The sequence below is a fragment of the Megascapheus bottae genome, chromosome 4, assembly GCF_031878675.1.
Source record: "Megascapheus bottae isolate mThoBot1 chromosome 4, mThoBot2.hap1, whole genome shotgun sequence".
NCBI lineage: Eukaryota > Metazoa > Chordata > Mammalia > Rodentia > Geomyidae > Megascapheus > Megascapheus bottae.
The window spans coordinates 39,580,185-39,724,363 of NC_143512.1; the positions used below are offsets into that span (position 1 = coordinate 39,580,185).

Consider the following 144,179-nt stretch of genomic DNA (forward strand, 5'->3'; position numbering starts at 1 on the left):
ATCATCACGTGTATTCACAAATTAGGTATATATGTGAATATAAGAAAGAGTACCCTTGTCTTCTCTCCAACTTTAGAGGCTCCACTACTTAACAATGCCTGGATTTCCCTTTGCTTCATTGACTAGCTAGAATTATATGGCTGAGCAAATGTGGTAGGGAATTGACGGTAGATTTAGTTAGCATGACTGTGCCACACAAAAACTGGACACAGGAGACCTACTCGAAGGACAGAAAGTTTTAGTGAAAACATGAATCTCAGTGGAAACCAGAAGGCAGATGTACTGGTTTGCTAAGGTTGCTATAAGTTCTGGTGTCCAGAAGGCCAAACTTGAAGTGTTGACAGGATTGGGTCCATCTGAAAGGCAGTGAAGAAATTTGTTCCAAGCCTCTTGATTTTTATATAAGGCCAGCTCTGTGCCTCTTTTTCTCTCCCTGCTGCACAAACTGTCATTATTATGCACGCTATACTATGGTACTAGATCCTGAACAGTCTTACATGTGCTAAGCTGGGGTCTACACTGGATCACACTTAAAACCTTCTTTGCCCTGGTTATTTTGGAGATTGGATCTTACTTCCTGCCTATATATATGTACCACAATTCACACCAGATTAAGGCTTGACAACAGGAGCTGAGATGACAGGTGTGTGGAACTATGCCCAAATATGGGTCGAGAAGAGGTCTTGCAAACTTTTCTTCCCAAGCTGGACTCAAACTGCAATCTTCAAACATCTCTTCTTAGGTAGCCTGTAAGACTACAAATGGGAGCAGGTTTATGGCAGTACAAAGCCATAATACAAGGACTTGAAAACTGCTAAGTTTAAATTACACATGTGGGCAGAGCTCAGAAAGGAGCAATGCAGATTGCAAGAGTCGTCACCCCCACCCTGTAGTTCACGGAAAGGTGTCGGGGAACTTACTTCCAATGAAATGGAAGCTAATGGAGGGTTTTATGCCAGGGAGAGACATGACTTCACAGATGGGTGGACAGAGCTGGGCAGAGTCCAGTGGCAGATGAAAGTCAATTGTGGCACTGAAGTCCAAGTGAGTTGAGGTTATGGACCCAGAGCAGACAGGGTTTGGGATTGGTTTGAGTGATGGGGTCCAGGGCAGTTTTTGGTCATGCCCTCTGTAAGCTGAGTGATCCAAATGAAGAGATCATGCAGTAACTGAACACAAATAGTGAGCTCACTAGAGGTACGAAAAATAATTAGATAATTGTGATATTGATGCTAGTTATAGGATGAGGGCAATTGTTTTCTCAAGTGCTATTGGAGCTGGTTTATCAATTTTGTATCCAGGTGTGACTCCATGACACCAGAGTGTGCAGCTAAAAAAAAAAAAAAAAAAAGACATAATTCAACTTGTATCAAAAAAAAAAATCAGAAGCCAGGAGCGGTGGCTTAGGCCTATTATTCTAGCTACTCAGGAAGGAGCCTCAGATCTGGGGAATCAAAGTTCAAAGCCAGGTTGCACACAAAAGAACCTGAGACCCTTATTTCCAATTAACTTCTAGAAAACAGGAAGTGGGGCTGTGGCTTAAGGGTAGGGAGGTAGCCTTGAGCTGAAGAGTTCAGGGACAGAGCCCTGGCCAAGGTTAAGCTCCCGTGACCCACGAAGAAAAAAAAAATCATTTTCTATTTGAAAACAAGTCAGCAGCCCTGGAGTGTTGTTGGCTCACACCTGTAATCCTATCTACTCTGGAGGCTGAGATCTGAGGATCTTGGTTCAAAGCTAGCCCAGAGACTCAATTATCTCCAGTTAATCTCTAGAGAACAGGAATTGGGGCTGTGGCTCAGGTAGCCTTGAGCTGAAGAGCTCAAGGACATCAACCAGGTCCAGAGTTCAAGCCACAAGACCACCCCCCCCCCCCGAAAAAAAAGTATCTGTTGTGCTGATGAAATCCGAGGGCTTTTAGATTATTCCTTTTCAACTATATTTCTCAATGCAGAAAACCAGTGACTTTTTGACATCCCTCAGTATTTCAAGATATCATCATCAACATCATCACTATTAGGTTCATTAGTATTAACTATTGGAATACAACTGGTTTTGTATCCTCCCCTGCCCCGGGACAACAGAACATATGTAGAGGTGTAATTCATTGGATTTTTGTTTATTTCATTCCAGTTTGATTTAATTGTTGAAACTTATATTGTCAGATATTGTTTTATTTATATTTCAGCTTTATGTTATATGGATGTAAACATAGATTTGTTTTGCAAAAAAAAAACAAATATTGGGACATGGCACACAGCCATATTTTTTAAAAATTTTACCTTTTAAAAAATTAGCATAAATGAATCATACAAATGGTTTCATTATACATCATATTAAATTTACCCTCTACATTTTCCATATAGTAATTCTGTAATATTCAACTCCCCTTTTCCTGCCCTCTTCCCCCACAAAAGCTCCCTCTTTCACAATCAATCACAGCATGGGTGTCTGTGTCTAGATTCAGTATGAGAAGAAAAAAACAAATGTGCCATACTTGTCTTCTAAGCATGGCTTTTCTCAATATGATCTCCCATTCTGCCCATTTTTCTAATGACATTTCATTCTTCTATATGGCTGAATAACACCCTACTGTATATATGTGCCACATGTTTAACAGGTGCTAGGAGTTCAGGAGTCAGCATTCTGCTTTAAATATTGTGAGAGTAGGGCTGAGCTATAGCTCATGACTGCCATCCTAGCTACTCAGAAGGCCTGAGGATTGTGATTTGAAGCCAGCCTAAACAGGAAATTCTGTGAGTTTATTATCTACAATAAACTACTCAGAAAAAGCTGGCAGTAGCACTGTTATTCAAGTGGTAGAGTGCTAGCCTTGAGCCAAAGAAGTTCAGAGACAGTACCCAGGCCCTGAGTTCAAGCCCCAGGACCAGTACTAAATAAATGAATAAAATATATAAATTAAGCAAGTAAATATTGTGAGACTGAGCCATACAATTGCATCAACAATGCCACTAGCAATTCCTGACCAGATATGGCTTAATGGAAGATCAAATGATTTCTCTATGAGAATATTTGAGTCACTAGTAAACACTTTGGGACCTAATTTAAGAATGGAAAACTATGGTTTTGTCCTAAAACATTTGTGAGAAGCTGCTGTCAGCTCAAGTATTGTGCCCTAGAACTACAAGAGCTGTTAGTCATCACTATGAAGGCACAAACTAGGCTCAGGGTACTGTTTTGTCTTATCCCCCATGCCCTCTCTTTCCCAAATGATGTAGGGGGGACTCATATATTGGTGATGTCAATCTAGTTTAGGTATACATTTATAAAATGTAGGACGGCTGCAAAAAATGTAACTTCAGATAGGGCTTATTACACATCCTTTAAAAAGGTACAACAAAAGGCTTGTAGTTTTCTAATCTCTTATCAGTTGTCTTTGTACATATCCTATCACAAATAAAGCTACCACTGAAACACTTACGAATAGCACACTGTAACTCGAACATACCGACATTACAAACAGCACCCAAAAGTTGCTATACTCTTTCTTTCTGAAATAGAAATACTATCTCCACCATTATTTAAATAACCAAAATCAGCTTAATTCAAATAAATATCCTTTATTAAAGAAAAAAAGGAATATTGTTAAGCACCAAAACTGTATGTTGTTACATTGCATGTACAATAAGAGAAAGGTGATTGCAATACTTGGTGTACAAGTTCTTAACTCTGAAGTCATGAGTGTAAAAAACATGAATTACAAAGCAATACAATAATTACAATGCAGAAAAGTTGCACTAAAGAGCAAAAGGCAACAGTCAAAACAATTATTGGAGATTCCATAGTATTGCTATAAATGCTTGTTTTAGTAGTTTTCTTTTTACTTTTAATACTTTAGAATGTTAACTGAATATATCTAAGTATTGCAAATTTGCAAGAGCTGGCATTTACAATACACTGTGCATACTGACCTTTTAATGTAGTGGTGGTAAAAGCAATCTTTAAAAGCCAAGCACAATGTGCTAGTGTTTTGTTTCTCTACCTTTACAATATTGCACACAGCTAGTAAATGGTGAATCAGTTTGCCATTATAATTTTCATTCACCCAGAATGGCTACAAGAAAATAAAAAAGTCAGTTTCATTAGCCCTAATAGGCTTTTATTCATGCAAAATAATTCGCAGCCCTCCATTTTTCATTAACTATGTATTATGGTTTCACACTTGGCAATAACACACAGTACAATGTGAAATTCAGTGAGCCAATGTGAATTGTGTCAAAGTCAAGGAAGCCAGAATTCACTGTAGGGGTTGCATCATCTACCCCTCGTGCTTTACACAAAAGAGTGAAAGGGGCTTGCCCCTTTGTGATTATGGGGACTTCTTAAAAATGGTAAAATTAGTATTGGGGAAAGTTGGGAAAAGCCTTTCATATTTAACCACAGAACATGCAAGTAAAACAAAAAAACAATTTCTGTAAAACTGAACTATATATATATAACCAATACCCATCTCTTTTGTTTTCATCTACATATCACTCTTCAAACATCTTCCTCTCTACCCTCAACTCAATGAACTAAGTCCTTGTACTGGAGTTACAAAAAAATAAAATGAAACAAAAACACACAAAACAAACAACTTCCTCTCATTCTCAAAACCCAACTGCACTCTTAACATGTCAGCCTCAAGAGTTATTTTCTATACATGAACACAACAGTGGCATAAATGTGCTTGTGTTGAAAAGGTGGAAAACATAAATTTGGAATTCGATCAAGTACATTATATAAGTGCCAAGTTATCTGCTACAGGAAAAACAATTTTAGAATAAACATATCTTTGGAATAACTCGATGGGCAAACAGTAAATGTATACACAGGCCTGTGTGTACACACACACACACACACACACACACACACACACACACACACACACGGAATGTAGACTCTCTCCCACCCTTAAAAAGCCTCTGTTTACATACATGATAGTTTAGGGAACATTATAAATTCATTATGTAGGAAAACCTTTTAAATTACACTATATATCATCATAGGATAAAAAATACTACTGCTTCATTTTACAAAGCTATTAACCAGACACTCTTCTTAATGTGCTTTAACTATAAAGAAAACTTTGCAGCAAAGTCCAGAGGTTACTACTGAGTTGGTCAGTAGCACTAAAAAATGCAGTGTGCTCAAAAGTAAGGTGCTGTGACTTTCTTCCACCTCTTTCTCTCTCAAGTACATCTTGTTGCTCATTTTCTAACATTATGCTAAGCACTAAAGGGGAAATAAAATCTGTGTAAATGCACATTTACTTTATAATTCAGTGCAAGAATTTTGGTAAAACTAAAAGTTTCTGCTCTATCAAATGGTTGCATTTTTAACAAAGTATCTGCAAAAGACTTGAAATGTTTTACAGTCATTTGTTTGATGTCTGTTGTTTGTTTTTAAATAACCTGGTAAGAAATCTTGACTCCCTGACAGGACTTATCAGGACCCAGAAGCACTGTATAGGGTGGTTTCTGACATTTAGTGCACAATACTTAGTTAACAAACCTGGGGGAGAGGAGGAAAAGAACCAAATTTCTTATAATTTTTAAAAAAAGATTTTTAAGGCTAAAAGCATGTATTTAACTCAATATATTTAATGAATATAATTTCAAAAGTCTTCTGGAATGTGTTAGATTAATTGCATCACTTGTATACCGACCATATCTCACAGAGAAGATGCTGCCCACACTAACTTGTGTTCCACTATTTTAAGAGTTTAAGTATCACGATCTAAAATGCTGAAGTAGGCTGTATAATTTAACATATATTATGTCATAGGTGGCCATGCCATGTATACCACCTAATGTTATTACAGAGTTCAACTTTATTGAAACAATTATTTTCCCCTTTCATTAGTCAACCAAAGTGCTCAGGTAACAGATGTTCTGCATTTCCCTGACAGAAATAATTGCAGCTGTGCTCACTTAAAACATGAGTCTCTTTATGCAAAAAACTATAAAATTTACCATTAAATATACTTTAGAAAATCCTCAGTAAGCAAGGCATTTCTTTATACTTCTAAAAACACCTTTTAAATCACTATGATTACTTTTTCTATACATGCTATATTGGTTTTGTACATACAATTTTGGTTGTCCATCAGCAGAGGAACTATTGGAAATTGATGATCGGGATGAGTGGTAATACTAATCTCAAAACATTCCTAGTCACTATCTCCTGGTTTTCTTAATTTTAAATACAATGCAATTGTGACTAGTTTGGTAAATTAACTTCTAGACTGACTCAGCATAAGCAAACAGCAGTTTATGGATACAGAGATGACACAGAAGTATACCTGTAAGATATTCTCAATTGTACCAAAGTACAGGAAAGTCTGCAACTGAGAACGTGATCACCCAAAGTTCCATGACCCCAAATATGGGAAGTTTGTACTGACGTAATTATTGTGGGGCTATGAAACTTAAATTAATGAGGGTCAGTTGGTGATATCTTAATGGACAAGTGGGACACTATTTTAAATTTTATTATCTGTGAGTAACTCCATCTTTTGTACCTATAGTAATTTATAGTTTGATTAAAGTGGAACTTTGAACCTTTTGGTAACTTAGGTAAGCTCTAAGTAACTGGCCTATACCCAGCTTGAGAAGCTGAATCCTGTGCAGAGAAATGAATGAGTAGGAGAAAATTATTTTCCAGAAATTACCAGTTGGCTGTAAGTGTCTGGTGTGGGAATGACCTGAAGCATCACAGTGGGAACTGCTGAAGACAGTGAGAGTACATCTCTACGTGTGACCTCTATCTAGTATCTCAAACTTTCCATGCAAGGCTCAGGAGGGCAGATCACAGGATCCTTTTTAAAAGTGAGCCTGATTTCTAAAGGAACTCCAGCTTTAACATTAAGTGGATCTAAATCTCTCTCAACACATCAGAATACCCGTGTTGGTTCTATATTTTTCTCAAGTTCAAAGAAATGAATGAAACTTAAGATTATGAACAAGTATCAAAAAGTTGAATACATAAACAATATTGATACATGGATCCATGCAACACTAAGTACACAAAACTAATACATGCTTTTAAGTTAAAAAATTCAAATGTATTAATATGGCCAATAGCTCTTTGGGTTATGAAACATTTTCTAATGCTTTACTAACAAAGGATGTACCAGCCTATCCACCCCAACTTTATGATGAAGTTTATATAGTAGGATCTGTATTTTTTTAATTGTTTCAGATAAGATATAGGAATTAGGCTGGAACTGGAATAAGTTTCATGATGCTATGCAGAAGCTCTTAATCTCATTAATGATCACAATACTAACACTTAAGTGTATAGATTTTTGTCTTATATAACTTGTGGCCAGAAGCTTTTCTCCATTATTATTTTAAAGAAAATAAGATTTAAAAATAACATTTAAAATGACAAGAAAGTGAATGGTTTTTCTTTAGGAAAACCAATACAAGCACACAAGGGTGTTTACTGTTGTATTATTCTCTGGGGTGAGGCTAAAGAGCTCCTTGTAAGAAAGTTCTTTTTGGTATTTCAATCCTCAACTCCCTCCATAAAGGCAAAGTTCTGTCTTAAGCACAATTAAACTGGAAACTAGGCCAACATATCTCCTCACAAGCAGGCCCACAGCAGTCCTGCTGACACTCCATGCACAAAAGCTTACCCTTTAAGACACTATCCACAGCTAAATCGGCACCCAGAGCTACAGATGTTTAAAAATCAAGTGACAATAAGAAAGGTTATCCCTCAAAGTTCTAGTCAAAGCAGTTGAAGACCGAAATGCCAAAGAGGCTTTTCTGGTTATCTACTTTCTATACCTTTGCAACGCATGTGTCTCACTGTGGATCATTACAAAAACACAAAATATGCATGGTATTGTGATCTGTATTCCTATTACTGAATCCTGATTTCTGATTCTAAATAGGAAAGTGATGTTATAATAAACAATAGTTCAAACTAAAAGACCAAAAATAATTTGAAATATTATCAAATTACAAAGTACTGCTTTTGATAAACAAGGATGCACATAAATTTAAACTGTTACAAATTCAGAATTATGAAAAGCTATTTAAAAGTATGGAAATTTGAACTCCAAACCTTACAAAGTGTAAGACCATGTGGTCTTCCAAAAATAAGTCTTGTTAAATACATCATGTTGTAGTACATACATTAATAGGTCTAGCTCTGTTGGCTTTTCAGATGTTGAACATCTTTATAGTAAAAATTCCTTTGGAGATGAGTAATTTGGGAATTTTAAGTCCATTTCCACCTAATTATTTTAATTCCTGACTTACAGCTACCACGACATTTTTTCCAGGGTGCTGCGCTATTTCTACAAGCTGATATGGAAGAAGCTCTGGTGTTCAGTAGGTCTTCTCAGCACACTCCATGATGGATCTCTAAGCAGTCCCAAAACATCTCACAGTAGATCTTTGTCAACCCAGTGTGTCATCTTCCAAGTCAGAGGGACCCCTAGCTTAGCTGGGTACTATAAGGAGATATACAAGTGGATGGATGAGAAGATTTATAAAGACAGCTGTCTCCAGAAAGTCTTTTCTCCATTGTAGCCAGGAACATTGCACATCTAAAGTAATGTTAACCACTATCAACTGGAATGACTGGAAAAAGCAATACCCTACCAATGGTGCTTCCTTTCTTTTTTTTCTTTTCTTTTTTTCCCCAGCTCACTCAGCCAATATACTTTGGATCTAATACTATCCATTTCTGGACCCAAGTTTAAAAGTTTTGTTTTCCAAAAGAATTGGAACTAATCTTCATCTGTAGGTTATTTTTCTTTCTTCTAAGCCACCTGTTTGTAAACAAATAAAATTTTCTTTTAAAGATTGTAAGAATGAAGAAGAATAAGAAAATTTACTGAAACTATATTAAGAAGGAGAGAGGTTAATGGAAGAATGATGGGCAGGGGATAAGACTAATTGGGAATACATTGTACAAACACATGAAAATGTCATAATGAAATTCCCTTCCTTGTATAGCTAATGTATGCCAGTTAAAAATATATCCTTTTAAAAAGAGTAGATATGTTCCTTAACACCCAAAATGAATACTGGTGGGTTTTTCTTCTCACTCCTGTAATCCTTGCTACTCAGGAGGCGGAGATCTGAAGATCAAAGCCAACCCTGGCGAGAAAGCCCTCAAGACCTATCTCCAATTAACCACCACCAAAAGCAAAAACACAACAAAAACAAAAACAGAAGTAGAGTGGTGGCTCAAGTGGTAGAATGCTAGGAGAACGGACCATGCTCAGGTACTGAAAAAGCCAGAAGTGGTACTGGGGCTCAAGTGGTAGAGTTCTAGCCTTGAGAAAAATCCAAGGATAGTGCTCAGGCTCTGAGCTTAAGCCCAGGACTGGCAAAAAAAAAAAAAAAAAAAAAAAAAAAAAAAAAGACTGCTAGATTCACTGTTGTTTTTATTCCTTTATGTCATTTTATGATACCTTTTATGTCCTGATATTTTACATAAAAGCTACAATATTGACTAGGTGCCAGCAGCTCATGCTTGTAAGCTAGCTACTGAGGAGTCTGAGATAAGAGGCAACCCAGCAGAAAAACCATATGACTCTTACCTCCAATTAACCAACAAAAATGCCAGAAATTAGCTGGGTAGCTCACACCTGTAATTCTAACTACTCAGAAGTATTATTTCAAAATGATATTGTATGTTGTATAGTGATTGTATATAGATTCCCTTCTTGAATACTTGCTTGTTAAACAAGTCATTTGAAATATGATTTAAAAATCAATGTTAATAAATTCTTTTTTTTTTTTTTTGCCAGTCCTGGGCTTGAGCTCAAGTCCTGAGCACAGTCCCTGGTATTTCTCAAGGCTAGAGCCCTACCACTTGCACCTCAGCACCACTTCCAGCTTTTTTTTTCTATGTATGTGGTACTGAGGAATCGAACCCGGGTCTTCGTGCATGCTAGGCAAGCACTCTACCACTAGGCCAAACTCCTGGTCTAAATTCTTAAAAAAAAAAAGTATACGAACTTACCTGTAGCCAAGGTGTGTGTACACTCTATGTACTTATAGTATTGTTTATATTGAAAATCAATACTAAAATTTACAGAGACCCAAAGACCCCAAGTAGCAAAACTAATCCTCAGCAAAAAAAAAAAAAAAGCAACACCGTAAGTATTACAAAGATTGGTTTAAAATGACATACAAGAGCCATAGCAAAATGGTACTAGCATGATACAAGTACAAAAAGAGACTTGAGCAAGGGAATAGACTTAATGAATAAAACCATGTAGCTACACTCATCTGAACTGATGGGCCAAAAGCATGCACAAAAATATAAAAACTCTGGGAAAACTGGTTATAGACAGGCAGAAGGCTAGCAAGGAGTTAAACTCCAAGTAGATATATATATATTTTTTTTTGGGGGGGGGTCAATCTTGGGGCTTGAACTCAAGAGCCTGGGCACTATTCTTCAACTTTCTCAAGGCTAGTACTATAGCATTTTAACCACAGCACCACTTCTGGCTTTTTCTGTATATATAGGGCCAAGGAATCGAACCTAGGGCTTCCACTCTAACACTAGGCCACACTCTAGCTGGCCTGGTGAGAGATAATCTTTAAGTAATTATTTTCTGAATTAGGAACTCTAATAATGCAAGCAAAACCAACATGAATTGACAAATAGGAATGCACCAAATTTTCTATATATTAAAAGATCACTTGAAAAGATAGGTAACACAAGGAAAGAAAATCACCACAAAGACCTCAGAAAAATTAAAAAACAAATGAATAATCCAATTAACAGACAATGAACTGAACAGAAGAAATAAAAAAAATGGCTAACTTATGAAGAAATGTTTAATACAGTTAGACACAAGAAAATGTAAATCAAAATTACAACAATATCTCTCCACATATAATGTAAGCTAAATTGTAAAATTGCTACTTTTAGTAACATTCTACTTGATATAGCCAAATAATGTCTTCTATGTTATAGCTATTTATTTTTTTACTTCTAAGTTTTGGCAATACTGGAGTTTTGAACTCAGGGTCTCACACTTGCTAAGTACAAGCAATTCTTTTTGCCAGTCTTGGGGCTTGAACTCAGGTCCTGGGCATTGTCCCTGTGTCTGTCTGTCTGTGCTCTACCACTTGAGCAATACAGAGCCACTTCCAGCTTTTTCTGAGTAGTTCACTGGAGGCAAGAGTTTCATAGACTTTCCTGGATAGGCTAGTTTCTAACTGATCCTCAGACTCAGCTAGGATTACAGGTGTGAGCCACTGGGACCCTGCTACTTTTTGCTGTTATTTAATAATAACTTCTTTTTCAGATATACTTTGAGCTTTTTACTTGGGTGGCCTTGGACCATGCTCTTCCTACCTTACCTCCCACACAGCTGAGAATGAAGGTGTGGGCCAACACACCCACCTTGTTCTTTGAGACAGGACTGCTATTCTTGCTTGTGCTAGCTGTGAATTTTGACCCTCCTATGCCCACCACCCAAGCATCAAAATTACAGATGCTCACCACCATACCCATTACTACATTTTTGAAAATGTAGTAATCTTCACTCTATTACTTAGCAGAATGCTACATGTATAACTAAAGGCAATCAGTATGCAGAAGGGACTAGTTTGAAAAGCTCAGAAAGCTAACAATGTAATCATGTTTCTACACTGACCTTAGAAAACTCTCTTGTGAAGGGGGAAGAATGTTAAAAGGAGATGAAACTGACTGGAATATATTCCAAACATATTGAATGTAATAATGAAAATGCATTTTCTGGGTAGGGGAAGAATAAGATGTCCTTTTAGTTTTAGATGTACCTTAAGTGGAGATAATTTTTAATGAAAGATATAATATTTGCATAAATAATACACCTTGTACTTGAAAAGAACACTGGGCCCCATCAACCAATTATAAAAGCTGTATTACTGAATGTTAACAAAGACAAAAGGTATTTACTTGTTAGTTCTCCCAATCTGTGCAAGGCAGAGCCTCTTCTTCATCCTCTGACTCAGGAGATGCCTCTTTAATTCTTCTTAGAGCTTCATGAATGCTCCGTGTTAGAGGGTCTGTATCAGGCAGAAGTGTGAAGGATTCTCTCAAAACTTCCTTCTGAACTTTCTTCAATTTTACCCCTTTCCTGATTTGTGCCAAGATATTGTTGCTATCATCTTCATCAGGAAAAGGAGGCAGAGTTCGCTGTTCAACCTTTTTCAAATGGAAACTACCACGCTTCAAGGATGCTAGCACCTCATCCATGGGTGAGCTCACTTATAGAAAATAAAGAGAACAATTAATTACAGTTAGGTATCCACTTGAGGTCAAACTGTAAGACCTTGAGACTACTGGACTTTTATGAAAGCGCAAGGCACTGGCATCATAAGCTGTGGGTAGGTTGCCAGAACAGTAGGGAGCATCACTATGGCAAGATTCAAATTCCTTGTCAGGTATTTTTTCTTTCTTCTTCTTCTTTTTTTTTTTTTTTTTTGCTGGTCCCAAATGCTATCCCTGGGATCCTTTTGCTCCAGGCTAGCATTCTACCACTTGAGCCACTTCTAGGTTTTTCTGTGATTAATTGGAGATAAGATTCTCACAGACTTTCATGTCCAAGCTGGCTTTGAACCCTGATCCTCGGGTCTTAGCCTCCTGAGCAGTCAGGATCACAGATGTGAATGTGAGTCATCAGTGCCCAGCTCCAGCACTATTTCTTATTTCTATTTCTATCACTTCCCATGTAAAAGAAGGGAACAGATTGAGGGATGGAAGGCAATCTTACTAATGTGAAGATGAAAGCCCTAAAGGATTTTTCTATTTCACCTGCCTGATCCAGATTTAGTGACCAGATAACACATATTTTCTTTAAAAATTAAGCCTTCCAGGTGCTGGTGGCTAACGCCTGTAATCCCAACTACTCAGGAAGCCAAAATCTAAGGATTGTGGTTTGAAGCCAGCCTGGAAAGTCTCTGTGAGTCTCTTACCTGCAATTAACCAGTCAAAAGCCAGAAGTGGAACTGTGTGGCTCAAAGTGGTAGAACACTACCCTTGAGCAAAAGAGCTCAAACAATGCCTAGGCCCTGGGTTCAAGCTCCACAACTGACAAAAATGAAAAATAAATAAATAAAATGTTGCCTCATTGTGCTAAGAGTGCTCTCCCCCCACCCCATTTAGTTGTTTTATATGCAAACTTCTACTGAGATTATGGTAAGAAATCTTCTACAGGGGCCCAGAATTTGGCCTAGTGATAGAGTTCTTGCTTAGCATGCATGAAACCTTGGTACCACATACACAGAAAAAGCCAGAAGTGGTGCTGTGGCTCAAGTAGTACAGTTCAAGCCTTGAGAAAACCCAAGGATAGTGTTCAGGCCCTGAGTTTAAGCCACAGAACTGGTAATGAAAAAAAAAAACAAAAACAAACAAACAAACAAAACCTTAGGGGCTAGGAGTGTAGCCTAGTGGTAGAGTGCTCACCTAGCATGTACGCAGCCCTGGATTTGACTCGTTGGTACTAAAGACACAAAAAAAGCCAGAAGTGGCGCTATGGCTCAAGTAGTAGAACACTAGCCTTGAGCAAGTAATGTCCAAGGACAGTGCCCAGGCCCTGACTTCAAGCCCCAGGACTGGCAAAAATAAATAGATAATTAAATGATGCCCTACTCTTTGCCTTTATATACAAGGAACATACTAAGCTCTTCCAAAGCAAAATGAGACTAAAATGAGAGTACTTTGTAGTTTTTCTTTTCTTTTCTTTTGGGGGGGAGGGGAGAGTGGGGGATGAGGCCAGTCCTGGGGCTTGAGCTCAGAGCCTGGGCACTGTCCTTGGGCTTTTTCCTCAAGGCTAGTGTTCTACCACTTGAGCCAGAGCACCACTTGCAGCTTCTCTATGTATGTGGTACCAAGGAATCGAACCCAGGTCTTTATGTATGCTACACAAGCACTTTACCACTAGGCCAAACTCCGGGTCCCTATAGTTTTTTTATACTCTTTTGTAGTGCAGGGCATATAGAACCCAGAACCTTGAACATGTTATCCCAGTGCTCTACCCCTGAGTGATACCAGCCACTGAGTAATTTATCTCCTAGGTTTAAAATCAGACTCTTTTCCCCTTTTCCCTCTTCTGCTGGTCCTGGGGTTTGAACTCAGGGCCTGGGCACTATCTTTGAACCTCTTTGAACTCGTCTGCTAGTGTTCTACCACTGGAGTCACAGCACCACTTCAGCTTTTTCTGAGTAGTTTACTGAAGATAAGAGTTTCTCAGACTAAGCTGGGTGGTGGCTCATGCCTATAATCCTAGCTACTCAGGAGGCTAAGATCTGAGGATAGTGGGTCCAAGCCAGACACAAAAGGACCAGAGATGCTTATCTCCAATTATACTCCAGAAAGTCCGGGTTCGATTCCTCAGTACCACATACATAGAAAAAAAGCTGGAAGTGGTGCTGAGGCTCAAGTAGTAGAGCTCTAGCCTTGAGAAAGTCCAAGGACAGGGCTCAAGCCATGAGCTCAGGACTGGCAAAATAAAAGAAAGAAAGAAAGAAAAAGAAAGAAAGAAAGAAAGAAAGAAAGAAAGAAAGGAAGGAAGGAAGGAAGGAAGGAAGGAAGGAAGGAAGGAAGGAAGGAAGGAAGGAAGGAAGGAAGGAAAAGAAAAATACAGTTTCTCAGACTTTCTTGTCCAATTAGCTTCAAACTGTAATTCTCATATCTGAGCCTCTGAGTGGCTAGGATTACAGGCATAAGCCACTGGTAGCCAGTTTAAAATAAGACTTTTTCTAACAAAAAAAAATTCACAAAATGGGCCAAATGTCATTCAAAACACATTGTTTATGTCTTAATAGCTCAAGAAGGTAATGTTTGCTGTTCTGGGTTGATTTAGAATTCTCTGCTTGAAAACTCTTATACTATCTATAAAGCTCAAAATTCCATTAAGTTTTACAAAGTGGAATGTACCATGAAGTTCTTCCATTTTATACATCAGATGGAAACACCTATGTACTTACCTCTTCTCCTTTGCAAACTTTCAGCAGTCTTTCTGAGCTTCTTCCGAGCACTAACCAATTGGCTGCTGTCGAAGAGATGAGCTGAGGGGGCGCTGGCTGATTTGGGAATTCTCTTCTCGGTTCCTTCCTTTCTAGGCAGACCTTTCTCCAGTGTCTCTGCAGTGACAGCAGCACATTCATCCTTTGCAACAGGCAGAGGTGGTGGGGGTGGGGGTGGAGGAGGAGGCGGTAGTGGAGGAGGAGGAGGAGGAGGCGGGGGTAGGGGTGTTGGAAGAAGAGGTGGTAGGACTGTATCTATGGTACCAGAACATGGTTTGAGGTCATTACTAGTCAAAAGTGGAAGAGATGCAGTGGAAGGCAGTTCAGAGGCAATACTACTGAGAGGTAATGAAGTGGCTTCAAGTTGTGCTAATGAAGAATCTTCAAGTTGTGCAAGGCTCTGGGGTTCTGCTGTCTGTGGTGGTACAGGAGGGTCTCTTCTTTCTCCGGCCTCTTCTGCTTTCTCCACTCCCTGCAACACTCCTGGTAGTGAGTCACCCTCATCCTCCCGGGACATAGGACTCGCTGCATTTTTTCTTCTTGCATGGGCCAGTCGTAATCGGGTTGATTTAAGTATGACTTGCCCAGGGTACCTCTAAAATATTAGAAGTTATTGTAACTGATTGTCATATATTAAAAAATAAATGAACAAAAAGGCTACTTCCCCCTTCAGCTCTTTTGTGGTTTTAAGAATAGACTAGAACATGACATCTGGAATATGATGTAAAAAAATCAATGTTAATAAAACATAAAAATAGACTAGAGTGCCAATACCTACTAATTTTCACAGCAACCACCTCCAACTCCTGTTATTTGCCTACTAAATATGTTAAGACGTCGTTCTTTCTTATCTCAAGAAGCCAACTGTCCAAAACTACCATGATTTTGAAGTCTTTAACATTACCAATTTAAATAGAAAAAACAGTATGTGAAATAGTATCAAATATATTTGCTAATGATATGCAAAAAACTAAGAAAGTAATACTAGTTTACAATATATTTTCAAGTACTTATAGATGAAAACATTGGCATTTTATGCCAATTTTTAAAAAGCCTATATAATAAATAGATTTATGATATAATGAAAAATTTTTGGAGTACTGTCTTACAATAACCCATTTTATACCTCTTAAAGGAAACCTACCACTATGCCATTTGAGAGACAACATTTACTTAATGTAAGGTTTAATTTTAAACGTTAGGGGTACCTAGAAGAGGATATACCTTTAGGAGTGGTTTCACCACAACTCCATTTTTTCACTATGATACTAAGAGGACTTAATCAAAAGATTACTTCACCTCATCAGTATGTGGCTCTACGCAAAGCTGCAGAACACTTCAACAACTAGAGCCAGAAGCTTCAGCAATGGTTTCTGAGATGTTGAAAGGGTGAGGCTAAGAATGCCCAAGCACTTGTATACGCTGGTTGATCGATGTCTGCCAATTTATGACCAGCAAAGGTTGATGTATGTGGAACTAGTAACAAGCTGATGCTTGTTATTTTTATGAAACCCAGAGGAATCCAAGCTTCTCAGAAGGCCTGACATTCCTCTTATACTACTGAAGCTGTACGCCAGGGGTCAGACTATTAATATTGGAAACAACCAAAGGAAAGGGAGCCAAGTAATTAAACCATGATCATAATGTATTCTAAACATAACAGAATAGGACTTTAGCACTGTTTCAAATAAGAAAAAAACAATACATGTACCATTACTTTCACTACCTGCTTAAATGTCCGGAGTCTATCCAGTGTTCTCTGTCTCTCTTGGCTAACCCAGGCACTTTTTCGTTGCTCTTCATCAAGTAATTTCTCTTTCCTCTAACAAAAGAAGTAATAATGATGCATTATGTTATAATGTTACGTCACATCCACTTTTTACACTACTAAGAAGAATGAAGATGACTTTCTCCCAGTAATTAAAATGAATGACTCAAGGGAGTCATTCATGAATGACTTTGTTGTTATGGGTCATGGGGCTTGAACTCAGAGCTAGAGCATTGTCCTTGAGCCCTTTTGTTCAAGGCTTGTGCTCTATTCTTCAAGCCATGGCATCACTTTCAATGGTTAATTGGAGATAAGTGTCTAACAGCCTTTCCTGCCTGGGCTGGCTCCTCAGATCTCAGCTTCCTGAGTATCTTACAGGTGAGAGCCACCAGCACCTGGCTTAAACAAAACCTTTACTATATAAAACACGATGGTTTTTAATCCAAATCATTCTTTAAAAATTCTCAGTAATATGGTAAAGTAAAAATCTTGTTTTATAAGGCTGGTTTTGACTTAATTTCAGTATCATTTGGGAGACAGAGGCAAAAGTAATGAAAGGATTGCTATATGTTACTAATTCAAATATAGCTGACTTTAAAATAAATCAGGTGAGGGAAATGAACTGGAATCACAGCTGCCTGTGCACATATGAGATGTGATCTCTTCTTTAAAACTCTTGGATGGTTAAGAACAATTCTCAGACATAACTATGTGGAAATGAGACACATGGACACACAGATGGAAGCTCAGCAAGCTACCACACATGAACTAGCTGCCTATTTTGGTAAAAAAAAAAAAAAAAGTTTTATTGGAGAACAAAAAAAATTATCAGCAGCCACCTCACTAGCAATTGATTACACATTCTTTCAAAATAACCAACACTGCTTTCAGCAGTCTTCATGAATTTTGTAACGATATCATATCTTCTCAGCAGTTATCAGTTTGCAAGATTTCCCATACTGTTGACTTATCTAAAAATTATAATAAAACTTCATTTGGAAGACTATATTTTAGTAGTATACTTTTTTTTTTTTTTTGCCATTTCTGGAGCTTGAATTCAGGGCCTAGGTACTGTCCCTGAGCTTCTTTTGTTCAAGACTGGCACGCTACCACTTAAGCCACAACATTATGTTGGGATTTTTCTGTTTATGTGGTAACTACATTAGAATAATCACATTCAGCTCAATTAAAGCTTTTTAATTAAACACAGGAAAGGCAGTCTTAGTTTTTCTTTCATTCCTTGAAGCCAAATAGACAGTAGAAAATTTGAGAAGACTTTTTAAATCAAAAAGAAGATAATAACTTTAAGTTGTGTATTATGCTGCACATCTGCCTATCCCTGAGCTCATCAGCTCAAGGCTATCACCCTACCCCTGAGCCAAGCCCCACTTCCAGTTTTCTGGAAGTTAACTGGAAATTAAGAGTTTCAGGTCCTTTTGTGCATGGGCTGGCTTTGAACCTTGATCCTCAGATCTCAAGCCTCCTGAGTAGCTAGGATTACAGGCTCATCTCAATGTATTTTTTTTTAAATCCATCAACTTTAGGAGCAGGTTATAGAGAATGTTCCTCTAAATATCTGGTTTCTGATCACAGAATAAATGTAGGTGGAGGAAAATATGCAATTAAAATATTAAAAATAAAATACTAACTTCCTTTCAATAATTCCTTACTACTTACTGAGGAGGAGAATGTTCAAACACCTCCAGTTATCAATACAGTCAGCCTATGACAATAAGATTTTTCTATGAATGATATGAGAAATCATATAGGAATCCTGAATGGTAATTGGCAAAGGGACAGAGTTAACTTTTTGAGTACAGGCCTATATTCTTTTAGCTCCATTCGTAGATGAGAAAAGAAATGGCAAATGGTGCAGATTGCGTCTACACATTTATACTTGGTGAAATAGAACTGCACCTATCACAGAGCAGTGTGCAAACAAGGTACATCTGGAACTGGAGAGTGGCATGTTCAGACACTGTTCATTGCTGTCACACAGGTAGGTTGTGAAAGAGCTCAAAGTTTCCTAACTTGGCCAACTATGGGTGTGTAGTGATTGTGAACACAATTGATAGTGCAAGAGACAAGAGTCTTGGAATTTCAGAGGAGGGAGAACATAATCTAATGAGGTAGTATATACTCAATTCTTTTGGGTGTGCATTAGCCCTCTGGATTTATGGCACAGGAAACAGGAACTTATGGGTGCGTAAAGAAAATCTTCTCTGATGCTTTTAGTTTAAGAGTCTTAATTTTCAAAGACCAAATATGACAAGATACAAGGCAGGGCATCTCTCAGTAACAGTATCAGATAACAGAAGTATAATCTTAAAGATTTCCCAATGAGAAAACAAGATGAGATATCTGAGTTCTGCATTTAAGTTCAATGGGATTCTTCCCTTCAGAAAGGGAAGCTAAGAATTGTTTAAGATTATAGTGAAGCAAAGCAAGAATACACATCTATGCCCCCAAACACTCACTTCTGTTACACAACTAGAATGTGTTATCCTCTCACCCAACTAAGTACAAGGAATAACTGTTATGAAATCTGGTGTACATCCTGTATTGAAATCCAGAATGAGCATGCATCTTCCCAAATCCACATACATGATATGGAATGGCTCATGAGGACAAAGAATCTAAACTTTGTAGAGTAACAATGTCTCCATGGATAAATAGATTATGCCCCATAGAGAAAGTATTTTATTTATGAAATGTTGGCACTAAGAAAATGGTTTGTTTAAAAACACATTTTTTTAAGAAAAACTATTAAAAAGAAACTACTGAAGGATTTTCAATCGTGAACCACTGAGATCTTATCTAAACATAATCCATATATTAGGTGACTAGAGAGCTCAAAGGTAAATTAACTGATTGGTCAGCTGATGTACTCAAATTTAAATTAATTCGAATTAGAATGTAAAGATTGAGAGAATGGTTCTAACCCTGAGGCATGAATTGATGATGAGCTTGTGTGGGGAAATGTAACATAGCAGCAGGACTGAGCCTAAACCCAACGCCAGTGTTTGGAAGGCCTGGGATACATGCCAGTTTCCACCTTAAGAAATTTAGTGAATTCATTTATGAACCCATAAAATGAAATTAATTCACCTGTAGTGATTGGTGAAGGAGAAAGATAAAGATGGCTTCTGCATGGCAACAAAACAGGCTTTGCATTTCTGTTACTTCTTACCTAAGCATGCTTATCTTATGAGATTTTTAATTTATAGTGTATACTTTTCTGGAAAAGGTTTTATAACAATGTATTGTTTCCAAGAAACCAAGATCCGTAATTGTGCATTGTACAATCAGAGCACACTAAGAACAACCTTAATGTAGACAATGGCCTTTGGATAAAAAGGATGTCTCAAAGCTGACTTGCTGTTGACAAATGTACAACTTAAGTAGACCAGAGTCTACTGGTGTATGCACTTGGGAAGGAGGAATAGGAGTGAATATTGAGGTGGGAATAGGAATTCTGTACTTGATTTTGCCTAAAAACTACACAGACACAGAGACACAGAGAGAGAGAGACAGACAGACAGACAGACAGACAGAGACACACACACACACACACACACACACACACACACACACACACACACACACACGAGTTAATGCTAACATCTTATGTGACTCTCATTCTCTAATTTATTCACTTTGAGACACATGAAAAATGAATTTTTATTCCAAGTCTTCAAGAGTGCAAACTTACTAGCTGTGCTGTGTGATCGTTTCTATATTCATCTTCACTCTGAAAGCGTTGCTGGAATTTTTCATTGTGTTTTGAAATACAAATTTCCTATAAATATATAAAACATGTTTTAAAGAGAAGGAACTGATGACATCGTCCAAAAGGAAATGTATTTTTTATCTGGCTTATGTTACTGTAGCATCTCTGCATATCATAATAATAAAAAATAACTAAAATTTAAAAAACATGTTTTAATACAAGTTAAATTTAGAATATAAGAGTTTCATGCCCTGGCTGGCTCTGAACCTCAATCCTCAGATCTCAGCCTCCTGAGTAGCTAGAATTACAGGCATGAGCCACTCATTGGTGGCCCAGCTAAATTATCTTTTAACATAGACTTTAAAAAAATATATATCAAATAATTGAAATTTATGATTTTTCTGTAAAGCTTGGCTCCTAGAAATATATTTGATTTGTACGAGGGGAAGAAGGGAGCTGGGAAAGAAGACAAGGTGTAAGGGAGTTGCCCTCAGATAAGCTCAAAGGTTTATTTCAGTTATGAAGACTATGACCAGAAGAATCTAGGTTTGATTATGTTCCTTAAAATTAAGAAGAATAAAATATAACCATTGGCATACAGTCTTTTTGATCACTCTCTGGTAAAGGCACTGGCTTAGCTGGGTATAGTGGCTTATGCCTGTAATCCTAGCTACTCAGGAGGCTGAGATCTGAGGATCAAGGTTCAAAGCCAGCCCAGGCACTAAAATCCATGAGTCTCCAATTAAAAAAGACACTGTTTTTTTCCAGACTGATATAAACAAAGCAAGAGATATAGATCTCTCCATCATCACTGTCAGAGCAAAATGATACCTTAAAGACTCAAAATTCAAAAATTATAAAATAGTATTATTACTGCTATAAATGTATTTATTGTATACTTTAACATCCATATAGAACAGATTTTGTGATACACTAGCAAAGCTGTGATCCTTTATAAAAATAACACACTTCAATGTATGTGAATTAATGCACCTTCTATCTGGCAAATATCATGTAACCCTTTTACTAATTACAATAAAAAAAATAACACACTGTATATAATACGATTGGCAACAATGCTTTATCTTCATTTATAACTTTTCTCTGGTCCTGGGGCTACAGGCAAGAATAGCCTTTCTCCCCCTCATTTTTCAGCATATATTATAAACGGGGATTCCACTGTGATATGTCCATCCATGTAATATACAAATACACCATGGAAAAAGTAAGAAATAGTTCCTCTTTACACTTTCCCTAAAAGCCACTAAATTCTACTGACTTCCTATTTCTGGAAAAGGTTCAAACTGGCCACTTCTCAGAAGCACTTTTTTTCTGCTGGTCCAGTGGGAGCCTGGGTACTGTCCATTAGTTTTTTCACTGAAGGTGAGTACTCTACAACTTGATCCACAGTTCCACTTTTGGTTTTTTGGTAGTTAGAGATAATGAGTCTCATATGCTTTCCTAACCAAACTGGCTTTGAACCATGAACCTCAATTCTCAACCTCCTGAGTAGGGAGGATTATAAATATGAGCCCAACTGCCCAACTGTGAAGCACTCCTTTGGGCCATGGGGCTTGAACTCTGGGCCTGGATATTGTTCCTGTGCTCTTCAGCTCAAGGCTACCACTCTACCACTTGTGCCACAGCACCACTTCCGGTTTTCTGGTAGTTAATTGGAGATAAGAGTCTCACAGACTTTCGTGTCTGGGCTGGCTTTGAACTGCGATCCTCAGACCTTGACCTTTTGGGTAGTTAGGATCACAGGCTTGAGCCACATGAGCCCTGCAAAGCACTCTTTTGTAAATGACATCCCTCTGAGTATCAAGGATTTAGAAATGTCATTCAAGTTAAGCATGTGTAAAAACTTATACTACTCCATGAGGCAGAGGTTAGAACCAGGGCTTATATGTAGACTCTGTCACTAGACACATTAAGAAGTTAATGGGAATTACATGAAATTCTTTAGTACTATTAAAACTCCTTAGAAGAGTCACCCTCAGGGTTGCTAGAGGCAAAGAACATCACCACAAGCTGCGGGAATTCACTTAACAGAGCAATACTGGTAGAAATATGTTTAATAATATGAACTGAGTATAAAAAAGTAATGCTTATTTAACTTCTAAAATATTCAAGAATCAGTGACAAATCACATTAGATTTATAAGACTTGGACCAAAGACTAAGAGATGAATAAAAGCAAGATTGTAATACCTTTTTATTTCTGAGGTAGGCTTTCTTGGCTGAGACTCGTCCCCGTCTTGCTTCCAGCTGGCGTGCCTTCTGCTGTAGTTTCTGCAGCTCTTCCCTCTGTGCGTGCACAGATGCTGCCATCTCTTCCTTCTCCAGCATGGCCTCCATGCTTTCATAAGTATCATAGTATACCACTTCATCTCTTTTTTCTGTTATGGAGAAGCAACAAGGGGATATGGATAAGACTTTTTTGTAAAATGGTATTAAATAACGATAGTCCACATAGACTGTGTGCATGCCAAATATTCGTTTTGCAGTGTCTGGCACAGTGTTCAATAATTCTAGAACTCACTCTATTCCTTATGGCACCCTAAAAATTCCAACCCTTTGACAACTGAGACTGTGAATGAATTTAATATACAAAGATAACCAAAGCTAACACAGTTTCCCCACTGATCCTATGAAATGACTTGCTTGACTTCCCAGATTTCCTCAAAATACGTGTTTATAGACTTTGTAGAAAAGGAAGAAACACAATTGGCATTCATGTATTTTCCCCATGCAGTACTTCTGTGGACTTATGAAGTCAAATGCACATTCATACCTGATATAAGTCTTTTGATGCTTTCCAACTGTGCTGTCAATAATAGCTCTTCACACTTCAATATTTCAAACTGTACTTCATACAACTGAAGTTGCAGATCATAATAATCAGCTTCTAACTGATCCAACTGAGCTAGAGCTTCTGCACCACCCTGCAAACTCTGCATCTACATTGAAAATAAAAATACTTCTCACTGGTGGAAACAAGATAAAAAAGTCAGGCTATTATAAACATCAATACTAATCAGGGAATTAGTTCATGAAGATAAAACAGCTCTAATAAGCAAATATACAGGCAAGAAATCTAGACTTTTAAGCCAGGTGCAGCACAGTGGAAGGCATTACTTACGCAGTGGAGTATGAGAGGAAGTAGGGACTCTCTTACAAGTAGTAACCTAATCTCCAATTTTTAGATTCAGGAAGTTTTACCCAAGCAAAAGTCCCGAGGTAGACGAATTCTAAGAAGAACAAATCCACATCAGAGGCAAATGGGCAGACCAGGGCCCACTAAATCTCAACTCTTGAGGATAGTAAGGCAGTGGTGGTCCCTGGGACCACCTGAACCATCCTGAAGGCTGATTGTATCTGGAGTCAGAGTACACAGAACCTTTATGAAGATAAACTAAACCAAAGGAATAAATTAAGTCAGAGAATTCTGACAAGGCAAAAGGTGTTCTAAGGCTTAGGACTCCTTTAAGCTAGAGGAAACATCTTTGGTGTAAGGTATGGAGTGTGGGTGGGATGAGCATCCTGCTCCAAATCTCCCCTGACATCTAAAACTTCCAGACAGTTATTTCCTATCTGCATCTTACAGGCAGAGAACTGAGAGAAAAGAAATTATAAGGAGAAAGAGAACTAATTCCAGACAATGGAGCTGTGCAGAATAGGTGGGAGTCACAATGTGGGCAGGGCTCACAAGGGCAAACAAAAGCCAATAAAGAAGCTCAGTTTGTGTGTGTGTGTGAGTGAGAGAGTGAGAGTGAGAGAGAGAAAGAGACAGAGAGAGAAAGAGACAGAGAGAGAGAGACAGAGAGAGAGAGAGAGAGAGAGAGAGACAGTGTGTGTGTGTGTGTGTATTCATGCACCAGTCTTTGACTTGGAAATCAGGGCTTGGGTACTGTCCCTAACCATTTCTGCTCAAGGCTAGCACATTGCATCAGCACAACTTCTACAGTTTTAAACATACTTTAAGACATCAAGACCCCCCACTAAACACTTCTCAGTGAGACATCACTGACAAAAGGTGGAGTTAGGCTCAATTTTCCCATGTCTACATGATGAATGCTTGTATCCATTAAATCTTTATTGGTGCGATTATTTTTTAAGGTATTCTTTAAGGTTTTTTTTTAATTTATTTTTATTTATTTTTTTTGCCAATCCTGGGCTTGAGCTCAGGGACTGAGCACTGTCTTTGGACTTTCTCAAAGCTAGAGCTCTATCACTTGAGCCACAGCACCACTTCTGGCTTTTCTCTATGTATGTGAAACGGAGGAATCAAACTTGGGTCTTCATGTGTGCTAGACAAGCACTCTATCACTAGACCATATCCTGCCCCTGGCATTATTATTTTTAAGTGTCACAGACTTTTCTGTATTAGATTCTCAGATCTCAGCTTCCTGAATAGCTAGGATTACAGCTATGTGCTACAATACCAGATAGGAGTGCCATTCTTAAAAATATAGGGAAGCCAGGCATAGTAGCTCACACCTGTAATCCTAAATACTCAGTAGGCTGAGATTTGAGGATCAAGGCTCAAAGCCAGCCCAGGCACAAAAGGACATGAGACTCTTATCTCCAGCTAACATCTAGACAATGGGGAAGTGAGGGTTGGCTCAAGGGTAGAATGGAAGCCTTGAGCTGAAGAGCTCAGGGACAGTGCCCATGCCCACAGTCCAAACCCCACAACTGACCCCCCATCAAAAAAAAAGTTATAAAGGGAGAATAATAAAGGGTAATTTCAACGATGACTACCTCTTTTCAGAGAGAAAAGGAAGCTTGAGTATAAACAGAGTAAGAACTGCATAAACATAAAAAACACAAGTTGACAATATTATTCAGAATTTCATATTTCACAAATCTTGGAAAACCAAACTCCTTGGTGTCAAGTTTAACCCTACAATTCATTTGCAGGAAACATCTGAATGGATATAAAACTATTTATAATCCTTATCTATTTCATGTTAGATAAACTATGCTTCAGTATTACACTAACACTTCTCTGAATGTTACTTGTTTAGCTTTCTAAACTTTTGAACTACTTAGAATTCTAAAACCCTATGACACTTTCAGGATTTCAGCTAAGAGCATACATGTCTATAGCATAAATGGATTTGCTTCAGAATTAAATGAGATGATATACATTAAGTACTAAGGAAGGACCTAAAACTTTGCATTTCCCTTTTTGTAGCCGATGCATTATACACATGAAAATCATTTTTAAGTATCTTAAACATAACTTATAATCTTGAAGTGTTTTCATTTTGTCACATCAGGAAGTTTTTCACTTTAGGTCCCTTTAGGGACCTAAACTGACATTTTGAAGATCTTGCCCCATAATCTAAACCATAAAGTTAGGTTTCATTATTATAAAGCATTTTTCTAGGACTGTCCTAATAATTCACATTGGCTGTGAGTCTCATGAGCAATGTGGGCATCTTACATTAATGCTAATAAACTGATGTGTACATCCATATACACACACACAGCACACAGTACATACATACATACAAGTTTATATAGCAAGCATCTACTTGAAAAGAATGACTAACTGGCAATTTTAACAAATCCTTTGAAGATTTCAGCCATAAGCCAGAACTTTAACAGCCTGTTCCTTCCTTTACAATCCTAAGCCAATGTGCAGTGAGGGCACATTTCTAAACAATCAGAAATCTTCTCTTGGCAGCTCTCTGGCATGGTATATTGCCAGACATCTCAGTATCTATCAGGTCCCAACAAGCAAGTTAACCAATATAACAAAGGCAGAATTCTACTGCTTATGCAATGGTAGCTCATGCCTAAAAACCTGGCTACTCTAGAGGCTAGATTTTGAGGATCCAGCCAGGTCCATGAGGGAAAAGGCTGAGCCAAACCCCTGGGTTCAAAACCCTGTTAATTGATATATGCATATTTCCTCTTCTCTCTCCCCCTTTCCTGTCCCCCCCCAACCCCCATGCATTTGTGTGTGTGGGGGGGGGTGTATGTACATGTGTGCACACATGTGCTAGTCTTGGAGGACTCTGAATGGTGCTACCCCCAAGCTTTTTGGTTTAAGGCTAATAATGCTCTACCCCTTGAGCCACAGTTCCATTCCTACTGGTTGGTGTTTAATTGGTGTTAAGGTTTTTTTTTTTAAACTCCTTTTTCTTTCCACGCTGGCTTCAAATTACAATCCTCACATCTCACCCTTCTAAGAGATATAGGATTATAAACATAAACTTCTGTCGCCTGACTAAAATACAGTATTTTTAAATAATGTCACAGGAAGCAAACAAAAATTAGTAATACCTAACAAGGTCTACATCCTCAAATATGACTGGCACCAACCAAAATCAAAAACAAAACAAACCACCCAAAACAAAAACCAAACCAAATCAACCAAAAACAAAAAGTTACTTTTTTTTTTTTTGCCAGTCTTGGGGCTTAAACTCAGGGCCTGGGCACTGTCCTTGGCTTTCTTAAGGCTTAGCACTCCACCTCTTGAGCCAAATCACCACTTCCAGCTTTTACCACGTATGTGGTACTAAGGAATGGAACCCGGGTCTTTGTGCATGCTAGGCAAGCACTCTGCCACTAGGCCAACTCCCAGCCCAGTTACTAATTTTTAACACTACTGTAGACATGCTTTTAGTAGGCACTCTTTCTTTTGGGGTTTTTTTGTGTGTGTCTGGTGTGGGGCTTGAACTCAGGCCTGGGCATTGTCCCTGAGCTCTTCAGCTCAAGGATATAGCCCTACCCCTTCAGCCACAGGGCTACTTTCAAACCAGGCACTCTTATCAAGGATAATTAAGACTTATTTTGGGGGGTAGGGGGTTTGGGAAAAGAATACAGAAGTTAAACAGTGTACACCTCTGTGGAGATGTAAGGATGAAACCTTCCCCTGTAACTGAATATAAGCTCTTTTGTGTGTGTGTGTGGGGGGGGTCATAGGGCTTGAACTCAGCCTGGGTACTATCCCTGAGCTCTTCAGCTCAAGACTATTGCCCTACCCCTGGGCCTGGGTGTTTTCCCTGAGCTCTTCAGCTCAAGGCTACTGACCTATCCTGGAGCCAAGCCCCACTTCCCTTTTCTAGAGGTTAACTAGAGACAAGAGTCTCAGATCCTTTTGTGCCCTGGCCGGCTTTGAACCTTGATCCTCAGATCTCAGTCTCCTAAAAGTAGCTAGGATTATCAGGCTGAGTCACCACACCTGGCTAAGTTTATTTTTTAAAAAAAGAAAAAAAAAAAGTTGGGCACCAATAGCTCACACCTGTAATCCTAGTTATTCAGGAGGCTGAGAAAGGAAGATTGCAATTCAAAGCTAGCTTAGAGCAGTAAAGTCTATGATACTCTTATCTTCAAAGTATCTCAAAGTGGTACAGTGCCAGCCTTGTGCTCAACAGCTCAGGAACAGCAACCAAGCCCAAGGATCACATTTCAATAACAGAGTTTTTCCTCCCTCTTTCATTCTTCTCCATGAAGGTCTTCTAAATAAAGCAATGTCAAGAAAACCAATTTTTTTGGTCTATCAGGCAAAAAGAGGTAAAGATATAGAGATGATTCAACCAATTAGAAACAACATCACATACTTTCTTAATGTATTTTTTTCTTGACAATAAAACTTTCATAAAAGACAACAGATTGTCATTGGTTTCTATCTTTAAGCAGTATATGGTTGGACCTAGCATCACAGAAGAGCTATTGGAAAGTATCTTCTAGTAGTGGCAATTCAAGTCATGACCCTATTGTTATTGTTTACTTCATGGAAAAAGTACATGAGTAACTATTCACAAGTAAACACTCTTGTACAAAGATAAAAATGGCAATCTTAACTATTTTTTTTATATTATCTATTTTTTTCTAGTATTTTCTATTACCTCTTCTTTTAGTGCATGTTTCCGCTGTTCCAAGCAAATCTCTTTAGCTCTCATCATCTGCAAAGTCTCTTTAGAAACTGCATACTGGAGCTTTTCCATACGTTCAGCAGCTGCTGCCCATGATGCTTTTCCAAACTTCTTCTGATCTGCTCGCATTCGATCATACACAGCTGTGTTTAAAGAGACATTAAATGTAACACCTGGTACTAAAGAAAAAGAATACCTTAAGATTTCACTGACAATACATTAACCCTCATCCCTGAGATCAACTGCCTACACCACCTCTAAAATATAATTCAGTATCATACATTCTCTTTAATGTCTTTAATTCATCCTCATTGTTTTTCAGATGAAACTTAAATGATCAACTAAATTTATTTTATTGTTATTATAGAGGTGATATACTAAGGAGTTACATTAGCATAAGTCAGACAATAGGCACATTTCCTTTCATACAGTGTCATCTGTTCCTTCATTCCCTCCCATTCCTTCCCCACCCATCTCCACTGACCCAATTAGTTTCTTCAAGTTTTTAAATACTTCAACATGTCTAGCGTTAGGAAATGTTTATAATTTTTTGTATGAATACATACTTTTTTCTGGTTATGTATCTTCAATTGGAACCATAACTGTTTAAGATTTAAAAACATTCAATTCTAATGCTGGGTATGATGGTTCACGCCTGTAATCCTAACTATTCAGGAGGCTGAAATCTGAGGATCATGTTTCAAAGCCAGCCCAAGCTCTAAAGTCCAGAGACTCATCTCCAGTTAACCACCAGAAAACCAGAAGTGGCTCTGTGGCTCATGGGGTAGGGCAGTAGCCTTGAGCTGAAGAGCTCAGGGGCAGCGCCCAGGCCCAGAGTCCAATACCCACCACTGTCAAAAAACAAAAAATCAATTCCATGCTCCATGTTTCATTAAGTTTTCGAAAAACATGTAATAATGTGGGGGATCAAATCCTACATATTAGCACAGAAACTCTTCCATAAGGTCAGAGTAGATAACAACTCCCAATTCCTGTGACTCTTAAATGTTCCTAATAGATGGTATGGTGTTCTATTCATAATCTCTTTGAATCTCAATTTGAGGGTCTCTGACAAAACCTGTTCATGTTCACTGAATATCAAGTATGATTCTACCAATTTGGAATTTCTGCCCATTGATGCTTTATCATCAATGCAAGATCAATAAAAGAGTTCACTACAAGGGAAAATAGCATTGAACATAGGAATCTAAAGCTTTCAGTTAAAAGTCCCAGTTTCAAGTGTGGCGCTGGTGACTCATGTCTATAATCCTAGCTACTCAGGAGACCTGGGTTTAAAGCCAGCACAGGCAGGAAAAGTTTATGAGACTCACCTACAATTAACCACCAGAAAACTGGAAGTGGTGCTGTAGTTCAAGGGTAGAATGCCACCCTTGACCAAAAACAGCAATGAGACGGTGCTCAAACTGCTAGTTCAAGTACCTCTATGACCACAACATCAAAAGAAGTCCCAGTTTCACCCCTAACTGGTATATATCTTTTTTTTTTAAGATTTTAACATCATATTTCAAATATCATGTTAAACAAGTAATCAGGAAGGGAATCTCTATATATAATCACTGTCATAGATTTTAGAACACAATTAAAATTAACCTGAGGGTTTATATGTCATACATAATAATCTATGTAATAAAACATGTCTATAGAGTATATATCCCATCAAAGATGTTTATATCTATGTAGTTATGTTTGTATCTTCAACACCAAGTCCATAACCTTGGGTACCCAACTATTGAGTCATCACTGTTGTTTGGATCTAATATCCACATATTAAGAATACCATGTGCCTTTTGTTCCTTTGGTCTTGACTTACCTCATTTAACATGATTCTCTCTAGTTTCATCCACTTTCCAGCAAATGCCATTATTTTATCTTGTCTGTTGGCTATGTAGAATTCCAGAGTGTGTGAGTGTGTGTGTGTGACATTTTTTGTATCCATTCATCTGCAGTAGGGAATTTGGGTTGTTTCCATCGCTTGACTCTTGGGAATAGTGCAGAGATGAACATGGCTGAACATCCTGGGTTATAATGCTCAGGATAGATGCAGGATTGTAGGGAAGGTCTATTTTCCATAACTGGTATATTTCTTATGTCAAATTTAACGGGGCCGGGAGTTTGGCCTAGTGGTAGAGTGCTTGCCTATATGGCAGGCACGAAGACCGAGGTTCGATTCCTCGGCACCATAGATATAGAAAAAAAGCCAGAAGTGGTGCTGAGACTCAAGTGGTAGAGCTCTAGCCTTGAGAAAGTCCAAGGACAACAGTGCTCAAACCCTGAGCTCAAGCCCAGGACTGGCCAAAAAAAACAAAAAGAAAAAAAGAAAAAAGAAAAAAAGAATTTTAACCATTCATGGGTTAAGTTTCTTTGGATGAAAAGCAGTAGGGAAATAAAATAACTAGTCAGAAAGGCTACTATGATTCAAAGGGGAGAATGACAGTTATACAAATGTCTTTTTCACTTTATAGAGCAGTCTTAAAAAATGATGCTTTGTTTTTTCTTTCTTGTACACTAATCACCACAGCCATTAATATATACGATAAATTACTTTCAAAGCAATTTTCCATATTTTTATTATTAATTTGCCCGGTAACCTTAAGAGACTTCCTATATAGGTCTAAGAACCAAGGTAATGTGGCAACTTAGTGGATGGTCACTCATCTAAAACACTGAAGTTGTATAAATCGTTCATCTACTACTATCATTTTTACCCTTCTCTACATACTTGCACTATTTAGAAGGCTTCCCTTTCTCCTTGTTTCAGGACCATGTCTAGAAAGCAGCTCCTGATCCTATTCAGTTTCAGGTTATTACTTTGCATATTATTTATGTAATATTTTGTATTTCAATGTGTTTGAAAAAAAATATATTCTTAGTCACTGGGCGTGGTAGCTCACACCTGTAATCCTAGCTACTCAGGAGTCTGAGATCTGAGGATAGGGTTCAAAGCCAGTCTGGGCACTGAAGAACATGAGACTTATCTTATCTCCAATTAATCACCAGAAAACCCCAGAAGTGGCATTGTGGCTCAAGGGGTAGGACAGTAGCCTTGAGCTGAAGAGCTCAGGGACAACATCCAGGCCCAGAGTTCAAGTCCCAGAATTGGCCATAAAAATAAATAAATAAAAAATAAAATATGGGCAGGAGTTTGGCCTAGTGGTAGAGTGCTTGCCTAGCATACAAGAAGACCAGGGTTCGATTCTCCGGTACCACATATATAGAAAAGCTGGAAGTAGTGCTGTGGCTCCAGTGGTAGAGTGCTAGCCTTGAGGAAAGCAAAAGGAAAGTGCTCAGGCCCTGAGTCAAGTCCCAAGACTGGCAAGAAAAAAAAAAAGTCAGATGTAACATAATTTCAACATATTATTGCTTTGCTTTAAAAAAAAAAAAAAAGCACTTTCAAAGAACATGTTCTTGACAAGTGGTTTTTGTTTGTTTGTGTGTTTGTTGTTTTTGCAGATCATGGGGCTTGAACTAGGCCTGGGTGCTGTCCCTGAGCTCTTCAGCTCAAGGTTAGTGCTCTACCACTTTGAGCCATAGCTCCATTTCCAGTTTTCTGTGGTTAATTGAAGATAAGAGTCTCTGGGACTTTCATGCCCAGGCTGGCTTTGAGCCATGATCCTCAGATCATGAATTGCTTTGTGAATTGCTAGGATTACAGACATGAGCTATCAGTTCCTTTTGGTTCTGTTATCTTTAATGGTTTCTTTTATTTTCTTTTCTTCTCCTGCTCTGGGTCTGGCTACTGTCTGCTTTCTCAAGGCTAGTGCTCTACCACTTGAGCCACAGTACCACTTCCAGCTTTTTCTGTGTATGTGGAATTGTACCCAGGCTTCGTGCATGCTAGGAAAACATTCTACCACTATTTTAGTACACACAGACACACAATCCTGGGGCTTCAACTCAGGAGCTGGATGCTATTCCTGAGCTTTTTGTGCTCAAGATTAGTGTTCTACCACTTGAGCAACAGCTGCACTTCCAGCTTCTGGGTGTATAACTGGAGATAATAGTGTCTTGAACTTTCCTTCCTATGCTGGCTTTGAACTGCCAATCCACAGATATTAGCCACCGGAGTAGCTAGGGTTGCAGATGTGAACCACCAGGACACCTGGCAAAATGTACTATTTCTTAGTGTAATCATTCACTTCCTACCCTCCCCCCCCCCTTTTTTTTTGACAATCCCAGGGCTTGAACTCAGGACCTTGGGCTCTCTCAAGGCTAGCACCATACCACTTGAGCCACAGTATCACTTTTGTTTTTCTTTATATAAAAGAAAGGAATCAACCCAGGGTTTCATGTATGGTATGCAAGCACTGTACCACTAAGGCCATGCTCTTGCCCCTAGTTTCCCTTTTAACTTTCAAGATTATCCGTTAGGATGGCTGGGTCAAATGGAGGTTTATTTATTTTTGTGCTGGTCCTGGGATCTGAACTCTGGATGCTTTTCTTTTCTTATGCTCAAGGCTAGTTCTCTACCACTTGAGCCACAGCTCCATTGTGTTTTTGGGAGTTCACTGGAAATAAGAGTTCCATGGACTAGCTTTGATCAGTCTTCTGAATAGCTATGATTAAAGAAGTGATGACCCACCAGCAGCCAGCTAGATTGTCCTTTTTTTTTTAATTTTTTAAAATTTTTTGCCAATTGTGGGGCTTGAACCAGGGTCTGAGCACTGTCCTTGGGTTTTCTCAAGGCGAGAGCTCTACCACTTTAGCCACAGTACCACTTCTGGCTTTTTTTTATGCATGTGGTACCAAGGAATTGAACCTAGGTCTTCAAGAATACAAGGCAAGCACTCTACCAGTAGGCCAAACTACGGCCTGGTTTACCATTTTTTTTTTTAAATTTAAAAGCAAACAACAGCAGCAACAACAACAAACACTACAAAATACTTTCTAGATTTCTATAATTTTGACTATACAATTCTTTTTTAAAAAAATTTTTAATTTACATTTTCTTTATTATTTATTCATTTATTTTTATTTTATATTTTTATTATAATTAATAAAAGGGTTACATGATATTTGCCAGATATATTGATACCCTTTCACATGTCTTGGTCCCCATTACCCTCCCCTCCACCCCCCCACCCCCCGTCTTGGTTCCCCCCCTTCCCTATCCAATTTCAAATAACCAAATACAAATAAATCCAATATATCAGATAACAAAGTGTGATACTGTAACAATATGAGATAACCAAGGGACAGCAAAAGAGATGAGAGATAACATAGTACCTAAAGAACAAAAATCATTCATTATATGGCTTCTGTTTCTATATCCTAGAGACCCTTTCATTTAGCGTCTTACTATATGGCCTTTTGTATCAAGGTTTTGCTCTATTGCAAATCTCTGCTAGGAGAGTCCAAGGTTTCTACTGATTATGACAAATGAGGGAAACCATTGAGCCTAAGTTCCTTTGAGTCTGGCTTACTTCACTTAATATGATTTTTTCTAAGACTTTCCATTTCCTAACAAATAGGGCGATGTCGTTTTTTCTGACAGCAGCATAGAATTCCATTGTGTGCAAATACCACAACTTGTTGATCCACTCATCAACTGAGGGACATCTAGGTTGGTTCCATATTTTTGCTATGGTGAATAATGCTGCAATGAACATTGTTGTGCTAGTGGATTTAGTATGCCCTGGTTTCTGGATGGTTGGGTAAATGCCAAGTAGTGGATTTGCTAGGTCATCGGGGAGCTCTATGTTTAGGCTTTTGAGGCACTGCCATACTGCTTTCCATACTGGTTGGACGAGTTTGAACTCCCACCAACAGTGTAGTAGTGATCCCTCCTGGCCACATCCCCTCCAGCATCTGTTGTTATTCATTTTCCTGATCCTGGTCATTCTAACTGGAGTGAGGTGGACTCTTAAGAGTTGTTTTGATTTGCATTTCTTTTATGACCAGAGATGTTGAGCATTTCTTCATGTGTCTATAGGCCATTTTTGTTTCTTCTTCAGAGAAGACTCTCTTTAAGTCCTTGGCCCATTTTTTTAATGGGATGGTTGTTACTTTGGAGATTAGTTTTGGAGTGATTCAATTTTTTGAGCTGTTGACCCAGATATTAAACCACAGATCTATAGCCACCTAATCTTTGACAAGGGAGCCAAAAAAATAGAATGGAAGAAAGACAGCTTCTTCAACAAGTTGTGCTGGCAGAACTGGTTAAGCACCTGCAGAAAACTAAAGTTGGATCCTTCTTTGTCACCCTGCACTAGAATTAACTCCAAATGGATCAAAGACCTGGAGGTAAAAGCTGACACACTGAGATACACTAGGCCTCCTTGGCACAGGTCGAAACTTTCTTACTAAGGACCAAGAATCACAGCAAATAAGAGAAAGACAGATAAGTGGGACTGCATTAAACTGTAGAGCTTTTGTATGGCAAAGGACATAGCTAGTAAATTAATTAGGAAGCCTACAGAGTGGGAGAAGATCTTCACCAACCAAATAACGGGCAAAGGCCTCATATCTAAAATATATTGACTATACAATTCTACATTCTTGTCAATAATGCAGTAAGAGTTCTGGTTACCCTATATCCTCCCCATCACTTTATAGATTGCTGGTATTTTTTTTTTAACTTTAGCCATTGTACTCTATGTGTGATGCTATCTATCTCACTATGGTTTTGATTTATTTTATAAGAACAAATTACGTATAACATTTCTTTCCTGTGCTAATCATCCTTTAAAAATATTTCCTTTCAAATACTCATCTTTTCATGCCCTTCACAGTGTTCAGAGTTTAAAGATGAAATCCATTTTATCAAATGTTTTTATTGTCTGTGCTCTTTATCACTTTTCGGTTTTACTATATGTATGTGTGTGTGTATGTATGTATGTATGTATGTATGTATGTATGCATGTATGTATGTATGTATAGTGTATTTCTTAGGACTTCAACTCTGGGTCTGGGAGCTGTCCCTGAGCCCTTCAGGCTACCACCCTACCTATGGAGCCACAGCCCCACCTCCCTTTCTAGTGGGGCTAATTCCCTTTCTAGTGGGGTCTAAGGGACTTTAGTGCTCAAGCTTGTCTTTGAACTGTGATCCTCAACTCTCAACCTGAGTTGCTAGGATTGGAAAGCGTCAACCACGGCATCCAGCAAGTTTTATAGTTTTTTCCTTTCCTGTAATTGTTAAGATTCCTCTTTGTAACACACATATAATTCTAAGATATTGACCTGTTTTTTTTCATATTTTCTTATGAAATATTATTTATATTTTTATTTGTTTATATATTTTTTTTCTTTTGCCAGTCCGGGGGGTTGAACTCATGGCCTAAGCACTGTCCTTGGGCTTTCTCAAGGCTAGAGCTCTACCACTCCAACCACAGTACCACTTCTGGCTTTTTCCATGTATGTGGTACCAAGGAATCGAACCTGTGTCTTTGTGAATTCTATGCAAGCACTCTACCACTAGGCCAAATTCCTGGCCTATTTTTTTTAATATTTTTATTTATTATTTGTAGTTTTATTTATTAATTACTAAATTATAATTTATGAAGACAGTAGTTCAGTTTTCTGCATGTTAGTAGTCAATTATGTCAATGTCATTTGTTTTTCTCCATGAACCTGCTTTATTAAAGATTAAAGTGTTCACCTCTATTATATAGTCTACTAATTTAAGGGAAAGAATTGTGTATACACAATTGCCTTAACAGGACTAAAAGAATAAAGAATATAGCCGGGTACAGTGGCTCTCACCTATAATCCTAGCTACTCAGTAGGCTGAGATCTGAGAATGCCAGTTCAAAGCCATCCCAGGCACTAAAGTCCTTGACACTTATCTCCAATTAACCACTAGAAAACCACAACTGGGGCCGGGAGTTTGGCCTAGTGGTTAAAGTGCTTGCCTAGCATGCATGAAGACCCGGGTTCGATTCCTTGGTACCACATACACAGAAAAAAGCCGGAAGTGGTGCTGAGGCTCAAGTGGTAGAGCTCTAGCCTTGAGAAAGTCCAAGGACAGTGCTCAGGTCCTGAGCTCGAGCCCAGGACTGGCAAAAAAAAAAAAAAAAAAAAAAACACAACTGGAGCTATGACTCCAGGTGTAGGGTGGTAGCCTTGAGCTGAAGACCTCAGGGACAGCACCCAGTCCCAGAGTTCAAGCCCCACTCACTGCTGACCAAAAATAAAATTAATTAATTAATTAATTAAAGAATAATAAAGAATCTGCTAATAGTGGAAATTCTTTGTTGGCATGAGCAATCCTTATACACTTTCCTGTGTAATTATTCTTAACATAAACCATTCACCTTCAAAAATGTCTAATAAGAATGGAATAAAATCCCTCTCTGCATAAATAATGTAAGCTAATTTCAAAAATACTAGTTTTGGTTTTTGGTTTTTTTCCTAAGTCCTGAGGCTTAGCACCACTTCCAGCGTTTTTCTGTGTATGTGGTATCATGAAATGGAATCCGGGTCTTCGTGCATGCTAGGCAAGCACTCTACCACTAGGCCAAACTCCTGGCCCCCAAATTACTGATTTTTTAAAATAGTAACTTTACTGTAAGACTTACCTTTTTGAGCTTTAGCTGTGATTTCAAAATATTTGACAGTTAGATCCTGTATAGACAATACAGCCATGTGGGCTTTCCGTTGCCAGTCAGCGTCTTCCTTTTGTAGACTCTCAATTCTTCGAGGTCCCAGATAATCATTCTCCATAGAAATCTTCAAAGAAAAGAGAAAAAATATTTTTCTTTCTTTTATTAATGTTTAGATGTCAGGCATTGTTTAGTACTAAAGTAAAAATACTACTACTCTACTACTTGTTTTAGCCAGCTCCAGAGGAGAAAGTTTTAATCAATCCCATGTCCTTTAAACACATGAACAAAGCTCATATGCTAAAATGCTAGGTTTATAGATGGTGAGAAATTTATATTTTCCTTTATAGCAAAATTGTTAGTAACAGGGGCTGGGATGTGGCCTAGTGGTAGAGTGTTTGCCTAGCATGTATGAAGACCTGGGTTCGATTCCTCAATCCCACAGAAAATGCTGAAAGTGCTATGGCTCGCATGGTAGAGCTCTAGCCCTGAGAAAACCCAAGGACAGTGCTCAGGCCCTGAGCTCAAGCCCAGGACTGACAAAAAAAAAAAATTAATAATATATTTAATAAAATATCATTATGTAAAATACTAAGTTGATAATATGTAAATATCCACCCTTTTGCTTTTCTTCTCCTCCTCCCACCCCCACAGTGCTGGGGTTTGAACACAAGGCGTTAGGGTTTGAACAGAAGGCCTTACCCATTCCAAGCAAGCACTCTTACATGGAGTGCTCTTCTAATTAAAAACAAGAAAACAAAATAGCTATATTACAAAAGTCACACACAAAAAAGGAAAACCTAAGAAACGTAGAAATTTAAGAGGCAAATTGCTGATACACCGCTGCAAAAGTAATATTAACAAAGCTGGGTGCAGTGGCTCATACTTGTAATCCTAGCTACTCAGGAGGCTGAGATCTGAGGATCAAGGTTCAAAGCCAGCCCTGGGACAACAAAAGGACTTGAGCCTTTTATCTCCAAATAACCTCTAGAAAAAGGGAAGTGGGGCTTGGTTTAAGAGTAGGGTGGTAGCCTTAAGCTGAAGAGCTCAGGGTCAGTGCCCAGGCCCAGAGTTCAAGCCTCATGACCCACCAAAAAAAAAAAAAAAAAAAAGTAGGCCGGGAATTTGGCCTAGTGGTTAAAGTGCTTGCCTAGCATGCACGAAGACCTGGGTTCGATTCCTTGGTATCACATATATAGAAAAGGTCGGAAGTGGTGCTGAGGCTCAAGTGGTAGATAGAGTTCTAGCCTTGAGAAAGTCCAAGGACAGTGCTCAGGCCCTGAGCTCAAGCCTAGGACTGGCAAAAAAAAAAAGTAATATTAACAAAGATGTATATTACACAGTACTACAAATTATGCACACACACACACAAATATTTTCTTTTTTTGTTGTTGGGCCCTGAACTCAGGGCCTGTTGCTGTCCCTTGCCTCTTTATGCTCAATGCTAGTGCTCTCCCACCTCAGCCACAGCACCATTCCTGGCTTTTCTTTTAGTAGGTAAATGGAGATTTGCCACAGCTGTCTTCCAGCCCCAATCCTCAAATCTCAACCTTCTATCAATTTAATCACATGGGATTTAGCACTTCCAAGCCACAGAGTAGATTTTAGTCTTGGAGCAACAATTTGCTGCCAAAGGGTTTCTCCAAAAACTAAACAATGGAAGAAAAGCAGGTCTCAAAGGGGAAAAACGACCAAGGGTTCAGTGTTGATGTGTTAAAATTGACTTTGCAATGGTTATGGCCAGAGACAGAAATTTGGGCATGAATGATACACAGAAAACAAAGCCTAAGAAAGAAAAAGGCTCAAAGCTGATCCCTGAGAAAGGTTTGAGGAATTCTAAAGTTGGGTGAAGAAGGATTTAGGAGATCAGCAACAGCGGTATTCAAAGGAAGAGAAACTCTCCTGGTCAGATTGTACATGGAGTAAGACAAAGAACAAATAAAATGCAAACTTTAATTTAATTTTTTTTTTTTTTTTGCCAGTCCTGGGCTTGAGCTCAGGGCCTGAGCACTGTCCTTGGACTTTCTCAAGGCTAGAGCTCTACCACTTGAGCCTCAGCACCACTTCCGGCTTTTTTTTTTCTATGTATGTGGTACCGAGGAATCGAACCCGGGTCTTCGTGCATGGTAGGCAAGCACTTTAACCACTAGGCCAAACTCCCGGCCCTGCAAACTTTAATTCTATGCCTGTTGGTAATGAGAAGGATGTTGGTGCCTATATACTTTTGAAAAATCGGGGGAGATGTCCACTCATAGACGTCTTTTGGGTTATTTATTTACTTCGGATGACCAACATAAATACACTAAATCTTTTTTTATTCTATTTTATTTATTTAGGTTTTTTTTGGGGGGAGGGGGTCAGTCCTGGGGCTTGAGCTCAGGACCTGGGTGGGCACTGTCCTTGGGTTTTCTCAAGACTAGAGCTCTGAGCCTCAGCACTACTTCTGGCTTTTTCTATGTATGTGCGACTGAGAAATTAAACTGGGTCTTCATGCATACTAGGCAAGCACTCTACCACGAGGCCATACTCCTGGCCTTTTTCTTTTTTTGCTAGGTCATAGGGCTTGAACTCTGGGTGCTGTCCCTGAGCTTTTAAGCTCAAGGCTACCGCCCTATCCCTGGAGCTACAGCCCCACTTTCCATTTTCTAATGATTAACTGGAGATGAGAGTCTCAAGGGCTTTAATGCCTCAGCTGGCTTTGAACTGCAATCCTCAGATCTCAGCCTCCTGAGTAGCTAAGATTACAGGCATGAGCCACCATGCCTGGCCATAAATAAATCTTAATGAGAGCTCACACAAAGAAGTATCAGTGTTAACAAGTAGTAGTCAACCGGGTACAGGGGCACCAGACTGCAAGGAAACCCTTGGGGAAGAATGAGAGGAAGCAGAATGCAGGGGTGGGGCATGCTTGACTGAGGTAAGGAGTAGACTCTGCAGGAAAGAGTGCTGTGTCTGGACTGTACTTCCTGCACAGTAAGAATCTAAAGTGACAAAGGTAAAGTAGGAATAATGTTCAACCTGCAATGTTATAAAAGGGAGAAATGTAAAACATTATGTAGGATACACTCATAAAATTGTGGTAAATAATGAGATGAAAAGAGATCAGAATATTAATTTCAATTGTATAAAAGTTATCCAGAGGCCAGGAGGTTAGCCTAGTGGTAGAGTGCTTGCATAGCATGCATGAAGACCAGGGTTCACTTCCTCTGTACCACATACATAGAAAAAAAGCCAGAAATGGTGCTGTGGCTCAAGTGGTAGAGCTCTAGCTTTTAGAAAGCCCAAGGACAGTGCCCAGGCCCTGAGTTCAAGGCCCAGGACTGGCAAAAAAAAAAAAAGAAAGGAAGGAAGGAAGGAAGAGTTATCCAGAGAAAGAAATAAAAAAAGAAGCATATTATTGATGTCATATTCCAGTGGCACATGACCATGTTATGGTCACACACAAAAAAGATTCTGGGGATTCACAAGCCCAGAGATTTCCTGTTTCCGGTCAAGCCAATACAGCCAATAATGAACTCATGTTTTCACATATAATGTCAACGGGAGCCAAAATATGAAGTTACCTCTTTTTTCCAGTGTGCAGAGAAGGGAGGAAACAAAGATATGTTCAGAACCTGAATACCCCCCCTTAACATCAGGGAAGAGAAATGATGGTGACTGTCATTTCTGGGCCTAACCATAAAAACAATGCCAAACAAAGAAAATTCAACCAATAGCAGTTTGAGTTCTTGCTGTGCTCATCTGAATTTGATTTTAGTTTTCTCCAGATCATTACCCCTCTGGGGTAAATATAAACATGCGTTGGATATGGGATTTTTTTACCCCCTTCCTTTTTAGACATAGCTGGTAACTAGAAATTATTTCAATTGTAAACTTAAGTAAAGACATTGGTTTCTAGGTAGAGCTTTAGGAGGAACAAATGGGTAAGATGTATATTCTTTTCGTTAGGAACTTACAATATGGTGAGGCACTGGTGGTTCATTCCTATAAACCTAGCCACTCAAGAGGCTGAAATCTGAGGATCCTAGTTTGAAATCAATCCAGGCAGGGAAGTCCATGGGATTCTTAATCACCAAAAAGTTAGAAGTGGAGCTTTGGCTCAAGTGGCAGAGTAGCAGTCTTGAGCTAAAAAGCTCAGAGACAGTTCCTAGAGTAAGTTCAAGCCCTAGTACAAGCACATACAAAAAACTTAAAATCTAACTGGATAACAGACATAGCTGTGATGCAAAATCTGTTTCAAAATTAGCAGACATGGCTCTAACAGATTTTTGACAAACTAATTATTAAATCAATGATGACTTATTAATTATGATGCTAGAGTGGCAAGTATAATGGCACACATTTATAAATCCCAGCTACTGATGAGGCAAAGACAGGTCTGTAAGATCAATCTCAGCTCTATAGAAAAACCTATCTCCTCAAAGCCAAAGCCAATTTAAAAATAAAAATCACCTACATATTATGCATTTGCTCAGTGCCAGAATTATATTTGGTACTGGCATTAGCAGGATTCACTGTAATGAAGGACATGAACATTCAAATGAATTATGACAGAGCATCAAAAAATGTCAAGATGGAATGTGCTCTAGGGGTAAGGTATGGGACATAAAGTCTAGACAAACATTCTAAGGAAGTAGTAAACAAGCAGTTTTGTAAAAACTTTAGCAAGATACTAAAGATGGTATTATATGTCTCTGGTAAAAGGATAAGGTACTTTAAGGCTATTGGAAAAAAATTAAAGTATGAGAAAAATAACTTACCTAGTTGTTTAGGTCAAAAAAGATTTCAAAACTGGCTCAAACCTGTAATCCTAGCTACTCAGGAGGCTGAGATCTGAGAACTAAGATTCAAAGACAGCCAGTGCCAGGGCACTAAAGAGATTCTTATCTCCAATTAACCCCTAGAAAAGGGGAAGTGGGGCTTGGCTCAAGGGTAGGGTGGTAGCCTTGAGCTGAAGAGCTCAGCGACAATACCCAGGCTGAGTTCAAGCCCCATGACCCACAAAAAATGGGGAAAAAAAGAAGGAATGTGCTCATTTACCTTATTTATAATTGTAATCCCTCTGTACATCATCTTTATAACAAAATTATTTTTTTTTAAAAAGGAGGGGTGAGGTTTTCACAAGTATATAGAGAATATGGGGAGAGAAGCCCTGAAAAAAGTATATTTGAAGGCAAGAACTACATAGTAGGCACTAGTTAGAAGCAGGTACTCAGTTGCCAAGAACAAAGCAGTCCAGCCAAGAAGGAGCTTAAGTAAAAAAGTAAAAACAAAGGGAGATAACACTAGTTAACCACTTGTGGTCACTGGGAGGAAGTAGGAAATCTTTAAAAGTGAAGCTTAGGAAGTAGGTGCTTAACTTTTAACCAGACAAGCAACAAGATAACACTGAGATTTAAAGCTATGACTGTATATTTAGAGATTTGATCTAGATTGAAGGATTCTAGAGGAATGTTTAATACAGCAAAATCATCAAGGTTTATTCTTTGGTCTTCAATTATTTCTTTTTTTTTTTTTTGCCAGTCTTGTGCTTGAACTCAGGGCCTGAGCACTGTCCTTGGACTTTCTCAAGGCTAGAGCTCTACCACTTGAGCCTCAGCACCACTTCCAGCTTTTTTCTATGTATGTGGTACCAAGGAATCGAACCCGGGTCTTTGTGCATGCTAGGCAAGCACTCTACCAATAGGCCAAACTCCCGGCCCCCTCAATTATTTCTGATTTTAAAAATAAAAGCAATTGGACGGGAGTTTGGCCTAGTGGTAGAGTGCTTGCCTAGCATGCACGAAGACCCAGGTTCGATTCCTCAGTACCATATATACCTAGAAAAAGCCAGAAATGGAGCTGTGGCTCAAGTGGTAGAGCTCTAGCCTTGAGAAAGCCCAAGCCCAAGGTCAGCGCTCATGCCCTGAGTTCAAGGCCCAGGAGTGGCAAAAAAAAAAAATAATAATAATAATAATAGAAAATTCCTTTTAAGCTCTGCCAATGAAAGGAGTTGGAGAAACCTGTTTCCTCTTATCCACATCCCTGGACTTTGAAATTCCTATGAGCATTATAACCCAAGATTTGCTTCTTCCCAGCATTAGCATTCCTTCCTCAAGCAGCAATAGATTTCACAGGATTTTTTTCAACCCTGTCCTCATACTCTAACTCTTGCCTATAAGACAAACCAGCACTACAGCTCCAATATCTCCCTCCCTTCACTACAGAACTGAGTATCTGTAAATATCCTTTCATCAGAGGGCAACTCCACAGGGTTATCTTCTATGTTTATAATTTAATAACCTCAATCCTGTCTCTGTTTCTCCAACTGTTTTTTTTTCCCATTCTTTTTTTTGGAGGGGGTATTTATTAGGCTGCCACTCTACTTTTTTGTTTACTGTGGTGTTCTTTATCTCCATTTCCAGCTTTTTTCCCTCTTATTATTTAGAGATACAAGTCTTGCAGATGATTCATCTGCCCAGTCTGGCTTCAAACTGTGATCTTCAGATCAGCCTCCTGAGTGGGTAAGATTTAATGTGTGAGCCAAGTGGCACCTGACACCTTTCTTACAACTGTTACTCTTTTTTTTCCAGTTGGTCATGGGCCTTGAAGTCTGGGACTAGATGATGCCTCTGAGCTCTTCAGCTTAAGGCTACCATCCTATCTCTGGGCCTTGTCCCTGAGCTCTTCAGGTCAAGGCTATGGCCTTACCCCTGGAGCCCACTTTCCATTGTCTAGTGATTAATTTGAGCTAAGAGTCTTGTAGAATTTTTTTTTTTTTTGGCCAGTCCTGGGCTTGAACTCAGGGCTTAAGCACTGCACTTGGGCTTTCTCAAGGCTAGAGCTCTACCACTTAAGCCTCAGCACCACTTCTGGCTTTTTTTCTATGTATGTGGTAACAAGGAATCAAACCTGGGTCTTCGTGCATGCTAAGTGAGAACTCTACCACTAGGCCAAACTCCTGGCCCAAGTCTTGTTGACTCTTTAGTGCTTGAGCTGGCTTTGAACCAGGATCCTCAGACCACAGCTTCCTGAGCAGCTAGGATTATATGCGTGAACCACCGTCCCGGCACAAAAGCTGCTTTTTAACATTAATTCCTTTGAGTTATTCAATTATCTAGTTAACCAGTCTTTATATATAAATCATTATACTGAATGCTGTCAAAATGACTAGTCTGATTTTCTATCAGAATTAAACAGATATACTTATCGAATATAAATAAAACAAAGAAGGTATTAAGTTTTAAAATCCTAACTATATTAAGATAGGATTCACTTTCATTTGCATAATCAACAGAAAATGGGATGGGACTAGAAGTTTGAAATTTTGTGTTATAGCTTTTGGGGAAGAAAGGGGTAAAAAGAAGAAGTCTTATGGCACTATACAGGACAGGAACTTACTTTACTGTTATTGGATTAATATAATATCTTCACCTTCACTAGAAATGGTATTCCTTTTACTTGCAACACAAATATGGTTTCTATGCACTTTTTTTTCCTATGCTATTTTAAACCTAGTAGATATAATGGTGCAACCAATTGTTAAGGACATTGTCTAAGAGTTTTATTATACCTAAGACATGAAGAAAGGATACTCTCAATTTCTTTTCCTAACTTGGAAAACTTGAAGACATACAGCACTGGTCAGCTGGACCATGTGCTAAAAACAGTGACAGTTCTGTTTTGAATTTCAAGGGCTAGAGAGAAACCAGTGCCTGTTTCAACATACAAAAAAAGTATGTGTTGGTTTAGGTAGCTAGGAGAGTGTAACCAGTTTATAAAACAAATTTCCTAGCACAGAATTGCTTATAAGAGTCATCACTTGTTCTGATGCTTAGTTTTATGAGAAATTATTACTTTGTCTTTTGTTAGGCTACTAGGGTAGAAGATTGCCTAATTTAGATTCTCTATGTCACAAAAACTTTTTTGGGAGGAGGGGACGGGCGATCGTGGGACTTGAACTCTCGGCCTAGGCACTGTCCCAAAGCTTTTCAGCTCAAGTCTACTGCCTTACCCTTGAGCCAAGCCCCACTTCTCATTTTCTAGGTTAATTGGAGATAAGAGTCTTCAGGTCTTTAGTGCCTGGGCTGGCTTTGACTTTTGATCCTCAGATCTCAGCCTCCTGAGTAGCTAGGATTACATGACCAACCGAACAAAAAACTACTGATGTAGTAGCACTCACAATGCAAAATTTCTAGGCTTTGAGACTACCTGAAGCTGATGCAGTATGATAAGTAAATATTGAGTCTTCAATTTTGATCAGGATAAATGCTGACTATATAAAATAAGGTGGGAATTAATTTTAAATTATTAATTTATTTTCTACAAGAGTATGTATAGGATTGTTATTGTCTGGGTTTGATATTTCTTTCTCCTATACTTGATAGAAAATCATCACTAATGCTAACTAGGGCTAGAATTTTCTAGGTGAAAAAGCTTTGAATAATTAATTCACTTTTGTTGATGCCAAAATGTTTATCTTGAAACAATTTTCCTAACTTGTACTTTTCTCAGCAGCAAGACCATTTCACCTAAAGTTGTAGAATTTGTTGGCAAAAACTTTGTTATTGTTGGGCACTGGTAATGTAATCCTAGTTATTCAGGAGGCTGAGATCTGAGGTCACAGTTTACAGACAGCCCATGAAGCAAAGTCTGTGAGATTCTTACCTCCAATTAACCACCAGAAGCTCTGTGGCTCAAAGTAGTAGGACACTAGCCTTGAGGGGGAAAAGCTCAAGGACAGGACAGTACCCAGGCTCTGAGGTTCAAGCCCCACAACTACCTCCCCCCCCAAAAAAAAACCAAACAATAAAACTTTCTTATAATCCATAACAAGTTTTTGTTTTTGTTTTTTTGTGTGTCTGTATGCCAGTACTGGGACTTCAACTTGGGACCTGGATACTGTCTTAGCTTTCCATTCAAGAATGGCGCTCTACCACTTGTGCCATGGGTCTATTTCTAGCTTTTTGGTGGTGAACTGGAGATAGAAAGACTCAAGGATTTCTCTGCCCAAGACAGCTTCAATTATATACCCATAGGACTCAACCTCCTGAGTATCTAAAATCACAGGATTGAGCCCACTGGAATCATAAACATAGCTTAAAATATTTGGGGGATTTTCAAACATATAAATGTTTTATCAAGTCTGCTACTAAGTGAGAATAAGATCATAAATTGTCCTAATAGTTTTCTTATCTATGAAGCAAACCTGTATGCTATTCAGAGTTTATTTAAAAGTACTACTTCACACATGTCCTAATAGTTTTCTTATTCACACATTCATCTAAACCTAGTCATTATTGGCAAATATGCATGTAGTTGGATGTTCTTAAGAAGTTCAAGAATAAAGCAGCTAGGGGGCCGGGAGTTTGGCCTAGTGGTTAAAGTGCTTGCCTAGCATGCATGAAGACCCCGGTTCGATTCCTCAGAACCATATATACAAAAAAGCCAGAAGTGGTGCTGAGGCTCAAGTGGTAGAGCTCTAGCCTTGAGAAAGTCCAAGGACAGTGCTCAGGCCCTGAGCTCAAGTCCAGGACTGGCAAAAAAAAAAAAAAAAAAAAAAGAAAGAATAAAGCAGCTATAGTTGATGAGATGTTGAACATCTTAGAAAAAGAGATGTTGGGCACCAAGACTGCAAGTGGAAGTGAGTGTAGCTCCAATAGCAGAACATCAAGCCTCAAGTAAAAAAGCCCGTAGAGAGAGCATGAAGTCCTGAGTTCAGGCAGTAAACTATCACTTTTACTTCTAGAAAAGTTTAAAGCTATCTGTCTGGTCCTTCTTATCTATACTGTTTCCCAAGAGAAAATAAGAGTGGTAAGTCAACACAGTCTAAGAAGCAAGTTCATTCCATTTTATAATACGAAGCATGCTATAATGAGACTAAGATGAGACTCAATGCTGAACTGCAGGGATGACTGGTGTCTACTGGATATTGCAGCAGTCTAGACATATGTGAGACACCCAGCCATTCGGATTTTTTCCTTCCTTCCTAATCAGCTTCTCCACAAACTACAGTTCACTTTAGAAAACTGAGGGAATGACATCTATAAAGTCTTAGCTACATAATGCCATTTTAACTTAGATGTCATATTTATGACAAAACTGACTGTCAACTAGCTCTTTTTCAAAGTATTAACAAAGGAAAGTATGTCAATCATGTGTCTGAGCTATTCTCCAGCCTGTTATATTAATAAAGGAGGAAAAGACACAAAGGCATGCTTTATCTCTTCTACCTTTCAACTACTATTCATCTCTGCCTCTAACCCATAAAGCTCTTTTTACAGTAATGGCTAATTTTCTCAAACACAAATTTTCAACCCATTGTGCAAAAACACATCTTCCTTTGGGTGCTACAGATTGAACCCAGAGCTTCTACCTGAGCTATATATATAGCCCAGACCCAAAAGCAATTTCAATGTCTGCAGTTCAGATATACTACTGTTTGGGGAAAAAAACAAAAAACAAAAAAGTAGAAATACTTCTGAGCTGGTTAAACATAACAACAATAGAGATATAATATAGAATCAAACTCTCTAATATTTACCTCAGAAAAGATGAACATATACTGTTTTGAAATATGAAATAAAAACTAAATGTCATGAATTTTAAAGCTCTCTTTGCTGCCTTTGGTGTAGCCTACACTTAGACTGGCCTTATGCTCAAAATTCTCATACCATATCCTCCCAAGTACTGGAGTTATTCATGTGTACTATAAGCATTTCAAAAAGTTTTTCCCCAAAGAAACGTTTCCAAAACTTCTGGTTCAAGTATGGGACACGACATAGTATTCAGAAGAGTGAAAAGTAGGGGTCTCCTAATCTATTAAATATAACACATTACTTCCTAAGCCATTCAAATTGTCTGCTCAAAATCATCTCAAGTTAAAGCTCTTTAGAAAAAGAACCAGGTATTTATGTATACATGTCTGTTTCTCTCCCTCCTCTCCCTCCCCCAACCCCTAAATTTTGTGGTACTGGGAACTAAACTTGGTACCTCATGACTCTAAGAAATTTTGCCTTTTACCACTTAAGCCATGCTCTTAACCCAAGCTGCTTTAGAAATGAGGATGTATGAAAATGTATGTGTGGGGCATGCCTGTAATCCTTGTTACTCAGGAGCCTAAGAACTGATGATCGCTGTCCAAAGCCAGCCTGGGCACCAAAGGGCACTACTCTTATCTCCAATTAATCACTAGAATATAGGAAATGGGGCTGTGTCTCAAGGGGTAGGGCAGTAGCCTTGCACTGAAGAGCTCAGGGACAATGCCCAGGCCCAGGGGTAGGGCGGTAGCCTTGAGCTGAAGAACTCAGCGACAGCACCCAGGGCCAGAGTTCAAGCCCTATGACCCACAAAAAGAAAAGAAACAGAAATAATGAAACTTACTATTTTGTACAATTTAGATATGCCAATAAAATAAACCACATATCATCATTTAACAAATTTAAGTAGCACATAAAAGTATACATAAAATGGAAAGTGAAAATTACACTCATTGTTTTCAGTTTCTTTTGGATCCTTTTAGCAACATTCTTAATTTATAGAGCAATGTACATACTTTTACATTAATATAACACAAGTATTTTTATGTAAAAATATATATACATTGTGCTGATCCTTGCTTTCCCCATTTTAATATAAAATCTTGAAATTGTTTCTATCTCAACATAGAACCCTACCAAATCCCACTCCTTCCCTGCCCAAATTTTTTTTTTTAAAGGAAAGGAAAATAAGAGTACCTTAATTTGCTGCCTTCGTAGCATGGCAAGTTCTCTCATGTCTCGAAATGGCTGAAGTAAATACTGATAGAGTTCAGTTGTGGCTTCTGCAAGGCTGCTATAGGCTTCATCTTCCATCTGGTACAAATCTAAAAGTTCCACCATACTCTCTATATTTTTGTGCTTGTCCAGTAGCTACCAAGAAAATCAAATACAAAACCATAAATGATTTGTTTAACTGAAACTATTGTACAACTTACGATACAGATTTTTTTTAACTATAATAAATGGGAGTCTGGCCTAGTGGTAGAGTGCTTGCCTAGCAAGCACAAAGATCTGGGTTTGATTCCTTGGTACCACATACATAGAAAAAGTTGGAAATGGGGCTCTGACTCAAATGGTAGAGCTCTAGCCTTGAGAATGCCCAAGGACAGGACTCAGGCCCTGAGTTCATGCCCTAGGACTGGCAAAAATAAATAAATGAATGAATGAATGAATGAATGTATGTTAAATGAGCACAAGGACCACTTTTCCTCTTCTATAAAACAAGTGTTTCAAGCAAAATTTACAATGCTGCAGTATGAGGTTTATAGTATATGTAACTTTTATATATCACCAATAATATAAATGACAGAATAGGTAAGAACAAACACTGGAAGTGGTACAATATTAACTCTGAAGTACAGTATAATGACATTAATAAGCACAAGGAGAATTTAGGGAGGCATTATCTATAAAATTCAGTAAATTAAATTTCAAATAACTTTAAATGAGGTCAGGCAACATGGGACACTCCTGTAATCCTAGCTTCTTAAAAGGCAGACAGAAGGATCACATGTTCAAGGTCAGTCCAGATAAATAAAGTTGACAAGACCCTGCCTTAAAAAAAAAAAAAAAATTAGAGGTAGTAATATGCTTCTCTAGCAGGCTAGGGCCTTGGACTTAAGCCCCAGTAAAAGGAGGTAGATAGGGATGCGGAATAAAGACAAAACCCAAGGGTCAAGATTTTGGCCTAGTGGTAGAGTATTTGCCTAACATGTATGAAGACCCAAGTTCGATTCCTTGGTACCACATACACAGAAAAAGCTGGAAGTGGTGCTGTGGCTCAAGTGGTAGAGCTCTGGCTTGAGAAAGCCCAAGGACAGTGCTCAGGCCCTGAGTACAAGCCCCAAGGGGGGGGGGGGAAAGAAACCCAAGATACCAATAGGAAACTAGTAGTCCTAAATAAATACAGCTTTGCAAAGGATGCCATTAAATGCAAACATATTAAATGAAAACTGACTAAACAATAAAAAGTATCAAGTATAGTGTCCAAATATGTGAAGAACAAGAAGTGGTAAGACATGCACAAAACTCTAGAGGTAGAAGCAGAGGCAGGATTCAAGGCCAATATGGGCTACACAGATTCTCTCAAAAAGTAGGATAGGCCAGGCACCAATGACTCATGCCTGTAATCCTAGTACACAGAAGGCTCAGATCTGAGGGTGGCAGTTCATACATAGCTAGCCCAGGCAGAAATGTCCCTGTGAGACTTGTCTCCAATTAACCATTCCAAAATTGGAAGTGGTTCTGTGGCTCCAAAGTGGTAGAGCACTAGCTTTGAGCACAAGAGCTCAGGGGGATTGCCCAGGCTCTGTTCAAGCCCTACAACTGACAAAACAATCCAAAAAAAAGTATATAAGCCTGGACAGGCATTGCTGGCTTCCTATAGGAAACCAAGATCTGAGATCTTAGTTCTGAGCCAGCTGGACCAGGTAAAGTCCATTTGACTATAAGCTCCAAGTAATCACCAAAAGGTCGGAAATGGAAATTTAAATCATAGAATGCTGGTGTTCAGCAAAAGCTCAGACCCTGAGTTCAAGGCCCAGAACTGGCAGAGTAGAAGAAGAGGGGAGAGGGATGTTTCACTTACACATTTCCCATGTCAAGAAGAGGCATAAATGTAGTTTTGTGAGTCAATTTCTCATTAAATAAACAAGGCTGACCTGAAATTCTGACCTTAAATTCAGAATCCTCCTGGTTTCAACCTTTTTAAGGTAGCAGGATTTATAGGCATGTACCATCACATATAATTTGAAGATGCTTTATATGGTATTTTGGCTTACACATCAAAAGGGAAATTATCCCCAACTACACATGTAACTTTTTCATGAGATGAGGTAAGAGAAGTCTGAAAACAATACATGCTTCTCTTTGTCCCTCCCTCAGCAAACACTTATTATTCAGAAGTGGCTAGATTAGTGGCCACTGGTAAAGTCTGTGTTCCCCTACCCTACCTCACCAAGTTTCCGAACAGTCCCCAGCCAGGAAGCTCTTTCCCTTCTTTTCCACACATGTGCCCTTTTGGTAGAAGCCTTCCTTCTTCTGCAAAGAGAGTGGCTAGGCTTCTTGTATTCCTTTGTTGACTTGTTACTAAATAGATTTCAATACAAGAAGTCAACAGCCTCAGGGTTCAGAGCATTCTAGAAGTCACATCTCTTCAGAGGTTGATTTTGCTTGCCCTAAAGCTTAGGTTGACTACAAAGCTCCTGGAAGCCTCCCACTTCCCCAGGAATTAGAAGAAAGCAACAATCTTACTCAGGATCTGAGCACTATCCTTGGACTTTCTCAAGGCTAGAGCTGTACCACTTGAGCCTCAGCACCATTTCCGGCTTTTTTCTATGTATGTGGTACGGAGGAATTGAACCCGGGTCTTCGTGCATGCTAGGCAAGCACTCTACCACTAGGCCAAACTCCCGGCCCCAGCAATCTTCTTTATTAGGAGTAGTACAGGGAGAAAGTCTAGAACCAATGGCCTCAACTTCCAGAGGTATCAGAAATATTTCACTATCTCCATCCACATTGCCATCTAGAAGCAAGATCCTACCTACACATACCATTTTAATTAATAAAAATGAACTCATATGTTTCCAAAACACCTTCCCAGTGGTTATGACTCCATTGAGAATGCTGATTATAAGGTGAACCCAGGAACTAGGCATATGTTCCTAAAGCGTCAAAACTGCTTGCCCCCAGTAAACAATAAAATTAACTCAACTAGGGCTTTGCTATATCATCTTAAGAGGCTAAGAATGTGCCTACCTAGTGAAGATATAATAGTAACATAATTAATAGTAGTAGTAAGACCATTGAAAAATAACTTTGATGAAAATCAGTTTGCCAAAGATCAATTCACCAGAAGTCAAGTGACCAGTTCCTAAAGCCAAGTACCAAAAACTACACAGATTAATTCACACTAAACTGCCAAAACTGGCACTTTAAGCCATGTCTAAAAGAATTTGCCACCACAGTTAAACTAGAAGCCAGTTTTGCTATGCTTGTTTTCCTGACTGGCTATGTCTTAGTGAGGATCTTGTATACTTCAAAAATCTCCTATTTCTAATGTGAAAGATTTTATAAGGTTTCTCTGCCAAAATACTTAATCATGATTTTGTGAATAGGCTCAAACAAATATTTTGTTTCCAAGAAAGTGACTAAATTAGGTTGAAGTCATCTAGTTGAAACTACATGTGAAAAGTATGATGAAAATAGTAGTATCAGCTGCTGTAGAAGCAACAATCTCTAATCACACAGCTCATTTCTCAGGTCCCAAAATCAGTTCAAACAGGCAAAGGCAATCACTTCGTACCATAACTTACTACCACAAGTCTGCTACATTCAGCACATCAGAAACCAAATGAAAATAAGAAAGATAGGGCAAGAAAACTAAAGTAAGAATGATATTAATATTAATAAATATCCCTTTACAGTTTTAAGGGCCAGAATTCTCTCCTCGGAGGGGGAAAAAAAAATACGTTCAAACTGGAAACCAGTGGCTCATGCCTATAATCCTAGCTACTCAAGCAGTTCAGATCTAGAGGATCATGATTTGAGTCAGCAACTGCGAGACTCCATCTCCAAAATAATTAGCAAAAGTAGGGCTAAAGTGTTGAGAACCAGCCCTGAGCTTGACAAGCAAGCCAAGAGGAGCATGAGATTGGGTTCATACCCCAGTACCACCAAAAAATAAAAAGAAAGGAAGTGGTACATTCACATAAGACTTTTCTTATATTCTACTGAAAATGGAAGATTTTAGGACAAGCATTTTTCTATCAAGTTTCAAGCACAGAAAAACTGAAAAAGACAAAAGAGGGGAGGGGATAGGAGCCAGTGGCTCCTGCCTGTAATTCTACCTACTCAGGAAGCTGAGATCGGAGGATCATGGTTTGGAGCCACCCTGGGCTGGAAAGTCTGTGTTTTATCTCCAATAAAGCACTCAGAAAACACCAACAGTGGTGCTGTGGCTCAAGAGGTAGAGTGCTAGCCCTGAGGACAAAGAAGCTTAGGTACAGCATCCAAGCCCTGAGTTCAAACCCAGGACTGTTTAAAAAAAAAAGTAGCAACATCTCCCAATAATTAAGTTTTCAACCCTAGTCATTTACCAGTGAGCTATTTACAGGAATCAAATGCCACAACTCAAAAGAAAAGTCCCTCTACTAGGTTTGAGTTCTTTTAGAAACAATAAAGTATGTTATTTTCTGAAAAAACAGAACATCAAGTTACTATATATGTGTATATATATGTACATATATATGTTAATCACAGTAAGCTCTACCCAAGTATATGATGTAAAAAAAATTAGCTGTTTTGAATACTAAGATATTTATTGTACATTACTTCCCATGTCTTTTATCCTCAAATAGAGTAGTACTTTACAAAGTTATTATACAGCCCCTAAACTTAATACTCTTGCAAAGAAGCCTAGGGCATCTCAGCTAACACTGCTAATTTATTTATCTGTCTTGGCTATTGAGTTTCCACTTTTTCCAACACTGGATTACTTTAGAAGCAATTATAACTCCAACTGACCAATCTTAGTTGAATCTAAGTATCTAAAAACAATCTTAAAACTCACTTTAAAACTGCACTGCAAAGGATACAATTTACTACAGATTTTAGTTTAAATCATTTTCTGTCATGTATCATGTAAGAATTCAACAGAGTGCTTGGGGTGTGGTTCAGTGGTAGAGTGCTTGCAGTCTAACAAACATGAAGACCTGTCTGAAATCCCCAGCATACTCAAAAACAAAAACAAAACCCAGGAAATAACAATCACTATATAAATCATTTGCTTTGCTAAGCAAAGACTTCTAATATAGGTCCAGGGAATGAATAGCATTAGATGTTCAAAGGTTATGAATTTACATTAGATTCATTCGGATGTTTAGGATAGAGAAAAACTGCAAATATGGAGCTTTCCTAAATTTGAGAAGATCCACTGAGAGAGACTAAGAATGTATTTGGACTTGAATGTGAGTAAATCACACTAGCAAAGTATTTCAGGAGAACTCAACAGCAGCCAAAGTAAGCTAAAGACGCTTCAGCAGAAAGAACAGATGGAGATCAGGGTCCTTGAAAGTTTGGGATCATTTGAAATTCAAATTGTGACACGTTTTCAGCAATTTTAAAAAATTATTTTGCTGTACTGAATCACATCGAAGACCTGAATTTCACAAATATTAAATATGTTAGCCTAATAAGTAAAACACATACATCTTCCCTTGCTACCCTAATAGGTACATTCTTTATTTGCTCCTTATCAAAATCTAATCCTGTTAAGAATGAAACATAGGAAGTCTCTGCCACATGATATTTGAAACAAGTGATTAGTGCAACATTTCTCTAGTACAAGGATTGTTCTTATAGAAAAAGCCAGAAGTGGTGCTGTGGCTCAAGTGGTAGAGTACTAGCCTTGTGGAAAAAAACCCAAGGACAGTACCCAGGCCCTGAGTTCAAGCCCCAGGACTGGCACAAAAATTAAAAAAAGAAGTCAGGGGGTGGCAATCCAGAGCTGAGCTCATAGAACCATTGAGCACAACAGTGGTTAGGGGCCGGGAACTTGGCTTAGTGGTAGAGTGATTGCCTAGCACACACCACCAAGACCTGGGTTCAATTCCTTGGTACCACATACATAGAAAAAAGCTAAAAATGGTACTGTGGCTCAGAAGTGGTAGAGCTCTAGCCTTGAGAAAGCCCAAGGACAGTGCCTCTGGCCCTAAGTACAAGCCCTCCAACTGGAGGGAAAAAAAAAGGGAAGAAGAAGAAGAAAAAAAAAGAAAAGAAAAGAATGAAACAGTGGCTAGTTATCAGAGGCTGGGAGCAGATCTGTGGAGAATAATGAATACTTCTTAGTGGTACAAAGTCAGTCAGACAGGAAGAATTGTTTAGTACAAAAAAGATAATTACAATGACTACAATTTTGTTTAGAAAATACAAAATAATATTTTATATGGTTATATCACAAAGTGGTAAATGTTTGAGTAGATAATCCACATATCTTGAGACAATCAATACATAATGTACAAATGTACCAAAGCATCTTAGTGTATGCCAATCTGTAGCCCATTGTGGGCTACTTATTGTTAGTTAATAACAACTTTTTTCTTTTTCTTTTTCGTGGGTTATGGGACTTGAACTCTGGGCCTGAGCGCTATCTCTGAGCTCTTCAGATCAAGGCTACCACTCTAACTGTTGAGTCTCAACCCCATTTCCCATTTTCTAAAGGTTAACTGAAGAAAAGAGTTTTGTTCCTTGGTGCCTGGTCTAGCTTTGAACCAAGATCCTCAGATCTCAGCCTCCCGAGTAGTTAGGATTACAGGTGTGAACCAGGGCATCCAGCTTAGTTTTTTTTTAGCCACACAACCGACAAAAAAATAAATAAAAAATAACTTTTTAAAGACTTTTCTTCAAAAATCACAGCAAAAGAGAAAACTGCTATGTAATCCTGTACCACTTACTCCTTTCACATGGAGTAGGTGCTAGGGTCATCTCTCACTTGGGGAATGTAATACTGCCACTATCTGTACTAGATTCTATTACTGAAAAAATTCTTGAAGCTAAACTTTTTTTTGTTTTGCCAGTCAGGTTGTGTGTGTTTGTGAAAGGTGTATGTTTTATTCCCAGCCCTTCCCCATTATTTCCTGGTGGCCATGAATTGAGCTCTGTTCTATCACTCCAGCTCCAGCATGATTATTTTGCCTTGCCTCACACTCAAAAGCAGGAAAGCTAGCCAAACATGAACTGAGATTTCTCAACCTATTAATTAAAACAATTCTTAATTTAAGTTGATATTGTCAGTTACTTTGTAGTCTTCAAAGTCTATGTATCTTACTCTTGCAAACTGATTTGGCCTATTACAGAATGAATAAGGACTACATGAATTTTCCCGTTCCAAAAACCAAGCATGCATACATATAACTATCTTTTATTTTCCAGTCTCACTTCCAACAATATCTTATAGCTAATCAAAAGGTCAAATAAAATAGCAACAGTAAGACACTGATAAAGATACACGTTGAGGATTTAGTGAATGTAGCTAATTCAAATATAACTGCTGCTGGCCAGGAGTTTGGCCTAGTGGTAGAGTGCTTGCCTAGCATGCAAGAAGACCCGGGTGCGATTCCTCAGTACCATACGTAGAAAAAAGCCAGAAATGGTGCTGAGGCTCAAGTGGTGGAGCTCTAGCCTTGAGAAAGCCCAAAGACAGCGCTCTGGCCCTGAACTCAAGGCCAGGTCTGTGCCCCTCCCCCCCACCAAAAAAAAATATATCAGCTGCAATAGTTGACAACCTACCTTCTTGTTTCCAATAGACACACACACCCTTTCATTCACTTTACTAAAGAAATTGTAAGAAAAAAGAAATTGTCCAAGTGGACCTTGCTTTACCAAGGAAAAACATACCTGAAAATATCTAGTGGCTGGGGCGTTACACAGCCAGTGGAGAAACCACCATATAAATTATCAGACTGCCATCCAACCACCAGTCTCTGTGTTTTCACTTTATTGAAGTGCTGACCTAGAAGCATGTATTCATCGTTTTTCCCACATTTACTTCTCTTTTTTTTCCTCAGAGATACAAAAAAAATGGCCCAAAGTTTATTTGGGCATAAAAATGAAGAAAATGATCAAAATCAAAATATTTAACATCATCTAGCTTTCATAAACTTCACTTAGCTCCATTATTCTTTGGGTTTTACAGTCACAGCACTTGGTGATATTTTCTTGTGATTAAGTCACCAAGTTACAATGTGGATATATTACCTCAGTCCCAAAAAGCTGAAGCTGTCTTATGGCTTCAACATCCAGTTAGAAACTACCAGAGAGGGCTGGGAATGTGGCTTAAGGGTAGAGTGCTTGTCAGCATGCATGATTCCTCAGTACTACATAAACAGAAAAAGCCAGTGCTGTGGCTCAAGTGGTAAAATGCTAGGTTGGAGCAAAAGAAACTTAGAGACAGTGCCCAGGCCCCGAGTTCAAGCCCCAGAACTGGCAAAAAATAAACAAAAACTACCTGATAGAACCATTCTCTCCGCCATAAATCACTTTTTAAAAATTTTTTTTGAGGGTCCTGGAGATTGAACTCTGGCCTTGGGCGCTGCCCCCTAACCAACTACCATCTGGGCTAGCTCCACTTGTGGCTTTTTTTGTCTTGGGTTAAATGGAGATGAGTCTCAGATTTTCCCACTTGGGTTGGCTTCAAACTGTGATGCTGAGATCCCAGCCTTCTGAGTACAAACATGAGCCACTAATGCCTGGCTCCACTGCAATCACTTTATGTCCTTCTCTAATCTTGTTTATTATATTCATTTATACCTCATGATGGGCCTGGTCTTGCTAGCATAATGAAAAACAGCATCACAGACTTTCTACAATACTGTCATTTCTCTAATATATATATTTGAAGCTTCAGCAGAGCTCCAAAGTTGTATAACTTGGTTTGAAAAAATTTGGAAAGCCTTAAAGGAAGAAGGCATAGTAAGCAGTCTTTTTAGAGTTCCTTGCCGCTTCTATTAAATTAACTCCAAAGTAAAAAGCTCTCTTTGGAGCTGGACACCAATGGTTTCTATCTGTAATTAAGGAGGCTGAGATCTGAGGATCTCATTCAAAGCCAGTCCAGACAGGAAGACTCTTATGCCCAATTAATCAGCAAAGATGTAGAAGCGGTATGGCTTCAGTGGTAGAACACTAGCCTTAAGTGGAAAAAAGCAAGCCAAGGGTACAAGATCCTGTGTTGAGACCCAAATACCAGTACAAAAACAGAAAAATTGGTTATAATCTCTGAAAAGGGGCTGAATGAACAGCTGAAAAGTCCTTATTATAAGAAGAAAAAAATAATAACTTTTGGAAACCACCATGAAAAGTGCCATGTAGTTCCTTAAAGTTTTTCACATAGTCTTACTTTATTAGTAAACTATCCTTAGGTATTTCCTTACTTTGAAGGGGCTGAAAAATAAGTTGGATACCACTGGCTCATGACTTTAAATCCTAACTACTCAGGAGATCTAGATACTGTTTCAAAGCCAGCCTGAGCTTTTGAAAGTCCACCATATTCTACCTTCAAAACAGCTGGCAAAAAGACAAAGTCAGAGTATGTCTCAAAAGGCAGAACATCAGCCTAGCAAATTGGAGGTCCTTAGTTCAAACCTAAGCAACAAACATATAGGGAGGGAGGAAAAGGAGGAAAGGGAGGGAAGGAGAGTGGGAAGAGGGTTAAGCATGTCATCAGAATTGATGAGTCCTAATTGAAATCCAGGTCTTCTGACTTAATAAGGTGTTTACTGTGTGCCGGTTCTGGGAGCACATGTTGCTCTTGGTGGTTTCAACTGTGAAGTTAGAATTCAGCACATTTTTATAAACATAATAAATTCCAAGTAGATACTGACTTTTATATCTTAATCAGGCCTACCACCATAATTGTGGCTTACTATCTACAGCACCACATTAATCATTCCAGGAATACTGTGATTATACAGAAACCATTATTTACAGGTCATCAAATGCAAGCCTCAGCAAAACAACGACCTAAGCATACACACTACAATACAAACTCAGCCCCAACCAACAGCCAAAGCCTACTGCTATAGTTAAAAAATTCTTTGTGACATTTAATTCATACAGAGATTGAGTGTGCGTACACAGGCAGTACACCTTTGTAAAAGTCCAAGACAAACCTACCAGTTTTAAGTTTCACTTTTTTTTTTTTTTTTTGCCAGTCCTGGGCTTGAGCTCAGGGTCGGAGTGCTGTCCTTGGACTTTCTCAAGGCTAGAGCTCTACCACTTGAGCCTCAGCACCACTTCTGGCTTTTTTCTATGTATGTGGTACCGAGGAATTGAACCCGGTTCTTTATGCATGCTAGGCAAGCACTCTACCACTAGGCCAAACTCCCGGCGATGATAAGTTTCACTTTTTTCCCTGCTGGCTCTTATGCTTATTTTGTTCATAGCTCTACTTTTGACTTTTTGGTAGTTGGAGATGAGAATCTCATGGACTTTCCTGCCAGGCTTGGCTTCAAATTGTGATCATTAGATCTCAGCTTTCTGAGTAGCTAGGTTTACAGGTCTGAATCATTAGCACCCATCTAAATTTAACTGTGTGTGTCATAGGGCTTGAACTTGGCCTGGGCCCTGTCCTTGAGCTCTTCAGCTCAAGGCTACCACCCTACCATTGAGCCAAGCTCCACTTCCCGTTTTCCAGAGGTTAATTGGAGATGAATCTCAGGTCCTTTTGTGCCCAGGCTGGCTTTGAACCTTGATCCTCAGATCTCAGCCTCCTTGAGTAGCTAGGATTTCAGGCATGAGTACCATGCCTGGCTAAATTTCATTTTATTTGGATTGAGACTTTCATCTTATATTCCTAATATCTAAACATCTGTATTGTATGTTGCAGATATTCACAAACTATAACTTCAATTCAGTTGACCAAAGACAACCATGATAATACTTTGACCTCATAAAAATACTTCCAAAGCTGGGCAAGGTGGCTCATGCCTGTAATGCTAGCTACTCAGGAGGCTGAGATATGTGGATCATGGTTCAAAGCCAACTGTGGGCACTAAGGAAAGAGAACCTCTTATCTCCAACTAATCACTAGAAAACAGAAAGTAAGGCTGTGGTTCCCTGGGTAGGGTGGTAGCCTTGAGACATGAAGAGCTCAGGAACAAAGCCCAGGCCCAGAGTTCAAGCCCCATGACCACCCTGTCCCCCCCATCCAAAAAAAAAAAAAAAAATATATATATATATATATATATATATATATATATATACACACACACACACACACACTCCAGGTGCCAGTAACCGTGAAACAGAACATTTACAATGTAGGGGTTTTGTTTCCTAGATGATGCCTTTGTTTTTGTTGATAATTGTGGTGTGAACTCAATCTCAAGCTTGCTGGAATTGCTTATTCAGGGCAGTAGTTTTGGGCCTCCAGCCCAGTTTCAGAGAGGACTCTTGTGGACTTTTCTTCTGGTCTCAGTCTCCTGAATAGGTGGGTTACAGCAATGAGCTGCCAGTGGCCAGCTTATTCTCTTGTGGTTTTGTTGTTATTGTGTATTTGTGTGAGCTAGTTCTGCACCTTGAACTTAGCTTACTCACTGAAGACTAGTGCTCTACCACTTGAGCCACAACTCTATTTCTGGCTTTTCTTTTTTCTTAGTGGTTAACTGGAGATGAGATTTGTGGCTTTCTTGTCCAGACTGACTTGGAACTGTAACCCTCAGATCTCACCTAGGATTACAGGTGTGAGAGTCCAGTACCTGCCAGGTGATAGAGTGCATGCCTAGCACACACAAAGCCCTGGCTTCGATTCTTCGGTAGCCCATACACAGAAAAAAGCTGCAAGTTGTGATGGCAGAACGCTAGTCTTGAGAAAGCCCAAGGACAGTGCCCAAGCCCTGAGTTCAAGCCCCAGGACTGGCAAAAGGGGAGGGCACTCCAGTACCCAGTTATATTTAAGTTTTTTGTTTTTGTTTTGGGTCATGGGGCTTGAACTCTGGGCCTGGGTGCTGACCTTGGGCTCATCAGCTCAAGTCTACCACTCTACCCTTGAGCCACAGCCCCACTTCATGTTTTCTAGTAGTTAATTGGAGATAAGTCTCTTGTGGGGCTGGGAGTTTGGCCTTGTGGTAGAGTGTTTGCCTAGCATGCAAGAAGATCCAGGTTCGATTAATCAGTACCATATACACAGAAAAAGCTGGAAGTGGTCCTGTAGCTCAAGTGGCAGAGCTCTAGCTTTGAGCAAAAAATGTCTAAGGACAGTGCTCAGGCCCTGAGCTCAAGCCCAGGACTGGCAAAAAAAAAAAAAAAAAAAAAAAGATCTGGTTGGGGGGGCACTAGGGCTTGAACTCAGGGTCTCAGTTTGCTAAGCAGGTGCTTTACCATTCCAGTCAAGTCCCTATGAGATAAGCTCTTCCATCTATATCTTTCTCACAGGTTGGATGTGGTGGTGGTGGTGGTGTCCATCCAGCCTTTTGCTGTTTAGATCCTAAGACCATTATTAAGTGATACCTGAGTCTCTGCCAGGATAAGGCAACCCCACTGCTCTCAGGTTTTCCCAAAACACATTGCCTTCAAAAGGGAAGGAGGGCAGTAAGCCTGCTCCTCCAATCATAGCCCTGGATGCTGGAATAGCATTGAGGTGAGGAGGGAAGAGAACCCCAAGATCCACTCCTAGCACTACTTGCTTCCAGCATAAGCACAGGGGCTGAATCAGCCTCAGCCTCTGCTCTCAGGGTATCATTCACTGCTACTCAAGAATCTGCTCCCACTTTCTTATGACACTATAAAAGCCAGCAATCCTCCCTCCCCCAACCCAGTCCTGAGGCTTGAACTCAGGGCCTAGGCACTGTCCCTGAGCTTCTTTTGCTCAAGGCTAGTACTCTACCACTTGCACCACTGTACCACTTCTCATTTTTTTCTGATTATGTGTTACTGAGAATCTGAACCCAGGGCTTTATGTATGGTAGGTAAAGACTTCATCACTAAGATACAATCCCATCCCCAAAGCCAGCAGTTCTTACTCAGCCCCACCCAACCTCTAGTACTAGAGACAGACAAAAAGAAGCAAAGTACATGAGGACAGAGACTCTGACCCAGCAACTTCCTGAAGCATCTCTACCCTGTCTCCCACAGAATGCTAGATAGATCTTCCTCTTGAGCCCTTCCTAGATAGTAAAGGGGTGGGCCTCATTCCTCACAGGTACCACATGGAGCTTTTACATGTGGTCTGGGGACCTTTCTGCTCAAATTTCCTCACTCTTCCTAATGGCTCCCAAGTAGCTAGCATTACTGGAGCAAGCTTTTATATACAATTTTAAATTTAAAAAGTTTAAAAGTTTGATCAAGAGCTGGGAGTTTGCTTAGTGGTAGAGTGCTTGCCTCACACGCACAAGACCCAGGTTCGATTCCACCATACCACATACATAGAAAAATGCCAGAAGTGGTGCTGTGACTCAAGTGGCAGAGCTCTAGCCTTGAGAATGCCCAAGGAGAGTGCTCAGGCCCTGAGTTGAAGCCCCAGGACTGGTTTAAAAAAAAAAAAAAAAAAAGTTTGATCATAGTCTCTCCCAAAGAGTACATGTTCACATTAAGAAAATTCTGCATGCTACTTAAGGTACCTCATTAAAGCCTATCCATAGTCCTTCCTAATAGAAACTTACCTATCCCAGAGACTTGTTTAAAATTAATTAACAGGCCAGGCATAGTGGGACATGTGTAATCTCAGCATTGGAGAGGCTAAGACAAGTAAATAGATCAAGAACAACCAAGGCCAGGAGTGTGTGGCCTGAGTAGAGTGTTAGCCTTGAGAAAGCTCAAGGACAGTTCCCAGGCTTTGAGTTCATACCCCAGGGCTATCAAAAATTTTTTAAAAAAGTATGTATGTACATGTACATACACATACATACATACACACACACACACACACACACACACACACACACACACACACACACAAATAAATTACAGGAAAAGTAAAAACAGTCTGGGGGTTGGGCTGGGAGTTTGGCCTAGTGGTTAAAGTGCTTGCCTAGCATGCACGAAGACCCAAGTTCAATTCCTTGGTACCACATATATAGAAAAAGCCGGAAGTGGTGCTGAGGCTCAAGTGGTAGAGTTCTAGCCTTGAGAAAGTCCAAGGGCAGTGCTCACGCTCTGAGCTCAAGCCCAGGGCTGGCAAAAAAAAAAAAAAAACAGTCTGGGGGTGAGGTATCAGTGGGAAAGGGAGGGCCAATGGAGAGGGTGAATGAGGGTCAATATGGTTGAAGCACTTTAAATACATTTATAATAATGTAACAGTATATTGAGTTTTTGTGTATGTGTTGGTCCGAAGGCTTAAAATCAGGGCCTGGATGCTGTCCTTGGGTTTGAGCTTTAATTTTTTTTTTTTCTCTAAGGCTTGAGGAATCCACTTTGGGATTTTTGGTGGTTAACTGGAGATAAAATAGTGTCACAGGGGGCCAGGAGTTTGGCCTAGTGGTAGAGTGCTTGCCTAGCATGCACATAGACCCGGATTCGATTCCTCGGTACCACATACGTAGCAAAAAGCCAGAAGTGGTGCTGTGGCTCAAGTGGTAGTGCCCTAGCCTTGATAAAATCCAGGGACAGTGCTCAGGCCCTGAGCCCAAGCCCAGGACTGGCAAAAAAAAAAAGAGTGTCACAGGACTTCCCTGCCTGGGCTGGTTGTTCAGATCTCTGCCTCCAGAGTAGCTAGGATTACAGGTATGAGCCCTTGTCCAAGGTGTTTTAAAAGGATGGGTAAATGTATATGTAACCCCTCTGTCCATTATCCCAACTATATATATATATATATATATATATATATGAATATAAAAAAAGAATATATGCCAGGCACAGTGGCTCACGCCTGTAATTCTAGATACTCAGGAGGCTAAGATCTGAGCATCAAGGTTCAAAGCCAGCCCAGGCACAAAAGGACCTGAGACTCTTATCTCCAATTAGCCAGTAGAAAAATGGGAAGTGAGGCTTGGCTCAAGGGTAGGTCAGTAGCCTTGAGCTAAAGAGCTCAGGGACAGACCCAAGCCTATTTCAAGCCCCATTACCCACAAAAATAAATAAACCAAATAAATAAAGGATGGGTAAAAGGAGTGATAGAGGGGGGTGAGGTTGATGGTGCACACTTTATGTATGTATGAAAATGTAACAATAAAATCCTTCCTTGTATACAAGTAATGCAAGCTAATAAAAGAAATCTCAGCTGGGTACAGTGGCTCACACCTGTAATTGTAGCTACTCAGGAGGCTGAGATCTGAGATCAAGGTTCAAAGCCAGCCCAGGCACTAAAGATGGTGTGACTCTTATCTCCAATTAACCACCAGAAAATGGGAAGTGGCACTGTGACTCAAAGGGTATGGTAGCCTTGAGCTGAAGAGCTTAGGGACAATGCCCAGGCCCCAAAGGTAGGGCGGTGGCCTTGAGTTGAAAAGTTTAGGGGCAGTGCCCAGGCCCAGATTTCAAGTCCCAGGACTCATCCTTCCCCTCCCCCCACCCTACGCAATGGGTGGTTCATGCCTATAATCCTAGCTACCTCAGAGGCTGAGCTTGTTCTGGAGGCTGAGATCTGAGAATCTCAGAACCTAGCCTATGCCATAAAGATCCAATTAACCAGAAAAACTGGTGGAATTTAGACATTCATCAAGTGGTAGAGTACACCCTTGAAAGAAAATGCTGAGGAAGAGCTTAATATACCACTATCCCCAGTTCCCCCAAAAAGCTCTGCAAGCCAAGGCAGGTAACTCCCCAAGTTATTAAGGAAAACATTAAGGGCTAGAGTTGTGGCTACAGGGATAGAACCTACCAAGCCCTGGGTTCTAAGTAAATAAGACTTTAAACAGCTGGAGAACACAAACACAAGGCAATGTCCTATATACTTTCACTGTCAGGTTGCTGATCAGAAATCACTAATCACATCACATTTTCTCCAGTCTCAATTTCTCAACATAATCCTCTTGTACAAAGGAGTAGGTGTTACAAATTTATTTACTGTCCTTGAGAGCCAGTTTTCAAATTCTGCTCTGTTCTGTCAATTACAAATAAGAACCAAAATTTTACGTATTCACACTTTAATTTGTATTAAGCATTCTAAGTTGTTTTGCAAGCTATTAAATGATCTGAAAGTTTCTATTTTTCCTGTTAAGGAGAATAAAACATATGGTCAATAGAATTTTAATCGAGAAGGCTGTTCTTTTTTAAAATGTAACTAGAAGATCATTTTTTCAGCAGCTCATTTTCAACCATTTGAATTGTAAACTCAGGGACAGACACCTTTTTTTGAGTATCATTAAAATTGAAAACAGCCAAGTCTACTCATTGGGGGATGAAAAAATTCTAGTATGGAAAAAAAAGCTACATATATATGTAACAGACTAAGAGAAGCATTAACTTGATTCTAAAGTTTAAAAGAAGCATACAGGTCAATATTAGCAATACAAAGAATACACTATCGGTAACTTCCACAAAGACTTTAAGGTAGAAAAACCACAGAATTGAGATGGGAATAAGAACAGATACCTGGAACTCTAGGATCATGTTACTGTGGGTAGCACTTAAGTGAAAAATGTAAATACAAAAAGTGTGAAAGTAATGGCAGAAAACATCTAGTCATTTATGGAAAAAACATAGGACTGAAACTTTGTCTAATGTCTAAAAACACCATACACAGCACTTTCCTTCCCAAATCCAATATTTGTACTAATTCTAAAAGCAGTAAATCGCTTGAGAAACCACCTGTACTGTTCATTAGAAGAAATGAGCTTTAAGTATTTTCTTTGTAAAGTTCCTTCAGTAGAAACTATAAGAATGACTTCATACCTGCATACACACACACCCACATATTGTAGAGTTTGGTAAGTATAGCTATTCAGGCATTCCCCATTATTTCCTGTGTTTTAAGATTTAAAATAAGTTGAAGGGGGAAAAAAAACCTCTTCCACTCTTTTCTTCAAAGTACAGATGCATTATGCACTTACATAGAAACTTCCTTTTCCCTAAAACAGGACTGACACCTGAGCCATCTGTAAAGGCTTGAGATAACCTAAAAATACTGCTTACTTCCAATGGTCTGTTGGTTATTTTTCACTTAGACAAGTAACATTTAAAAATGTGTCCAAGGCTAAGAATTGTACTGTTTCATTCCCAGCCCTGAAGAGGAAATAAATGTTTTAAATCTGACCACATTCTCAGACAGCATAAGGAGAATAAAAGCAGATCGACCCTGTTCCATTAAGACAAACTACTTTGAGGATATAAATGTAATATCAGGCAAATGTTGGTTATCTGAGCAGTTATTGCTGGGGAAAACAACAACAACAACAACTTTTGGGGCAGAGTAAAGCTCATTTACTTCATGAGATTTCTTTTTTCTTTTTCTTCGTCTTTTTTTTTTTCAGGAGTTGAGTCTTATCACTAGGGCTGAGTAGTAAACTGGATATACCTAATAGCATAGGACCTCTGAAAAGTAGGAGCAATCTGAAGACTTACCAAAGGCCCTTCACATTGCCAATGACAGGAATGAAGGGGGAACAGGAACCTGTAGGCTCTACTTTTTCCTGAGTGAAGAACACACCCCACAGACGCATTCCCCCGAGTGAGGCTTCCACTCAGACAGCATGAGCCCTAACGACGGCAGCAGCCTTACCTCCTGAATGCGTTTCCGGGCCCGCTGAAGCACTTCTTCATAGCCCTTTTGCCGCAGCTCGCTGAGGCTTTCGTAGTACTCCTCAGGATCATCGGTCTCCGTGAAGAGCACCTGGGAAAGGATCTTCCAGCCACAAGTGTCCAGGCCGTGTCCAAGGTAGACCTGGAGCTGGTAACACAGAGCGTCGATCTCCTGCTCGGACATCTCGGGGGCGCCCCCAAACAGCACTGTCCACATACCGGAAGGCTCTTCGGGGAACACCGGCAAACAAGGCTCCAGCTGCGAATTCACGGAGCAGAGCTGCTGGTGCACAGCGCGCAGATCCTGGAAGGAGAAGAGCCCGGCCCAGCTGCACTCCTCGGCCGGAGGCTCTGGGTCGGCGGCGGCGGGCGACGGCAGCTCCGCGTCTGTGCGTACTGGGGGCGTCTCGTCCTCCCGCACCATTTCCAGCACCTCGATCTCCTCGGAGACTGCCCCGGAAGCGCTCACCACCCGCACCGACGACGCCGGGGCCTCCTTGGGCGCCGGCAGGAGTGCCGCAGTGGCAGGCCTCGTCGCATCTCTGGGTTCAGGTCCTTTCCGGACCGGGCTGGGCTTGGCCCGCGCGGGGCTCCGGAGTGGGCTCTCTGCCCCTCTGCCGGCGGGAGTCCGCAGCAGTGGGTCCCCTCCAAGGCTGCGCGCGCTCCGCGGAGAGCCGCCGTCCGCCCAAATCGGGCTCCTCCGGGGCCTGGGACTCCGGACCGGTGTCGCAGAGGCACTGGCTTCAGGCCGGCACTTGCCTGCCGGGCTGCTGGGCCCGCGCGTCCCCTCAGAGGCCGGAGCGCCGACCTCGGCGCTTCCGCGCGCCCCCGCCTGCTCCCGGGAACCGCTCCTCTGCCGCTGGGCCGTCCGGTTGTGGCAGGTTATGGCAAACTTGCCTTCGATCTCGTTCCAGGCCACAATGAAGACGAACTTGTGCTTCTCGCGTTCGTCGAACACATGGGGCCGAACAGCCACCCAGTCCGACTCCAGCGTCTCTTCCAGCGCGAAGGACATGGTGGCTCCCGCGCCGGGCCGCGGGCCCGAGACCAGGTCTGGACGGCTGCCTGCGCCGCGCCCCCCGCTCACCCTCGCCGGGCGCCTTCAGCCATCTTAGCGCGCCGGCCGGCTCTCCCCGCTCGCTCGCTCGCTCTGCCCCCGCGCTCCACCGCCTGGCTCCTTTGTGGCGCGGCTCCCGGGGAGGACAATACACGTCGCCCGGGCAGGTAGTTCACATGGTCACGTGCGGTCGGATCTGTTTACAAGCCCCGCGCTGCCGCAGCCTGCGCCTCACCGAGGGCCGCCCGGCCGCCGCCGCGCGAGGCCGCGGGGCTGCGTCTGCGGGGCACCGGGAGTGAGGCGCTGGGGCCGCAGGGCCGGGACGGCCGTGGATGCCTTCCCGACCTTGCCGGGCCTACCAGGGTCCCCGCCCCTGCTCTTCCCCCTAACCACCGCGCGGAGCCGGCGTGACGGAGGGACGCCGTCTCCTAAACTCTGCCGCTCAGCATCATCGCCACAATGTTGCCATTTGGTTGCTGACGTCGGCGGCTCCACGAGGGACGTAAACACGGGCACGTGCCGCACGCTGGTGACGCGGCGGCGGCGGCGGCGGCGCGCTTCCCTCCGGCGCCCGCGCGCCTCCTCGCCCCGCCCATCGGCGTCGCCCAGACCCGCCGTCCAGCGGCGGCGCTCCGGATTCGGCTTGGTGCCCAGCCTCGGGCTTCCCCTATTTGGATCCTGGATTCTGGCTCCGGCCTGGTGCCAGTACCCCAGCCTAGGGAGAGGGGTCGGTGTGTCCTGCTGCACAGGTGGCCTGGAACCCTGGGGGAAACGGAACAAAGGTAGAGCTCCAGGCGTTCAAAGGTACCCTCCTGTGAATTTGCTTGAGGGGATCAGAGAACTGTGTTCAGTGACAAGTAACATGAAACAGCCTGGGAACCCCAAATGTTAGAACCTTCCAAACTGTAGGTCTCCCCTAATATCCTTAAGACACTTTTTGTTCAGCTTTTTGTTGTTGTTGCTATTAGAAAGGGGTTAGAATTTTTGTTTTGTTGTTTGCTTGTACTTAGGGGCTGAGCACTGTTCTTGGGCTTTTTCCTCAAGGATAGCGTTCTGCCACTTGAGCCACATCACCACTCCCAGTTTTTTCTATGTATGTGGTACTAAGGAATCCAACCCGGGTCTTGATGCACGCTAGACAAGCACTCTACCACTAGGCCCAACTCCTCACCCCACGGGTTACAATTAAAACAAAATTTACCATAAGAAAATTTAAAACAACAACAATCCAGTAAAATGAACTGATTTTGTTTTCTTTTTGTCTTATCAAGAAATCTAATAACAACAGATGCTGGAGGGGATTTGGCCAGGAGGGATCAACTACACTGTTGGTGGGAGTGTAAACTCGTTCAACCACTATGGAAAGCAGTATGGCGGTTCCTCAAAATCTAGAGCTCCCGCCGGGAATTTGGCCTAGTTATAGAGTGCTTGCCTAGCATTCACAAAGACCCACGTTTGATTTCTCGGTACCACAAACATAGAAAAAAGCCAGAAGTGGTGATGTGGCTCAAGTGGTAGAATTCTAGCCTGAAGTGGTAGAATTCTAGCCTTGAGAAAGTCCAAGGACAGTGCTCAGGCCCTGAGCTCAAGCGCAGAACTGGCAAAAAAAAAAAAAGAAAAAAAAAGAAAAAAAAAAATAGAGCTCCCCTAATGACCCAGCAATCTCATTACTTGGCATCTACCCAATGCCCAGAAACAAGGACATACTAAATCCACTAGCACAGTGATGTTCATTGCAGCACTATTTACCATAGCAAAGATATGGAACCAACCCAGATGCCCCTCAGTAGATGATTGGATCAACAAGATGTGGTATTTATACACAACAGAATTCTATGCTGCCATCAGAAAGAACAACATGGCCCCATTAGTAAGGAAATGGGAAGACTTGGAAAAAAAATCATATTAAGTGAAGTAAGCCAGACCTAAAGGAACATAGCCTCAATGGTTTCCCTCATTTGTAATAATTAGTACAAACCTTGGACTCTCCCAGCAGAGGGTTACAATAGCTCAAAATCTAGATAGATATAAAAGGCCATATAGGATGAGGCTATGAATGGACCTCCAGGATATGGAAACAAGAGCTATATAATGTGTGATTGTTCTTAATGTACTATGTTATTTCTCATCTCTTGTTGCCCCTTGGTTAGTCTTATATTGTTACAGTATCTTACCTTGTTATGTGGTATATTATATATAGGTTTATTTGTTTATTTGAAAACGAAAAGGGAAGGAAGGAAAACAAGATGAGGGGAAGGGGTTGGGGGAGGGAAATAGGGACAAAAACATGAGAAGGGGTATCAGTGTATGTGAAGTAATGCACCTTTTATTTGGCGAATAACTGTAACTCTTCTATTAATTACAATTTTAAAAAACTTTATAAATAATTTTTTAAAAAATATGGACCGTTTCACGAATTTGCATGTCATCCTTGTGCAGGGGCCATGCTAATCTTCTCTGTATCATTCCAATTTTAGTATATGTGCTGCTGAAGCGAGCACTATAAATAATAATTTTTTTAAAAAAGAGTCTCTCGGTTTTGTATTGCCTGGGTTGGCTTTGAACCTTGATCCTCAGATCTCAGCCTCCTGAGTAGCTAGGATTACAGGCATGAGGCACCATACCACCACATCCCAACTGATGACACATGTTCTTAACATGGTTCATCCTATAATCCTAGCTGCTAGAGAGGATGAGATCTGAAGATTATATTGGAAACCAGCCTGGGCAGGAAAGTTCATGAGACCTGTATCTTCAATTTACCACCAAAGAGCTATGGCTCAAAGTGGTAGAGCACTAGCCTTTAGTGAAAAAACTATAGAGGCTGGGAGTTTGGCCTATTGGTAGAGTGCTTGCCTAGCATGCAGAAAGACCTTGGTTCGATTCCTTGGTACCACATACATAGAAAAGCTGGAGGTGGTGTTGTGGCTGAAGTGGTAGAGCTCTAGCCTTGAGAATGTCAAGAATAGTGCTCAGGCTCTGAGTTCAAACCAGGACTAGGGGGGGGGGAAGAAAAGAAAAGCTAAAGAACAGTGCCCAGGCCCTGAGTTCAAATCCAAGGATCAGCACCAAAAAATAAATGAAATAATGTTGCCAAGTAGATTTTATCATCTAATTTATTTTTCTACTTTTCTTTCATTTGTGCCCAAGGATAGTGCAGATATTCTACACCAAAGGGACGTGTATTAGGAATTACTCTTTTCCTTTTGTCCACATTTCTACAATGCATGTGAAACCATTTGGAATTCCCTTGCATTCTCTGCTACGCATAGTTTAATATTGGCCTGACTCCTGAACTCTAGCCAAAGCTTTAAACCTGTCACTTGGCTGAACCTTTTAGACCTGTATTTTGGCATCGAAACTCCATGCTTGCCCTCACACAAAGAAAAAGAACTTTGGTCTTTAACCCTTTTCAAAATTGGGAACTGTGAACTTATATCAGCTCTCAAATGGAAATCAAAAGCATGATAAAAAATAAAAATTAAAAAAAAAAACAGAAGTGGTGCTGTGGCTCAAGTGGTAGAGTGCTAGACTTGAACAAAAGAAGCACAGCAACAGGGCTCAGGCCCTGAGCTCAAGTCCCAGTACTGGCAAAAGAAAAAATAATTTTTTTCCTTTTCTGTGAAAAAGTAGTAGTTGTTAAAAAAAAAAAGTCTGATAAGGTTACTGACATGATCACTGGCTCTTAGTTCAATACATCACATGTAAATATGAATCCAGAAAAATACATGCTAAAATATATAAGCAATTTCATTAGCACCCTCGTGCATCACCTTTATAATAACAAAAGGTGTTTTTTGTTTGCTTTGCCAGTCCTGGGGCATAAACTCAGGACCTGATTCCTGTCCTTGAGCTTTTTCAACTACAGCACCACTTCCTGCTGTTTTCTATGTATGTGGTACCAGGGAATTGAACCTGAGTCTTTGTGCATGTAAGGCCAGCACTCTACCACTAGACCAAACTCCTGGCCCAACAAAAAAGGTGGGGTTGGTTTTTTGTTTTTGTCAGTCCTGAGCCTGAGCTCAGGACCTGAGCACTGTCCTTAGACTTTCTCAAGGCTAGAGCTCTAGTACTTGAGCCTTAGCGCCACTTCCAGCTTTTTTCTATGTATGTGGTACTGAAGAATCAAACTCGAATCTTCATGCATGGTAGGCAAGCACTCTACTACTAGGCCAAACTCCTGGCCCCAACAAAAAAGGTTGTTTTGGGTTTTTTTTTTCTTTTTGATTTCCTCTTTATTTTTTTATTAAAGAATTTATTAACATCGATTTTTATATCATATTTCAAATGACATGTTTAACAAACAAGTATTCAAGAAGGGAATCTCTATATACAATCACTGGCACTTAGATTTTAGAACATAATCAAACTTAGGCTGTTTGTCTGTCATAGATACATATTAATCTATGTAATAAAACACTATGTCTATAGAGTCATAAGGGGTTTTTTGGGTTTTTTTGCCAGTCGTGGGCTTGAGCTCAGGGCCTGAGCACTGTCCTTGGACTTTCTCAAGGTTAGAGCTCTACCACTTGAGCCTCAGCACCATTTCTGGCTTTTTTTCTATGTATGTGGTACTGAGGAATCGAACCCAGGTCTTCATGCATGCTAGGCAAGCACTCTACCACTAGGCAAAATTCCCAGCCCCTAGAGTCATAAGTTTTTATGTCTATGTAGTTGTGTTTATATTTCCAGTACCATGTCCATAGCATTGGGTATGCAACTATTGAGTCCTTGCTCTTGTACTGTTTGGATCTAATAGCCACATATTAAGGATACCATATGCCTTTTCCAACAAAAAAGGTTTTTAAAAGGAATATTCTAGCCAGGCGGTGGCTCACGTCTGTAATCCTAGCTGCTCAGGAGGCTGAGATCTGAGGATCAAGGTTCAAAGCCAGCCCAGCACAAAAAAAACCTGAGATTCTTATCTCCAATTAACCCCTAGAAAACTAAAGTGAAGCTTGGCTCAAGGGTAGAACAGTAGCCTTAAGCTGAAGAGCTCAAGGACAGCCCAATGAGCCCCAAGGCCCACAAAAAAAAAAAAAAAAAAGGAATATTCTAAGCTGGCCCCAGGCTCACATCTATAATCCAAGCTACTCAGGAAGTTGAGATCTGAAGATCACAGTTCAAAGCTAGCCAGGCACTAAAGTCTGAGAGACTCTTATCTCCAATTAACCACCAGAAAAAGGGAAGTGATATTGTGGTTCAAAGAATAGGTAGCCTTGAGATGAAGAGCTCAGGGACAGAGTCAAGGTCCAGAGTTCAGACAAATAAAGAAAAGAAAAATAGTATTTTATGTACCTATTTGAAATGTACTATCTATACACAGATATAAAACTGAATCATCACAAGAGTACCAGAGAAGTGCCGGCACATGGCCAACGCCAGTAATCCTAGCTATTCAGGAGGCTGAGATCTGAGGATCTTGGTTCAAAGCCAGCACTAAAGAACGTGAGACTCTTATCTCCAATTAGTCACTAGGAAAGGGGAAGTGGGGGCTGAGGCTTTAGGGGTAGGGCGGGAGCCTTGAGCTGAAGAGATCAGGGACAACACCTAAGGCGAATTCAAGCCCTGTGACCCACAAAAAAAATAATTACCAGAAAAATTTTGTTCAAGCTTACATGGATATGAAATGAAGCATTTCCCCCCAATACTCTAGCCACTCTGATTTTCAAAAGGGGTTTCAGTATTTCCTGTTCCCTTTATCTATGCATTTGTTACCTTCAAAATGAAAAGAACCCAAAGTTTCCACAACTAATTACTGTAGTATTCTATAATTCTCTAAGTGTGTATCGGATCGTCAAACATATCTAAGTATATAAATTACTTCTTGGGAACAAGTAAAGCTATAGAAACCCCACATACACCGCCCCAACTTTAAAAGAGTTGTCATCTGATTTTTTTTTTTTTTTTGCCAGTCCTGGGCTTTAGCTCAGGGCCTGAGCACTGTCCTTGGACTTTCTCAAGGCTAGAGCTCTAGCACTTGAGCCTCAGCACCACTTCCGGCTTTTTTGTATGTATATGGTACCAAGGAATCAAACCCGGGTCTTTGTGCATGCTAGGCAAGCACTTTAACCACTAGGCCAAACTCCCAGCCCATCATCTGATATTTTTAAATTATTGAGCATTTTCTGATAACCTGGGAAATACTTTGTCTTTAGACCTTTTATTTTATTTTTATTTTTTTTTTAATTTTTTTATTGTAATTAGTAAAAGGGTTACATGATATTTGCCAGATAGAAGGTGCATTAATTCACATACATTGATACCCTTTCACATGTCTTGGTACCCATTTCCCTCCCCCCCCAGTCTTTAGACCTTTTAATAAATACTATGAGGGCTGGGAGTTTGGCCTAATGATAGAGTGTTCACCTAGCGTGCACGAAAGACCTGGGTTCAATTCCTTGTACCACATACATAGAAAAAGCCAGAAGTGGTGCTGTGGCTCAAGTGGTAGAGCTCTAGCTTTGAAAAAGCCCAAAGACAGTGCTCAAGCCCTGAGTTCAAGCCTCAGGCTGGCAAAAATAAACAAACACCATCATAGTTTCAGTGATGGTTTTCCAAGCATAGCATTTCCTACACATATTCATGTTATCCTCACAATGACTAATGTAGGTATGATAGTGCCTTTAATTTTATGTGTGAGAAAACTGTTTTGATCAGTCAGGGAACACATCCTAGAGTTGGAACAATGAATGAGTTGAGCTCAAATCCACTGCTCTCCAAATTCTCCTAGAAGCAGACAAAAGCATTTTGTCCACATGGAGTCAAGGGTATCATTTGTGAAATAAAGTAGTAAAAGGAGGGTAACCCTACAGGGAGCTCCAAGACAAAAGACGGCCCTTTAAAAGGAATTTCCATTAGTGGAAATAGTCATTGTCTGGACATTACCCTATAAGAAACATAGGATTAAAAACGTGAAGCAGAGTCTGAAAACCCTAACAGCTGGGATCATCAGTCTGTCCCACTCCTTACAGCTGAAGAGTCCTTTCTTGAACGCACGTCTTGAAGGCATTTGACTGGCACCTCTCCACATCTGCCATATCTGCACATCTGCCACACTTTACCTTATGGATCTCTTGGATCCACTTCATATAATAGCAATTCTGTCTCTAGTGGTTGATTCCACCATGACAAGATAGTGACTTCAAGTTTAGCCAAAAAAAAAAAAAAAAACAAGGTGTCCAAGTGAAAGTTCTAGCCCTTAGTTCAAGGGGGAATTTAGCTATGTCCAACAGCCAGAAGTAAACCCATATTGGTGATGAAAACTGATAAGCCTAATTAGAGCTGTGAAGGACCAGGGCTGGGGTGTGTCTCTAATAGTGTAGTGAGTAAGGCCACTCCACTTGGTTTCCAGCCTGCAGAATTCTTCCTATTGGGGATACAGCTGTGCACCACTCTCTTATCTCCAGTTAATCAGAAAAAAAAAAAAAGTAGAGCTGTGGCTCAAGTAATACAGTGCTATCATAGAGATGTGAAAGCTAAGGGAAGGTGCCTAAGCCCTGAGTTCATTTCTATGTTCACAATGCATGATGGGTCTATTTCCACACTTGTGGGTCCCTAGCATCTCAGGGTTAAATGTGCCAACTTTTCAAGGCCTGTTAATGGTTTTGCTAAAGGCTTGTAACTCTCTGTTGCAGATGCTGCATAACCCAGGACCCTAGGTTTTGATTCTTCTACTGAGGCTTGCCATAACTTCAAAGGACTTTTCCTACTCCTGATATGTTGAATAATGTACAGTGAATGTACTGGGATAATTTGTTTCAATCGCTAGGGTTGCATGCCTTGCTGCCAGGAACTATTGCAGAGCCATTCTACTGTGAGCTCCCCTCAAAGCTGGCAGTCTTCTGTATGACCTGAAAAATAGACAGGAGCAATTTTCCTACTTGTAGAATGTGTTGCCTCCAAAGCCCAAAGAGGCCTAATGGTCCTTGTTTTCATCATCATAGTGATGGGTATGTGATGCAACAACCTACCTTTTACTTGAAAGGGAAGGTCTTCATATACACCTGACCACAGAATGTGTAATTTCAGGGATGGGAATGTGGCTTAGTGGTAGAGCACACCTACCTAGCATGTGTAGCATGCTTGAAGCCCTGAGTTTAATTCCTTAGTACCACATAGACAGAAGCTTAGGGACAGTGATGTCCAAGCCCTGAATTCAAGCCCCAGGACTGGGGAAAAAATATGTTACTGCAGTGAGTTTTTGTAAGATTTGTCTCCCTCCCCTTAGAACACTTATCATGTTAGCACCCTATAATTTATGCTGCCAGATCAGCATGATATCATCAGTGTAATGAATCCATATCATATGGACCTATTCTTCGATAGGTCCAGATAGTACAGATGTCTTTGGGCTGTATTATGGTAGATGATTAGAGAGTTAATATATCCCTAAGACAAACTGGTTCTGATCTTCTTTCTTGGTTAAAATTGAAAAAAAGAAAACACATTTGCCAAGTCATTGGCTTCATCTTACACCCAAGTCTATATTATCTACTCTAGCAAAAACACCATATCAGGCTAGACAGCTATAACTGAAACTATTTTGTGTTGTGTTAGCAATAGTCCCCAGAGTTTGTCCAGTTCTTGCAAAGGACCAGGCCAGTAAACTGAACCAAAATATAATAGGGACTTGGATCTTTAAGATCCCTCTCCAGTGTTAGACTAGTTTTTGTTTGCTCTCTTGGTGGGTAGGAGGTGTAGGAGGTAGGTAGTTTTAGAAACTTAGATGAGCCCCTTCCTTCTCTGATAGCTCTCATCAACTGGTCCAGTGTGTTATCTACTTGAATTGCCCCATATACCAATCCCAATGATAAGCTTAGGGATCAGCAAAATGACTACTGCATAAATTCAGACTCCTTGTAGTCACATTTTGGGCCAATAGTCCATTTATTACTTGACCCATATGTCCTTTTACTCTAATGAAGAGACCATAATGAACTGTCAAGTCACTAAGAATTAGTGTCAAGCTGGGAACTGGTGGCTCATGCCTGTAATCCTAACTACACAGGAAGCTGAAGTCTGAAAATCATGGTTGAAAGACAGCCCAGGCAGAAAATTCCAATGAACTGTGCTATCCAATTAACTACCAGAAAACTGGAAGTAGTGCTATGACTCAAAGTGGTAGAGTACTAACCTTGGGTGAAAAAGCTCAGAGACAGTGCCCAGCCTCTGAGTTCAAGCCTTACCACAGTCAAAAAATAAAAATAAATGAAAGGGCTGGGAGTGTGGCCTAGTGGTAGAGTGCTCACCTAGCATGCACAAAGCCCTGGATTCGATTCCCCAGAACCATATACACAGGAAAAGCCAGAATTGCCCTGTGGCTTAAGTAGTAGAGTGCTGGTCTTGACCAAAAAGTATTCAAGGACACTGTCCAGGCCCCGAGTTCAAGCACCAGGAGTGGCAATAAATAAATAAAATAAATAAATAAAATCAGTGTCAATTTAGACCCTGCCTCTAATTGTCCATAAAAGTCTGAGTATTCCCCCAAAATTGTCAGTCTGACCCATGTGAAAGCGACAGCAAAGAAAGGAAAGCTCTGAATAAAGCATCTCCATCGTAATTGGGTACCATCCATTCAGAACCACCTGTCCAAGGACTTCTATGTCTCTCAGGAACAAGCCCTCTCAGTGTCCATGCTAACTCAGTTATATACTGGAAGCAGGCTCTGGGGAGGGTGATAGATTCTGAATGAGACAGCCTGGGCCATCTGTTGATTATGCAGAGATGGGAAAGGCATAGTCTCATGACTGCCGCCAACACCATCTGTGCTTTGAAAAGCCTCCTACTATTCACTCATTGATTCATGGCACACTGAGGACACCAATATGAGTATGAATGTGGTACTCACATCCTCATCACTGACTTCAATTTCACTGGATTACCATTTCTTTCTCAGAAATTAGAAATTGACCAATTTCCAGAATACAACTTCATTATTTCGTTTGAAATGATTTTCTAGCTTTTCTAAGCCAAATGCTAAGTAGGGGTTGGGTTCTTTCACATTGCATAGAACCCTTCATACTCATTTTATTTGATTCAAAAAAAAAGTCTAGATAAACCTGGGCACTGGTGGCTCATACCTATAATCCTAGTAACTGAAGAGACTGGCATCTGAGGATGGTGTTTAGAAGCCAGTCCAGGAAGAAAAGTCTGTGAGAGTCTTATCTCTATTTAAGCACCAAAAAAGCTAGAAGTGGAGTAGTGTCTTAAGTGGGTACAACACTAGCCTTGTGGGGAAAAAAGAGCTAGGGACAGAGCTCAGGCCCTGAGTTTAAGCCCCAGGATCAGCACCAAAAAGAAAGTCTAAATGAGTTTAACTTAATAAAGTCTAAATCTATGCTAGTCCCCTACCATTTGAGCCACAACTGCACTGCCTGCTTCCTGCTACTTGGTGATAAGAATCTCCAGATTTATCTGTGTAGGCTGGCTTGATTTTCAGATCTCAGCCTCTTGAATAGCTAGGAATACAAGTATGAACCACCAGCAGGGACAGGATCTCTGTAATTCAGACTGGCCTCAAACTCATGATCTTCTTTCCTCAGCTCTCAAATGCCAATTTCTTATTTTATATAAATGGTTTGCATTATTTTTTTCCTAAAGATTTTTTCATATATTTTTATTGTAATTAGTGGAAGGGTTACATTATATTACTTCACAAACATTGATACCCTTTCTCATGTCTTGGTCCCCATTCCCTTCCCCCACCCCATCCCTCATCTTGTTTACCCCCTTCCCTATCCTATTTACAAGAGAGTGAAACCTAGATACGTAAGGCCATATAGTATGACACTAAATGAAAGGACCTCCAGGATACAGAAACAAAAGCCATATAATGAATGATTGTTGTCCTTAATGTAATATGTTAATTCTCATCTCTTTTGCTGTCCCTTGGTTATCTCATAGTTACAGTATTTTACCTTGTTATCTGATATATTGTATATATGCTTATTTGGTAATTTGAAATTTGTATTAATTTTTTATGGTTGCTAAAACAAAATACCACAAACTCAATGATTTAAAACATAAATTGATCCTGGTCTTGAAGAATTTGGAAAAAAAGTTCCACAAATTTATCATATGACAGTTCTAGAAGTCAAAGTATTAAATGAAGCTCATAGATGCGAATGTTTCTCCTGGGGCTCTGAGCAGAATCACTTCCTTGGCCTTTCTACACTATTTGTGCTATTGCTATTCCAGGGCATGTGCCCTCCTCTTCACTTGAAATGCCAGCTACAGTAGTTGAGTAGATTTTTCTCAGCACATCAAGGTTTTATATTGGGTAGGGGGCAGTTGTTGTTACTGTTGTGGTTGTTGAAAGCACTGAAGTTTGAATGTGGGGCCCTGGACTAGCTAACCAAGTGCTCTACCATTTTGTTTTGTTTTGTTTTGTTTTGTTTGTAGGTCATGGGTCTAAACTCTGGGCTTGGGCACTGTCCCTAAGCTCTCCAGTTCAAGACTACCTCCTTACTCCCTCAGCCACAGTCCTACCTTCCATTTTCTAGTGGTTTATTGGAGATAAGAATCTCAGTCTTTAGTGCCTGGGCTGGCCTTGAATCATGATCCTCAGATCTCAGCCTCCTGTGTAGCTAGGATTACAGGCATGAATCACAAGTTTCAGAGAATACAACATGCACATCTTAAGTAGAGAGAGAGTCATTGTTTACTACAAGTGGGGTGGTATAGCCACGATCTTTTTTTTTTTTTTTGGTGGGTCATGGGACTTGAACTCTGGGTCTAGGCATTGTCCTAGAGCTCTTTAGCTCAAGGCTACATACAGCCTTGAGCCACAGCACCACTTCTGGTTTTCTGGTGGTTAATTGGAGGTAAGAGTCTCACTGATTTTTTAGTGTTCAAGCTGTCTTTGAACCTCAATCCTCAGATCTCAGCCTCCTGAGATCTTTAATACAGTGTTTTGGGAGTTTCTTTCTCCACCCCCTCCACAACTGGAGACTGAACCCAGGGCCTTCACATGCTAGACTAGTGTTCTATCTATTGTTATATCTCTCTATTCCCTTCAGTTTTTTTAATTAAAGAATTAACATTGATTTTTACATCATATTTCAAATGTCATGTTTAACAAAACAAGTATTCAAGAAGGGAATCTGTATATACAATCACTGGCACTTAGGTTTTAGAACATAATTAAAATTAAGATGAGGGTTTGTATGTCACAGATACATATTAATCTATGTAACATAGTCCCTTCAATTTTTAAAAAAGCAAGTTAATTTTCTAGAGAAAACACAGTAAGTGGTAAAGTACTTTTCTGCCATGCTCAAGTCCCTTAGTTTGGGATCTAGAACTGAAGAAAAATCTTTATTCTTCCTGGAACTATACTTATATGGTAAAAATATTTTATGTGACAAAAAAAATCAAACCTAATGCCTTTGATCATGCCAGACATGCTACCACTAAACTATACTTTCAAATGGGTGTGTGTGTGTGTATGTGTGTATACACATATATGCTTAATGCAAAAGCAGGACTTACATCAAGATCCAAATAGCTTTCCCAGAGAGAGAGGAGGGAGTGTGGGGAGACAGAAAGAGACAGTAAGAGAACTCAATAATATTGGGGAACAATATGGATACAATTTTCAGATATTCTGATTGGTTAAATTTAGGCATTAAACACAGGATGTTTATTATTTTACACTATGTGATTCTTGATGTATCTGATATAGTTCCTATTTTTTGTATATTTTTATTATAATTATTAGAAGAGTTACATTATATTCACCAGATAGAAGGTGCATTACTTTGCAAACATTGATATCCTTTCTCATGTTTTGGTCCCCATTTCCCTTTCCCTACCCTGCCCCTCATCCTGTTTTCCCCCATTCCCTATCCTATTTCAAATAACAAAATAAGCATATATATAATGTATCAGATAACAAGGTAAAATGCTGTAACAAATAGAACATAAGCTCAATGGTTTTCCTCATTTGTCATAACCAGTAGAAACCTTGGTTCTCCTAGCAGAGATTTACAATAGAGCAAAACCTAGACACATAAGGCCATATAGTATGACACTAAATGAAAGGACCTCCAGGATATAGAAACAAAAGCCATATAATGAGTGATTATTGTCCTTAATTACTATATTTCCTATTTTTAAAGAGATTAAACCTTCTATTGAGATTAGTTCCATGGGCTGGGAATATGATGTAGTGCTAGAGTGCTTGCCTAGCATTCATGAAGCCCAGAGTTCTATTCCTCAGTACCACATAAGCAGAAAAAGCCCAAAGCACTGTGGCTTAAGCAGTAGGACACTAGCCTTGAGCAAAAGAGGCCATGCCCTGAGTTCAAGCCCCAGGACTAGCAAAAAAGAACTCCTCAACTCTAGATTCGATCCGTTGGTACCACATACACAGAAAAGCTAGAAGTGGTATTGTGCCTCAAGCAGTAGAGTGCTAGCCTTGAGAAAATTCAAGGATAGTCCCAGCCCTGAGTTCAAACCCCAGGACTGGCAATAAATAAATAGCAAGCCACTGCTTTCTGAGCTTCTCTTCCATGTCCAGAATGGGAAAAGAACATAGTCTTGGATGATCTCAGAACACAGCTTATAAATGGAACCATTTAGAGTACAGAAGGTCAGAGTCCTAGTTTCTGATTAGTTGGCCCTAGTGACAACCACAATCCTTCTTTGATTTAAAAATCATAAAGGAAGTAGTGATGCTCACAAAGCTCTGTGACATCATACTACCACAAAGGGCCACTTTGAACAGGTTCCTGATTTTTGTCCTGCAAGTCATAAAGTACTCAGTACAGGCTCAGTTTTCCTAGCTGCTTCATGAATGACCACTTAGCTCTGGTTTTACTGCTCATGGTGAAGATTATCTAGCCTACTATGCAACACATTTTCTATTTTTATTACCTGCCAAATAAAACAGTTCAGCTTGGGAAGTGTATCTATATAAAACTATAAAGCAGGAAGAGAGTTGGGTGGTTTGTTGGTTTTTGATTTGTTTCTTTTCTTGTTTTCTTTTTTCTTCCCCAGATCTAGAGTTTGTACTCAGGGTCTCTCACTTGCTGTGTTTGAACCACACCTCCCATCTGGCTTTTTGCTGATTTCTTTGGAGTCTTGAAGACTTTTCTGCCTGGGTCTCAGCCTCCTGAATTGTTAGGATTGTAGGTGGGAGTTATGGGCACCGGGCTATTGGTAGAGTTTTTCTGGAGTACTCTTTAGAATAACCTTTCTGTTCTTTTCTCCCTCCTACCTCAAAACCTCTTTGTGTTTCCTTACTTCCATTGTTTCTATTTTTCACAGGAAGCAGATCTTAGTATGAGCTCTCTTTCTCCCTCCCTCCTTCCCTCTCTCCTCTATTCTTCCCTCCTCTCCCATTCTCTTTCTTTTCGTCCTCCTGACTCCCTAATCTTTGGTTACTTAAACTGGAGGAAGTTTTTGTCTCATTATGAGTACCCTATGTAGAGATCCCTGTGCCTAGACTAAAAGACTATAAAGCCTCTGGTAAGAAACATGGACTTCGAAGTAAGATTCCTCAGCCCAGTGGAGGCTTAGGATAAATTTAGCCTCTGGGAACAGCTTAACCACAATCTCATGAGAGACTCTGAGGCAGTACCACCCAGCCAAGCCACTTCAAAATTCTTGATGTTCACGATAGTAAATGTTTCTTCTTTTAAGCTGCTAAATTTATTTTGCAGCTATAGATAATACTTATGATCTGTATCAAAATTCTCTGGAGAGTTTATTTAACATTCAACTCTTAGGCCACATCCAAATGAAAAATATCTTTGAAGGGAGAACCTTCAGAAATGATTTGTAACAAGCTCACAGCAAACTTCTGTTGTAATTTCCTTCCTCCTTCCTTCCTTCCTTCCTTCTTTCCTTCCTTCCTTCCTCCTTCCTTCTTCCCTCCTTCCCTCCTTCTCTCTTCTTTCTCTCCTTCCTTTCTTCTTTCCTTCCTTCCTTCCCTCCCTCCCTCCCTCCCTCTCCTTCCTTTCTTTCTTTCTTTCTTTCTTTCTTTCTTTCTTTCTTTCTTCTCTTTTTTCCCCTCTTTCTTTTTATTCAAGATGGGATCTCCACATATAGCCCAGATTAGCCTGAATCTTATGCCATTCATCAGCCCCTGCCTACAAGGGCTGAGATTTTAGGCATATGACATCACGCCTGACTAGGGTGACTCTTATGTACTCTTAACTTTGAAAACTACTAGACTATCTGGGTGCTGTTGTCTCATGCCTGTATCCTACTCAGGAGGCTGAGATCTGAGGATCACAGTGTGAAGCCATCCTGAGCAGGAAGAGTCCATTAGACTGACTCATGTCCAGTAAACTACTCAGAAAAGTCAGAAGTGGCACTGTAGCTCAAGTGGTAGAGTACTAGCCTTGAGCACAAGAGGCTCAGGGACAGTGCCCAGGCCCTGAGTTCAAGGCCCAGGAGCAGCAAAAACAAAACAAAACAAAAACTACTAGACTACCATAGGGAGGCCAAGGTAGACCATGTAATACAATGTGGTCAGAGGGGAGAGATACAGACAGAATGAAAACTACTGAATTATGATTTTAATCTATGAGCATTTCAAGTATATTTTCATTTTCCTTCTAGTTTCTAATATTTGAAACAAGTAATGCCCAAGACTTAAACACAAAGATTAAAGATTCTCTATGCTTCTGAGTTTAAGACTTTATTTCAAATAGACTTTTTGATTTTAGGTTTAAAGCAGTTGAAAGAACAAATGAATGAGATGGAGAAATAAAGCACTTACTTACCTAATATGTGAAAGGCCCTGGGTTTGAACCACAGTAACACACACACACACACACACACACACACACGAATGATTACTAAGCAAACTGAAAATAGTAAATATGGGATAGCCTCAGATCTCCAGTAGACATACTTCCTTGGTTACCCTTGAGGAAGGTATTGCTCTGTATGGATTGATTTATAAACTCAAGAGGCCAGATTTGTCACTGTTGCAGGAAGATTATGCCTAGCTGTGTGCTGGACACATGTTTGGCCTCACCCTTTTTTTGTTTTTTATGCTATTTCATATATCTGACTCATTCATGATGTCCTATTGAGAGAAGATTCAAGCTAAGTGACAGCCATTGCCCCAAACACTTTATAGTCCACAGAAGAAAAAGTTATATTAGTCACAGTTCTAAAATGAAGGGCTGGGGTTGTGGTTGCTTGTCTAGTATTCATGAAGCCCTGAGCTCGATTCCTCAGTACCATATACACAGGAAAAGCTGTAAGTGGCTCAAGTGGTAGAAGGCTAACTTTGAACAGAAGAAGCTCAGGGATGGTGCCCAGGCCCTGAGTTCAAGCCAAAGGAATGGCAAAAAAAAAAAGTGAATCTCTCTTAACTGTAACCCCTCTGTATATCACCTTTATAATGACATAAAAAAAAGGAGATCCTGGCAAGTGGCCTAGCAGTAGAGTGCTTGCCTAGCATGCATAAAGCCCTGGATTAAATTCCTTGGTACCCCACATATACAGAAAAAGCCAGAAGTGGTGCTGGCTCAAGTGGTAGAGTGCTAGTTTTGAGAATGCTCAAGGACAGTTCCCAGGCCTTGAGTTCAAGTCCTAGGACTGGCAAAAAAAAAAAAAGTCTCACAAGGTGAAAGATTTTTTTTTTTAGTATAAACATGTAGTAGGGAGTTCATTTGTCATAATTAGTATAAACCTTGGACTCTACTAGCAGAGGTTCACAATAGGGAAAAAAACCTAGATATATAAGGCCATATAGGATGAGGCTAAATGAAAGAACCTCCAAGATATAGAAACAAGAGCCAAATAATGAGTGATTGTTGTTCTTAATGTACTATGTTATTTCTCATCTCTTTTATTGTCCCTTGGTTATCTCATTTTGTTACATTATCTTACCTTGTTATCTGATATATTGTATATGTTTATTTGTTTATTTGAAATAGGATAGGGAAGGGGGAAAATAAAATGAGGGGCGGGTGGGGGGAGAGGAATGGGGACAAAAATATGAACAATGATTGTTAAGAAATGTACCTTTTATCTGGCAAATATAATGTAACCCTTCTATTAATTACAATAAAAATATTTAAAAAAAAACAATGTAGTAGGGAGAAATAGAAACATTTCCTGTTTCTCATGTAGGAAATGGGAGTTCAGAATTCAAAATGGAAGCTGTTATTTGCTGACATTATTCTTTTCTAGCTGGGAAGTAGTTGTGACATCTAGTAACTTAACTAATATCAAAGTGGCTCTGTGTAGGCAGGATGGATGAAGCTTACCTAAAACACACATCATTCCTTTGCATCATGTGTCCTTTAATTTTGTCTGAATCTATCATTTACATTTCAAGAGAAAAGACATATTTAGATAGCCTTTCTTATATTTTAAAGGAGAAGGTACTTTCAGATAGCTGCTATATCTCCACATACTATAACTTAACTTTAATAAAAGATGTGTGGAGCTGTGGCTCACCAGCTTTGAGGAGCTGGTGAGGAAAAAGCTAAGGGATGATGGCACACAGGCCCTGAGTTAAACCCAACCTACTTCTCAACCCCCACAAAACTAATAAATACAAATGTTTTTAAAAGGTACGGTGAGAGAGATCATTTGTTTTTTCAGTTTACTTCCCACTTTCAACTTTTGAGTCTGGCCTTCATAATATTTGCTAAAAATGATATAATTTGTATGTCTCCTCATGTATTTTTTCTGCTTCAAAACCACAAGGCATACTGTTCTCTTATCACCATTTCAACAAAGGGTGGAATTGGTCCTAGAAATGGAGACCAAGAGTGACTGTGTGGAGAGGGCCACTTTACAGGAGCTAAGATCATCTCTGAAAGAGACTTACACATTCAGCCTCTGATAAAAGAAAAATAACAACCCAATTTCATTTTGCCCCTTTGTCCAATCCTAGCCAATGATTTTGATTTGGCCAAGTCCAATAGGAAGCCAAAAGGCAAGAAAGTCTATTGAAGCACTTCTATATATGAGCCTGTGGAGTTGGGACCCAGAAGTAGGACGGGGAAAGAATAGGAAATGTCAGCACAGTCACCTATGTGATCATAGATAAATAATATTTGAAAACCTCTGCATGTAGAAGACGAAAGAGGTGACTATGATCCTGTCCAAGTGGTAGAAAGAAAAAGTAGTGAGAGTCAAGACATGAAAATCCCATAGTATGATACATTGGCATTTGCAAACTGACAGAAGCAGAAAGTTTCCTTAGGTCATCGCATCCTCCCCAGAAGCAGGCCATAGAACATACTTCATTCTAAAATGAATTGCTCCAGGACTGGAGATGTGGCCCTGTGGTAGAGCACTTGTCAAAGGCCTGAATTTGATCCTCCACACCATAAATTAACAAACTGTTTCAAAGTCAGTGAGGTATAGCCTATTTAATAAGGTTGACTTGGGTGAATGCTTCATTCACCTTTGTTCAAGTGTTTGTGATCACAAACATTAAGGTTTTTAACCTTATCTAGAATTCTTATTTTCTTAGCAGAATTTTAGTATTTTTGTTCTATTCAATATCTACCTTCTAGGAATTGCCTTTAAAAAGAAATAGAGGAAAAAGGTGATCCGAAGTTTACTTTTTTTTTCTTTTTTTCCTTTATTTAATTTTTTATTGTCGGGGTAATATATAGCGGGGTTACAGTTACATTTGCCAGATAGTAGGTGCATTACTTCTCACACAGTGATACCCCTTCTTATGTTTTGTCCCCATTTTCCTCCCCTCATCCCCTCCCAATCATCTTGTTTTCCCCCTTCCCTTTCTTATTTCAAATAAACAAATAAACGTATATACAATATACGAGATAATGAAGTCAGATACAGTAACAGTAGGAGATTAACCAAAGGGCAAAAAAAAAGAGAAGAGAAATAACATACTCCATTAAGAACAACAATCACACAAGATAAAGCTCTTCTTTCCATATCCTAGAGATTCTTTCATTTAGTCTCATCCTATATGACCTTATGTACCTAGGTTTTGAGCTATTGTAATCCTCTGCTAGGATATGTATACTAATAATTACAAATGAGGGAAACCATTGAGCCTATGTTCCTTTGAGTCTGGCTTACTTCACTTAATGATTTTTTCCAAGTCTTTCCATTTCTTTATAAATGGGGCAATGTCTCCTAGCAGAGATTTACATAGAACAAAACCTAGATACATAAGGCCATATAGTATGATGCTAAATGAAAGGACCTCCAGAATATAGAAATGAAAGCCATATGAGGGGTGGGGGTGTGGAGAGGGAAATGGGGACCAAGACATGAGAAAGGATATCAATGTTTGTGAAGTAATGCACCTCCTTCTATCTGGTGAATATAATGTAATCCTATTAATTACAATAAAAATATATGAAAAATAAAATAAATGGGGCAATGTCATTCTTTCTGATGGCAGCATAGAATTCCATTGTGTATAAATACCACATCTTCTTGATCCAATGATCTACTGAGGGCCATCTTTGCTTTGGAAAATAGTGCTGAACTGAACATCATTGTGCTAGTGGCTTTAGTATGCTCTTGTTTCTGGACATTTGGGTAAATGCCAAGGAGTGGAATTGCTGGGTCATAGGAGAGCTCTATGTTTAGTCTTTTGAGGAACTGCCATACTGCTTTCCATAGTGGTTGAATGAGTTTGCACTCCCACCAACAGTGTAGTAGTGATCTCTCCTAGCCACATCCCCGCCAGCATCTGGTATTAGATTTCTTGATCATGGCCATTCTAACTGGAATGAGGCAGAGTCTCAAAGTTACTTTAGTTTGCATTTCTTTTATGGCCAGAGATGTAGAGCATTTTTTTTGTGTGTCTATAGCCCGTTCTTACTTCCTCTTCAGAGAAGTCTCTAAGTCTTTAACACATCTTTTAATGGGATGGTTGTTTCTTTGAAGATTTGTTTTGGAAAGATTCAATTTTTTTTAATGAAAGCTTACTTTTATGCCTAGGTGATAAAGTTATGGAAAAGGAATATGTCTTAAGTAAAAAAGGGACATTTGTAACAAGTAGCCCTTGAGCATATCACACCAATATGGGGAAAGGAAGGAATGGTATGGTTCCAACACAATAACTACATGGTTGGCTTCACTTACCAAGTCTCCCTTCACATTTATAGCTGTAAGCTGGCAAGGAGGTGGTCTATTTCCCAACCTGGGAGAAAGATAGAGACTTCACAGATAAAAAGTCCAGTGATGATTGACTTCTATAGGCATAGGCCACTGAGATGAGAAATAGAATCATGGGAATTAGAATTATGAAACCTGAACTTGGAAGGGATCTTCCACCTTTGCAAGATTCTAACTTAAAACATTCACTACATCAATCCCCAGCCAGTAAAGGGTAGTCCATGATACTCAGTGTTTTATTTGGCAGATTTTTCTTATTTTGTTGTTGTTGTCGTCAGTTGTGGGACTTGAACTCTGGGCCTGGGCGCTGTTCCTGAGCGCTTCAGCTCAAGGCTACCGCCCTACCCCTTGACCCACAGTGCAACTTCCAGTTTTCTGGAGATTAATTGGAGATAAGAGTCTCACGAACTTTAGTGCCTGGGCTGGCTTTGAACTGTGATCCTCAGACCTCAGCCTCCTGAGTAGCTAGGATTATAGGCTTCAGGCACAGCATTTTCACTCTTAGCTTACTTAAGTACTCTAAAGCACGTTTTTTCTTGTGGGTAAAAAATACAGCTTCTGCTCAGGGCTTCTATAGAGGACAAAAGGCAATATTTTTGTTCAGGGCTGAGATGAGATACCTATAACAAATGATAGGTTAACAAAGGCAAACATGCAAATTTCTTTACTACCACTTTTCTATAGCAGGAGAACCTTCAGAAAAAAAGACCCAAAGCAAAAAGGAATCTCTGATGAAAAGTGGACAGTGATTCAGAGGTGTGATTAGATGATGATCCAATAATAAAAAGCTAGTGTAACTTAGCAAGCCTGTTTGCTGAGATTCTTGGCATCTCTGTGTCTTTGAGAATCAGAGTGCTCCTCTCCAGGGAGGTTAAGGAGGGTACCTCTGGAATGCAGGTTTTATGAGCTGCTTCATCAGAGGTCTTTCTGCTTCTACAATTCTCCAAAGGCCAAGTTTGCAGATTTTAAGAGTTAGCATATTTTGAGCCAGGCATAGTGGCTCATCCCTATAAACCTAGCTACTCAGGAGGCTGAGATCTGAGGATCAAGGTTCAAAGCCAGCCCAGGCACAAAAGACCTTGAGACTTATCTCCAGTTAATCACTAGGAAATGGGAATTGGGGCTGTGGCTCTAGGGGTAGGAAAATAGCCTTGAGCTGAAGAGCTCAGGCACAGTGCCCAGGCCCTGAGTTCAAGCCCCAAGCCTCACAAGAAAATAAATAAATAATAAATAATAAAATGGACTTTTGGGGGAGTTTGGCTTAGTGTTTGCCTAGCATGCACAAAGACCTGGGTTTGATTCCTCATAGAAAAGCCAGAAGTGGTGCTGTGGCTCTAGACTTGAGAAAGCCCAAGGACAGTGCTCAGGTCCTGAGTTCAAGCCCCGGGACTGAAAAAAAAAAGAAAGAAAAAGAAGAAAATGGATATTTGGTAGTCCAGTTCCTCCATCTATATGAAAGATTTTTCAAACATTATTCATTTGCTTTCAGTAAGCAAAAGATATGAGCCTGGTGAAGTAATTAACAGTAAGAAAGAGATATAAGCCAGGTGGTAACTTAGGCCTGCAATCTTAGATACTCTGGAGGCTGAGATAGGAGGATTGTCTTCAAAGCCAGCCTGGCAAGAAAGTCCCTGAGACTCTTATTTCCAATAAACTACTCAGAAAAAGCCAGAATTGGCACTGTAGCTCCAATGGTACAGTGCTAGCCTTGAGCACACACAGAGAGGCTCAGGGACAGCACCCTGCTCCTGAGTTCAAGCCCCAGGATTGCAAAAGAGAAAAAGAACTAGAGATATGTTTAACATTTTAGTAGCCCACTGGGAACTTGATCCTGGCTAGATATCTTGTACTTCCTACTACTAATTTTTACACAAATATGACTATATCAAATTGAATGGACAGAGAAGTTCAGACAATCATTTGTAAATTCTGACGACTGGCTTTTTCTTGTGTTCTTGGCTTACTAAATTTACCTTCTCATCCCCTGATTTTCCCAATTTAGGGCTGGTTTTAGACTATGATCCTCAGATCCCGGCCTTTTGAATAGCTAGGATTATAGGTGTGAGCCATTAGAACCACACTTCCAGTACTTTTTTGCTTCGGGTTATTTGTTTTTTTTTTTTTTTTGCTGGTCCTGGGGCTTGACCTCAGTTCCTGGACACTGTCCCTAAAATTCTTTTTCTCAGGACTAATGTTCTACCTCTTAAGCCACAGAATACTTCCAACATTTTCTGAGTAGTTTCTTGAAGTTTGCTCCAAACTGCAATCCTCAAATCTCAGCCTCCTGACTAGCTAGGATTATAGGTGTCAGCCACCAGCACCCGGCTGCTTCAGGGTTTTTTTTGTTGTTGTTGTGTTGTTTTGTTTTGTTTTGTTTTTTAAGTTAAAATTTAGTGCTGGGGGCTGGGAGCATGGCCTAGTAGTAGAGTGCTTGGCTAGCATGCATAAAACCCTGGGTTCAATTCCCTGGTACCATATACCCAGATAAAGCCAGAAGTAGTGCTGTGGCTCAAGTGGCTAAGCACTAGCCTTGCCAAAGTGTAAGGACATTGCCCAGGCTCTAAGTCCACACACCAGGAGCGGCAAAAAAAAAAAAAAAATTAGTGCTGGGAATGTGGCTTAGTGGTAGAGTGCTTGCCTAGTATGCATGAAACCCTCACTTCAATAAAAGCCAGAAGTAGTACTGTGGCTCAAGTGGTAGAGCACTCACTAGCTTTGCGCAAAAGAAGCTCAGGCATAGTGCCCAGGCCCTGAGTGCAAGCCCCAGGACTGGCAAACAGTAAAAAAATAAAAATAAATTTAGTGCCTTTGCTTAGCCCTTGGTCTTGGACAGCAATTTTCATAACTATGCCTTCTGTATAGCTGAGATTACCACTTTGCTCACCTCGTTTATTGAAATAAGGGTCTCATTAACTTTTTGTGTAGGCTCCTCTTGAACTTTGATCTTCCTGAGTAGCCAGGATTACAGGTGTGCACCATTATGCCCTGTTGAGATCACTATTTTCATGCCCATTTTATAGGTCCTAGAACTTTTCTGAGCTTGGATTTAGAAAACATGTATGCAAGTCTAGGCTCCACATTCTTTTCCATCCCACCATCTTCGTTCCTCAGATATCCTTAGCGTCCTAGCTACTGTCTGGATTCATGATTCCAGACATAATGTTTATTTATTAAAATCTGAAGGCCAGGAGTTTGGCCTAGTGGTAGAGTGTCTGCCTATATGCATGAAATCATGCATGTACCACATACATAGAAAAAGCCAGGAGTGGTGCTGTGGCTCAAGTGTAGAGTGCTAGCCTTGAGGAAAAAGACCAAGGACAGTGCTCAAGCCCTGAGCTCAAGCCCCAGAACTGGCAAAAAAAAAAAAAAAAAAAAATCTGATTGAGCAGAATAATCATCACTGTTACAACAGAAGAAAATACATTTGAAAAAAATAGTATGCTAAAACCTAGATACATAAGGCCATACAGGATGACGCTAAATGAAAGGTCCTCCAGGATATAGAAACAAAAGCCATATAATGTGTAATGTGATTATTATCCTTAATGTACTATGTTAATTCTCATCTCTTTTGCTGTCCCTTGGTTATCTCATCTTGTTATAGTATCTTACCTTGTTATCTGATATATTGTTATCTGATATATATTGCTTATTTGGTTATTTGAAATAGAATAGGGAAAGGGGAAAACAAGATGAAAGGGTGAGGTAGGGGGAAGGAAATGGGGATCAAAGCATGAGAAAGGGTATCAATGTTTGTGAAGTAATTCACCTTCTATCTGGTGAATATAATGTAACCCTTCTATTAATTACAATAAAAATATATGTAAAAAATAAAAAAATTAAAAAGAAACTAGAGTGAAAAGAAAAAAATGTGCTAATAGGATAAGAAAAATCAATTGGGTGTCTGGTGACTCAGCAACTTGTACCTGTAATCCTAGCTATTGAGATATGGAGGAGGGCAGTTTGAAAAACAGAAAAGTACTTGAGACTCTATCTCTAAAACAACCAGCAAAAACCAAGGCTGGAGGTATGACTCAAGTGGTTGAGTACTAGACTTATCTAACCAGATCCTGGCTCAAAAATCACACAAAAAAAATAATGTTTTTGAAGCATCACATTTGTGAGCAAGTTATAGGATAAAAAGTAACTTAAGTTGGACACTATTGTCATGCCTATAAAGCTCTTTTAGGAAAACCTAGCCTGCTCTCTGGCTTGCAGACCTCCTAGTCTTAGAGTCACACCTGTAACCCTAGCTATTCAGGAGACTGAAGTCTGAGAATCATGACCTCAAACTAACTCCAGACTGGTGAAACTCTTATCTCCAGTTAACCACCAAAAAGCCAGAAATACAGCTGTGGTTCCAGTGCTAGAGCACTAGCCTTGAGAACAAAAGCTCAAATACAGAACCCAGGCCTTAGGTCCCTCCTTCCCTCTCTCTTCCCCCTCCATTATACACAACACACACACACACACACACACACACACACACACACACACACACACACACACACGCACACAGAGTAAATAAGAATATTTTAGATCCCAGGGCAAAATTAAAGGAGTCCCCCATGTCAGATCTCACATGGCTTTTCACCCATATGGTCCAAAACAGACATTAGTTACATGAGGTCAATAGGAAGACTAAAACCTCACCTCAGTACATCTTCAGCCATCTTTAAAGTATACTTGTGAGGAAACAGAACTGGAGACAGTGGGAACAGTTATTAAACAGTCCTAGTAGACTATTATTTCCTTATTTTGAGGTGATTTCAGGAGAAGCTGTTAAGGTTGCCTTCACTGGTCAAAATACTGTTGCCTGGTGGGTGGTCTGTCGGAAGGATGCCCCCAGTGGTGGTTCCCCGGGGATAGTATTGTTTCCCATAAACATGTTACTTAGAACAAACTGGTCCTGCTCTGAGTTTCCCTAGGATGGGTGGCATAATAGTACCTTTTAAGCTGTGCCTGAATTTCTACTCACCCCATTTTGTGAAGCAAGAGTTTTAACTGAAACTACTTCATCTGGAGTATAAGTGCCCAAACTTAATGACTTAACATTTATGCAGTGTGTGTGTGTGTGTGTGTGTGTGTGTGTGTGTGTGTGTGTGTGTGTGTGTAGCTCGGGTAGGCCTTGAACTACAGATTCTCCTGTCCCTTCTTGAATGCTGGAATTTCAGACATGTATCACCATGCCTAGAACATGTTACTATTTGATGGTACTATTTAATGTTACTATTCAAAAACAGGAAGCCTATTAAGAAAATACTTTGAAGTCAAGTGTGGTAGTACATACCTATAATCCCTACACTCCAGAGGCCTAGACAAGAGGATCCAGAGGTTAAGTCCAGTCTGGGCTGCATAGCCAGACCTTGTCTCAAAATGAAAAAAAAACCCCTTTGTTCTTCATAGAAAGCTATAAGGTAATCCTAATGAGGTATCTAGAACTCGTCCTATTCACTCCTCGAGCTATGTCGTAGCTCTTTGTTAATTCTAGATGACTAAGAAATGTGAAAGACATCATTACACATGATGCCTGCCTACCCACAAATTAGACTGAATCCTGTCATCTTACATTCATTGCCAACTCTTGGCAAAATTTCAATTCTTTCATGTTTCTTTGCTATCTAGCCTTAACTCTTCAAACAAATGCCTGCAGTTTCTTCCTTCCAATTTGGAATGACTGAGAACCAAATCCTGAGTTTCATGGAATCTCAGTTCACCTTACAGCTGGCTCTTTCCCAGGATTCAAAGAAGCACTGAGAGTTAAAGTCTGGGTGACATTGTCTATAAAGAAATGTATATGTTACTAAGACTTATGTAACTGTAACTCCTCTGTATATCACCTTTATAACAACAATAACAAAGATTCACCACCACACCATACTGGCCACTAAACGTGTGGCAAAATGCTTGGGTCATGCTTGCCTTTATTGAGCAGGTCACTATAACCGTGCTATCCTCCTGAATTCCATTTTTTCCCCCAAACTAGTCACTCTGCCACTTGACCCACACTTCCATGTCTGGCTTTTTTACAGTAAATTAGAGAAAAAAATCCCATTGACCCAAGCTAGCTTCAAACTGTGGTCCTAAGATCTTAGCCTCTTGAATAGCTAGGATTATCCGTGTGAACCTGGTCTTCCATTTAGAACTTAACCAACAGTATTACATCATTGAAAGTTTTTCATCCACTAACCTTTTGAATTGTATTTATCTAGCCAGTCCTGGGATTTCAAAATCAGGACCTGGGCACTGTCCTGAGCTGCTTTTGTTCAAGACTAGCACTCAACCACTTGAGCAACAGTACCACTTCTGGCTTTTTCTGTGTATGTGGTCCTTCATGCATGCTAGGCAAGCACAATACCACTAAGCTACATTCCCAGCTCTCAAAGTTTATTTTAACTTTTTTTCTTTTTTGATTGGTCCTGGAACTTAAGCTCTGGGCCTGGGCATTGTCCCTGAGCTCTCCAACTCAAGGTTAGAGCTCTACCATTTGAGCCACAATGCCATTTCTGATTTTGTGGTGGTTAATTGGAGATAAGAGTCTCATGGACTTTTATGTTCAGGTTGTCAGTGAACTGTGTTCCTCAGATCTCAGCCTCCTGAGTAGCTAGGATTATAGGCGTGAGCCACCAGTGTGCCTGGCCTTTTTTTTTTGGTGGGGGGGAAGGCCTGGGCACTGTCCTTGTACACTTTTTGCTCAAGGCTCGAGTGCTCTGCTACTTGAACCATAGTGCCACTTCTGGCTTTTTCTGTGTATGTGGTACTGAGGAATTAAACCTAGGGCTTCATGCATGCTATGCGAGCACTCTACCACTAGGCTATGATCCCGGCCCTGGCTTTGTTTTAACATTTTATATTACTACTCTTATTGGTTTTCATTTTTGGTGTTGAGGAAAACCATCAAAAGCCATAAGAAGCTGGAGACCCAAAATACCTAAAATAGTCATTTCCATGGGTTTCTAAGATAGTCCCTTTCTTTTAAAAATGAATATGTGCAAAAAAAAATGAATGTGTGCAATGGAAACAATCCAGATGCCCTACTGCAGATGAATGGATACAGAAAATGTGACTTATATACACAATGGAATTCTACATAGCCAACAGACAAGATAAAATAATGGCATTCGCAGGGAAGTGGATGAATCTAGAGCGAATCATGTTGAGTGAGACAAGGCAAGACCAAAGGAACAAAAGGCCCATGGTATCCTTAATATGTGGCTATTAAATCCAAAGAGTACAAGAGCAAGGACTCAATAACTGCATACCCAAAGCTATGGACATGGTAATGGAAATATAAACATAACTATATAGACATAAAAACCTATGACTCTATAGACATAATGCTTTATTTCATAAATTAATATGTTTCTATGACATACAAACCCTTAGCCTAATTGTGATTAAGTTCTAAATACTAAGTCCCAGTGATTGTAAATAGAGATTCCCTCCTTGAATACTTGCATGTTAAACTTGTCATTTAAAATATGATGTAAAAATCAACATTAATAAATTCTTTAAAAATTTTTTCTAGTGAAAAACTTTAAAAAAATGAATGTGTGCTTCTATTATTTCTCATTTGTTCTTTTTGTGGGGCTGGGGATGGACCTCTGGGTGCAGTATATGCCAAGAATGTGTTCTCCCACTGAGCTACACCCTCAGTAGTTTTGTTTGTTTTAACCTTCAATATGTTTCAAGGTCCTGAATCCTAGAACAGCTGACCTTTTCTATCTCTTCTTCACAGATGGACACAGTGACCTGCAGAAACAACACTAGAATTACCAGTAAACTATTCTTAGACCCTATTCTGCCCAACTTAGATTTATGCCCCTGAGTTGTGCAGTGACAAATGAGATCATTTATCTTGAACAAAACAAGAATTTGACTGACAATGTTGAGTTTTATCTGAGCCTAGAAAATAAGATGAGACTGAGAAAACTCAAATTTGACTAATCTCCCTTGTAAGAAAAGGAAGAACAAATTAAGGAAAAGAGAGAGAGAAGAGAGAGAGAGAGAGAGAGAGAGAGAGAGAGAGAGAGAGAGAGAGAGAGAGAGAGAGAGAGAGAGAGAGAAAGATTGTAGCATAGCTCAGAGTACTTGCCAAGTACTTAAGATATCATATCCCTAAAGCCAAAAAAGAAAAAGAAAGAAACTCCTAATTCTTTTTCTTTTCCCTTGGTCAGTATGGGGCTTGAACTCTCTCCCTCTGTCGGCTCAAGGCTATTGCCCCACCACTTCCAGTTTTCTGGCTAATTGGAGATAAAAGTTTCATGGAGTTTACTGCCTGGGCTGGCTTTGAACTGCAGTCCTCAGATCTAACCTCCAGAGTAGCTAGGATTATAGTGAGCCACCTTGCCCAGCAGAGCCCAAACTTTTATCAAACAAATTTTGAATAAAAAGCTAGTCTTAAGCCGAGCAGCTGAAATCTGAAGATCAAGGCTTAAAGCCAGCCCAGGCACTACAGAATGAGAGACTCTTATCTCCAATTAGTCACTAGAAAAGAGGAAGTGGGGCTGTGACTCAAGGGGTAGGGCGGTAGCCCAGAGTTGAAGGGCTAATGGTCAGTGCCGAGGCCCAGAGTTCAAGCCACAGGACCTACAAAAAAAAAGTTAGTCTTATCTTTACCCTGAATTTGACCCACCCTCCCTTGCTTCTGCTTCTGCTGCTGCTGCTGCTGCTGCTTCTGCTGCTGCTGCTGCTTCTTCTTCTTCTTCTTCTTCTTCTTCTTCTTCTTCTTCCTCTTCCTCTTCCTCTTCCTCTTCCTCTTTCTCTTCTTTTTTTTTTTTTTTTTGGTGGGTCTTGAGGCTTGAACTCTGTCGGCTTGGGTGAAATCCCTGAGCTCTTCAGCTCAGTACTACTGCCCTACCCCTGGGCATGGGTAGGCTATCACCCTACCCTTGAGCCAAGTCCCACTTCCCATTTTTTTTTCCTATCAGTTAATTGGGGATAGGAGTCTCTGGTCCTTTGTGCCTGGGTTGGCTTTGAACCTTGATCCTCAGATCTCAGCCTCCTGAGTAGCTGTGTGAGCCACCCCGCCTTAGCCTCTTCTTAAGTACTACCCTCCACCCCCTCAACTGACCTCAGACTAAAACATTGTCTTATCCTAGGAAACCTCTGATCCATTCAATATTGCCTTTTACCCTATCATCTCATTTTCCTATATAAGACTCTATTGTTGAGACAAGGTTTCCCTATTTAGGCCAGGTTGACCCTAAATTCCAGTTTCTCCTACATTAGCCTTAGCCTCAAAAGTTATGGGATTACAGGTATGTACCATTATACTCCCTCCAGATGTGTTTTTGTTTTAGTTGTTTTTTGGTTGTTTTTGCCAGTCCTGGGGCTAGAATTGGAACTCTGGGCCTGGGCACTGTCCTTAAGCTTTCTCAAGGCAAGAATTCTCCACTTGAGCTTGGGTTTTTGTGTATGTGGTACCAAGGAATTGAACCCAAGGCTTCATGCATGCTAGACTAACACTCTATCACTAGGCCACACTCCCAGCCCCCAGATGTGTTTTATTCTACTTCCATTTACTCCTCTGTAATATACCTTTATGCCTAATCTTTTTTTTTTTTTTTTGCCAGTCCTGGGCTTGAGCTCAGGGCCTGAGCACTGTCCTTGGACTTTCTCAAGGCTAGAGCTCTACCACTTGAGCCTCAGCACCACTTCTGGCTTTTTTGTATGTATGTGGTACCGAGGAATCGAAGCCGGGTCTTCGTGCATGCTAGGCAAGCACTCAACCACTAGGCCAAACTCCCTGCCCTTATGTCTAATCTTTGAAGTACTTGTGGATTTTCTTTTCTGAGAGTTCTTTTAGTTAGCATGGTCCCTTCCTTCCATTCCCCTTACATTAATCCTTTGAAATTAAGTCTCCACCTAAATTGTATTTGTTTTCAGTGGTTGCTACACACAACTATTTTATTCCCTTAAAAGAAACAAACTAGGAAGAGACAATTGTAAGGTTTTAGGCAAGAAGAGCACTCAGGGAGAAATAAGGCAAGTAGAGGAAAGTTTATTAGGGTACGCTCCTGGAAAAACCCACTGGGCAAACTCGGAGAGGTTACTGGACTCTGTTGTGGGGCTTTTTTGGGTAGAACTGGTAATCAGAAATTCTTACTTGGGGTAGTTCTCAATCAGCCGGCCCAAGGCTAGGGAGGTGGTATTCCTGTACAAGGGAATGGTTCTGGCTTCCTCCCCTGCCCCCAATGGTCTGACAATAATATTTTAGCCAAAAATTTGAAGATGAAAATGAAAGGGAAGAAAAGTTTAAGCAGTAATATTAATAACTACACAAAAATAATTACTGTAACAAAAGTCCATTTTTACAGGATTCACTGATATAATTATAAGTAGATTCTAACCAAGTTCTATCATTTGTTTTCTAAAATGTATTATCTAGAGGTAGATGACTTGGTCTATCCACACCTGAAGCCCCAGTGCTCAAGGACTAAGAGGGAGTTGATTACTGGAGCTCAGCAGGTTGGAAAAGTACCAGGACTTAGGCAACAAACAGAGAAAGAGTTCTTATGTCAGAAAGAAAGGAGGAAAAAAGAAAAGAGAGAAAGGAAGGAGGTAAGGAAGGAAGGAAGATGGGGAGGGAGAGAGGAAAAAAATCTGGAAACATTTTAATTTTAAAATTAAGTAGGGGAGCTGGGAGTTGGCCTAGTGGTAGAGTGCTCGCCTAGTATACATGAAGACCTGGGTTCGGCTCCTCGGTACCACATACACAGAAAAAGCCAGAAGTGGTACTAGGGCTTAAGTAGTAGAGCACTAGCCTTGAGGAATGCCCAAAGACAATGCTCAGGCTCTGAGTTCAAGCCCTAGGACTGGAAAAAAAATTAAATAGGGCTGGAAATGTGGCTTAATGATAGAGTGTTTTCCTAGCATGCATGAAGCCCTGGGTTCAATTCCTCAGTACCACATAAACATAAAAGCCAGAAATAGCGCTGTGGTTCAAGTGGTAGAATGCTAGCTTTGAGCAAAAGAAGCTCAAGGACAGTGCCTAGGCCTTGAGTTGAAGCCCCAGGACAGGCCAAAAAACATATAAAGTGTAATTTTACATTTTATAAAATAGTGCATATATCATTACATGGAATCCTGGGGAACACCAAGGGTGAGCCTTATATAAACTACATATTTTTGTTTTGTTTTGTTTTTGCCAGTCATGGGGCTTGAACTCAGGGCCTGAGCATTGTTCTTGGGCTTTTTTTTTCTCAAGGCCAGTGATCTGCTACTTGAGCCACAGTACCACTTCCAGCTTTTTACTATGTATGTGGTACCGAGGAATCAAACCCGGGTCTTCGTTCATGCTAGGCAAACACTCTACCACTAGGCCGAACTCCTGGCCTTATAAACTATAAATTTTGATTGATAATACTTCCTGAATTTTAGTTCAGGGTTATACCAGACAAACAGAATGTTAATGATTGTGGGTCATGAGAGAAAAACTGTCTTTTCTATCAAAGTGCTGCTTAAAAGTTCCTGCTTTGTCCTGGTATCTAGGCTCTGATTAAGGAAAAGAGGAACTGCTTTGGGATAAGAAAAGATTTTTGAAACATAGGGCTTGGTTTGAAACTGGTTTCTTTTCTTTTCTTTTTTTTTTTTCATTTTTTATTGTAATTAGTAAAAGGGTTACATGATATTTGCCAGATAGAAGGTGCATTAATTCACATACATTGATACCCTTTCACATGTCTTGGTACCCATTACCCTCCCCTGCACACCCCCCCACCCGTCTTGGTTTTCCCCCCTTCCCTATCAAATTTCAAATAACCAAATACAAATAAATTCAATATATCAGATAACAAAGTGATATACTGTAACAATATGAGATACCCAAGGAACAGCAAAGGAGATGAGAGACAACATAGTACATTAAGGACAACAATCATTCGTTCTTTTCTTTTCTTGATTCATTTTTCTTCCTTTTTTCTTTTTGTATGGCTCAACACTGGAACTTAAGATCACACTTGTGCTTCACTTTTTGTGTTGGAGGGGGCGGGGGGTCATAGGGCTTGAACTCAACGCCTGGGCGCTGTCCCTGAGCTCTTCAGCTCAAGGCTACCACCCTACCCTTGAGCCCACTTCCCATTTCTTCTAGATCTAGAGTCTAATTTCTGATAAAAGTCTCTGGTCCTTTTGTGCAGAGCTGGCTTTGAACCTTGATCCTCAGATCTTGGCCTCTTGAATAGCTAGGATTATAGACATGGGCCTCCTGAGTAGCTAGGATTAAAGGTGTGAGCCACCGCACTACTGCACTCTGTGCTTTGCCTGCCTTGCTTAACTTTTTCATATAAGCCTTGAGCTTTACCACTTGAGTCATACCTCTACTTCTGGCTTTTTGCTAGTTAACTGGAGATACCTCTCAGATTTGTGCCGGGAGTTAGGCCTAGTGGTGGAGTGCTTGCCTAGCATGCACGAAGACCCAGTTTCGATTCTTTGGTACCACATACATAGAAAAAAGCCAGAAGTGGTGCTGTGACTCAAGTGGTGGAGCTCTAGCCTTGAGAAAGTCCAAGGACAGTGCTCAAGCCCAGGACTGGGAAAAAAAAAAAAAGTCTCTCAGATTTCTCTATCCAGGTTGCCTTGAGAAAAAGAAGCTCAGGGAGCCCTGAATTCAATCCCTGGAACATACACACACACACATACACACACACACACACACACACACACACACACACACACAGAGAGAGAAAAGAAAGAGACTGTGGAAACTATAGGATAATAGATTTGAAGTAAATTATGGAAATGTATCCACCTCCAGCCTATGCTAATGTGGAGGAAAAGAAATTCATTTTCTGTTTTACATTTAATAATCAGTTAGTTTGACAACAAATATGGCTGTTATTCTTAGGTCGTTCTGGTCTTTCTCCCCCACACTTACTCTTTGTGAAGGATGGTGGCACAAATCACTTGCCTGGAACCAGTAATCACCTAACTGTAAGTCGTCAAAAGACCCCAAGCTCTAAGATCCCTTCTGCATCTGCTGTGGTCACACCTCTTCCCCACTTTTCCCTGTTTAATCTCTCTGCCATTAGTTCTTGCTCTTTGCACACTTCTATGTGTTGCAGGCTGATGTTTGGCCTTTTTCTCTCCCAATAAACTCTCTTCTGCCTGAACCACATGGTAGTCTCCTTTTGGCAACCTTTTCAGTTACATTCTTTGAAATCTAGTCAACTTTTGATCTTGTGGAAAGAATTCAGATGGAGGCTTGATTTATAAAGTCTGGTGTTATAAAGTTGAATCTTTTTTGTATATACATGCCAGCACTGAGGTTTGAACTCAGGACCTTTTGCTCTTGATTGTTGTCCTTACTCACTATCACTGAGTCACACCTCTAGTAAGTATTTTTACTGGTTAATTGGGAGTAAGAGTCTCTCAGATTTCAATGTCAGGTTGTTTTGGAACTGCTGTTTTCCTCCTTAGGTAATTCATACTGTTGATCCTCACAGAGGTTGGTAGGAATCTCTAACTCTTTTGCTTTTTAAAGGATAGGGAGTCTTGTGGAGTTTGGAGTTTGAGACAGGTCTCACTGTGTAGCCCAGGAAAGTTTAAAACTTGTGATCTTCCTGCCTTAGTCTCTGGGGTAATGGGATTATAGCATGCATTATTTATATATTTATCCAGGGTTTGGACTCAGGGCCTGAGCACTGTCCTTGAGCTCTCTCAAGACCAGAGCTCTACCACTTGAGCCACAGCACCACTTCCAGCTTTTTCTATGTATGTGGTATCAAGGAATCGAATTTGCATCTTCATACATGTTAGGCAAGCCCGCTACCACTAGACCATACTCCTGGCTCTACAGCATACATTTTTATACCTGGCTTCATAGCCACACAAGTCTGAATTTTAAGATCTATCCATGCATACTGTGGTGATATGTATGTATAATCCCAGCCTTCAGGAGGTTGAGGAAAAAGGATTGAACTTGTCTTCAAAGCTAGCTTGGGTTACACAGAGTAAAGCTTAGTGGCTCATGCGTATAGTCCTAATTACTCAGGAGGCTGAGAACTGAGGATCTCATGCAGGGAAGTCCATGAGACTCTTATCTCCAATAAACTACTCTGAAAAAGCCAGAAATAGTGCTGTAGCTCAAGTGGAAGAGTGCTAGGTTTGAGCAAAAGGAAGCTCAGGGACAGAGCCCAAGCCCAGAGTTCAATCTCCAGGATCACGCACACACACACACACACACACACACACACAGACACAGAGACTGTCTATATTGCATTAAGTCACCATTGTATGCTTATGTAACATTATCTTAGTTCTCTTCACACTGTCTTTGACTTGATTGATTATTTTTATTTGCCAGTCTTGGGGCTTGAATTCAGGGCCCAGACACTGTCCCTGAACTTCTTCTGCTCAAGGCTAGCATACTACCACTTGAGCCACAGCACCACTTCCAGCTTTTTCTGTGTATGTGGTACTAAGGAATTGAACTCAGGGCTTCATGAATGCCAGCCAAACACTCTACTACTAAGCCACATTCCCAGCCCTGACTATTATTTAGAGTTGATAGCTCCAAAGACTGGTAAAATAACTGTGAGTGGTGAATTCTAAATGTGTTACATAACTTTGGGAATAGAAAATTTGGAAGAGAGCTCAAATAACCATCTCAAGGGTCATGAAACAGGACTATGTTTTATTGGCCCTGCTTCTTAACCTATGCTTTTTTTTTTTCCAGTCCTGGGCTTGAGCTCAGGGCCTGAGCTTTCTCAAGGCTAGAGCTCTACCACTTGAACCTCAGCACCACTTCCGGCTTTTTTTTCTATGTATGTGGTACTGAGGAATCGAACTCAGATCTTTGTGCATGCTAGGCAAGCACTCTACCACTAGGCCAAACTCCAGGCCCAAACTATGCTTCTTTAATGAGGGAGGCCACTTTCAGATGACTGGAATATAAGTTTTTTTGTTTTTTGTTTGCCAAAGCAAATGATACACATATGCCTCAAAATGTCTGCGGCACAGGAGGCCTGTCTTCGTTACAGGAGGGCTCTGTAGGCAATTGTTCCTCCTAGTTAATGTCTGTGAGAAAGGATGGCTCGAGTGTCAATGACTGCCTCCCTTGGACAGTCACCAGAATTTAAAACTAAAGGCAGCAGGTCAAGTTATGCAGGTGCTATTCATTCTGCAGCTAATACATTCTGGCAAGCATGTCAGGAAATGGTGCTGCGCAGAATCAAATGTTCCACAGGAGTATTGTGGAACTTTTCCTATGACTGAGTGGCAAAACTGAATATACCTGCTCTAAAATGTTTCCAGGTCAACCTCATGCCTTTCTTCTAAGCAGAAAGCTAGGAAGACGAGTGTCACACAATTCTCTAGTTACCAGAATAAATGGTGAAGGTGTTTATTGAGAAAAAAAAATTTCTGGCTCTTGCACAAAACTCTGTGGTATACTTATTCTCTGAGCTAAGAATTGTGGGTAAGTTTCTCAGCTTGCCAAACAGAATAAATCTTGCCACATGCTTGCTTGATACAAAAGATTTATATATTCCCCATCAATGTACAATATAAAATACTAGTAACTTCAGATTTTGGTGGAAAAATAACCTTGAATTTTGAAATAGTTTACACTTTTGTGGTACAAAGTAAATGTTCCACACTGAGCCAATGCCTCAATCCCCCTGTCCTCTTAGATTTATGATATTGACTTGCTTTCCCTCTTTTTTAAACTTAAAGAATGTATAATTTATTGTGCAAAAAAACAAATAATATTAAATCTTTACTAATGTACATCCATGCATGAAATTCATTTTGCTTTTCTTCATAAGTATGCATAGATCATGTCATAAATTCCTTGCAAGTATGATAACTGAACAGGGAATCCTGTTGAAATTGTTTTGGAAAGGAGCGAAGGGGAGAAGGGACAGTGTATAAGAGTAGGTGAGGTTGATTGGAATATATTGTAAACATATGTAGAAATGTAACAATGGAATCCTTCTATGGGGGCCAGGAGTTTGGCCTAGTGGTATGAATGCTTGCCTAGCATGCACAAAGGCCCCAGGTTTGATTCCTTCGTACCACATACATAGAAAAAGCCGGAGTGATGCTGTGGCTCAGGTGGTAGAGCTCTAGCCTTGAGAAAGCCCAGGGACAGTGCTCAGGCCCAGAGTTCAAGTCCCAGGACTGGCAGAAAGCAAGAAAGCAAGAGAGAGAGAGAGAGAGAAAGAGAGAGAGAGAGAGAGAGAGAGAGAGAGAGAGAGAGAGAGAGAGAGAGAGAGAGAGAGAGAGAGAGAGGGAGGGAGGGAGGGAGGGAGGGAGGGAGGGAGGGAGGGAGGGAGGGAGGGAGGGATAAAAAAAAAGAAATCCTTCTATGTATAACTTACAAAAGTGAATAAGGGCTGGGAGTTTGGCCTAGTGGTAGGGTGCTTGCCTAGCATGCATGAAGACCCAGGTTCGATTCCTCAGTACCACATACATAGAAAGAAGCTGGAAATGGTGCTAAGGCTCAAGTGGTAGAGCTCTAGCCTTGAGAAAGTCCAAGGACAGTGCTCAAGCCTTGAGCTCAAGTCCAGGACTGGCAAAAAAAAAAAAAAGCAAATATCTCTCTCCCCAGGAAAACATAGATATTAAGTGACTATAGCATCCATGGAGAATATCAATCTTGGCTCATAGCTTTGTTTCATAGCCACATAAATCTGAATTTTTTTATTTCTCCTTAAAGGAAGGAATTTTAAAATATTTATAATCTTTATTTTTAAATGCTATTCATATGGTTACTGGGGAAAGAATTTGAGTACTATTGGATCTGTCATACCTTTACAACATGTCCTTTTTAGCTTCCATTATTTATATTATTGCACTTTTATTTTTTGCCAGTCCTGGGCTTGGGCTCAGGGCTTGAGCACTGTCCTTGGACTTTCTCAAAGCTAGAGCCCTACCTCTTGAGCCACAGCACCACTTATGGCTTTTTCCTATGTGTGTGGTACTGAGGAATCAAACCCAGGTCTTTGTGCATGCTAGGCAAGCACTCTACCACTAGCCCAAACTCCCGGCCTACTTATTGGACTTTTTTGTATTATTCCATTTTAATATTATTATGGATGTTCTATCTTGCATGAGGAACAAAATAGCAAGTGATAGAGATTTGAAGGTGTAAACCTAAAGGAAAGACTGGTTTGGTTTAACACAAGTAAGCTTAGGAGAGTTCAGTGGAACTTACAAATTGAGCAACAGGATTAAGATAGCACCTGAGTGTGTCCTTTGTACAATCTTTGATAGGAAGGACAGCTTCGGTAGACCTAAAATACAAACAAAAACAACACCACCACCTACAAAAAAAAACAATTCCCAACCCTTCACACACTACCATGTGTGCACAGCATATGCCATTCTGGATCATATTATTGATTTCAAATTCAGCTCATTCTACATTTCAGTTATTACTGCTACTCATATGGTATGTATTCTTAGTTTTTAAATTGTTGTGGTTGACATCAATCTCTCTGGCCAAGTTCTTTTATATTACTGCATCACATGAAACAAATCTGAATTTCAACATCTATCCATGCATACTGTGGTGATATGTATGTATAATCCCAGCCTTCAGGAGGTTGAGGAAAAAGGATTACAAGTTCAAGGCTAGCTTGGGTTACATAGAGAAAAGCTTAGTGGCTCATGCCTATAATCCTAATTACTCAGGAGGCTGAGAACTGAGGATCTCAGTTCAAAGCTAACTATGCAGGGAAGTCCATGAGACTCTTATCTCCAATAAACTACTCTGAAAAAGCCAGAAATAGTGCTGTAGCTCAAGTGGAAGAGTGCTAGGTTTGAGCAAAAAGAAGCTCAGGGACAGAGCCCAAGCACAGAGTTCAATCTCCAGGATCACACACACACACACACACACACACACACACACACACACACACACACACACACAGACACAGAGACTGTCTATATTGCATTAAGTCACCATTGTATGCTTATGTAACATTATCTTAGTTCTCTTCACACTGTCTTTGACTTGATTGATTATTTTTATTTGCCAGTCTTGGGGCTTGAATTCAGGGCCCAGACACTGTCCCTGAACTTCTTCTGCTCAAGGCTAGCATACTACCACTTGAGCCACAGCACCACTTCCAGCTTTTTCTTTTTCTTTTCATTTTTTTTTTTTTTTTGCCAGTCCTGGGCTTGAGCTCATGGCTTGAGCACTGTCCTTGGACTTTCTCAAGGCTAGAGCTCTACCACTGGAGCCCCAGCACCACTTCCAGCTTTTTTCTATGTATGTGGAACCCAGGTCTTCTTGCATGCTAGGCAAGCACTCTACCACTAGGCTAAACTCCTGGCTCCAACTTCTAGCTTTTTCCGTGTATATGGTACAAGGAATCAAACTCAGGGTTTCATGAATGCCAGCCACGCACTCTACCACTAAGCCACATCCCAGCCCTGACTATTATTTAGAGTTGATAGCTCCAAAGACTGATAAAATAACTGTGAGTGGTGAATTGTAAATGTGTTACATAACTTTGGGAATAGAAAATTTGGAAGAGAATTTTTCCCTAGCGCTAAATTCTAAAATAAAATGACTCATATAATGCTTTATACAGGAGACATTAGAGAATATATTGTTCACCAATACCCATTTGTGTTTTCTGGTGGTAGCAGGACTTAAACTCTCAGCCTACGTGTTGTCCCTGAGCTCTTTAGCTCAAGGCTACCGCCCTACCCCTTGATTCACAGCACCACTTCGATTTTCTGGTGGTTAATTAGATATAACAGTCTCACACTTTTTAGTGCCCAGGCTGGCTTTAAGCAGTGATCCTTAGCTCTCAGCCTACTGAGTAGCTAGGATTATAGGCGTGAGCCATCTTGCCCAGCTTTGTATCAATGTTTTTATTACAAATCTGTTTCTCATACTCTAAATTAGAAAAAGTAATAGAGAAATCAGACACGTGCTCTCCCACTGAGCCAATCTCAGATTAAGGGATTGCCTAAAGATATTTCTTACTCTCTAGCACTCATGTATTCAACTATGTTTACATCATTTATAATTTTTGTCAATTTAGTTTTTAATTCTGTTAACATTCTTTCCTGTGAATTTATGTTTTTCTCTGATTTAAAAGACTTCCCTGCTCCTCCCTCCCCCAGTCCTGGGGTTTCAACTAAGGGCCTGGTGCTTTCCCTCACTCAGCTTTTTTGCTCAAGAATAGTGCTTTACCACTTGGCCATAGCTCCATTTCTGGCTTTTTGTTGGCTAATTGGAGATAAGAGTCTTGTAGACGTTCCTGTTTGGGTTGGCTTCAAACCATGATCCTCAAATCTTAGTCTCCTGAGAGCTAGGATTACAGGTTTGAGGCTCTGGTTCGCAACTACTTTTTATTTATTTCTGTATTTTGTCAGTTGTTGGGCTTGAACTTTGGGCCTTGGTGTTGCCCCTGAGCTCTTCGGTACAGGGGCTACCACCCTACCCCTTGAGCCACAGCCCTACTTCTGGTTTTCTAGTGGTTAATTGGAGAGAAGAGTCTCACAGGCTGCCAGGCTGGCTTTGAACCACAATCCTTAGATCTCAGCCTTCCGAGTTGCTAGGATTACAGGTGTGAGCCACCACCGCTGGCTCTATTTGTTCTTATGAATGAGTGACAAATACCATCTAGCAAAAGTTCCTGCTTTATTATGATTTCTATTTTAAATTTCTCCAAAAGTTCACATCTAGACTCCAGATGGTATTGTTATTGGGAACTGATAGAATATTAAAGGTAGGGACCAGGAGGTGGCACATGGGTCAGTAGACAGAGCACCAGACAATGAGCAAAAGCATCAGGTACCAAATCCTGGTCTTGGACAAAAAAGAAAGTAAGAAAGAAAAGAAGCAAGGACTAGTTGGATGAAATTCGTTTAGTGAGGTATGTCCTTGAGTGGTTATTAGGATCCTGGTACTAATTCTCTTTTTTCTCTCTCCTCTCTTCTCAGATGGTTTTCCATAGTGATAGAAAGCTGAGTAGTAGTATATCATCCCATAGCCTTTCCTGAATCCCAAAGTATCTTTAGATGGCAGTTCTACTTCTTTTTTTGGGAGGTGGGGGCTGGGGATTGAACCCTGGGCCTTATGATAATTTCTGTATCACTGAGTTATATCCCCAACCCATAGTTTCCAAGATAGTGTTTTACTTTTTTTGTTTTTTGTGGGTCATGGGACTTAAACAGCCTGGGCGCACTGTCACTGGAGCACTTCAGCTCAAGGCTACCACCATATCCTTGAGCCAAGCCCCACTTCCTGTTTTCTAGAGTTTAATAAACCTCTCAGGTCCTTTTGTGCCAGGGCCAGCTTTGAATCTTGATCCTCAGATCTTAGCCTCCCGAGTAGCTAGGATTACAGTTGTGAGCCACTCCACACCCCATGCAGTGTCTATTTATCTAAAGTTGATGTCAAACTGAAGATCCTTCTGCTTCTATCCCAGAGGAAGAACTACAGGTATGTACATCACCCTGGCTAGTGAGTAGAGATTTAGGAAGCCTGCCCTCTGGCCTGGCTCCCCCAACTTCCTCTGAGTCCAGGCAATAAATACCCCCTTTAGCTGTTCCTTGTGTTTGGTTCTGTTCCTCCTTCCCTGAGAAGGTCCCTTTCATTGTTTCTTTGGTCAATGGTCCCCTCAGTGCCCTGAAACTGGTTCTGCTTTTATCCTCCCTCACCCCCGCTCTCTGGGCAGCTTCAGGCATGTGGGCTATAATTACTTTCCTGTGAGCTTTGAGGCCACTTCGTATTCATCTTTGGAGCCTTTGTTCTGAGGGATCCTTGAAGTGTTTTGGTCTCTGTTCAGATGGCACCTTTTCCTTTTTCTTCTTTCCCTTCAAGAAAAAAAAAATTTAAGGAACTGTTTATTGCCCCTGCCTGGTTGGCCTAGACTCTATGTCTTATCCAGCAGGACAGGGTGGGCAGGAGAAGTGACAAGCAAGTAGCTGGATTTACGCAAAGCCTGGAAAAGAGGAGAAGCAGCTGGAATCCCAGGTAGATCCCAGTATCGCTCTGTGAGGACTGAGAGTCCTCCAGCGCCAAGCTTCATCTTCCCTCTCTGTTCTAGCCAGAGTGACTCAGATGCCTGGGGAATCACTTTGAATGCCTTAGGGAAAAGAAAAGAAAAGAAAAGAATCCTTGTCTTTTAGGGCCAGGCTGACCTCTGATGTTCCAGGTAGTGAGTGATTCTCCCCACATGAGACCCCAGCTCACACTGGAAACCAGTGATGGCATTCTGTGACCCCATACTCTCCCACACAATCAGTTATAAATGTTGTCATCCCAGACCATGTTGCTCCTTTTAAGTTTTCAGAGGCTTCTAGTCTGCTTCCTCTGTACTGAGGCCAACTGATATGTGTTTGGAAATATGGCCTTTCTGATGGGGAGAGCGGCCCCATCATCTCAAGTCCCATCAGTGCCTTGCCCCACAGCACATCTCGAGTAACACACATGGAACCCTAGCCAGCAACACTTATGCTGCCTCCTGGCTTTCAGCCTGAGAAAATGCAGAAACCAGTCCAGACCTACAACACTTTAAAAACACTATTTAGTCCTCACCACAGGCCAGAGCCACACAGAAATGGCAAATCCCACTGCCCCAATTTTATGCTTGAAGAAATTGGCATCAGGAAGGCTGGATCACAGAGGCAGATGGAAATGCTTGGTCTGCTCTGCTTCTGGGAGATAGGCAATTTAAAGGGCCAGCTGCCTCACGAAGTCCTGTTTACCACTATGCACCTATTTCCCCAAACCAGCTTCCTCCCAGTGGTTATGATCTCTCCCAGCGTTACAATTTCTTTCTTTCTTTCTTTCTTTCTTTCTTTCTTTCTTTCTTTCTTTCTTTCTTTCTGTCTGCCTGTCTTTCTTTTTTTTTTTTTCTGTGTGTGTGTGGGTGGAGGAGGGGTCATAGGGCCTGGGTGCTGTCCCTGAGCTCTTCAGCTCAAGGATACTGCCCTACCCTGGAGCCAAGCCCCACTTCCCCTTCCCGTTTTCTAGAGGTTAATTGGAGCCTTGAGGCCCAGAGTTCAAGCTCTATGACAGACAAAATTTTAAAAATAAAAATAAAAAAAAAACAATGAAGCCTGTTGAAATTATTTCAACAGAAGGAGGAATGGGGATAAAAGAGAATAATAAAGGGGTGAGATGGATGGAGTACATTGTATGCATATATGGAAATGTTACATTAAAACTCTGTGTGGGCAGGGAGTTTGGCCTAGTGGTAGAGTGCTTGCCTAGCATGCATGAAGACTCGGGTTTGATTCCTTGGTACCACAAACACACAAAAGCCGAAAGTGGTGCTGTGGCTCAAGTGGTAGAGCACTAACCTTGAGGAAAGCCCAAGGACAGTGCTCTGCTCAGACCCTGAGTTCAAGCCCAGGGCTGCCCCCCCCCCAAAAACCCCAAAAACCCTTTCCATGTGGTATTAATGTATAATATTAATACAAAATCTTTAAAAAGAAAAGCAAACTTCCTCCTTTCTTTGTAGGATTTTTTAAAATTATTGCTGTTGTTCATAGAAATGACCTTTAATTTCTGAACTGTTATTTCCAGACAGAAGAAAACCTCTGCTAGTTCAACAGTTTCAGAGAGGCTCTGTTTTAATGCTTCCAGTATTAATGATAACTCTCAATGAGATGGGAAAAATTCAGAAACTTTGACTGGCATTTGTAGAGAATCTGAAAACCTGTCTTTGCAATAGGGCTGTAGGACTCAGAATCCTTTGGATCCTTGCTTTAGTGCAAATCAAATACATCCTTTCCCATCGAGCCAATCACAGTTAGTGGAGGGGCTGCCTGAAGGCATTTGGCAGGGGTAGTCAAAGTCCCAAGTGTTTCAAGTCATTTCATAGAGAGAAAGTCTTAGATAGGCCTGATTCAGTCAGATGGGCATATAATCCCAGTTTTCTTCTGGTGGTCAGATAGGGGTTGAGGGGAAATAGTACTCCTTACTAAGCTGTTCTTTGCTTGTAAGAAGAGTAGAAGGCAGAAATGGTGGGGAGGAAAGTTGGTTGGTTGGTTTCTGGGGCTCAAACTCAGTCCCTTGGGCTCTCAGTTGTCTTGAACTCTATACTTGAGTTACTCCTCCAGCCTGGCTTTTTTGCTGGTTAATTGTAAATGGAGTCTCAAAGATTTTTGTGTCAGACTGGCTTTGAACAGAGATTCTCTAGGTCTGCGCCTGTTGTGTAGCTAGGAGTAGGGGTATGAGCCACCAGTACTGTCTAGAGAGAAAAGTTTTTTTTAAATATATTTTTTATTGTATTTAATAGAAGGGCAAGAGAAAAGTTTTAAACAAATGCTACCCTCCTTTGATCTAACCTAGGCCAAATGCAAGGGTCCCAAGGACAAGAAGACCTGGTATGGTTAATGACTCCTTTAACATGAAGGGCAAGACATACCTACGGCATGTCTAGAAGGGCCAGAGAAATTACATGAGACCTTTCTCAGCTTGCTCATCTTCTGCTTATGTGTCATGTGTCCATGCTGTCTAGCAGGGACCACCTTCAAGGCTGACACCCCCCAAAACACACACACACACACACACACACACACACACACACACACCCCACAGAGCCATGGGAATCTCCAGGCCCAGAAGCTGATAGCACAGGAAGAAGAGGAGGTGGAAGATACATAGTGTAGAATAGCCAAGAAGGACTGAGGGAGGCACCAAGCAACACATGGTTTCTTGGCATCTTCGGAAGCTCCTGGCCAAGGATGAGCATTCGGCCCCCTTGGACTCTGAGGATTTACGGTAGCCCCCACCAGTCCTAGAGAACAGTGGAAGTGAACAAGAGGAAGCTGGGAGAGGCTGGTAAACTCTCTGGTAGGTGAGAGTACATTGTGTTGCTGCTTCTACATGGCCCTACCCCACTGTCACTCTGCTTGGAACCCCAGAGACCAAAGAAAGGAAGATGCAGAGCTGGGAGGGGAGGGAAGGCTGCCTAGGCAGCAGGTATTAGCTTTGAGACCTGGCCAAGATGAAAGAGAAAGAACTGGATGGCAGCACTGGGCAGGGCCAGATGGTTCCTGCCCTGGGTGCACCTCACAAGCTTGGATGGCAGTGACCCTGCACCTGGGCCTCAGACCAGGGGTCTCCTCCCTCATCAAGCTGTTTCCATGTTCATGACAGCAGGAATAACAAGAAAGCTACTGAAGCAGCGCCTTTGTCTTTGAAAGCTGATTCACATCCTGTCTACTCAAACTCCACCCTATAAATATAAAGTTTTATAATTTTATGCTCTTCCCCAACAATCATTTCCCCTGATTTTTCATAGCTGTATATAAGGCAAAGTAACATGAAAGTATCTTGTATTTTGTGTAGCTTTGTTATAAAATAGAAATAGTAAACATGTTTTAAAAAATCATAGCATTGGGGAATCATGCCAGTCTGATGGTTCAAAAACTTTTCTTTTTTGTTCTGGTACTGGGGCTTGAGCTCAGGGCCTTGGCCTTTTTGCTCAAGGCTGACACCCTACCACTTGAGTCACACCCTCACTTCCAGCTTTTTGCTGGCTGAGTCTTATGGAGTTTTCTCTCCAGGCTGGCTTTGAGCTGTAATCCTCAAATCTCAGCCTCCTGAGAGTAGACAGAGTTACTTTAATGAATATTACAATCTTTTGTGTGGCCTATGAAATCTCAACCCCTCTTTTAACATTGTCTGTGTCAGAAAGTGTACTCAAGAATGTGTTTCAGGCTGGGCATGGTGGGTCAAACCTGTAATCCTAGCTACTTAGGAGGCTGAGATCTGATAGTCCTTGTTCAAAGTCAGTCTGGGCAGAAGAGTCTATGGAGGTATGGCTCAAGTGGTAGAGGCTAGCCTAAGCAAAATTGCTAAGCAAGAGTGGGAGGCCTTGAGTTCAAGCCCTAGCACGTGCATGCACACACACGCACATGCACACTGTACTGTTTCTAGCTAGGCCTGGAGAAGCATGCCTGCTATTTCAGCACCAGAATCAAGAAAAGAAAGAAATGTTTTGTTTTATTTGGTTTTTGCCAGTTCTGGGGCTTGAACTCTGGGCCTGGGTGCTGTCTCTGAGCCTCTTTGTGCTCAAGGTGAGTGCTCTACCACTTGAACCACAGTGCTATTTCTGGATTTTTCTGAGTAGTTTATTGGAAATAAGAGTCTCACTGACTTTTCTGCCTGGGCTGACTTTGAACCTTAGTTCTCAGATCTCAGCCTCCTGAGTAGCTAGAATTATAGATGTGAGCCATTGGTGCCTGGTTGAAGAAAAGGAAGTTTGGGGCTGGGACTCTGGACTAGTGATAGTGCTTGCCTAGCATACACAAAGTTCAAGGTTTGATTCCTTGGTACCACATACATATCAAAAGCTGGAAGTGGTGTTGTGGCTCAAGTGGTAGAGCACTGGCCTTGAGGAAAGTCCAAGGACAGTGCTCAGGCCCTGAATTCAAGCCCTAGGACTGGCAAGGAAAGAAGGAAGGAAGGAAGGAAGGAAGGCAAGAAGGAAGGAAGGAAGGAAGGAAGGAAGGAAGGAAGGAAGGAAGGAAGAAAAGAAGGAAGGAAAGAAGGAAGGAAGGAAAGAAGGAAAAGTTTAAAGTTTGATGGTAGCCTGGAATACCTAGTATGATCCTATTGCAATAAATAAATTTCCAGCAACTTTTTGGGGGTAATTCTGATATTGCTCTCCTGGGATCACGGTTTGAGAAAAACACTGCCGTTTACCATCTGTCCTTGTCAGTCTGACTATTGTGGTCTTTCGATGCTTCCATTCTGAATCTTGTTGACAAAAGTACATAATAGTTTCAGGAGTGAGGCTGACTCATCTGGTGACTGTGACCCGGATTATTGGCAGCAGGTACCTGATTGCAAAATGGAGCAATTCAGAATTGAGGCATCACAGGAAATTCATATGCAACATCATTCACTGGGTATAAATCCATAGTGTTGCTACCATTCCTGTTTTTGTCATACCCGTGCATCCTGCTTTGCTTTATTATTCTATCCAACATGAAACCACGCCCAAAGAAATAAAACACTGTTATTTGACAACGTCAAGGGTCACACACAAACAGAAGAATGGAAGGAAACTCAGTAAAATAAAGTTCTGGTGCTGATGATAAGGAACAAGTATATTGCAGCAATTTAATTTCATAAATATCCATACCATCTATAATCATAGTGGGGTAGGAACCTGGATTTATTTATTTTTTCTTTTCTTGTCTTTTTTTCTGTGAGTCTTGGGGCTTGAACTTTGGGCCTGGTCGCTATTCCTGAACTATTCAGCTCCTACTGCTCTATCCTTGGAGCCACAGCCCAACTTCTCATTTTTCTAATGATTAATTGGAGATAAGAGTCTCAAGTTCTTTAATTCCCGGCCTGGCTTTGAACCACGATCCTCGGATCTCAGCCTCCTGAGTACTAGGTAGGATTATAGGCATGAGCCACCAAGCCCGGCTTAAGAACATTTCTTTTTTCTTTTCTTTTTTTTTTTGGACAGTCCTGGGCTTAAGTTCAGGGCTTGAGGTCTGTCCTTGGATTTTTCCACCACTTGAACCTCAGCACCACTTCTGGCTTTTTCTAAGTATGTGGTACCAAGGAATCAAACCCAGGTCTTCGTGCATGCTAGGCAAGCACTCTACCACTAGGCCAAACTCCTGGCCGAAGAACATTTCATTTTTATGTCAAAACAATTCATCTAATTTTTTTCCTCCCCCCCACCTCATTCTCTTGCTCTGTGCCTCTTTCCCAATTCTTGTGCAGGAACTTGAACTCAGTGTCTTGTGCTCTTGCTCAGCTTTTTATGCTCACAGCTAAAGTTCTACAGCTTGAGTCACATCTGTAGGCCAGATTTTTTTTTTCCAGGCTAATAACAGATGAAGTCTTCTGGACTCTTCTGACTAGCCTAGACTCTAACCAAGGTGCTCAGTAGCTCTCAAGTAGCTAGGATTACATTTGCAAGCCATTGGTTTCTGGCTCTGTGACTTTTTTCTGCATTAGAACTTGCTGGAACTATTTCATCTGGATTCATCTATGTTCATTGATGACTTGGATAAAAACTGATGCATTCTATAAGGTAAAAATAAACTTGAGATATAAGCAGATGAGCTGGAGACAAGATGAAATTTCATAATACTGACTGATGATTTAACTTCTTAGACATTTCCCTTTGGATTTCTTTTTATATACACTTCTTTTTAAATTTTGAATTGATTAACATCAACTGAAATGAATTGATAAGAATTCAAGAAATCTAGGTAGGCTGATTTGGCAAAAGTGAATTGAAGGTTTTTTTCCTACTACTCATGGTTATTTTGCCCTGTTATTTCCTCTAATTAGAACAAGATAGCAACTTCTTTTCCATGCATCCTACTAATCTCTGATATTTTTCTAAATCTGTTCCATCTACTATTCAGTGATTGCATTGGTGCACATAATTTAGGATAGAATTGATTTAAATAAAATTGCTTTAAATTTAAATTTAGATTACTACTTGAGAAGATGAAACATAATTATTTTGCTGAAGTTTCCTATTTCTTGTTTGATAATCATAATTGGGTTTTCTAGTCATAAATAAATGTAGCAACATTTCTAGAAGGCTTATGTTATACATTGCAAGTAGCAATTTGTTTTGATAATTTATCAGATTATTTCTGCTGCCTAATAAAGCACTTGAAACTAACAGTTTTCAGTTCATTGAGAGATTTAATTCTCAATCTTATCACTATTTTGTTTAGCATATTTTATGATTATGTTAATGAGCCAAACATTTCACACAAGTAAAATACATGTAAATGTTTTATTTGATTGAAGCAATGCAAGTTAAATTTCTTCTAAGGTCATACAAAAATAGTCAGTAATATCCTTTGGAAAGCAAATCTTTGTCTTCCATCCCCTGACTCACTGGAGTCTGAACATCATATAGGACATTAGTAAGAACTTGTGTTTGAAATCCTTCCTTTGCAGAAATTATCACAGGAGATTAACTATATCTTTTTTTTTTTTTTTTGCCAGTCCCGGGCTTGAGCTCAGGGCCTGAACACTGTCCTTGGACTTTCTCAAGGCTAGAGCTCTACCACTTGAGCCTCAGCACCACTTCTGGCTTTTTTCTATGTATGTGGTACCGAGGAATCGAACCCGGGTCTTCATGCATGCTAGGCAAGCACTTTAACCACTAGGCCAAACTCCCGGCCCCGAGATTAACTATATCTTGCTGCTGAATATAATTTTGCTTTTAAAAAAACACTGCAGGGCCGGGAGTTTGGCCTAGTGGTTAAAGTGCTTGCCTAGCATGCACGAAGACCCGTGTTCGATTCCTCGGTACCACATACATACAAAAAAGCCAGAAGTGGTGCTAAGGCTCAAGTGGTAGAGCTCTAGCCTTGAGAAAGTCCAAGGACAGTGTTCAGGCCCTGAGCTCAAGGCCAGGACTGGCAAAAAAACAAAAAAAAAAACAAAAAAAAAACACTGCAATTGTGATTTTTTTCCTAGTATGTGAACAAATAATAAACTGGGTAAAACTGGACACTAGTAGCTCATGCCTGTAATCCTAGCTACTCAGGATGCTGAGATCTGAGGATCAAGGTTCAAAGCCAGCCCAGCACAAAAGTCGGTGAGACACTTATCTCCAACTAACCACCAGGAAACTGTATGTGGCACTGTGGCTTAAGTGGTAGAGCAGTATTCTTGAGCTGAAAAGCTCAGGGACAGTGCCCAGGCCCAGAGTTCAAGCTCTGTGATCAAAAAAAAAAAAAAAAAAAAAGCAAGGCAAATCCAGAAGCTAGGGATTTGTTCAACAAGCAGATGTCAATATGGCTAGACAGTCATGTGACATGTCTTCTTCACTGAGGAGCAGTGTCACTGTTGATCATCTTGTATTTGGAGAATGGTTATGTTCTCTTAGTATTCCTTCCAGTAGGTGTACTGCCTTCGAATATTCTATCTCTCTCTCTCTCCCTCTCTTTTCTTTCCCCCTTCTCTATTTCTCTCACTCTCTCTTCTTTTATCCCTCTCTTGATGGTTCTGACTGTTTAGCCCAGGCTGGCCTCACATTCATGATCACATGATCTTCCTTCTTTAGCTCCTGAGTGTTGGGATTATAAGAATGTACCAGTATGCCCAGCTATATGTACTATTCTTTGGAAATCATTTATCCTTACAGGATATCATGCATGTGCATCCTTGTACTAGTCCACAATTTATTGCATACTCTAGGATATTCTGTAAGAGTGAGAAGACATCTTCAGACAACACTGAAAAAGACCAAGAGGCACAGATCTTTTTTCCCCCCACCTAGTCCTGGAGCTTGAACTCAGGGCCTGAGCATTGTCCCTGAGCTTCTTTTGCTCAAGGTTAGCACTCTACCACTTTAGCCACAGCATCACTTGCAGCTTTTTCTATTTATATGGTACCGAGTAATGGAACCCACGGCTTCATGCATACTAGTCAAGCAATCTACCACTCAGCCATATTCCCAGCCCTGAGGCTCAGATCTTGTTACATTGACACACACTAGGCTGGCTGTCCTGGACCATCTCAGGCATATCACTGCCATGGGTTGAGTAGACTTGAGAGATATTTTTGTTTGTTTCCTCAGCAAGACATTTACAAACCATCTGTACAGGTGAGTATGAATTGAACAAATGATGCCTATAAAAACAGCTAACATTAAATGCTTTGTATATTTTAACTCATAAGAGAGTCTCACAAGGACCCTGTGGGGCTTATGATCTGAGACCAAAGCTGAGCACAGGAAGATTAAATGATTTTCCCAGAGTCTCCCAATTAGAGTAGTAGAACTAGGATGGGACCCTTCTTAGTTGGTTCAGGATCCTTCACTCTGCATTCTATGTGTGTGTGTGTGTGTGTGTCTGTGTGTCTGTGTGTCTGGTGAAATACTTTGAAAAAATAAAAGCTCATCCAAATTGGGACAAGTTCTATTCATAGCTACAATTGTTCTCATCCTTGCATATAAACAGTTGTATGCTTTCTCTGTCTTTGCACTTTTGCACTCCCTTTCTTCTATTTTCAATTTCACTATGTATCCCAGGATGATCTCAGATTTGCCATTCTCCTGCCTAAGTCTTTTGGTGGTTAATTGGAGATAAGAGTCTTATGGACTTTCCTGCTCAGGCTGTCTTTGAACTGTGATCTTAGCCTTAGCCTCCTGAGTAGTTAGTACTATAGGCATGAACCATTAGCTCCCAGCATCTCAAAATATGACTGATTAATTTGTATTTATTTATTTTGCAGTGCTGTGGATCAAACCCAGGACCTTGTATATGCTAGGCAAGTACTCAATTTTTAAAGTCCTTTGTTAAAACAAACAAAAATTCCTGGGATTTTCCATCAAGGAATGCTTAAGTTCAAATCTAATCTATCATTATAGTTTAAGAAATGATTTAAGTTGTTATATACTCCGTAGTTCAAAAAATATACTTTTTAAAAAGCTTGGAATTTTTGGAATGAAAAAATCTTTAGAGACTATTCATTTCTGTGTCAGCATGTTTTAAATGAGAGGACTGAAAGGTGGTGAGGTGAAGACATTTGTCTTTTCATGGTGCTAATTAGCAGAGCAAAGACAAGAACAGAATTCTGTCAAGTTATTTTCATTACATCACAGAGAAGCCCTTGAAAATAATTATTGTCATTCCATTGTGAAGGTTTCCAGAATATGAGAACTGGGGAAACAGGAGCATCCGCAGCTCACGCTGAGAATGGTAGTGAAGGTACAAGGCCTAGGAACAGATGGGCAGGATAGAAAGCCTCTTCTCCAGTTCCTGGCATGCGATCGTCAACAAGTTATTTTACCTCTCAGTAAAGAACTATTAACATAATTGTAAATGTTTCAAAATATTTGCAGAGCGCTCTGCTCTGTTAGAGCAAGAATATATGTAAATCGGGAAGCATTTATGTATTTTGGAGTACAATACTTTTAAACTGTTATTTCTGAGAGGTATACTATAGGAATATAATAAAGTTATATGTTCTACTTTCGTTAAATTGGGAGCCTTGGGGCTGGGAGCATTGCCTAGTGGAAAAGTGCTCACATAGCATAACAAAGCCCTGGGTTCAATTCCTCAGTACCACATACACAGAAAAAGCCAGAAGTGGCGCTGTGGCTCAAGTGGCAGAGCACCAGCCTCTAGCAAAATGTATCCAAGGATAGTACCCAGACCTTGAATTTCAGGCAAAAAAATAAATGAAAATAAATAAATAGTGGGGGCAGGAGTTTGGCCTAGTGGTCGAGTGCTTGCCTAGCATGCACGAAGATCTGGGTTTGATTCAATGGTACCACATACATAGAAAACAAAAAGCCAGAAGTGATGCTATGGCTCAAGTGGTAGAGCTCTAGCCTTGAGAAAGTTCAAGGACAGTGCTCAGGCCCTGAGCTCAAGCCCAGGACTGCCTAAATAAATTAAAAAATAAATAGGGATGTCTATATCAGGGATACTTCTGTAGGTCTTTCCCAGCTTTAGAATTATGAGAATTCAGAATTATTTCTAACTGTATCTTGTCCATCTTGGCTAAAGATGCACTATCCCAGCTCTACCACTCTAAGAATAAGGACCAGGATAGAACTTGTTCTTAGCACTATCCTTAGGTTTTGGTCTATTGCCTGAAAAAGAAGTATTTGTGAAAAGTAAGTGTAATGACATCTCTAGAATTTTTTTTGGGGGGGGGGCCAGTCCTGGGCTTGGGCTCAGGGCTTGAGGACTGTCATTGGACTTTCTCAAGGCTAGCACTCTACCACTGAGCCTCAGCACCACTTCCGGCTTTTTGCTATGTATGTGGGGTACCAAGGAATCAAACCCGGGTCTTCGTGCATGCTAAGCAAGCATTTTACCACTAGGCCAAACTCCTGGCCCCCTATCTCTAGAATTTTGTTACAGAAATGACAGAGGTGATCATTTGGTTAGATGTGGAGATAGGGTGCTTAAATTTTAATTATGTATGGTGATTATAATGATGATTTTAAAAAGGTAAGTTTAGTGGGGCCCAGATGCAAAAGTCCGTGAAACTCTTATCTCCAACTAACCACTAGAAACCCAGAAGTGGTGAGCAAAAAAGCTCAAGGACAGCACCCAAGGCCTGAGTTCAAGCCCCCATGGATTTTTCTGTCTGGTCTGGCTTTGAACCAAGAACCTCAAATCACAGCCTCCTGAGTAGGTAGAATTATATGTAGAATATTAGAACATCATTTTTACCATTAACACACCTGTGGCTAAAAGAAAGATACACTATGATTATAGAGAAATACGTCCAAGTTCGTTGAGGGAAGACTGCTTACCAAAGATATGTGATCCACAGCTTAGAAAGCAGTGTTCTAGAATGTATGGAGAAAAAGTGTCTAGAGAAAACTGATAGACTTTTTCTCCACTCATCTAGAACTCATCTTCTTTTCCATTTTTAATTAAAAATGTATTAACATTGATTTTTACATCATATTTCAAATGTTGTTTAACAAACAAATATTCAAGAAGGGAATCTCTATATCCATTTTTTTAAACATCTGCAATCCACCCAAAGGCTGTTTCAGCTTTAATCCAGTGAAGCACTTAGGTTAGCTTTTCAGCTTTTTTTCCTTCCACTTATTCTACATAGGGGTGTGAAATTAATGAGATAATGTCTCTGAATTGTGTTATATCTTGATAGCAAGCTCTTGTCATGTTTTTAATCTAATCTATTTAGATATCTAAATGATAATGTGTTGCTTTAATTTAGTTGATTAATTTTTGTGTTTTAATCTGTCTTAAGTGAACAATGAGTTTTTAATTCATGTGAGATGAAGAATTATCCACTTGGCCGGGAGTTTGGCCTAGTGGTTAAAGTGCTTACCTCGCATGCATGAAGACACGGGTTCGATTCCTCGGTACCACATGCACAGAAAAAAGCTGGAAGTGGTGCTGAGGCTCAAGTGGTAGAGCTCTAGCCTTGAGAAAGTCCAAGGACAGTGCTCAGGCCCTGAGCTCAAGCCCAGGACTGGCAAAAAAAAAAAAAAAAAGAAGAAGAAGAATTATCCACTTTGTTGACCATCTCTACCTTCTCCATATAATATCAATCTCTACCTTATTTTTTTACATTTTTATTTCCAACTAGAAACTTGTCTAACTGGTCTTTGTTTCTGATGACATCAAGCTACATAAAAGTCTTTGCTTTCCTTCTTGCTTGATGCTTGTGCATATGACTAATGAGTTTGAGGCACATTCTTGTTAGATAACCTTGCTTGTTTTGCAGTTCCAGAGTTACCAGTAAGCCTAAGTCATTAGGATGGTTTTTTATTTTCTTTAAAAAATACCATAGTGAACCGAGCACAATGGCTCAGGCCGGTAATCCTAGCTACTCAGGAGGCTGAAATCTGAGGATCAAGGTTCAAAGCCAGCCCAGGCACAAAAGAACCTGAGACTCTTATCTCCAATTAACCTCTAGGAAAAAAAAAAAAAAAAAAAAACAAAAAAAAAACGAGAAATGGGGCTTGGCTCAAGGGTATGGCGGTACCTTGAGCTGAAGAGCTGAGGGACAGTACCCAGGCCAAGTTCAAGCCCCATGACCTACCAAAAAAAAATACCATAGTGTCTTTATCTGACATATATAACTGTAACCTCTTCAAACATCACCCTTATAATAAGAATTAAAAATAATTCTTTTACAATATCACAGTGTGCTGGGAGTTTGTAATTCTAGATACTCAAGAGACTAAGATTGAGGATTGAGGTTGGAAGCTAACCCACGCAGGAACCTAGGAAAGTCTTTTAAAAAATGCTGGGCACGGTCCCTGAGCTCTTTTGCTCAAGGCTAGAGCTCTATCATTTTGAAATATGGCTCTTCTTGGAAAAGAGTCTCCTAGACTGATCTGGCTTTAAACTGTGATCCTCAGATCGCAGCTTGCTGAGTAGCTGGATTAAGGCATGAGTCACCAATGTCTGACACATTGTTATTACAGTAGCCAAATGCTTTCTTCTCCTTCCTTTGTGGAGTAGGAGTTTGTCTTCTTTGGTCTTCATGGCTAGACTTTCTTTGGAAGATTGAATATATATGGAGTTTGAACTCTAGGCCTGGGCACTACTGTCCCTAAGCTCTTTTCCTCAAGGCTGGCACTCTACCACTTGAGCCATAGCACTACTTCTGTCCTTTTCTGAATTTCTTCACTAATATAATTAATATTATCAAAACAGTTTTTGGAACAGAGTTTAATTATCTAAACTTAGATTCTGATGCTAGAATGATTGGCTGTGGGGAAAAAAAAATAATCTGTCAGCCATAACAACAATGGTAGGATTCCTTAACCTTTCTGTTTCTGCCCACATGTGTTTACATGTTAACATCAACTGCAATGTCTCAGAGTTCATCACTGTCCCTCTGCTCTAGATAAAATTGGCAGATTTTTTTCTCTGAACCTTTGTAAATGAATTTCTTCAGACAAAGACCTCATAGAACAGCTCAGGTACAAAAATTAAATTTTCTGAGTAAGGAAGTTACTGTTTCTAACAAGATACATGGTAGTTCTTTCTGGCCAGAATATTTTGTTGACATATTCCTATTTCAGAATCTTGAGGGCTGGGGATATAGTTTAGCAGTACAATGTTTGTCTAATATGTGTAAGGCCCTGGTTTCAGTCCATTGCACCACAAAAATACATAAACACAAATAATAATAGGTTAGTAGAAATGAATTTATGCAATGTGATTTTTATTATACATTGCTTTCCTTTCTTGGTAATCCTAAGAATTAAAATAGGACTGATAACTCTCTGCTGAACTGTAGGGTTCTCTAATTTTATGAGTCATGTAGAGACTCCAAGGTGCATATATACATACACAGATTATTTTCTATTTTTAATACATTAAACCAACATATCAATATATGTTAATGAGTCAGTGAATTTCTAAGTACCTTCATACACATGTGTCACCATCAAAGGACATCTTGGCTATTCTAACAGTTCCATTAAGGACAACTTAAAACAACAAGCAGTGGATAGTGAGCTACTGGTTTGTCTGCCTAAGCGTGCATTTCTATTCTCCCTAAGAGCACCTCATTTTAAGTTACTATGGAAACAGTTAAGTCCATACCAGCTGTTTTGTTAATTTGGCTCTTTCCTAGTTATTCCTATATTTTATTTAGTTCATTGTTCTTTTCTGCTACAATAATTTCAAAGTACAGATGTAATCCCAGCATTAGACAAGAGGATCAGGTGTCAGCTTGGACTACAGAGTAAGACCTTGTCTCTAAATTCCCAGACCAAACCAACTACCTACCAACAAAAAAATTACTTCATTTCCTTCTCAGAGATCCTCTCAGATCCTCTCTGTGTGTGTGTGTGTGTGTGTGTGTGTGTGTGTGTGTGTGTGTGTGTGTGTACATGTACTGAGGGTTGAACTCATGATCTTATGTTCTCTACTCATAGCTGGTACTCTACCACTTGAACCACATCTCCACTTCTGGCATTTTGCTGGGTAATTGCAGGTATGAGTCTGCAGATTTGTCTGCCTGGATGACTTCAAACGTTGGTCCTCAGATCTCAGCCTTCTGTCACTAGGATTATAGGTGTAAACCACTGATTTTTGAAGGAAATTTAGAGAAGAGTAAGGACAAAGACAGAAATTCATGGTAAACAGATTTAGCCAGTGGAACAGGAGAGAGCTGGTGGGTGGCGGGTAAGTGGGCAACTGCGGGGCTCCTTTCTGCTAACCTGAGGCAAGACTTGACTCCTGCAGCTTCATTTGGCTTCTGCTCAGAGCAGACTGATTCAGTTGGCAGTTGATTAGCCTCCTTGTTGGCCTGCAGGTGATTCAGCCACTGGACCTGCTGTCCTAGCACAGTGGAAATCTGACAAGCCTGCCTTGTGTGGATGTAACTGATCTGTTTCTCTCTCTTCTTTCCTTCAGGCCCAGAGGAGGAGGAAGTTCAAGTGTACAAGGAAATTCACTGGGAGGGGAAAACAATACTGTGGGGGTGTCATTTTCAGTTGTGCTGTTGCTGGCATGACCATATAAACAGCACTGTTGCGCTGATGTATTTGGGCTGGATTTCTACTCCTGCATAATGCACATGCCAAGTTATGTGTGCTCTGGATAGGAGAGAGCCCACAGAGAACTGTGCTGGCCAAGCTATAGAATTATCAAATTTAATGAGTGAAGTAGAGACTCCAAGATATATTCTTATATTTTTGAATCACTAAATGTATATGTCAGTATTAAAGGCCACTTCAGTAATTTACTTATAATCATTCTCTCTTTATCTCCATCTGGGTCTCTCTGTCTCTTTCTTTTGGTCCCAGTCCTTCGGCTTGAACTCAGGCCTGGGTTGTATCTTTTAGATATTTGTGTTTGAGAGCTTTATGTATGTATGCCTGCATGTGCCTGCCCACGTGTGTATGTGTGTATGAGTGTCTGTGTGTGTGTGTGCACACATGCACTAATCTTAAAGCTTGAACCTAGAGACTGTCCCTGAGGATTTTTTGATGTTTTTTTTTTTTTGTTTATTTTTGTTTGTTCGTTTTGTTTTGTTTTTGCTAGTTCTAGGGCTTGAATTCAGGGCTGAGGCACTGCCCCTGAGCTTCTTTTGCTCAAGGACAGCTAGCACTCTCCCACACTTCTCAGCGCCACTTCTAGCCTTTTCTGTTTATGTGGTACTGAGGCATCAAACCCAGAGCTTCAAGCATGCTCGGCAAGGCAAGCACTCTTCTACTAAGCCACATTCCCAGCCTCAAGGCTAGTAGTCTACAACTTGAGCCATAGCTCGACTTCTGGCTTTTCAGTGGTTAATTGGAGATAAGGGTCTGCTTTTCTGCCTAGGCTGGCTTTGAACCTTTGTTCTCAGATCTCAGCCTCCTGAATAGGATTATAGTCAGGAACCTGCAGAGCTTGGCCCTTTATCTTTTCTTTTTCCTTTTCCTTTTTGTAGGTCATGGGGCTTGAACTCTGCCTGGGTGCTGTCCCTGAGCAATTCAGCTCAAGGCTACCACTCTGCTCTTGAGCCAAGCCCCATTTTCTAAAGGTTAATTGGAGATAAGAGTCTCAGATCCTTTTGTGCCCAGGCTGGCTTTGAACTTTGATCCTCAGATCTCAGCCTCCAGAGTAGGTAGGATTACAGGCATGAGCCACCATGCCTGGCTGGCCCTTTGACTTTTTGGCTCACTACCACTTGAGCCACAGATCTACTTGGCTCAAGTGATAGAATACCAACCTTGATTGAAAATCCTTAGGGATAATGCCCAGGTCCTGAGTTCAAACTCCAGGACTGGCACAAAATAATGACTTATTAAACAAAGTGTGCACATCAATGGGGTGAGATGGGCAGTATAGGAAAGGATGAGCTGTGTAGATATAATGCCCAGAAACTTGAAGCCCCCCGGAAGGATCGCCAGAGGCCAGAGATCAATGCAAACTGCAATAAGTCGTTTATTGATGAGATGGAGCAGGGGTCTCTGCGCACTGATAATCGAGTGCAGACCAGAGGCCCCGAGCCCAAAATTACAGCACCTTTTGTACATTCTTTGGTAGGGGGAAGGCCCCAGTAAGCATTAGTAACGAATCGATACACCACGCGGGAAAATTCATACCAAACTTCTAGCAATGATTGGCGCAACACAAATCGGGAAAGGGGCCGAGGCTAATCATTGGTGAGCTAGCGGGCTGTCGTGCTTTGAACTGATTGGACAGAGCCCCTATGGTGATTCTAGAAGGATAGTTTTATCTCCATGGTAATGGGCTTGTGATTGCCCTAGTCTGACCTTGTAGGTTCCAGATGGCCCTTGAAGCCCCAGGCCTAGGGTCTGGAATGTGTATACTCCCTACCAGAGGGTAGGGTAACTCATGCTCCAGATCCCGGAGTGTCTAGGGCCCAAGGGCGAGTGGGTGGTTGTAGATTAGTCACGAGAACTGCTGTTACCTTCCTCAAGGTTATAGCAAGCAAGTATACAGAAGCAGAAAAGCAAGTTAAAGAAAATACAAATTCAAAAATGCAAATGGTTCATCAAAATATAGATATATATTTTTCTTTTCTCCTCATAGACACTGTGGGTATGTGGGATTGTATCCAAGGTAAGATTACCAGGTGTCATAAAACTGAAGATCCTTCCTGTGGCCAAATGCTCACTGGTTTTTGTAAGTTCCTCACATGTGTTGAGACTGACCGGTAGAATATAATTGAAAAGAGCTGCTATGGGGATAATATGTAGCTCACTTGTCTAGCATATACTAGACCCTGGTTCCAGCTGAACACATACACATCAAAATGAAGAGCAAAATATCCTATTCTCTAGCCAGATTAAGAAATAAATTTCTTCTTGATTTTCCTAGCCTCAGAAAAATCTGGTGTAATTAATACAGTGTTTATAATTCCCATACAAATACTTCTATTCATTTTTTCTCTTATTTTATTTTTTTCAGTCCTTGGGATCAAATCCAGAGTCTCATGCATGCTAGGAAATCACTCCATTCTTGAACTACATCTCTAGCCTTGACCTGTCTGTGTACACATGTTTATAACACCAAACAGCATATGCTATGTGCTATGATTTAAAGTTTTATATCAGTGGAATACTGTTATATGTATTTTGCTTTAACTTGCTTTTTTTTTTTTGGTTGGTGATGGGGCTTGAACTCTGGGCGTGGGCACTATCTCTGAGCTCTTCAGCTCAAGGCCACCGCCCTACCCCTTGAGACATATGCCACTTTAGTTTTCTGTTGGCTATTTGGAGATAAGATTCTCATAGACTTTTTAGTGCCTGGGCTGGCTTTAAACCCCTATCCTCAGATCTTAGCCTCCTGAGTAGCTAGGATTAAAGGCATGAGCCACAGCATCCAGCTTTTTACCTTGCCTTAATCGTATTGATTTATGTATTAGTCATTCATCTTCATTACTACATTCCACCCTAGGCATCTATATATTTTTTTGCCAGTCCTGGGCCTTGAGTTCAGGGCCTGAGCACTGTCCTTTGGCTTTCTCAAGGCTAGAACTCTACCACTTGAGCCAAAGCACCACTTCTGGCTTCTTTCTATATATGTGGTACCAAGGAATCAAACCCGGGTCTTTATGCACACTAGGCAATCACTCTACCACTAGGCCAAACTCCTGGCCCCCACCCTAGGCATATTTGAAAATTATTTCTGGAAATATTTTGGCAAGATGATTTCTATTCTGAAGGTATGTTCCCATTTTTATTGCCAAGATATTAAAAATTAATTGAGAGTTATTATATTGGGATGGTTCTGATGCCTAGAATTCCTATAGAGTCACATCTAACCTCAACTCTGTGAATGAATGGTCATAACTGATGAGAACACAATTTAAGTGAAACTATTCATGAACCATCAGCTAACTACTAAATAGACACTTTGCCAATCAGAAACCGCCAACTTCTCCTAATGCCTCCCTGTTAGAACCCTTACTTCTTAGGATCTGATGCTAGCTGATTCATATTTTAAATTTTATTTTAAGTATAACAACATTTCAGTTCAACAAATCAGATTGTGTTTACAGTTTTAGTGTGTGTGTGTGTATGCGTGTGTATGTGAACCCAGGTCTTTGGGCACATGAAGCATGTGTTCTAGCGTGAGATATCTCCCTTTATCCCTCAGTCAAGCACACACATTAGGAACAGTCCCATTATAATTTAGTTTGGGGCTGCTTATATTTTCATATATCATAGTTTTCATACTTTTTCCTCATCTTTATCAAATTTGCCTAATTATAACTCTAATAATTTTCATCTACTATGTTTTTTGGGGAATGGATTAGTATTATAATGAAGATCTAGAATTGTGTACCTTATTTGTTCGGTTTAATTATTGCCCTAGAATAACTTTCTAGGACTAGAATCATTTTATTGAACAGTTGCATATATATTTTTTTTAATTGTCGATCATGAAGCTTGAACCCTGGGCCTGTGCATTGTCCCTGAGCTCTTCAGCTCAAGGCTACCATACCCCTTGAGCCACAGCTCCACTTCCACTTTTCTAGTGGTTAATTGGAGATAAGACTTTCACAGTCTTTAGTGCCCGGGCTGGCTGTGAACAGCGATCCTCAGATCTCAGCCTGCTAAGTAGCTAGGATAACAGGCATGAGCCACCACGCTCAGCAGTTGTTTTTTTGTTTTGTTTTTGTTTTTGTCGTTCTAAGAAGCAAAACTAGAGCCCTTCTTATAATAGATAAGCTCTATCACTGAACTATATCCCCATGACCTTGTTGGATTTTTTTGTTTGTTTGTTTTCCCAGTCCTGGGCGCTTGAACTAAGGGCTTGGGCACTATCACTGGAGCCACAGCACTGCTTCTTTCCTTTCTGGGTATGTGCCGGAGCCAGCCGGCAGGAAACCAGGGTTTGCAGATTGGGATTCCTGAAATAGAGGGCAGGGACTAGGAAAAAATAGAAGAGAGACAAACAGATGGGGTTCGGGAGGACTACAGCCCAAGTCAGCAGCCCAAGAAGTCTGTGAGCTCCAGACTGCCGCCTAAGACTATAGCCTAAGACTGCAGCCTATAGCCTAAGACTGCAGCCTAAGACTGCAGCCTAAGACTGTAGCCTGGTTTATTTCAAGTTCCGACCTTAAATACTCTTCTTAAAACTAGGGAACTGCCAGGGGCTACATTCATACAAAATAGTAATCAAGTCACAAATAGGATAAATGAGAAGCGATTAACATTGCCCAAAGTCATCTTGATAAGAAGTGATTGACATTGCTTAAAGTCATCATGATAAGAACTGATTGACATTTAAAGTTATCATGATAAGAACTACTTCCTTGTGTACACAATTGTGTGGGTCCAAGGTCACTGACCCCACAGTCGGTCACTGACCCCACAGTCGGTCCTCAACAGGTATGTGTAGCAAGGATCTAACCCAGGCCTTCATACATGCTAGGCAAGCACTCTACCACTAGGCCATCCACCCTGTTGCCCATGTTTTTGTGTTTTAACAGAGTTTTTTAAACAGAGTTCACTATCTACCTCAAGCTGGACTTGAAGCTAATATGTAGTCCAGGCTGGCCTTGAACTCATAAGTTTTCTGTTTTGGTATCCCAAGTGCTGAAATTACAAGTGTATATCACAATATTCAGCTCAAATATATGATTCTTAGTTCATTTGTAATATTATTATCCTTATATTATTTTGGGTTTAACGCTAGATGATTTTTTTTTTTTTGCCAGCCCTGAGGCTTGAACTCAGGGCCTGGGCACTGTTCTTGGACACCTTTTGCTCAGGGATAGCACTCTGCCACTTGAGCCACATAACCACTGCTGGCTTTTTCTGTGTGTATGGTACCAAGGAATTTAACCCAAGGCTCTGTGCATGCTAGGCAAGTACTGTACCACCAGGCCACGCTCCTGGCCCACATTAGATGATTTTCATGTGAGAATAATAGAAATATTTTGGGGGTAAGTTGTGCTTTGGGTTGTAAATTCTTAGAACACATCAAACACTGAAAAGAATTCCTGATATGAAATCTGTTTAAAAATAGATCAGTATGCCAAAGTAATATTCAATAGTAAATCAATAGTAAATATGCAAGAAATCACAAACAATTCAAGTAATAAATTGATTTCTGGTGTGATTTTACAATGATAGTTTAAAAGCCCACTTACGTTGTCCAGCCATCTTATTAAACTTCAGACTCCTTATCCATGAAATGGGAACATAATAGAAATTGTAGGACTGGGGATGTATTTCAGAGATGAAACACTTGTGTATCATATACAAAACTGTACATTTAAACCTCAGTACTGCAAGAGGAAAGATACAGTAATAACACTGACTAGTATATTTCTGCAGCTTTCTTCATATTCATAATATGTTTTTTTTCTTTGCTTTCTGTTCATTTCTGACAAGGTTTCAGTAGATAGCCCAGGCCAGCATTGCAATCCTAATGCTAATTTTTCAATCTCCCTATCTCCTAACATTGCAATCCTCCTATCTCCTAATTGAGACTACATGTATGAACACCATGTTTGGCTTTAAATATGTTTTTTTGTGTGTGGGGGGGATGGTTGTCAGTTCTAGGGCTTGAACTCAGGGCCCTAGCTTAAACTCAGCTTTTTGGCTTAAGGTTTGTGCTCTACTACTTGAGTCACAGCTCTACTTTTAGTTTTTGCTGGCTAATTAGAGATAAGAATGTCATGAACTTTCTCACCTATGCTGGATTTGAAGCACAACCCTCAGATCTCAGCCTCCGGAGTAGCAAGGATTACAGACGTGATGAGTCATCACTGTCCACATTTGTAGTTTTCTTATCTTTTCCTTTTCCTTTTTCTTTTCTTTTTTTTTTTTTTACCAGTCCTGGTGCTTGAACTCAGGGCCTGAGCACTGTCCTTGAGCTTTCTCAAGGCCTAGTGCTTTTACCACTTGAGCCACAGCACCACTTCCAGCTTTTTCTATGTATGTGGTACCAAGAAATCAAACTCAGGTCTTTATGCATGCTAGGCAAACACTCTACCACTAGGCCAAACTCCCAACCCCTCACCTTAGGTAGTTTTAAACATTTTATGTATGGCAGTTAGTATTCTTAAACCCCGGAGGGAGTTATTTCCATCCCTCTTTAGATAGCTGAAGAACTGTAGCACACAGAGATTAAATGGCTTGTCAAAAGTTTAGGCAGAGCTGGAATTCTAACTCAGACTGTGGGGCACCAGAGTTTATGTTCATAATCACTACATAAATAAAATAGTTCATATTAAAACACCCAGTCAAAAGCCTGGCACTTAGCAAGGACTCAATAATACTTGCTATTATTTTTATAATGTGTTTTGCAAAACCAACTGTACTAGTTCAAAGAGGGCAGAATTTATCTTAAAGCTCCCAACTGTACTAGTACAAAGAGGGCAGAATTTATCTTAAAGCTCTAAGAACAAGAGAATAATTGAAAGTTTCAGAAAATCTCATTTGGACTCAGTAGCACACCAGACAGGAATCAAGAAAGGCCGTGTAGCCACTTGTTAAGAACACTAGGAAAAAAATTCTTTACCAAGTGAATGGCTGAACTAGGTAACCTGGAAGGTACTTTCCAACTGGAGGGTTCTGTGATTCTAGGCCAGAAGTTTTATCCTCCTCATGGCAAAGCTTCGACTGTTTTCTTGAATATTTAGCTCAGTTTACAAGCTTTGTTGATGTTATTTTCATTTCAATTATCTGACTCATTGGCCAATGAGACTATGACTTCGTAATTCATGTACGTGTGTGGCAATCTCTTGTCTTGTGTTTCATGTGTTGAACACTTGAACACTGTAATGACAAGTTCTGAGAAACTGATAAATAAACATGCGGTCAGTACTTGCAGGCAGGGTTACTGTCACCTTGGCTAAATATCATGTTGGAGTCTGTTGTCTTTATCTAGAAAATGGACAATTCTGTGAAACCATTGGATGGGACATAGAGAGTTGTCATGGAAGGATTATAAGATTATGATGGTGGATATGACAACATACTTACTATAACAACATACTTTGCAAGTGACTAGGGAGAGTTCCAGGGAATTTCCTCCTGGGAAGGGGAATTGCTCCCTTGGAGGATGTAGTTGTTTTGCTCAAGTTATTGTTTTGCTGAGGCTCTACTTGGTCTTGTTTTGTCTTCCCATTTGGATTTCAGTCTAGGCCATTCTTTGTCTTTACCATTGAATCTTGAGCAATTCATCAGGATATTATGTCACTTTTTCCCCCCTAGCAGTTAATTCCATTACAAAGATGCAGCGATGGAATCAGTATTAAACGTACAGCTGACTCCCAGAGCCAGCTATATGTTTCTGTCTTCAGTGTTTTACAGTGTGTTGAACTCATAGTTACTATGGAAATGATAAAAATAGGCACAGAGTTTTAGATTTCAGATTGTCAAAAAATATGCTATATAAAAATAGGATGCCCAGAAGGAAGTCCAGACAAAGGCTTTCAAAAGAAAATCAAGAGATTTAATTTATAATGCAGTGAGGAACAGGAGGAACAGTCAATATAGAACTTTAGACATTAGATCACCAAAATCTAAGCAATTTGAAATATGATTTATAAATCACCATCATTGCAATACACATTTACCTTCCAAGGAAAATAGTATCATTTTGTTTGAAAAGAAAGATTCAGTCATTTTCAATGCATTTTTCTATGTTGACTTGCACTGATGGTGGCCCTTTATATGCAAATAGGTTCTATATCTATATACACATTCTGTTTCACTTACAGCTATGATAAATCAAATTAAAAAAATAAAAACTGATGTTTTATTTTGAGTACATTAATATTTGTGTTGGTCATCTGATCAACAAATGCACAGTTGTGCATAGACATTTGGAACATTTTGCTCTTGGGAGTTTCCAAGAGGGTGGCAAGCTGCCAGTAATTACAAGTGTTATTATCCATATGCTGTGTTGTCCATAATGCTTCAATAGATGAGGGCATTGCCCACAGTCACTCAGGAATCTTCAAGTAGAACCTCAAGACACCCATCGCAATAGGAGACAGTCACTGTTTGTTTGGTTTCTTTTTTAATGTAAGTAGTGTGGCCAGAAAGATTATGTGTTATTTGCATACTACTAGAACTTGGCTTAGGCTAAAAATATTCAACATAAACTTGTTGGACTAGATACTGCAAGCATGAGCTCATATTGTGGATTTTCAAGACCAAAGTTCTCTTTAACCACATTATTTAAATCAACCTGTGATTCCATTTACAGAGGCAAACATGAGTCCCAAGGTAGTCAACGAAATGTTTGTCCAAGAAGGGACAGAGTATGAAATAGCCAATTTTCAATATTTCTTTTGTTTTGTTTTCCTGGAGTTTGTTTCAGTAACTATTATTTTATATGATCAGAGGCACATAGACCTTGTGCCTTTGTGGTCCTCCTCTAAGAGTATCAATATTTATCTTAAGCAAACTATATTTTACCACATTTTAGAGATTGTATAATTGTAAATAACTACATTTGAAAATTATTTTTACATGTCCTATTTTGAGCAACATTAGAATAATATGAACCAGGCTGGGAGTTTGATCTCATGGTAGAGTGCTTGCCTAGCATTCACGAAGACCCAGGTTCAATTCCTTAGTACCACATGTAATAGAAAAGCTGGAAGTGGTGCTGAAGTTCAAGTGGTAGAGCGCTAGTCTTGAGGAAAGCCCAAGGACAGTACCTAGACCCTGAGTTCAGTTCCCAGGACTGGCAAAAAAATAAAAATGAACTAGATGTGGTGCTGCAGCCTGTAATTCCAGGACTGGGCAGCTGAGGTAGGAGTTGAAGGCTACCTAGGCTATTCAGCAAGATCCTGTTAAAACAAAACAAAAAATACTATCCTTTACAAGGCTCTCATGTAAAACAAGGTAAAAATATTACATTTAAAATCTCTTCTAGGTTAGTCGAACAAAACTTTATAGACCTATATAGCAGCAAGTCGATATCGGTCGTGCTAACCAAGGTAAAGTCTTGAATAGGAGACAAAACGCCTCATGTGGAAAGGGAAAAAGGAAGTGTCTTTCTGTGGTAGAAGGATGCACAAAGCAATGAGGCTACTTGAAGTCATGTCTCCTTTTCTTCTATATCATGTTCTCCTTTCCATTCTTCTTTCTTTTCTTTCTTTCCTTTTCTTTCTTTCTTTCCCTTTCTTTCTTTCTTTCCCTTTCTTTCTTTCTTTCTTTCTTTCTTTCTTTCTTTCTTTCTTTCTTTCTTTCCTTCCTTCCTTCTTTCTTTCCTTCCTTCTTTCTTTCTTTCCTTCTTTCTTTCTTTCTTTCTTTCCTTCTTTCTGTGTGTGTATGTCATGGGCCTTAAACTCAGCCTGGGTGCTGTCCCTGAGCTCTTCAGCTCAAGGCTATCACCCTACCCTTGAGCCAAGCCCCACTTCCCGTTTTCTAGAGATAAATTGGAGTCTCAGGTCCTTTTGTGCCAGGGCTGGCTTTGAACCTTGATCCTAAGATCTCAGCCTCCTGAGTAGCTAGGATTACAGGTGTGAGCCACCGTGCTCAGTTTCTCCTTTCCATTTTCTTTCTTTCTTTCTTTCTTTCTTTCTTTCTTTCTTTCTTCCTTCCTTCCTTCCTTCCTTCCTTCCTTCCTTTCTTTCTTTCCTTCATAAGTGCTCTACCACTTGAGCCACAGCACCACTTCTGGCTTTTCTATATATGTGGTACCGAGGAATTGAAGCCAGGTCTTCATGCATTCTAGGCAAGCACTCTACCATGAGGCCAAACTCTGGGTTCATCCATTCTTTTTCATTTATTTCATTTTACTTATTCCTTCTCTTCTCATCCTTCCTTCTTGCCTTTATTCCTTTTCTTTTTTTTTTTAGAATGGTCCCCATGTTACCCAGGCTGGTCTTGAACTCACAGACCCCATGGATCAACCTCTCTCTCTCTCACTCTCTCTCTCAAACTTTTTGTGTAGTTGATATACAAAGGGGTTAGAGTTTTAGGAATCAGGCACAATCATAGCAATTCTTTTGGAGCCATGTCTCCCTTTCCATCGCTCTCTCCCACTTTTCCCTCCTGTCCTCATGCATAAGATATCCATTTCATTTTCCACAGTGTCTAGTGGGTATCACTGTTGTATTTATTCATCCTTATTCCACCTTTTATGTGCCCTCCCTTACCTTCCCAAATACAAACAAATGAACAAACAAGACAAAAGGAAAAGAAAACAAAACAGCAACAATGGCAACTGAAAAAATTCTTCTTGTAGTTCACTTCATAGAATATTATTTTATATGATCAGCTGCACATAGCTATTGCACTTTTGTTCACCATTCCTATGTGTAGCCTCCTTTGGCCTCTGTATATTAATGACTAGGGTCCTAGATAATTTATCATGTTCTAGTGTTATTTATATTTTTAGTGTGTTTACTTGTAGATTTATAGGCACAGTCTAGTTACCACAAAAGAGGAAAATGATGCATCCTGTGTTCCTTTGGCTCTGGCTTACCTCACTCAATATGATATTTTCCAAGTCTTTCCATTTCCTTACCAATGGGACACTATCATTATTTCTGATGAACTAGTAGAATATATATATATATATATATATATATATATATATATATCACATTTTCTTGATCCATCATCCACTGAAGGACATCTAGGTTAATTCCATATCTTGGCTATGGTAAATAATGCTGTGATAAACATGATTGTACTGGTGGCTTTAGCGTGCTGTTACCTGTTGGATGAATGTTCAGGAGTGTAATTGCTGGGTCATAGACAAGCTCTATGTTTAGTCATTTAAGGAACCTCCATACTGCTTTCCAGAGTTGTTGAACAAGCTACATTCCCACTAACAGTGTAGTAGTGTTCCCTTTTGGCTACATTCCTGACAACATTTGTTATTGTTAGTTTTCCTGACAATGACCAGAGTGAGGTAGAATCTCAATATTGTTTTGATTTACATTTGTTTTATGGCCAGAGATGTTGAACCCTTCTGCATGTGTCTATTGGCCATCCTTGTTTTTCTTCCTATGAGAAGTCTCCCTCTAATAAATTAGCCCATTTATTGTGTGGGTTGTTGAGTTTTTTTAATTGTATTTTATTGTCAGGGTAACATATAGAGGTGTAACAGTTACATTTGTCAGTAGTGGGTACATTACTTCTTAAACATTGATACACACTTTCTCCCACATTCCCTCCCGATTGTTGAGTTTTTGATAGTTTATTTTTTGGAGGTTTAATTTTTTGAGCTCTAAGTGTATTTTAGACGTGAGATCCTGCTCTAATGTTCAGTTAGTGAAGATTTTCTCTTATTATGTGGGTTTTCTATTTTTCTTGCTAGCTATGTCCTGTGCTAAACAGAAGCTCTTCAGTTTGATACAACCCCATTTACACAGTGCTTCTTTGATCTGTTGTAATTCTGTATCTTTGTTTAGGAAGTTTCCTCTGGGTCTAGAATGCTTAGAGTTTCCCCTGCTCCTTCCTGTAATATTTTCACAGTATCTGGTCTTACTTTGAGGGCTTTGTTCCATAGATCGATCTCTCTAGGACTGCTGGCTTCCACCAGTGTAATCACCTTTGCCTCCTTCTTCAGAGTTTTTTTGTGGTTGGAGGCATGAGTCAATAACTGAAAGGCTCAGTGTCAACCTAGCAAGCTCAAAGTGCTGAGTTCAAATCTCAGTAACACACACACACACACACACACACACACACACACACACACACACACACACTGTGTTTGTATCTGTTTCCTTTGCTTCTGATCCCAGTGCCCCTGGCTGCATTATGAATAGATAGCCCTGCCAAAATTTACTTGCGATAATACTGTCCTATCATCTCTCTCTCTCTCTCTCTCTCTCTCCATCCCTCCCTCCCTCCCTCCCTCCCTCCCTCCTCTCTTCCTTCCTTCCTCCCCGCCTCTCTCTCTTCTTTTTTTTGGTTGTGGGGCTTGAACTCTGGGCCTGGACACTATCCTTGAGCTCTCCAGCTCAAGGCTACCACTCTACCACTTAAGCCACAGCACCACTTTTAGTTTTCTGGTGGTTAACTGGAAATAAGAGTTTCACAGTCTTTAGTGCCTGGGCTGGCTTTGAACAGTGATCCTCAGATCTCAGCCTCTGGAGTAGCTAGGATTACAGGTGTGAGTCACCAGCATCTGGCTTAACTCAAGAGATTTTTTTTTCTCCCATCCCTGGGGCTTAAATTCAGGGCCTGAGCACTTCTGCTTAAGACTAGTGCTCTGCTTCTTGAGCCACAGCACCACTTCGGGCTTTTTCTGTATATGTGGTACTGAGGAATTGAACCCAGGGATTCATGCATTTGAGGCAAGCACTCTACCACTAGGTCAAACTCCCAGCTCCCTTCCTTCCTTCCATCCTTCCTTCCTTCCTTCCGGTCTTTCTTTCTGTCTTTCTTTTTCTTTTGTGCTTGTTGTCTGTGATGCTCGAACTCAGGGCCAGGGCAATGTCCTGGAGCTTTTTTGCTCAAAGCTAGCACTCTACCACTTTGAGCTGCGGTTTTACTTTTAGGTGATCAATTGGTCTTTCCTGCCCAAGCTTACAACCACAGTCCTCAGATCCTTGCCTCCCTCCTGTGTGGGTAGGATTATAGGTGTAAGCCATGGGCACCTGGCTTACATGTTTTTGTTAGTGCAGGAAGAGTTGCCTATGAAACATGCTAGGCCAGGCACTTGTGGCTCATGTTTGTAATCCTAGCTACTCAGGAGACTGAGATCTGAGGATCATGGCTCTAAGCCAGCCTGGCAGAAAACTCTGAGACTCTCATCCAATTAATCACAGAAAAAAAACGGAAGTGGCTCTGTGTTTCAGCTAGAGAACTAGCCTTGAGCCAAAGGAGCCCAGGGACAGGGCCCAGGCTCAGAGTTCAAGCCCCAGGCCTGGCTAAAAAAACAAAGACAAATGTGGCATGGAAGTCTTGATTCTTCATTTGAGTGGGATGGGGAATGGGTGGGGGTGGCACGCTGAGAGCATAGCAGTGGGAAGGGAAACCTGGCCCATGTGGACTGGGGCCTTATCACCTCATAACTCTCAAGGCAGCTTCTTACCTCAGATGCTTGTCTTTCTCCCCACTGGTCTTGCCAGTTCCCATTGTGAGGCTGCTTATGCCCCTGGAGGAGGGGTGGTTGGGGAAGATAGGTTTCTCTCTGCTCACTTTAATAAGGTCACATAAATTCCTTCTATGAATGGCTCCTTCCTGGGAGGAGGGATCCTCTTTGCTAACTGCTCATGTCATGGAACTAAACATGTAGGTGAGTTAATAAATGCAGTCAGCTGACAGGAATTCAGGCCTGAATCAAAGGAGTCACTGGAAGAGACATTAACAACTTAGAATAGCCAACCCTCTCATTTTACATAGGAAGCACTGGGGACCTTGTAAGAGCCACAGAGGCCACAGAGCTAATTAGTGACGAAGAAATGGGACAGAAACAGGAAGTGTCTGGACCAGCATCTTAATAAATGGGAGAGGAAGTGTTTATCTGAGGAGAGCTAAGGGTGCTAACTTCCAGGCTTCTGCTCATTTCTATGTGGACTAACTAAGCAATCTTGGTAGGGAACGCCTTTAGATATGATTTGGGGCTTCATATTTAAAGAAAAGAATTGTTGTGAGTCTGTCATGTGCAAACAGTGCCAAACAATTCTCTTCACACTGTTTCTATAAAACAATCATATGCCAAACAGCTTTTCCTTATTGGGATATGTCCTTATGTGAACTCATGCAGATTAAACACTTCTATCCCTTTGAGTGTCTCACTCACACATTGAGGAAGCTAAGCTTGAAATCCTAATTCTTTGGTCTGAATTTAGAATTTTCATTCTTGAAATGTCTTGATGTGGACCTTAAGACTAAATAGTAGAACATCTGTTTAATAGGAAGATATATACATGGTCCCTGCACATCCTGTCCAACTTGCAGAGTGGAAATTTTGCTTTCATTTGGCCTGATATGTCTTGTGATATCCTTCTAAATTTACACAAAGCAAAAAGAAAAACATTTCATTATTAGCACTGTGGAAGCAAACTACATTACTTTGGTACCACTTTCCATAAATAAAGAACAGACTGCAGATGTTGACATCATGAAAAGCTAGACAGCAGATAGATTTTTTTTTTACAAAATTGAATATCTGCTATGTGCTAAGCAGTTTTTTCAAATGTTGAAGAAGATACTTGATTAGTGTCCTATTTGTGAGAAACCAATTTATTCTGCTTATTTACATTTTAATTTATGCATTTATTTACCCATTAAAAAGTTCTTGAGATAGTACAATGTACAAGACAACGTGCTATGTGTTTGAATACAATGAAAAAAAATTAGACATATCCATTATATGACTTTAAGCTAGTAAATGAGACAATATAATAATGCAACTTTATTTCATCATACAATAGGATGAGCACTTTAAAAGAGATGGGAAAAGTGCTGGGAGACAGTGGGTTTAACCTAGTCATGAGACGAAGGAAAGTGTTACAGAAAACTGATGTGAAGAAGTTGGAGTTAACTAAGGAGGAGAGGAAGAGTATTTCAAATCAGCTCTCTATGCGAAGTATGTATGATAATGGAGGGTGAAGGAGTTTGATATGTATTAAAAATCTTGAGGCCAGTAGTTTTGGCCTAATGGTAGAGTGTTTCCTAGTATGCATGAAGACACAGTTTGATTCCTCAGTACCATATACATAGAAAAAGCTGGAAGTGATGCTGTTTTTCAAGTGGTAGAGCTCTAGCCTTAAGAAAGCCAAGAACAATGCTCAGGCCCTGAGTTCAAGCCCCACTACTGGCAAAAAAATTTTTACTTTTGCTTTAACATGATAAATAAGTTTGGCTGAGGTTAGAAGAGTTCTTGGTAGATTGCTAAGAGGTTATTAGAATAAATATGGTTCACAGGCCTTGGCATGATGGTTTATACCTTGTAATTTAGGATGGTGGTCCAAGCCTAGTCAAGGAAAAAACATGAAACCTCATCAGAAAAACTAAAGCACAATGGTAACCCCTCTGTATATTGCCTCTATCATAATATATATTCTATTATAATACAATAATAATTAATGTTTCTAAAATGAAGGCAAAAAGCATTTGGGGCATGGCTCAAGTGGAGAGAGAGAAGGAGAGGGAAAAGGAGAAAAGGGAAGGGAAGGGAAGGGGAAAAAGAATTAAAATCTCTCATTAAAGGAAATGGGTAAGAAAGGAAGACAGAACCTTAACACAGTGAGGTATGAGTGAGAGGGAGGTGAGGGTTACTAATGTTTTCAGCCTTGTGCAACTGGATGAGTAGTTCATCAAGTTTGAGGTCCATTGAAGCAAACCAAGTAAGGGGTATGATTGGAGGTGGGATGGGAAGCTTGGACACCTTTGAGAATCCCAAGAGCAAAGCAAGTTGTCACCTGTATAATCAGGCTTGAAACCTGAGGAGACAGAGGCTTGGGGTGGAGGTGTAATTTTGTAAGCCTTTGCTGCTTTGGTGGTAAAGAAGAAATGGGAAAAAGAGGAATGCGTTTAAATACTGGGTGTCCCCTCATTGAGTGCTAAGGATTGAACCCAGGACCTCATACACATTAAGCAAGTATTCTACCACTGAGCTACTTCTCTACATCATACTTTTGCTTTCCTCTAGGAAAAGCAGGGTCTCTCAGATTATCAAACAGGTGGACAAACATCCATCAAAGTTATTATAAAAAGTTAGATAGCTCTAGTCTGGGAGTTTGGCCTAGTGGTAGAGTGCTTGCCTAGCATGCAGGAAAACCCAAGTCCGATTCCTTGGTACCACATACACAGAAAAAAGCCAGAAGTGGTGCTGTGGCTCATGTGGGAGAGCTCTAGCCTTGAGAAAGCCCAAGGAAAGTGCCCAGGCCCTAAGTTCAAGATCTAGGACTGGAAAAAAAAGTTAGATAGCTGTATTTGCCTGGATTCATTTCTGGGTCTTTTAATCTGTTGCACAGGTCTTCATGTGTACTTTAGAGCAGTACTATACTATTTTTAACACTATGGCTCTGTAGTTTAATTTGATGGTCAGCATTATACCTCAAACACTTGTTCCCTGCCCCCCTCTGTATTGCTTTGAATATTTGGATTGTCTAAGTGAATTCTCCTAAGTGAATACTGCAGCCTTGAACTTTTGTGCTCAAAGCTAGCACTCAGGCTCATGCCTATGGGTCAAGGGGCTTGAACTCAGGGCCTGGGCTGTCCCTGAGCAATTTGGATCAAGGCTGCCACCCTACCCCTGGGCATGAGCATTGTCCCTGAGCTTTTCAGTTCAATACTACTGTCCTACCCTTGAGTCAAGCCCCACTTCCTGTTTTCTAGAGCTAAACTGGAGATAAGAGTCTCAGGTTCTTTTGTGCCTGGGCTGGCTTTGAACTTTGATCCTCAGATCTCAGCCTCTAGAGTAGCTAGGATTACAGGTGTGAGGCACTGTGCTCGGAAAAAAAAAAAAAAAAAGAAAAATTAAGCCAGGTTTTGTGGCTCATGCATGCCTGTAATCCTACCTACACAAGAAGCTAAGATTTGAGGATCATGGTTCAAAGCCAGTCCAGGTAGGAAAATCTATGCAACTTTTATATCCAGTTAACCACCAAAAGCTTGAAGTGGAGTTGTGGCTCAAGTGGTAGTTCACTAATCTTGAGCAAAAGAAGCCTATGGACAGAAACAGCATCCAAGCCTTGAGTTCAAGCCACAGGACCATCACTATACCACCACCACCACCACACACACATTCACACACACACATACACACACATTGTGATGGCACAATGGCATAGGCTTGGAATCTTATCGCTTTGAGAAGCAGAAACAGGAGGATTGTGAATTCCAGACCCAAGGTACACAATGAGTTCCAGCTCAACTGGGCTACATAGTGAGACTCTGTCTCACTAAAATATATATCTGTCTCAAAAATATATATCTTTTCCCTGCTATGCACAGTGTAATATTCTTATAGTCCCAGCTATTCCAAGGGCACAAGGATCACTTGAGCTGGATATTTGAGACCAGCCTGGGTAATAGTGAGACCTTGTCTCATAATAATAGTAATAATAATAAAATCTTCTAAGCTTAAATAGACTGATAGCTCTACTTATCAGTACCACACAGGACACAATTCATAGTTCCTCTATTTGTCATATAATGGTGAAATCTAGTCAGTTTTGCATGCAGATGTAGAACTACACAAAACAACTACAAAGGTCTGAGTGTGTTCAGCAAAGTTAATTTTAGATTCATGCAAAATACCTTGTTAATGCACTTTTCATATTTCTTTTAAAATATTCAATAGAGAGACAATGAGGTCTTTAATGTTGACAGGGCAAAGTTTACTTGTCCCTCCCTGCACTTGTGCCAAGACTCCCAGGCTGCAAATGGGAATCAATTTACTTAAGCTAGAAAGACTTTCAAGCCTGTCTTCATTTAAGATGCATCCAATATAGGATGTTTGCTTATATCTTCCAGAATTCCAGATGGTAACTGAAGCACAGAAACAATCAAATTTCTCTTTGTGAATACATTCATCCTTAGACCAAATCAAACTTAATTTTTTGGAATTAGACCACCATTTCTGGGTTGGGGCTATGGTTCATTGTTAGAACTGCTTAGCTTGTATGGTTGAGGCTCTATGTTCAATCCCTAGTGTGGCAAAACATTTTTTTTTTAAAACTGCGTTCTTCAGTTTTGAATGAATGTGGTATATACAATGGCAAGTTTCCCTCTTCCTTTTTCTTTCTTTCTCTCTTTCTTCCTTCCTTCCTTCCTTTCTTTCTTCCTTTCTTTCTTTCTTTCTTTCTTTCTTTCTTTCTTTCTTTCTTTCTTTCCTTCTTTCTTTCTTTCCTTCTTTCTTTCTTTTTTTGTGGGTCATGGGGCTTGAACTCTGGGTCTGGGTGCTGTCCCTGAGCTCTTCAGCTCAAGGCTTCCACCCTACCCTTGAGCCAAGTCCCACTTCCTGTTTTCTGGTGGTTAATTGGAAATAAGAGTTTTACAGTCTTTTGTGCCTGGGCTGGCTTTAAGTCTTGATCCTCAGATCTCAGGCTCCTGAGTAGCTAGGATTTCAGGCATGAGCCACTGTGCCTAGCTTTCTCCCTTATTTTTTTCCTTATTTATTTATTTTTTTAATTAAAGAATTTATTAACATTGATTTTTACACCATATTTCAAATGTCTCCCTTATTTTTAAGAAACCAAATCTCTCTATAGCTCTGGAATATAAAATCTGAATAGTCCTGAGACTTAATCCACTTGCCACAGACCCCAAATCCAGTGAGAATCCTGAAATGAATAATTTTATTGATTTATTTTAAAAAATCTTTTTACAAATCAGGTAGTTCCCAATGATTTGCTATCAGTAATTGCCAGGATACTTTAGCTGATAGAACATTAATAGTAATGCCTAGTGGTATATCATAGCAGGTTTGTGATGTAAACTGGGAGGGAGTTCAGAGAACTGAGTGATCTTACTATAGCAAAATCTTCGTTTCCACCTTCTTACTTACGGAAACAAAGAGTTCTGATATTTGTCGCATCTATAAAGTAAGAAATCAGCATAGAATCAATGTTAATCTATCTCATTCTACTATAAGTGTTACACAAACATGGTTACAAAATTAATTAAAACTTAGTTCCACATATCTAATTAAGAAATGTATTCTCCTGGGCTCTGGTGGTTTATGCTACTCCTAGCTACTCAGGAAGCTGAAATCTAAGAATCACAGTTCAAAGCCAGCTCAACCAGACAAATCTGAGGTTCTTATCTCTGGCAAAAAGCCAGAAGTAGACCTAGGGATCAAATACTGATTTGGTTTCTTCAAAAAAATTTATTTTTTCTTTGTTTTTATGCCAGCTGTGGGGCTTGAACTCAGGGCTTGGGCCTTTTTTTTTTTTTTTTTTTTTTTTTTTTTTGCTCAATGCTAGTGCTGAACTTCTTAGAGCCACAGCTCCACTTTTGATTTTCTGGTGGGTTAGTTGGATAGAAGAGTCCCACAGTCTTTCTTGCCCAGGCTGGCTTTAAACAGCAGTTCTCAGATCTTAGCCTACTGAGTAGCTAGGATAATAGGTGGGAGCCACTAGCATCCAGCTCAAGACTATATTTCTTTTTGGACAAAACCACCCCTTCCCTTGTTCTCTCCCGATGCATGATTATTAATAGAGAGATGGGCAGGAGAAACCACACAGACCTGGACTAGGGTTGATTTTTCTGGCAGGTTAATTGTGGGAAATAGTCCTTCCAGTTGGACATTGATTACATGACTCTCGAGAAACAGCATTGGAGCCACACTAGCAGTTGAAAGACCAGACATTCTGAACGTCTTTCAGTCGGGTACAGAGGTGTGCTCTTTAGCAGTTATGCCACAAACTCATGGCAGTATAGGATATGGACCCAGGGCTTTATGTCACATATCTGCCCTAAAACTTCACTCTTAGCTAGATTAGTATTTCCTTTTTTTGATTTTTTAATATATTTTTATTGTAATTAATAGAAGGGTTACATGATATTTGCCAGATAAATGGTGCATTAATTCCCATACATTGATACCCTTTCACATGTCTTGGTCCCCATTTCCCTTCCCCCCTCCCCCACCCCTCATCTTGTTTTCCCCCGTTCCCTATCCAATTTCAGATAACCAAATACAAATTTTTGATTTTTTTATTAAAGAATTTATTAACATTGATTTTTACATCATATTTCAAATGACGTGTTTAACAAACAAGCAGCATTTTCTTTTAACTATAACAAAACCCCTCATTTCAATTGGCTCCTAAAGTTCCAGTAACTTCAGTCAAGACCAAAATACTCTACTGAGGAGAAGGAGTGCTGAGCTCAGGAGTCATCCAGCTATATTTTAGAATATGCAATTTATTCTTGGTATCTGTTTTTAAGAGCTTCAAGCTTGGCAACTGGAGCAAGGCTACTAAAGGTGATGAACACAATATTTTGAAGCCATTGCTACATGCCTTCTCTAGGTGTGGTGGTTAACGCTTATCATCCCAGCACTTGGGAAGTAGGGGCAAAGACTGAAGTTCCAGGCCAGCCTTGGCTATATATTGAGACTCTCTACCAAAAACAACAGCCAAAAAGAAAAAGAGCATTGTATATATATGTGGGTATGTTAAAGTGAAACCCTCAATATTAGTAAAAATATAAATGTAAATTAATTTAAAAAGTAAGATTAGTTATAATCACACTCACCAAATAGAGTATGTAGCACATTCTTTTATCAATACAAACTGAAATTGAAATATTGGTGAAAGAGATAAGACAGATCAAGATGCATTGTATATACAAACAGCTTTGTTAAATGGAAAAAATTCAATACATATCTTAAAAATTAAGAAAAAGGAGGGAAGGGGTAGATTAGGAGGGGTGGGTGAGAATGTTGAAAGGTGTGTTGTTGATCAAGACACACTATTCATTAACTGCAACTCCTTTGTACAAGTACTTAAATATAATAAAAATATTCAGAAAACATAAAATATTGATACTTTGTTGATCTAGTTTATTTATTTTTGCCAATCCTGGGGCTTGAATTCAGGGCCAGGGCACTATCAAGGCTAGTGTTCTACCACTTGAGCCACAGCATCACTTCTGGCTTTTTCTGTGTATGTGGTACCAAGGAATTGAACCCAGAGCTT

At 40.2% G+C, this 144,179-nt stretch overlaps 1 protein-coding gene and 1 non-coding gene across 5 annotated transcripts; both read right to left on the reverse strand.

The window, feature by feature from the left end:
- Nucleotides 1-3,562: 3,562 nt before the first annotated feature.
- Nucleotides 3,563-67,357, reverse strand: Jmy (junction mediating and regulatory protein, p53 cofactor). Of its 4 annotated transcripts, none has more exons than XM_090331730.1 (12): nt 66,104-67,357; nt 48,652-48,825; nt 36,914-37,064; nt 28,353-28,522; nt 23,282-23,447; nt 22,699-22,886; nt 20,471-20,557; nt 16,717-16,812; nt 15,279-15,585; nt 14,952-15,107; nt 11,920-12,230; nt 3,563-8,785 (listed from the first exon to the last, which is right to left on the reverse strand). In XM_090331730.1, exons 1-11 carry the CDS (start codon nt 67,136-67,138, stop codon nt 11,923-11,925), a joined length of 2,838 nt encoding a protein of 945 aa, XP_090187856.1. In that variant the 5' UTR covers nt 67,139-67,357; the 3' UTR covers nt 3,563-8,785; nt 11,920-11,922. The 4 variants fall into 4 exon arrangements, with proteins under 4 accessions (XP_090187856.1, XP_090187855.1, XP_090187854.1 ...); XM_090331729.1 differs by having other exon boundaries at nt 15,255-15,585; XM_090331728.1 differs by having other exon boundaries at nt 14,952-15,462.
- A 2,217-nt stretch (nt 67,358-69,574) lies between these two features.
- Nucleotides 69,575-69,681, reverse strand: LOC150064300 (U6 spliceosomal RNA). The gene has a single exon (XR_016535310.1). It is a non-coding gene; the product is annotated as a U6 spliceosomal RNA (small nuclear RNA).
- Between the last annotated feature and the right edge of the window lie 74,498 nt (nt 69,682-144,179).

Coding starts and splice junctions, on each gene's coding strand:
- Jmy (XM_090331727.1), bottom strand. CDS start 67,138: ATGTCCTTCGCGCTGGAAGAGACGCTGGAGTCGGACTGGGTGGCTGTT. Junction 28,523..36,913: donor CACAGCTAAAGCTCAAAAAG/GTAAGTCTTACA, acceptor CTTTAAACACAG/CTGTGTATGATCGAATGCGA. Junction 23,448..28,352: donor AACATGCACTAAAAGAAGAG/GTAATAGAAAAT, acceptor TTTTCAATGTAG/ATGCAGAGTTTGCAGGGTGG.